Source organism: Ceratotherium simum, chromosome 17 (assembly GCF_057802395.1).
Source record: "Ceratotherium simum simum isolate JZ-2026a chromosome 17, ASM5780239v1, whole genome shotgun sequence".
Lineage (NCBI taxonomy): Eukaryota > Metazoa > Chordata > Mammalia > Perissodactyla > Rhinocerotidae > Ceratotherium > Ceratotherium simum.
Genome location: NC_141916.1, coordinates 1,730,085 through 1,874,263, shown reverse-complemented (window position 1 = coordinate 1,874,263; position 144,179 = coordinate 1,730,085). Strand labels below are relative to the sequence as shown.

At 40.2% G+C, this 144,179-nt stretch overlaps 3 protein-coding genes across 3 annotated transcripts; 2 read left to right on the top strand and 1 right to left on the bottom strand.

The window, feature by feature from the left end:
• The first annotated feature begins 24,544 nt into the window (after window positions 1-24,544).
• On the top strand, window positions 24,545-107,812 carry FRS2 (fibroblast growth factor receptor substrate 2). The gene is made up of 11 exons (XM_004429401.3): window positions 24,545-25,143; window positions 49,956-49,991; window positions 50,255-50,350; window positions 51,248-51,290; window positions 80,910-81,013; window positions 91,402-91,496; window positions 96,989-97,080; window positions 98,369-98,555; window positions 99,373-99,531; window positions 99,908-100,071; window positions 102,097-107,812. The coding sequence occupies exons 7-11, from the start codon at window positions 97,015-97,017 to the stop codon at window positions 103,045-103,047; spliced, it is 1,527 nt and encodes a 508-aa protein (XP_004429458.1). The 5' UTR covers window positions 24,545-25,143; window positions 49,956-49,991; window positions 50,255-50,350; window positions 51,248-51,290; window positions 80,910-81,013; window positions 91,402-91,496; window positions 96,989-97,014; the 3' UTR covers window positions 103,048-107,812.
• A 3,293-nt stretch (window positions 107,813-111,105) lies between these two features.
• CCT2 (chaperonin containing TCP1 subunit 2) lies at window positions 111,106-128,164 on the top strand. Its single transcript, XM_087442032.1, has 16 exons — window positions 111,106-111,198; window positions 112,375-112,449; window positions 112,531-112,596; window positions 113,304-113,415; window positions 113,732-113,808; window positions 113,935-114,047; window positions 115,321-115,523; window positions 117,234-117,334; window positions 117,546-117,673; window positions 119,298-119,401; window positions 122,311-122,430; window positions 122,813-122,941; window positions 123,142-123,245; window positions 123,805-123,904; window positions 124,787-124,928; window positions 127,895-128,164. Exons 1-16 carry the CDS (start codon window positions 111,196-111,198, stop codon window positions 127,923-127,925), a joined length of 1,608 nt encoding a protein of 535 aa, XP_087298158.1. The 5' UTR covers window positions 111,106-111,195; the 3' UTR covers window positions 127,926-128,164.
• Window positions 128,165-134,529: 6,365 nt separating this feature from the next.
• LRRC10 (leucine rich repeat containing 10) lies at window positions 134,530-135,369 on the bottom strand. Its single transcript, XM_004429404.3, has one exon. The coding sequence runs from the start codon at window positions 135,367-135,369 to the stop codon at window positions 134,530-134,532; it is 840 nt and encodes a 279-aa protein (XP_004429461.1).
• Window positions 135,370-144,179: the final 8,810 nt, after the last annotated feature.

The following is a 144,179-nucleotide window of genomic DNA, read 5'->3' as shown; positions in this document are numbered from 1 at the left end:
TTATTTCCTTAGGGCAGGTTCCCAGATGTGTGATATTGAACCAGAGGATGTGAGAATTTATTAGTCTTGAAACATTTCGTCAAATTACTTCTCAAAAGGATGGTATTATTAGTACTATTTCACTGTGTCCTTGTTAGATTGGATATTAGTGTTACTTTTCCCCCTAACTTAATAGATGAAAAGGTATTTCATCGTTCTAATTTAGAGTGCATTTCTTCATGTAACAGTTTTTCCATGAAGAGGAAAATTGATTGTAGTGTCAAAATGACATGAAATTTTTAAAATGTGATTTTGCTTTTTTAAGTAGTTTGGAAAAGCACTGTAATATCTGTGCCAGTGTTGAGAGTTCTGAGCAAGAAGTTGAATCACCAGATCCTTCTCTTTACCTGTCACCTCTTTAGTTTGCAGGTTTGTTACCTACAAGATGATTGCCAGTTTCTGCATTGCATCTCTCTTGGTCTCTGCTATTACCTCCCACTCACGCTCCTCAGTCTTTTCCCTTGTCTCTTCCCTCTTCAGAGAGCGGCTGCTCCCTCCTCCCGTGCCACACCAGCACTGCCTTCAGTTTTCCTGTGTTCCTATCAGCTGTTAGTGCCAGGGCATGCTGACGTGTTTATGCATTATCGTAATGCTATCCTTGTCATTAAGTATAACCCTGGGAGACTCCAGTCTCCTGGGGCTCTCAGGAGCGTTGGACATCTTCGCTTTTTTGATGGCCGCCTCACAAGTTATATGGCTAATAATGTACATGAATACAAAAAATAACAGAATAAGAAGGAAATTGTGTACCTTTTACTTTTCTATATGTTTTAGAAGACAGCAGTAGTATATTCTTAGAGCAGTACACCTTCAGGGTAATAACAAAACCTTTATAGTAAAACAGAAGTTTTTAATTGAGTATTACTAAGTGCCAGGCACTGTGCTGAAGTAGTTTATTTTATTTGGTCTTTGCAACATTCCTATAAATTTTTGAGGTAGCTACATATGAAGATCTCTTATGTGATGTTTAGTAGATAGTTCAAAAAGGTGGTTAACAGGGAATCACAAAAAAAGGATACATATTTTTAAATTTTAACTCAAATATACATTTCTTCACCATTTTTTCCCCCATAGGGTCAAGGTTTTTCTTTGTGGATGGGTCCTTTGATTAGAGTTCTGGATTGTCTTTTTAGCATAATCCACACCCATGAGGCATTATCTATTAAATATTCTAACGGTATCCCTTTCTTATAGAAGAGAGGATTTAAAGTCACTTTCAATGTATTATATAAAATCCTTCTACAGTTTTATGCTTTTCTCCCCATTCTTTTAAAGCTGTTTTACATATACCTAATTCCACAGTAACTTCTTAAAAAATAGTTAGCTTTTGAATCTTTTTAAACTTTTCAGCGTAATTTTCAGAGAAACAACCCCTTTCATACTCATAATTCATCAGTTTACATAATCTTAAATTACATAGTTACAATAACAAGTACAGTTGGCATGAACTGGTTTGGGAACAACAGCTGGCTCTTGTTAAGTGTCCAGCTCATTTGGTGAGAGCAGAGGGTGGGGATGTATTAAGAAAGTGGTCTCCTTAGCAGACTCTCCCGGGTGCAAGTGGTCAACCTGTGGTGGGCCTCAGGGGGTGACTGATGGAGGGATTGAGAGCTTTATTTCTGTGAACTGATAAAGTAGGGGTCTGTTAAAAGAGGTTCTACTACATTATTATTCTTTTTTCCATTTTCTAGGTGAGGAAACAGGCTTTAGAGAGTTAAGGAGCATTCCCCAAGTCAGGCAGGTAGTACGTGAGGGAGCCTCAGGGTTTGTCCCTGGAGCTGTGACGGTTCACATAGAGCTTCCTCTCTCCTGCTGTGCAGGTGCTTTACCTGGTCCTGAAGTGCTCTTGAGTGGTCTTCAGGTCATGTTTGGGGGTGGTGTTCTTGAGTTATCTCACGTCGTGGGTCCTAGTTTCATTTGGCTCCTTATTGTTTCTTTTGTACTAACTCTGAGAAATGAGGGGGCATTCCAAGGTGAAGACTAGGCTTGTCGTTATTTGCTGTATTTCATCTTGGGTATGTATGTGTGAGAACGGTGGCTAAGACGTTGCAGTGTCGTAACTGCTGAGGCAGTTGGGAAATGAGAGACTGTAAACGGGAGTGATGGGGTGGAGAGCACAGACATAGACTTTGCTCTCCCTCCTGTTCAGTTGCCCTCACAGTTGGGGTTCTGATCAGTCATCTGTTTCCATGTCATTACTTGTTATTTCATGAAGCGTCAACTGAGCCATTAGGATTTAAAGAAAAGGATTTTTTTTTTTGTAATTCATAGGTGTCTTTCTGTCCTTACCCAGAATACATGAATCTTTTCCTGATAAACGTTTTGTCGATATTTAGAGTCTGGTATGTATTTTTAGTTTGTATTTTGCTTTTCTAGAACCTTAAAAAAAACCTGCGAACCTCGGGCCGCCAAAGCGGAGCGCTGGAACTTAAGCACTACGCCACTGGGCCGGCCCCTAGGCTATTTTGAATCTTGAAAATAGCTTAAGAAACTCTCAGTTCTACCTTAGGTGGTCCTCAACTCGGGATTGGAAACCATTGATATGAATTTAAATGTTCATTTGTGTAGTTGTTAATCCCTGACTTTGATATGATTGTAATTAATATTATGACTAGTAGTACTCTTTAATTGAGTGTATCAAGTACCTCAGACGCTCTTGAGCCATAGTAGTTTACTAATAAATATGAAATCATCATATTTAAAAATGAAAATTATCAGTTGATATCATTCTTGTCTTTTTACTCTGTAAATGTCGAGATATGTAAACTCCACATATTAATTCTGAGGCGCTTTTGACCTCCTGCTGTCTTAAGTACACCTTTATTTCATACGTTTTTTCTTTTGGCATTAGTCTGAGTGTTTGTATCTGGCAAAGGATTTTTTGATATGCCAGCTAGCATCTTTCATTTACTGAGATATATTCTAGATGTCATAAGACAATTGGTTACAAACCTTTGGGCTGTATAGTTTGATTTTTTTTTTTAACCAGGTCATTAAATCTGTAAAATTTAAAATTGTATATAGTGATATAGCTGTGTGCTTAGATGGCCGAGTCATAATGTTGTTAACAAGAGGCCCAATAAAAGGATTTTTTTTTTTTTAACAACAAATACAGTCCTCTTTCTAAAGGTTACCATGTTACGTGCTTTCCCCCCCTTTCAAGATTTTTTTCCTAGTTTTCTGATTTTATAATTGGTCAGATTGTAATAAACTTTTGAATCAGAGGAAGAAGAGGAGACCAGATTAGTATTAGCTGCTGTTGTATTCATTGTTCTCCTTATCTACTAGCAAAACAAAAAATCATATTAAATAGTAACATTTAAAAATTAGCTTGAAAAAGAGATTGAATTCTTTCAATTTTTTGAGTTTTAATTAGTAAGGAACGACTTTGTTCAATCTCACTTGTAATGTAAGAGATAAAGAGAAAAATTCTGTTAGAAACATGGTATCTTGAAAGTTTGTTCTTTTAGCATTTGGAATTTATTGCCCATGACTTTGTCCTTCCCTTTCCCCTTGTTTTTAACTACCTTTTGGATTCGCGTGACTTGGGCACCTCTTCGGTTCTTTACAGAATATTTCTGGTGCATGTAGCCATTTGACATCTAGACCCTAACCAGAAACTGCAGCCAGATAGTTTTTTCCCTTTTGTTGAAGTATGGTTTTTAGAGTGCTGACAAAATTACATTGCATCCAATTTTATTTCTGTAATAAAGATTGCTTTGGGTGAGATAAATCCTTCACCTGTTATACTTTGTTTTGGTTGATACAGAGTTGCTGCAGCTGTTCTCACGAAAGAGGAAGTGAGCCCTCTACTCCGCTGTGTGTTGGTTATTGGTAACCTGTGGTGGCCTAGATTCTCAGTCCTAGTTAGTATTGCTGGCAGATGAGGACGTAGAACTATTTGTTCCTCAGAGGGTTGGAGAGAATGGTCTAAAAACTTTGACAAATTTTTAACTTATTCATTTTTAACAGAAGGTAATATGTCTACATGATCCAAAATGTAAAGGTACAAAAGAGTTTATTGTGAAAAACAAGTCTCTTTTCCCACCTCCTTGTCTGCTATGTCCCTCCCCTCAGGGAACTGCTGTTTGTAGCAATTTTTTTGTAGTTTTCTTCTTACATTTACAACCATATCCACTCTTTTTATTGGCTGCATAGTATCCATTGTATTGAATATACTATAAATTCCCTTTGGAGTGGACATTAAGCTTGTTTCCTATCTTTTGCTTTTATAAATAATGCGGCAATGAGTATTGTATGCGTATTTCACACTTGTGCAAATATATCCGTACTGTAAATTTTAGAAGTGGAATTTCTTTGCCAATAGATAACATGCATTAAAAATTTTGATAGATATTGCCAAATTGTTCTAGGTGTATTCATTTCTAAAGTTAGAGTGTTAGTTTTATAAGGTACTTTTTGTGAAAGTGTGTTCACTGGTTGGTTATATGCTATTTATAACTAGGTTTATTGCTTTGTTTTTACTAATTGTGGTGTTGCAATCGTGGATTATTTATGTCGCACAAGCTATGGCGTTCACTTATTTACTTTGTCAAAATGTATTGTTTTAATTACTAGCGGTCACTATAATTTTAATCTTTTATATAGGTAGCCTCTATCTCGGAAATGAATTATTTAAAAAGGATTTTGGCTAGGGGCTGGGAATAGGGGAAGTGAGGAGTTAAAAAAAATGAATTTGGAATTAGGAGCCTATTTTTCCAGTAAGTCATATAAAAATGGTGTAACCCATTATATTGCAATATATTCAAACTGCCGTTTATAACACTGGTGGAAATTTGTTCATCCTGCTGCATTCCTATCTTAGGGAACTGGGTCTACCCAAAATCTAGGCCCTTGATTGTGACTTCTATTCCCCTGGCAGGGAAGTAGGTGTTAGACAGAGTGATACCCGAATAGCTGAATGCGTAGAGGGAGCAGGGAACAGTGAATGAGTTTGGGGTAAAAGAGTGAAAAGTAGCAATAGAATGCACTTAACGGTGGTTTATTCCTTCCCTTGGTTGCTACTTGGCAGTGCGCAGTGGCAGTGCGTGGACAGGGTAGGGGGGGAGCAGCCTAGTGGGGAGATGCGCTTTCCTTCCTAGCGAATTGCCTCTTTTCCTGGTCCCATTCAGAGGTCCTGATAGCTGGGGTTCAGGTGAGCTGAGATGTAGTAGGGCTTGAGGGAGGTGATGGAGGGGGTGAAGAGTGAAAACGTCTGTAATTGTCAGGAAGGATTATAGTCTAGGAACAGGGAGTGGAATGGAAGAGAAGATGTCTCGAGACAAAGACAAAGAACCAAGTGTATGGTAAGCATTTATAGTGCTTTTTAAAAAAATTTTTATGTTTTTTTGGAGGCAAGTGGGTGGGCATTGTTGAGGGCATTTTAAGCATTGTTTTAGAGGGAGAGGATAGAAATGTGGCTCCACATGGATTTTTTAAGGGTATTCTAACCATTCTTCCCTGAGGTGAAAACATATACAAAAGCTGACTTAAAGAGAATGTTCTGTCTGTTATAGCCCAGTTGGTTTAATGGGGTCTGTGCTGGTCTCACTTGAAGTGGTAGCAATAATTCTCTTTCTGTTCGGTTCTGCGTGGAGCAAAACAGAGTTGACTATACAGCTGTTGTCCTTCAGACGTGTCAAAATTTCTCAGTCTATTTATGAGCATCAACAAACACTTTGTGCATACTTCTGCCATGGGTTGAATGCGTCTATTTTCCTTTAATTTAGCTTAAAACTAGTAATGGAATTCCTGAGGTTTTGAGAGGAATAGTGTTGGCAAGCTTAGTTTTGAAACTAAAGGCAAATTAAGATACCAAGCAAAACAGAAGGAGACTATTACTTTAGAAAGGGATCTTAAAAGTCTGCTGACATTTGCAAACCCAGTGTCTTATATTTATATAAGCTTTAGATAGGAACTGCTATTTTTCTAAAATTGTTGGTTTAAAAATAATGGTTACATTTGTGCATTTTCAAAGTTGCTTCTAACACACTTTGGCTATGCTTGAGCTCCTCCTTTTCAGCAAAGTATTCAGACATTTGGGCATCAGCCCTTTTGGTCTTATTCTGTCTCAGACCATTTAAGATAATTAAGATGGATTCTGGATGTCAGGAATTTGATAAGCTTCCATTAAAATCTAATGTGGTTTAAAAAATTCCTTAAAATGGCCTTTGAACCTGTTAAAGTATGTGACCATCATTTGAATTATCAAATTTAGCTGAGTACTACTAAAATGACAAAAGATAGCACTTGTCATTTTGATGTTTGTTCTTTAAGTGTGCTGTTTTATTGCCTTTGGAAGATACTAGCTGCATGTACTCTGAAGGATTATACTAATTAAAAATAGGCATTTCCTTGATTAAATCTTTTTTACTTCTAACCTTTGTGTGCATCCCATTAGTATTCATTTGTGGCCTCAGCTATTTGTGTGAATTTTACCCATCAATCCATGAGCTTTTTCTGAGTGCCTGCCGTGTGTTAAACCTATCTGTATGTTTTGTTTTGTTGTTAGGTATCTCTTACTATTTTTTTTTATTGAGGTAACACTGGTTTATTGCATTATATAAATTTCAGGTGTACATCATTATATTTCGATTTCTGTGTAGACTGCATCATGTTCACCACCAAAGACTAATTACCATCCATCACCATACACGTGTGAATCACCCCTTTTGCCCTCCTCTCTCCCCCTTCCCCTCTGGTAACCAGCAAACTAATCTCTATATCTATGTGTTTGTTTATTGTTGTTGGGTGTTTTTTTTTTGCTGAGGAAGATTCTCCCGGAGCTAACATCCATGCCAATCTTCCTCTTTTGTATGTGGGTCACCCCCACACCATGTCTCCCACCGAGTGGTGTAGGTGTGCCCCTGGTAAGTGAACCTGGGCTGCTGAAGCAGAGCGGGCCGAAATTAACCACCAGGCCATGGGGCCAGCACTGTTGTTGTTGTTGTTATCTTCTATTTACGAGTGAGATCATATCGTATTTGACTTTCTCCTTCTGAATTATTTCACTTAGCATAATACTGTCAAGGTCCATCCATGTTGTCGCAAATGTTAAGATTTCATCTTTTTCTTTTTATATAGCTGAGTAATATTCCATTGTGTATGTATACCACATCTTCTTTATCCATTTGTCTCTTGATGGGTACTTTGGTTGTTTGCAAGTCTTGGCTTTTCTGAATAATCCCACAGTTACTATAGGGATGCATATATCTTCACTCATTCGTGTTTTCATGTTCTTTGGATAAATGCCCAGAAGTGGAAGCTAGATCATATGGTAGATCTACTCTTAATTTTTTGAGCAGTCTCCATACTGTTTTCCATAGTGGCTGTACCAGTTTGCATTTCCACCAGCGGTGTATGAGAGTTCCCTCTTCTCCACATCCTCTCCAACACTTATTATTTCCTGTCTTGTTAATTATAGCCATTCTGATGGGCATGAGGTGATATCTCATTGTGGTTTTGACTTCCATTTCCCTAATAATTAGTGATGTTGAACATCTTTTCATGTGCCTGTTGGCCATCTGTATATCTTTGGAAAAATGTCTGTTCAGATCTTTTGCCCATTTTTTAATTGGGTTGTTTGTTTTTATGTTGTTGAGATGTATGAGTTCTTTGTATGTTTTGGATATTAACCTCTTATCAGATATATGGTTTGCAAATATCTTCTCCCAGTTGTAAGGTTGTCTTTTCATTTTGTTGATGGTTTCCTTTGCTCTGCAGAAGCTTTTTAGTTTGATACAGTCTCATTTGTTTATTTTTTCTGTTGTTTCCCTTGCCTGGTCAGACATGGTATTTGAAAATAGGCTGCTAAGACTGATGTTGAAGAGCATACTGCCTATGTTTTCTTCTAGAGGTTTCATGGTTTCAGGTCTTACATCAAGTCCTTAATCCATTTTGAGTTAATTTTTGTGTATGGTGTTAAGATAATGGTCTACTTTCATTCTTTTGCATGTGGCTCTCCAGTTTTCCCAACACCATTTGTTGAAGAGACTTTCTTTTTTCTCTTTTGTATGTTCTTGGCTCTATTGTTGCAGATTAGCTGTCCATAGATGTGTGGGTTTATTTCTGGGCTCTCGATTCCCTTCCGTCGATCTGTGTGTCTGTTTTTGTGCCAGTACCATGCTGTTTTGATGACTATAGCTTTGTAGTATATTTTGAAATCAGAGATTGTGATACCTCCAGCTTTGTTCTTTTTTCACAGCATTGCTTTGGCTATTTGGAGTCTTTTGTTGCTCCATATACATTTTAGGATTCTTTGTTCTATTTCTGTGAAAAATGTTGTTGAAACTTTGATAGGGATTGCATTGAATCTGTAGATTGCTTTAGGAAGTATGGATATTTTAACTACGTTAATTCTTCCAATCCAAGAGCATTTCCATTTCTTTGTGTCTTCTTCAGTTTCTTTCAGCGGTGTTTTATAGTTTTCAGCGTACAGGTCTTTCACCTCTTTGGTTAAATTTGTTTCTAGGTATTTTATTCTTTTTGTTGCAATTATAAATGGAATTGTGTTCTTAATTTCTCTTTTTGCTACTTCGTTGTTAGTGTAAAGGAACGTAACTGATTTTTGTATGTTGATTTTGTATCCTGCAGCTTTACTCTATTCATTTATTATTTCTAAAAGTTTTATCGTGGATTCTTTAGGCTTTTCTGTATATAAAATCATGTCATCTGCAAACAGTGACAGTTTCACTTCTTCCTTTTCAATTTGGATCCTTTTTATTTCTTTTTCTTGCCTGATTGCTCTGGCTGGACTTCCAATACTGTGTTAAATAAGAGTGGTAAAAGTGGGCATCCTTGTCTGGTTCCTGTTCTTAAAGGGATAGCTTTCAGTTTTTCTCCATTGATAATGATATTAGCTGTGGGTTTGTCATAGATGGCCTTTATTATGTTGAGGTACTTTCCTTCTATACGCATTTTATTCAGAGTTTTTGTCATAAATGGATGCTGTATCTTGTCAGATGCTTTCTTTGCATCTATTGAGATGATCATGTGATTTTTATTCTTCATTTTGTTAATGTGGTGTATCACATTGATTGATTTGCAGATGTGGAACTATCCCTGCATCCCTGGAATAAATCCCACTTGATCATGGGGTATAATCTTTTTAATGTATTGTTGTATTCGATTTGCTAGTATTTTGTTGAGGATTTTTGCATCAGTGTTCATCAGTGATATTGGCCTGTAATTTTCTCTTTTGTTTTTTGTTTTTTTTTTAAAGATTTTATTTATTTATTTATTTTCCCCCCAAAGCCCCAGTAGATAGTTGTATGTCATAGCTGCACATCCTTCTAGTTGCTGTATGTGGGACGCGGCCTCAGCATGGCCGGAGAAGCGGTGCGTCGGTGCGCGCCCGGGATCTGAACCCTGGGCCGCCAGCAGCGGAGCGCGCGCACTTAACCGCCAAGCCCATGGTGCCAGCCCTCTCTTTTGTTTTTTGCTGAGGAAGATTCGCTCTGAGCTAACATCCGCTGCCAGTCTTCCTCTTTTTTTGTGTGTGTGAGCTGCCACTACAGCACGGCCACTGACAGATGAGTGGTGTAGGTCCATGCCTGGGAACCTAACCTGGGCCGCCTAAGTGGAGCATGCCAAACTTAACCCCTAGGCCACTGGAGCTGGCGCTAATTTTCATTTTTTGTGTTTTCCTTCCCTGGTTTTGGTATTAGGGTAATGTTGGCCTTGTAGAATGAGTTAGGAAGGTTCCTCTCCTTTTCAATTTTTTGGAACAGTTTGAGAAGGATAGACAGTAAGTCTTTTTTGAATGTTTGTAGAATTCACCAGGGAAGCTGTCTGGTCCTGGACTTTTGTTTTTTGGGAGGTTTTTGATTACTGTTTCAATCTCCTTACTGGTGATTGGTCTATTCAAATTCTCTATTTTCTTCTTGATTCCGTTTTAGAAGGTTGTATGATTCTAAGAATTTATCCATTTCTTCTAAATTATCCAATTTGATGGTATATAACTTTTCATAATATTCTCTTATAATCATTTGTATTTCTGAGGTGTCTGTTGTAGTTTCGAAACTCTTTTGTTTCTGATTTTATTTGAGCCTTCTCTCTTTTCTTGGTGAGTCTAGCTAAAGGGTTTGTCAATTTGTTTATATTTTCAGAGAACCAGCTCTTTGTTTTACTGTTTTAGTATGTTTTTTTTAGTTTCTATTTCATTTATTTCTTTTTTTTTAAATAATTTTATTTATTTATTTGTTTTTTCCCCCAAAGCCCCAGTAGATAGTTGTGTGTCATAGTTGCACATCCTTCTAGTTGCTGTATGTGGGATGTGGCCTCAGCATGGCCGGAGAAGTGGTGCGTCGGTGCACGGCCGGGATCTGAACCCGGGCCGCCAGCAGCGGAGTGTGGGCACTTAACCGCCAAGCCACGGGGCCGGCCCTATTTCATTTATTTCTGCTCTGATTTTTATTATTTTCTTTCTTCTACTGATTTTGGGCTTTGTTCTTCTGTTTCCAGTTCCCTTAGGTGCATTGTTAGATTGTTTGTCTGAGATTTTTCTTGTTTGTTGAGGTAGGCCTGTATTGCTATAAAGTTCCCTCTTAGAACTGCTTTTGCTGTATCCTATAAATTTGGCATGTCATATTTTCATTTGTCTCCAGGTATTTTTTGATTTCTCGTTTGATTTCTTCATTGATCCAATCGTTGTTCAGTAGCATTTTGTTTAATGTCCACATATTTGTGGCTTTTCTGGTTTTCTTCCTGTAGTTGATTTCTAGTTTCATACCGTTGTGGTCAGAAAAGATGCTTGGTATTATTTCAGTCTTCTTAAATTTATTGAGACTTGTTTTGTGGCCTAATATGTGATCTATCCTGTAGAATGTCCCATGTGCATTAGAAAAGAATGTATATTCTGTGGTTTTTGGAATGGAATGTTCTGTATATATCTACTAAGTCCATCTAGTCGAGTGTGTCGTTTAAGGCCAATGTTTCTTTATTGATCTTCTGTTTGGATGATCTATCCATTGATGTAAGTGGAGTGTTAAAGTCCCCTACTTTTATTGTGTCACTGTCTATTTCTCTGTTTATGTCTGTTAATAATTGCTTTATATATTTAGGTGCTCCTATGTTGGGTGCATAGATATTTACAAGTATTATATCCTTTTGTTGGGTTATTCCCTTTATCATTATTTAGTGCCCTTCTTTGTCTCTTGTTATAGTTTTTGTTTTCAAGTCTGTTTTGTCTTATACAGTAATACTTCCCCAGCTTTCTTTTCATTGCCTTTTGCATGGAGTATCTTTTTCCATCCCTTCACTTTCAGTTTGTGAGTGTCTTTAGGTCTGAAGTCTGTCTCTTGTATGTAGCATACATATGGGTATTGTTTTTTTATCCGATTGGCCACCCTCTGTCTTTTGATTAGAGCATTTAGTCCATTGACATTTAAAGTAGCTATTGATAAGTATGTACTTATTGCCATTTTGTTACTTTTTTTCTGGGTGTTTTAGTAGTTCTTCTCTTGCTCTCTTCCCTTGTGGTTTGATGGCTTTCTTTGGTATTATGTTTGGGTTCCTTTCTCTTAATTTTTTGTGTATTTATTATAGGTTTCTGGTTTGTGGTTACCATGAGGCTCATATATAATAATCTATGTAAATAGCAATCTATATTAAGTTCATGGTCTCTTAAGTTTGATCTCTTGCTAAATGCTCTACTCTTTTACTCCCCTTCTCCCACATTTTGTGGGTTTTTTTGTGTGCATGTGTGAGGAAGATTAGCCCTGAGCTAACGTCTGTCTCCATTCCTCTTTCTTTGCTGAAGAAGACTGGCCCTGGGCTCACATCCATGCCCATCTTCCTCTGCTTTATATGGGACGCCACCACAGCATGGCTTGACAATTGCTGCATGCCCCGGATCCAAACCCCAGGCCACTGCAGTGGAGCTCACGCCCCTAACCGCTCCGCCACCAGCCGGCCCCACATTTTGTGTTTTTGACATCATATTTAACTTCTCTTTTTGTGCATGTATATCTGTTAACCTCTTATCTTGGAAATAGATAATTTTAGTACTTTTGTCTTTTGACCATCATATTAGCTTCATAGGTGGTTCATCTGCTACCTTTACTGTATAGTTGCCTTTACCAGTGATTTTTTTATTATTATTTTTGATAGTTTTCTTGTTCATATTTGTGGTCTTTTCTTTTCCACTTGAATAAGTCCCTTTAGCATTTCTTGGAAGGCTGGTTTATTGGTGATAAACTCCTTTAGTTTTTGCTTGTCTGGAAAATTCTTTATCTCCCCTTGCATTCTGAATGATAACCGTGCCAGGTAGAGTATTCTTGGCTGTAGGTTTTTTCCTTTCAGTGCTTTAAATATTTTGTGCCACCCCCTTCTAGCCTGTAAGGTTTCTGCTGAGAAGTCAGCTGATAGCCTTATGGGGTTTCCTTTGTGTGTAACTTGTTGCCTTTCTCTTGCAGCTTTTAGGATTCTCTCTGTCTTTAGTTCTTGACATTTTAATTATAATGTGTCTTCATGTGGCCCTCTTTGGGTTTATCTTGTTTGGTGCTCTCTGTGCTTCCTGTACCTGGATATTTGTTTCCTTCCTCAGGTTAGGGAAGTTTTCAGCTATTATTTCTTCGAATAGATTCTCTATCCCTTTGTCTCTTTTCTCCTTCTGGGACACCTGTAATACGGATGTTAGTAGCCTTGGTGTTGTCCCAGAGGTCCCTTAGACAGTCCTCGTTCTTTTTAATTCTTTTTTATTTCATCTGTTCAACTTGGGTGATTTCCTCTAGTCTTTCTTCCAGCCTGCTGATCTGTTCTTCTGTATCATCTACTTTACTATTGATTCCCTGTAGTGAATTTTTCATTTCCAGTATTGTGTTCTTCAGTTCTGATTGGGCCTTTTTAGTATTTTCTAGTTCTTTGTTGAAGTTCTGATTGAGTTCATCTATTCTTCTCCCAAGATCAGTGAGCATCCTTATGACTTTTAGTTTGTACTCTTTATCAGGTAGACTATTTATCTCTGTTTCATTTAGTTCTTCTTCTGAAGATTTGTCCTGTTCCTTTATTTGGAACATATTCCTTTATCTCCTCATTTTGCCTATTTTTCTGTGCTTATATCTCTGTTTTACGTAGATCAGCTACGCCTCCTGATCTTGGAGAAGTGGCCTTATGTAAGAGATGCTTTATGAGGCCCAGCAATGTACTTTCTTCTCATCACCAGTTCCAAATGTTCCAGAAGTGTTCCCTGTGTGGGCTACACGTGTCCTTCTGTTGTGGCGGGGTTACTCTTACTGTAGGTGTGCAGGAGAGCTAGGCTGTCCGCCTGGCCAGCTGCTTGTAAGGCTCAGCTGCATGTGGCTGCTGTGGTCCTACAGTCACTTTGTTGGGTGTGGGGGGCCCCAGCACAGTTGGCTGCAAGGTCTAATAGCACATTCCTGCTGCAGTTTTTCTGTTAAGTGAGTAGGCCCCCAACATGGCTGATTGCTAGACTCGGGCTCACAGTGGCTGTAGGCCTCTGGCCTGCAAGGATGTTGTCAGCTCTCTCAGTAGAGCACCTGGGTGGGGCTGGCCCCAGGTGTGGCAGACAAGTTGTTTGAGGCGTTGGAAGGTGAGGCAGATCCCCTATGTGGCTGTTTGAGAAGCACACAGCTGCTGCAGCTGACAAGCCGCACTGCCTGCAGGCCCACACACCCTGTCCACGCAGTCCTGTCCGGTGCCCATGCCCCACCCAGCTGAAGCAGAGCTGCTTGGCCTGCTGCAGAGACCTCACACACTCTGTCAATGCAGGCCTGCCCATCCTGCACGCCCTGCCCCTCGAGCATGCCCTGCCCTGCAAAGGCAGGCCAAATCGCCCTGCTGCAGAGGGTCCCACACATCTCGCTTATGCAGACCCACAAGTTGCTGAGGGCTTGGTGGTGTAGGGCCTGTCCCTAGGTCGGGCTGTCTGCCGTGGCCACACTGGATTAAATTGGTGCTCTAGTGGGCAGGACAAACCTCTGCACTAACAGGCCAGAGGAAGAACTCCAATGGCATCTGTCAGTGTCTGGGTCAGCACGCCTGTACTAGGTCACAATAATGACTGCTGCCAATATCTCAGTCGCTGGGGAGGTGGTCCCAGCCACCTTCTGCCTCCCTGAGATGCGCCCAGAGCCTACCAGGTGAGTCTCTTTTCACCAAAGGACTGTGTACCTTTCTTTCTGTGATTTTGTGTTGCTTTCCGAAACAGGTAAATTTATGCCTGGGCCCTTTAAAAGCAGGCTTTTTTTTGTGTTATGTTCAACAGCTTTTCTGAGGGTATTCCCCGTTGTTGTTAATAGCCAGCAAAGCCAGATATTATGACGCTTGTCTCAGTTGTGCTGAGTTCAAAAGCTGCTTGTTGTGGCAAAGCTCTCCCGCTCAGATCCCCTGTTCCTCCAAGGAAAGCTTTGTGCCTTGAGATTGCTCCCAGCCATGGAGCGCCTTTTTTCTGGGTCGGCACGCCTGTACTAGGTCACAATAATGTCTTTTTTCCTCTCCAGAAAGGAATTGCTGCCTCTTCCGCCTCAGCGCTGTCCCTTGTTGTGGGGGTTCTTTTTACCCGGTTCCAGTTCTCTCTCAGGGGTAATTGTTCCAAGGGTAGTTGTAAATTTGTAGTGTCCATGGGAGGAGGTGAGTTCCAAGTCCTCTTATACCGCCTCTTCCCAGCAATCTCTCTTACTATTTTTAAATTTTTCCAGGAGAAGCATTATGTGTTCTTAGGTTCTTTGGTAATTCTCCACAATGCAGTGCAGTGAATGCTTTGTTGTAGTGGGTAGGCACTTAGAACTTATTTGTCCATTTGGCCGTTTAACAGATGTTTACCCAATGCTTACTTTGTTCTAGAGGCTGAGGATGCAAAGTTTGATAAAGTAGGGACTCTGCCTTAAGGCTGCTTAGACTTTGATAGGAGATTCAGAAAATAAACCAATTATAGAACCACGTGTCAATCATATTTTGAAATTATCTTTGAGAGCACCAGACTTCTATCTCTGATAGAGAAGACTTTTGTATTCACTCTGAGAATGGAAACTAACATTTGTAGAGTGTCTAAAGGCTTCTCTATCAATTTATCCTCCTTCAGCGTAATCCTTCAACATAAGCATGATAGTCATTTTATACATGAGGAAACTGTCTTAGGTTATATAATTTGCTGAAGATCACTTAGCTAATAAGTTGTAGAGCTGGGATTCTAACTGAGGTTCTTTCTTTTATACCAGGGTTTCTTATGTCTAGCACTATTGACATTTTGGGCCAGGTAATTCTTTGTTGTGGGGGACTGTCCTGTGCATTGTAGGATGTTTAGCAGTATTCCTGGCTCTACCCTGGGCCAGGAGTAGGATGAAGCAAGGAGGTACCTAGGGCACAAAATTTAAGGAGTCACTCACTTTCAGGGTCTTTCAAGTGCTGACCTGGCGTTTAATCCTCCCAACATCTGGGAAAGTTCTCTTGCACCAGCCTGTTGCTTCCAGGTTTTGCTTCAGTATTCTCTGGTAATGATAGGAGGACTAAGTCCCCTCGGCATTTAGATGTTCCTTGGGAGCTGAAGAGAGTGATGAGCAGGAGCTTTTTGCATCTTTTATCTCTCTCATCCTAGAACTCATACTCTTGGGCAAAAGTGACTAATAAGAAATGGTATTTATAAGTGCTAGGCAAATACTTTCTAAATATTACAGAGCTTAGGACCTTTAGGTGATAAGTTACAGAACAAAGAAACCAGTTGCTTCAGACTAATGAAAACTTAGATCAAAAACTATACATTGAATATACTCAGCTTAATTTATTCTGTGCCTGGTGGCCTAGCTCTTACCTGCTAGTATTGATTTTATACCATTAGAAATTCCCTTAATTATTTTCTCATGTCTCTGCTTCAGTATAGGTATATCCTTGTTGGATGGATACTTCCATTAATACCTTTGATTAATGGACTGTAACTTGCATGCTAAACACAATCTAGGTTGTTTGGGTAGTGCTCTAGAAGCGAGTTTGTCAAAAATGGAGTATATAATAAAAACCTGAATTTTAGGAATATTGAGAAATAGTGCTTAACAGAATTATTAATAGTATGCCAGATTTGGAGTCTTAAGTAGTTTTAACTTACATCTAACTTTATGATAAAGCATTAATATTTGACTCATGATAATACTGTTTTTTACCTTTTCTTTTTTTGTGAGGAAGATCAGCCCTGAGCTAACATCCATGCTAATCCTCCTCTTTTTTTTTTTTTTTTTACTGAGGAAGACCAGCTCTGAGCTAACATCTATTGCCAATCCTCTTCCTTTTTTTCCCCCAACGCCCCAGTAGATAGTTGTATGTCATAGTTGTACATCCTTTTAGTTGCTATACGTGGGACGCGGCCTCAGCATGGCCGGAGAAGCAGTGCGTCGGTGCGCGCCCGGGATCCGAACCTGGGCCACCAGTAGTGGAGCGCGTGCACTTAACTGCTAAGCCACGGGGCCGGCCCTTTCCCTTATTTTTTTATTGGTAGGATTGAGGCTAGATGATAGAAGTCCCTGAAAAGCTGGTAGAGTAGACAACTCTTATTATTATAGGCAGTAGAGAGCCATTAAAGGTGGTTGAATAGAAGAGTAATTGAATAAAGTAACTTTTCAGAAATATTATTCTGGCAACTGGATATATAATGTATTGGGCAGCGACCTTCAAAAAGGTCAGTTTAGAGGCTGGCCTGGTGGCATAGTGGTTAAGTTTGCATGCTCCACTTTGCTGGCCTGGGGTTCCCAGGTTCGGATCCTGGGTGTGGACCTACACACTGCTTATCAAGCCATGCTGTGGCAGCGTCCCATATAAACTAGAGGAAGATGGGCACGGATGTTACTCCAGGGCCAATCTTCCTCAGCAAAAAAGAGGAGGATTGGCATTGGATGTTAGCTTAGGGCTAATCTTCCTCCAAAAAAAAAAAAAAAAAAAGGAACGGTCAGTTTAGAGGCCAGGCAGGAGGACATAATGAAAGTCTGAACTAGGATGCTTGAATAGGAATGGAGAAACGAGTCTGGATGGGAACGTTTTTTGGAATGTATTTTTCTTGGTTATGAAAGTACAGAAAAATGTGAAGAATATGGTACCTATTCTTATTTCTACCATTTAGGAATATAACCACTGTTAATATTCTTGAGCATTCCTTTTCAGGTCTGTCCCATCTTATGTTCCCTTACCCGCCCCCCCCGCCCCCCCCCAATTTTGGAGAAAGAGTCCATAAGGCTACATGTCTCTTCTCATAGATTATGAAGTTTTTAAAGAAAGGGCTTTCTAAAATGACATGCTTTTATTCATATGCAGCAGGAGCCCAACAAGTGTTTTTTAGAATGAATGAATTGTGGAATGAATGAATTGCTAACTGCTAGAATGCAGTGACTAGAGAGGGATGAGTCAAAGATAATGCCTAGGTTTTGAGGTTGTGTGAATGGTAGTAGAGGAGAATTTGGCTGGCTTTCGATGGTGAGGTTGGAAGTGGTGGAGGTGGTGATGGGGTGATCAGAAGAGAATGGGTTTTATTTGGAGGTGTTGAATTAGACGTGCTGGTACAATATCCTAGGTTGAAATCTGGAGCTTAGCTGAGAATTGGGGGTCATCACACAAGAGAGAAAATGTGGAGAAAGTGTTGGGTTTAGAAAAACCCACAATTCTGGTCAGAGCAGTGTTTATGACACATCATTTTTTTGAGGACCACTCCAAAAAGCAATTATTTCCTTAATATCTTTCTTTAAATGACTCTTTTACTTAAATACATTTATTTTAAAGGGAAACTTTGTATTGATACTATAAATGGCAAACTAGTATCACTTGCTTTAAATAGTTGGCAATGGAAAAATTAAAAGAGTGACAACAAAATGATGGTATTAAATTTTAGCTAGATACTGTTACTTGCTAAATCCTCTGAGCCTGAGTCTACTCAGTTTAAATAAAAAACCAAAATGAAATAAAAAAAACAGTAAGACTTTGTAATTAAAAGACCCGAGGGCTTGACAAGCCAATAGTTGCTCATGACATGACGTGACTCATCATTATATATGTGCCACCTAAAGTGGGTATACATTTCATGCTTTGGGAAATAACTGAGGCATGGTGGAGGAAGAGGAATCTGCTGTGGAAATAGAGGCAGCTAGTGATCAGACCAGTGAGAACCAGGAGAGGGTAATAATGTCCTGAAAGTCTTAGGTGGGAGTTTGAAAAAGGTGTGTGGTGCTGTTGAAAATTCACCGGAAGGTTTGCGATTACTTGCATATCAAGATGTGATACTATTAATATACACCAAGAAGTCTCTGCGTTCTGGTGATTCTCATATATTTGGATTCAGCCCGTTCCCATTGATTGACATATAGGAATTGATAAAATACTTCCTTGGCATGTTAACAAGTTTTATCTGGAATATAAATGAGTGAATGAAAATGTGGAGAAGGCACAAGACGATGAGGAAAATAACATTCCTGGCTTTCAAAATAAGCTAACTATTAGAACATTCTTTTGGTCATGTTCTTATTCTTATGACTGAGACTTAACAGGACTATTTAATTCAATAATAATAATTCAATAAGTGAAATTGGTAGATCCAGGCATAAACATGAATTAGGCTGCCGTATATGGACAGATACACACACACAATTACTGTTTCTCTAAAGGAGTAGAATCCCACCCCACTCCCCCTTTTTTTACATTCTGCTTTGTGGAAGTTCGCTTGTAGGTCTTCACAGGGATAGGGAATAATTTTGAGGAATAGTTATTATGCAGAGTTTTTGTCTCTGAGTCATACACCAAGGTATGAACCAGCACTCTTCACAGATGTGAATTTCTTTTTACTTTTGGTGAGTAAGTAGGGGAGGAAATGAGTGTATTAACAGTTTACTTGTATTTTTGTTATCCTGAAAATGAAAATTTATTTGTCCCTGAACTCCGAACATATTTTAGAAGTTCTTTGAATTTAGGGTGATAAAAATCATTCTACTTTTCTGTGAATCACCCAAAATAGTACTTTGTTGTTCTCTGCGTTATAAAATTCATTTAAAAAAATATCTGAGTAGAACATGTGCTTTTCATACCTTATTTTCAAGCTGAATTTAGGTGGTCTCAATTTAGGATTAATCTTTTTCAATTAAAAAAAAGACTTGGGGCCGGCCCCGTGGCTTAGCGGTTGGGTGTGCACGCTCCGCTGCTGGCGGCCCGGGTTCGGATCCCGGGTACGCACCGGCGCACCGCTTCTCCGGCCATGCTGAGGCTGTGTCCCACATACAGCAACTTGAAGGATGTGCAACTATGACATACAACTATCTACTGGGGCTTTGGGGGAAAAATAAATAAATTAAAAAAAAAAAAAAAAAGACTTGTTTAGGAATTGCAGTACTTAAAAAACATCATTGAATTGCTACATATGATGATTCAGCCTCCATCCTTCCCCCCTTTTTAAAGAATGAGATAAAATATAAATAAATGAAACACATGGTAGTGGTTGCAGGCCACAAAACCCTGTAATGTACCTGAAGTCCCGTGCTGCATGACTTAGCCACCGTTTGTAACTGATTCTATGGGGCAGAAAGGCATTCGTGACTCCCAAGTAACCAGCCAACAAATCATGTTTGGAATGTACCATGTGTAAGTTGGGAACTGCTGTAGAAGTAATTGATTCTAGCAGAAAAGAGATGTGTTAAAAGAGAATTGGATGTCTTTCGCCGTTACCTTCTCTTGAAGGTGCCTGAGACTAGTCTCTATCTAGTAGAGGTATAATTACTAATATCTTTTGTATTATATTAGGGATTTTAAACTTATTTTGAGCAACATTTGAGTTAGCACAACAAAGAAACTAGATGTAAATGTGATCTGCTCTATAGAAATAAGGTCCTGCTCATCTGGAGATTTTTCTGGATCTGAATTTCTTCAAGCATGTTAGGATTCTTTAACTGTGGGTCTGCAGGGTGTGACGTAGTTGTGTGGAAAGAGGTGAGGACTTGAATTGTCTCCATCAACTGAAGGTAAATTCCTCATCTTAATCAGTTTTATGTTGTGATTTGATTATCATATTTACTAAAATTCCGTTCTGTTATTGTTGGTATGCTTACCAGGCTACAAGCATTCTTTAATGGGCGGCAGCATCAGTGTAGGCATCTCTAAAAGCATGTATGAACAACTGTGGATGGAGAAACATAACATACAGGTTTCCCCAGCTATCTGAGTGTATAGCGTTCCTGTGAAACATTTCATAAGCTGAAATGGTGTAAAGTGAAGAAGCAATTACTATTAATTTATATGGGGAAAATTTTTTAGTGTTCCCAGACCCAAAAAAGAACCCGCCAAAATCGAGAGAAAGCACAGATGCTCACAGACACAGTTGAAAGCTCCCGCGGCTGGGTGCTGAGATGCTGCGTTTAGTCCCCGGGAAGGAGAGGGAGGGTGCCACTCTCTGCTCCGGGTGCGCTACCTGTAAATATGGCTCACTCGCTGCAAAAAAACGCTGAATGGTATTTTCACTTTTCACGTAAAAGTGAAAATCCTTCTTGGATTTCTTTCGGTTAGTGAAAACAGGTACATACTAATATAGGTCTTTTCATAACAGCAAAGTGGTGTAAAGCGGACTTTCGGGTAGTGGGGAAACCTGTATTTGTTTTGTCTTAAAGGGAAATTATTTGTTAGGATGGACTGTGTTGAATGCAGCAAGTTCAATTGATAATGTAGTTATTTCAGTTCCTTATTCTAAGAAACCTCATATATAGCATAATTTACTGTTCTTGTTGGTTATTCAGGAAATAGTTATTGCATGCCTTTGTGCCTGGCATTTTTTAAGGTGCTGGGTATTCACTGGGAACTAAGAGACATATCCCTGTTCTGATGGAGCTTTCATTCTAGTGAATGAAACAGACAGCAAACACATACAGTTTGGTAATGATAAAGGTGAAGGAAATGAAAGCAGGGCAGTTTTCAAGCATGTTCCCCATTATGGTGACCCTTCTTTAGTTTTCAGGGCAAATTTATGTTCTGTGTCAGGTCTTCCTGTTGTGGTGTTGCTATTGCTAAACGGAAACCTACTCCTGCGTTGCAGCCTCCATCCTTTACCTCCAAGGAGTCCCTGTAGCTATGTAACAAATTACCATAAAACTTAGTGGCTTGAAACAACACCCACTGATTAGCTCACAGTTCTGTATGTCAGAAGCCTGGGCACATTTTGTCTGGGTTCTCTGCTCAGGATGTCACAAGGCAGAGATCAAGGAGTCACGTGGGCTGAGCTCTTGTCTGGAGGTTCTTCCAGAGCTCCCATTGTTGGCAGAACTCAGTGCTGTGCAACTGTAGGACTGAGATCTCAGTTCCTTGCTAGCTGTCAACTAGGAGCCACTCTCAGCTGATAGATACTGCCTGTGTTCTTTGCCACATGGCTCCCTTCGTCTTCAAAGCTAGCTGTGGAGAATATCCCTCATGTCCAGTCTCTCTCACTCTCCAATCTCCCTTGACTTCTTTGTCTCTTATTCCTAGACCCAGACTTAAAGGGTTTATGTGGTTAGTTCAGACCCCCCTGGATAATCTCCCTTTCTTTAAATTTTATTTTTTTCCCCCAAAGCCCCAGTAGAGAGTTGTATGTCACAGCTGTACATCCTTCTAGTTGCCGTACGTGGGATGCGGCCTCAGCATGACTGGAGAAGCGGTGCGTCAGTGCGCACCCCTGATCCGAACCCAGGCTGCCAGCAGCGGAGCACGCGCACTTAACCGCTAAGCCACGGGGCCGACCCGATAATCTCCCTTTTTTCAAGTCAACTTTCTTAGAGTTAACCTAACATGAGGGAAATCCCGTCATATTCACAGTCCTAGGTGTTATGCAGGGCGTGTACATCAGGAAGCAGAAATCTTGGATTTGACAGTTCTGCCTGCCACAGATGGTCCCCATGGCACGGCTGTCACTGAGTGGTGCAATTGTGTGTGAAGAGGAGCAACAGCAGCCCTCCTGAGTACATTGATGTGTGGCTTCTGCAGTGGTGGGAATGGGAGTCTGGGCAGAAGTAGTCAGTAGGAAGTGGCCACCGTGGTGGTGCAGCGTCTCTCTCTTTTCCTCCTTGGTGCTAGGATGAGGTGGGATGGGCGCTGGGGAGAAAGCAGGACGGAGCCTTAGGTTCTCAAGTCCAGCTTCCCCTCTGGGGCGCAGAGTTTAGGTGTTTTATAGAAACGAGAACGCCAAGGGCTTTTTGTCCCCCAAATGAAAATTAGTATCAGTTAAATGTTTTTACAGGTATTTTAAATACAAAGCTTTTAAGGGAATTTAAAGCATAGATCTAAAGCATATAAAAGCATAGAATTTAAAGCATAGATAAAGCTGGGAGAGTGGAATGAGAGTTTATTGAGGAAGACTAATGAAACAAAGTATAATTTATAGAGGAAGGTAACCTAAGTCTACTATGTTAGCAATTGCATCCCATTATAAAATATATTTTTTTCAGATAGAAAGATTCTTATAACGTAATAATGTCCTTTTTGTTTAATGCATATTATTATAACTGTAAAAACACACATGTAACTTTCCTTCGTCCTTAAAGTAGAATCACAGAGCCTGGTGGGATTAAATGGACAACTAGTTCCAATTCCACACTTCTTAAGTTGCTCACAGGGTGCATCTGGGTGTAGAAATCTGATTCTAAGCACGTTTCCACTTTCCATTCCTAAAAAGTACTGGATATCACGTGGTACCTAATATTACCAAGGACGAAACAGAAGCAAAGGAAGCATCAACCTTCTCTTGTAGTAGACGGTTTTTGGCTTATTTATTGGGAGTATATTTCTGGAGGAACATTTCTCTGCTTTTTCAGTGGTGGGAAAGGAGGATATACTGTGTAGCTAACCTTGGAAAACTAATTCCATAAAATGAAGGATATACATAATATGAATTAATCTTTTTAATGGTAGGGGTTAGTGATAACTAAGTACTAAGACTGTAATCTCATACTAGGGAAAATTCAAATCTATTTTATCAGTGAACAATGTATCCCATAAGTTTTGATTTCTATGCTAAAATACACAGGTGGTCTTAGTTACATATAAACAAGAATACCACTTAAAAGACTTGTAGTGGAGCACAAAAGTTCTGTTAGACATGGGGCTACGTTTCTGCCAATAACTCGACATTTTGAGGACAGATAGCATCCCATTTCCAATTTGAGACTGGCTACAAAAATATCTTAGGGCTGAGAATAGGCGTAGTAAATTGCACCAACAAAAACCTTTTGTGTATTTATGGTAAAGGAAAAGTCTTCATCCAGTGTGCATGCAAAAATGTGATATTTGCTTTAGCACAGTAGATGGGACCTCATATTTTATGATGATTACTCTGTATGATTAATTTTCAAAATTACAAAAACATTTCTGCGTTTCCTTGTCTTTTTTTCTGTTATTTTCATCTGTGGTTAATTAGAATCTGCCTCCTCCTTCTGTTCCCGAAGTGTTTCATTAATTTTTCTTCTCATTTTTATCTTCATATTTTCTTTAATTAATGTTTTATACTACTTTAACATAAAATTTTCTCCTAATGCTTTTAAAAATTATGAGACAGTAAAATTGTCTTCAGATGTCTCTTATTTTCACCCTAACAGTGTTTGAGTTGGCTTTAAAGACATGCTTATTTTGCATAAATTTCTCCTTGTGGAGAAGAGTCACTTCTAGCATTAACACTTTTGGGAATTGTTTCAAAATTTAGTTTATTGTCTTAATGTGTTAATAAGACTTCTAAAAATCTGGTTTTTGGTCCTGTATTCCCAAAGAATATATTTGATGATGATGTTTTAATTGGGTTCTATAATGTTTGGTTTGATCCCAGATCCTTCATAAAATTATAATTAACTTTTATTCTTCTTTCTAGTTTATCCAATGTTTTAGAATGGTACTGCAAATACCGCTATGCTGATAAATTTGGGAAATACTGATATGTACTCTTTAGGGGAAATTATTTTAATAAGATATTAATACTGTTAATAACAAATATATTTAAGGAGACTTTAATAAATGTTAATGCTATATTCAGCTATTAGATAAAACTTTGTGGTGGCAGCAATAAAATGTTTTAATTTTTGGTAAGCTATGGAAATTTGTATAGACTTTTTTACAGTTACCAGTGAAATGTAACTAAAGTTAAATGGTGTCTAACTCGGTCCATTAGGGTATATTTTGTTGGTTGAGTATTTAACTAGTCTGATTTATGATCGTTGAAAGAGAGTAATAATTTAATACATAGTAGTCCGTGTTTTGTGTGTTTGTGTGTTTGTGCACTTGTGCATGAACTGATACATTTTCAGAAAATTAAAAATACTAAATTCCTGAATGGCTAATAAAGTACTTTAGTGAATGTTACCGTTTATTATTGAGTTTCTGAATATGATTGATAAAACACTGATCCTAGTTTCTGATTTGCTCTTGATACCCACTACAATTATTTCCTTGCTGATAGGTTCAGATAATAACATTTTAAATGTTACTCTAAGACGGACATAATTAGGAAGATGTGTGCTAAAATTCACATGACATATCCAAAGGTAAGGAGACATAATGATCCATCCGCAACTCCATGGCTGCTTAGTGGAGTAAGAACATGGATTTGGGAGTCAGATTGCCTGAGTTTGAATCCTGGCTCCACCACTTACTTAGCTGTGTGACTTGGGTAAGTGATTTACTCTCTCTGTGCCTCAGTTTCTCCATCTAAAAAATGGGGATAGTATTGGCACCTATGTCATAAGGTTGTTATGAAGATTAAATAAGTTGTAAAGTGCTTAGAACAGTTACTGGCACACATAGTAAGCACTAGACAAATGTTGGTTAAATAACTAGGATTTTAAATTACAGTTTTTAGAACAATTCGTGTGTGTTTTTGGTCATTGACCAGAATCTCAGGAGCCTCCAACCTCTCCGTGTCGCAGGCTCCTTCAAAGTTTGCCAGTTCTGTGGGCTTACCACCCCCACCATCAGCTCCACCACCTCTGTTTCTGTTTCTGCCGCATCTGCCGCTCTGCTTCATCATCATCGTCGTTATCAAAGATGCCAAGTGAAGGCAGTTTCCTAGAGATGCTTTTGGAACCTGAACATGGCAAGTTGAAGTGCTAGGTGAAGAAGGTCGCCGAACTAGAAACAGAAACGTGGCAGAGCTGGGATTAAGACTCTGGTCCTGCATGCCAGGTACGTTGCTCTTTGTGTGTGCCACAGCTACCTTAGAAGGCTGAAGATTGTCTTTGGCTCTTTTGTGCCTCCGTTCAAAACTCCTTTTCCCTGCTCCTCCTAGTCACACATAAAAACAAGTGAAAATATTGGAAGGAAACTTAGTTACCCTCTTCTGTATACTAAGTAAGTGGGATCAATTAATTCAGTAGTGGATCCCTATGGAAGGGGGGGAGCACCTGACTACTGCTCAGGGGTGTTTCAGGTGGGGTGTAATGGGAGAGCATGAGACTCTTCAGCCTTTGGGTGTGGGGAAACAGAGAAGGAAGGGAGAGAATCTAAGGGACCATGGTGCCCAGGGGCTGGACCAGTGGGTGTTTTTGTTTGTGATGAGTATTAATCTAGTTTGGGATAACTGGTAAACGTGGATACCATTTGTAGATGTGGAAAAGTTAATTATATCTTAATAATTTAGAGAAGGGAAAATTTTAGGTGTAAAGAATAATAATAATTATAATTCTGAGAAAGCTTGTAACAAGTTTGTGACTAATATGGCATAACTGGTACGTTTCATGAATGTGATTATAGTGTTTCACTTAGATATATTAAGCATTTTTCTTTGATTTTAAATCCCTATTTTTATGTAGCTGTCGGCTTACAACCAAAATAATTTAGATAAAACATTGAAAAAATTCTGTATCTGAATACCTTGGAGCTATGACTTTAGCTCTCGGGTTTGCTGCCTCAGCACCAGCCTCTGCCCTTTTCTGACCATTGGCATGGCCTTGTTGGCTAGAGGATGCCCTGGAATAGTAACATGTCTGGATTTACTGGAAAGGCCGTGATTCTGGTCATAAAAGTTTTGTGGTCCTAAGTGAGACTCATTCGGCTATTGTGTATTACAGCATACTTGCTCAAAAATGGGCCTTTTTATTTTTTTTATAGTGGCTATCGATAGCATCCTGATGTTTTTGGTTGTGGTAGGAGAGGGAGGTTGATAACGAAGTAACTCCAGTGTAAAATACTTCGCGCGTGAAGTAGCGTGTAGTATAATGGATAGATTACAGGACTGGGAATCAGGAAATCTCAGCTGTACTTACGTAGTTTTATTGCTAAACAAAACTTTGTGAGTCTCATTGTGGAAATGGGATTATAATGCTCTTATTCTCCCTCAAATAATGGAATGAGGCTAATCAAAATAATGTGAACGTTTATTGATACACGAGATATATGATTGTTGGTTAAGTTTTTTTTTCTTTGTTTGTGGATAGTTCCCTCTCTGTTTACTACTTCATTTATTTTCCCTTTTCTGAGTCAATTTTCTTTCAGATTACTTTCCTTTTTTGATTTTGCATACATTTGCTCCCAGTATTTCATTATGGAAAATTTTAAGTATACAGCAGAAACTAGAGAGAGAGTGACATTGATCTTTCTCCCTTATTTCCTCAAATGCCTTTCTACTTCTTTGAGACCTAGTTCAGTGCCTACTTCCTCTTTCAAGGCAAGTGTTATCTTCTCTTGTCTAAATTTATAATTATCCTTTATATTTTGTAGTTTAGTACTGTGTCATTTCACTGCTTTATATTATTCATGAGTTGTTTTCATGTCTCAGTCTTGGCAGCCTCACCATGCACACTTCTTACCTCTTCTGCTGAATTTCAGACTTGAGTGCAGGAGTGTCATCTCAGATGCATTTCTCCCTCTCCTGTTCCCTGACATGTGGGCACTCCATGATAAATACTTGAGATTTTCTTCGGTTGCTGTATCTCTGGCTCTGTTTCTTATTTGATTACATGGGTGTGCAATGTAAATAATATAACATATGATTTTAAGGCTCTGCAGCCTTTGTAATAGTTGTTTAATTATTTGTAAATTTGTGTGTAGTCGATATGTGAAATTGAGCAACTATGTGTTGTAGATCAGCACAGTCCATTAGTACTGCTGGAAAAGCAAACCAAGTCTCATAGTTTTTATCTTTTATATGAAAAGAACTTCATTAATTAAAAAAAAAAATCAATAGAGGCCAGCCTGGTGGCGTAGTTAAGTTCAGCGCACTCTGCTTTGGCGGCCCGGGTTCGAGGGTTCAGATCCTGGACGTGGACCTACACCACTCATCAAGCCATGCTGTGGCAGTGTCCCACATACAAAATAGAGGAAGATGGGCACAGATGTTAGCTCAGGACCAGTCTTTCTCACACACATACAAAACACACACACACACACACACACACACACACGCCAGTAGATTCTGAGGTAGTTGCTCATGGTTTTAATCTTGTGCTTTGAAGCATTATTCTTTTTCTGGAATGAAGTTGTTGGTTTTGACTGTGTAGAAGAAATATGTTAATTAGATTATATTTAGTTGGTGAATTTGTGCCCACAAGAATGTGACTTTTAAAAAGTTGCAGGTTGCTACAGTTATTGCAGATAAGATTGTTTTCTGTTTTCTTTTGCGTATTTAGTACTTTGTGTATTTTTCCATGAGGTAGCCTTTCACTTTGTCCATTTGTATCATTTGACATTCAGACTTGAATATAGGTTCTACTCTACCGTCACTGGTGCTTACAAATGCTAGCCATTCAAAGACCCAAGATATAATATAAGCTTTTATATAAATATATCTTTTTAGGGGGAAAGGAATAAATAAAATACTGTCTTTATAGAATGGTTTTAAACAGTTAGGCTTTACAGTTGCTGCATGCCCAAAGTATTTCTCCCGTGAATTGCATACTGTATCAGTTCATAGATTGTGCTCTAAGAAAGGTATTTAGTACTATTGACCTCAATACTACTGAAAATTTTAAGAATTAACAGAAATCAGCATAATAGTTTGAAAACAAGGATACATACTCAATTTAGACAATTTTAGATCTTTTTAACATCATTACAAAATCTGCTTTTTTATTTTATTTATTTATTTATTTATTTATTTATTTTTATTTTTTTTAACCCCAAAGCCCCAGTAGATAGTTGTATGTCATAGTTGCACATCCTTCTAGTTTCTGTATGTGGGATGCGGCCTCAGCATGGCCGGAGAAGCGGTGTGTCGGTGCGAGCCCGGGATCCGAACCCGGGCCGCCAGCATCGGAGCGCACGCACTTAACCACTAAGCCACGGGGCCGACCCCTGCTTTTTTAAATTAAATTTTTATTTTAAAATTAAAGTGATATTTGTATATATGTACTTTTAAAAGTTGAATAATATTTCAACGCTTATAAAAACTGCAGTTCCCTATTTCTCCCCTTTTCACCTCCAATTCCCAATCTTTAGAAGCAGTCAGTTTCAATTCTTTCAGCTGTTTGTTCTGATATTTGCCTTTGTTTTTCTAACTTGGTTCTACTCTGTGTTGGGTTTCCATTTTACACAGTAGCTACTGACTTCTAAGAAAAATGAGGATTAGTCATCTCTCCCTACCTCCTGCAAACATTTACATATACTTCCCTTTCTCTCCTTCTCCTTTTATAGGACATCAGATATTTTTGGTAAATTCTTTATTTAGTATTTAAATTATTATGGCCATGCAAATATTTTTCACAGCTGTCACAGAATTCGCTATGATTGTATTTTCTATCTTGTCCAACTTAGTGTTTTCCCACATAATTATCCGAGTTTTAAATTTTATGTACTTTGTGCCTATTGTTAATTCATTCGCAGTGCTGTGATAAATCTGAAACCTTTCACTCTCGTTGGACACATCAGGTTGTCTCTCTGTTCCGTTTTCTGTTGGAGACGCCCGTCTGCATCCTGTTCAGAACGCAGACTCTCACCCAGTTCTCCCTGGTTTCCAGTAAGGCGTTTTGTCTTGCTTTCAGGTGTGACTTGTGTTCCTAAGATCAGGGTCTCTGCTCCACCCTCTCCAGAGATGCATCTCTAGACTTTCATCAGGGATGGGGAGAAGATTGGTTTTGGGGGTGAGGCTACTTAAATGAACTTTCACCTAGTCATCTCGTTTCAAGCCTCACCCTGCGTTTTTGTCTTCATCCTGCTTCCACTACCTGAATCTTTCCAGCATGAGTCAGCTTACTACTACTTTTCTTTATTGTGATAATGTGGTAAAAGAAACATAACATAAAATTTTCCATTGTAACCATTTTAAAGTGTCACAATTCAGTCTTATTAAGTATATTCACATTGTTTTGTAACCGTTCCGTCTGTCCATCAGTCTCCAGAACTTTTACATCATCCTAAACTGAAACTCTGTACCTATTAAACGATAACTCCCAGTGTCTTCCTCCTCCCCGGCCTCTGGAAACCATTATTCTACTCTCTGTCTTGATCAGCTTCCTTCCTGATGGCTTCTTCCTCTCAGGTTTCAGCTTTCTTGGTCTTGTTGGGTTATTTACCACTTTTTTTCCCTTTCTAGCTTCCAAAATATTATTGACTTCTCTCATTTGCTGTTGTGTCTTTCCCCATTCTCTTAATCTTTATGGGTTTTATACTTCTAAAAACTCCTTTAACTTTTTAAGGTAAGTTTCAGGAAGGAGTCAAGGTCAGTCAAGCCTAACCAGAGGTCTCCTTTCCCCCCTACATTCCTTATTATTATTTTTTAAATTTAAGGCTTTTTAAAGTTGGGAATTTATATACAGGTATTCCAAATAAAGGCAGTTTTATTGCTCTGTTGGCTATAAAATTAAGCTTGATTGATGGGCGCCTTCTTTATCACTGGTTCCTGTCGTGTTAGCAGGGTTTGCGTGGTCTTCTCCTCTCTCCCCAGCAAACTCAAGATGGTGTCACTGTGTGAGGACATGTTCTGCGCTACTGTTCTCATAGTAGTGAGAACCTGCCTTGTGTGTGGGTAATTTGGGGAGGCAGACTGTTTCCTAGAAATTTCTGTAAAAGTCTGTTATTCAAGGTGCAGTTGAGGCCTTTCCTCCTCAGTGCAGCTTCTCTGAGGGCCCTAGGCAGGGCTGATTACTCCTTCTGTGCCATGACACCTGTGAGTAATTCTGTTTTATTCTCACTACATTAGATCTATCTGTCTACACTAGATACCTGCATTATACGATCTGTCTCTGTCTTTCTTTCTTAGACCTAGTGTTTTTCAAGGTTTGGAGAGCACTCCCACATTCTGAGACAGTTTTTGGTCTGCAATAGATAATTATTTACTAAATGACTAAATAATCCACCTGGATTGATTAAATTTCCTAATTTCTGTCAGGCATGCTGTCCTTGTGCGCTTCCTCATCAGAGTCAATGGAAGACTACACCAGAAACTTCAGTGCTTTTTGCTTGTTACTGGGAGTCAATTCTGTGTAGTGATTAGAGGCGTGACCAGAATGCCTGGATTCAGAGCAACAAACAAGTTTCTTAACCTCTCTGTGCTTCAGTTTCTTTACCTATAAAATAGAGATTATAATAATAATACCTACCATGTAATATTTTGAGGATTAAATTATACATGTAACGTGCTAGATCAATGACTGGAACATTATTTTGTAGTGAATCTCTTTTTCATCTTTATGGGGACATTGTGTGCTATAATATCATTAGAACCTGATGATAGTAGATGATGATTTTTGATAGAAAAAATAAAATGACAAATCTAGCTACTATTAAAATATTTAGCTCTTTGAATTTGGTATATGAACATGTTCTGAAATGATCTCCATGGACAATAACAGATTATAGCATTTAGATACTAACTTAAAATGGCAGAAATAATGTCTTCAGTGTGTTATATACCTACTTAAATACTATATTCTGGAGAGGGAGTCAAGATGGCGGCGTAGGCAGACTCTGAACTCACCTCCTCCCGTGGACACAGCCAATTTACAACTACTCGTGGAAAAATTACCCCTGAGACAGAGCTGAAAACTGGATAAGAGGAACTCCTGCAACAATGGACAATCCTAACTGGGGTGGAAGAGGCAGAGACTCCCTTCCGGAGAGGAAAAACGCCGCCTTCACAAGCCGCCAGCGTCACGGCCGCCGGGAGCAGCTCACAGGTACGCACCCTCCCTGGAGGCGCGGGGCCCTGAGCGAGGCGCCCCGCTGTGGGCATTGTGTGGACCCAGCACAATCGAGACCAGCGGCATAATATCTGAGCTTTGCTGCTACTAAAGCATTGGGGAGCACCCCAGAAAACCCGGCTCACAAAGAAACTAAAACTGGCTCTTAAAGGGCCCGCGCACAAACTCACCCGTTCCAGAAAGCATCCTAAAATCACCAGAAAGAAAGGTGCACACTGCTTTGGTGACAAGAGACTCACCTAATAGGCCCTGAGTGCATCTGGTGAGGTGAGACCTCTCCAGGGACTGGGACATTGGCGGCGGCCATTGTTGTGGCCTGGTGTGGCGATGCTGACACAGAGCATCGTGGAGTTTTCCTGAGACCTGCTAGCCCAGGGTCTGCTCCACCGCTAGAGCACCGATTTAATCCCAGCTCAGCCAGGGCAGGCAGCCCACCCTAGAGACTGGCCCCACCTAACAGCAAACCCTCAGGCAACGTGTGGGCCTGCATAGATTGGTGACTGGATTTTCTGCAGCCTGGCAGCTGAGCTGACTTGAGCGGGGCAGGGTGTGCACAAGGGCGGGTGGAGAGTGTGGGGTGGTGGCGAGGTGTGTGGGAGCTCCCGCCGTGGAGAGACTGGGTCCGCTTGGGGAGGTGGGCGCTCACGGGGCAGGACTGTGTTGACTGTGTGTGTGGACCTGTGGGCGGCAGGGCTTGTCAGCTGCAGAAGACTTGTGCTTCTCAAAGACCCACATAGGAGGTTTGCCCCACCTTCCAAAGCCTGAAACAATTGGGTGCTCCTGTGCCTAAGGCCAGCCCCACCCAGCTGCAATCCTCAGAGAGCTGACAAGAGACCTAATAGGCTAGAGGTTTACAGCAATTCTAAGGCCCTGAGCCTAACAACCTGCCACGCTGAGGGCCTACTCACTTAAAGAAATACTGCAACACAGATGTGGTATTAGAACTTGCAGCCAACTGTGCTGGGGCTCCTCACACCTGATAAAGAGACTGAAGGGCCCACAACAACTACAAGCAGCTGAGCATTACAACAGCTGGCCAGGAGCATAACTCAGCCTCCTGGTAGCCTATGGGAGAGCTAACAGGCCACAATAGAAGCACACACGTAGCCCACATAGGGGCCACCCTGGAACATTGAGAACTGAGGGAAGCACACTGGAAGCCTCCTAAGCCATCACTTACATAAGGTCACCTATCCAAGAGCAGGAGGCGTGCCTGACCTACCTAATACATAGACACAAGCACAGGAAAGAGGCAAAATGAGGAGGCAAAAGAATACATTCCAAGTAAGGGAACAGGACAAAACCCCAGAAAGGAACTAAGTGAAACAGAAATGAGCAACCTACCCGACAGAGAGTTCAAAACTAAGAGTGTTAAGGATGCTCACTGATCTGGGGAGAAGAATAGATGAACTCAGTGAGAATGTCAACAAAGAAATGGAAGATATAAAAAGAACCAATCAGAAATGAAGAATACAATACTGGAAATGAAAAATTCATTAGAGGGACTCAAAAGCGGAGTAGAGGATACAGAAGAGCGGATCTGTGAGCTGGAAGAAAGACTAGAAGAAATTACCCAAGGTGAACAGGTAAAGAGAAAAAGAATTAAAAAGAGTGAGGACAGTCTAAGGGACCTCTGGGACAACATCAAAGCGCACTAACATCCGTGTTATAGGTGTCCCGGAAGGAGAAGAGCGAGACAAGGGGCAGAGAATCTATTTCAAGAAATAATAGATGAAAACTTCCCTAACCTAAGGAAGGAAACAGACATCCAGGTACAGGAGGCACAGAGAGCCCCAAACAAGATAAACCCAAAGAGGCCCACACCAAGACACATCATAATCAAAATGTCCAGAATTAAAGATAAAGAGAATCCTAAAAGCATGAAGAGAATGTCAAGTTACATACAAAGGAAACCCCATAAGGCTATCAGCTGACTTCTCAGCAGAAACCTTACAGGCTAGAAGAGAATGGCGATATATTTAAAGTGCTAAAAGGAAAAAACTTACAGCCAAGAATACTCTACCCAGCAAGGTTATCGTTCAAAATGGAAGGAGAGATCAAAATTTCCCAGACAAGCAAAAATTAAAGGAGTTTGTCACCAAGAAACCAGTGTTACAAGAAATGTTAAGGGGACTGATTTAAGGGGAAAAGAGAAGACCACAAATAGGAAAAATTATCTATTTCCCACGATTAGACGTAATGGATACAAATGCACAAAAAAGAAGTTGGATATGATATCAAAAACAAGGAGGGGAGGAGGGTAGTTAAAGAGTACAGCTTTCAGACAGAGGTCAAACTAAAGTGACCATCAATTCTGTATAGAAGAAGTAAGGAACAGAGAAGGACTACTAAAACACTGAGGGAAAAAAAAAAAGGTAAAAAATGGCAGTAAGGACATACGTATCAAAAGCTACTTTAAGCGTCAATGGACTAAATGCCCAAATAAAAAGGCATAGGGTGGCTGACTGGATAAAAAAACAAGACCCATATATATGCTGCATACAAGAGACACACTTCAGACCTAAAGACACTCACAAACTGAAAGTGAAGGGATGGAAAAAGATACTCCACGCAAATGGCAATGAAAAGAAAGCAGGGGTAGCAGTACTCATATCAGACAAAATAGACTTTAAAACAAAAACTGTAAAACGAGACAAAGAAGGGCATTACATAATGATCAAGGGAACAATCCAACAAGAGGATATAACACTTGTAAATATCTACGCACCCAATGTAGGTGCACCTAAATATATAAAGCAATTATTAACAGACATAAAAACAGAAATAGACAGTAACACAATAATAGTAGGGGACTTTAACACTCCACTTACACCAACGGATAGATCATCCAAACAGAAGATCAATAAGGAAACATTGGCCTTAACCGACACACTAGAACAGATGGACCTAGTAGATATATACAGAGCATTCCATCCAAAAACCGAAGAATACACGTTCTTTTCAAATGCACATGGAACATTCTCCAGGATTGATCACATATTAGGCCACAAAACAAGTCTCCATAAATTTAAGAAGATTGAAATAATACCAACCATCTTTTCTGACCACAACGGTATGAAACTAGAAATCAACTATAGGAAGAAAATCAGAAAAGCCACAAATACATGGAGATTAAACAAAATGCTACTGAACAACGATTGGGTTAATGAAGAAATCAAAGAAGAAATCAAAAAATACCTGGAGACAAATGAAAATGAAAATACGACATGCCAGAATTTATGGGATACAGCAAAAGCGGTTCTAAGAGGGAAGTTTATAGCAATACAGGCCTATCTCAACAAACAAGAAAAATCTCAAATAAACAATCTAACAATGCACCTAAAGGAACTGGAAAAAGAAGAACAAACAAAGCCCAAAATCAGTAGAAGAAGGAAATAATAAAAATCAGAGCAGAAATAAATGAAATAGAGACCAAAAAAACAATAGAAAAAATTAATAAAACCAAGAGCTGGTTCTTTGAAAAGATAAACAAAATTGACAAACCTTTAGCTAGACTCACCAAGAAAAAAGAGAGAAGGCACAAATAAGTAAAATCAGAAATGAAAGAGGAGAGGTTACAACAGACACCTCAGAAATACAAAAGATTATAAGAGAATACTATGAAAAACTATATGCCAACCAATTCGACAATCTGGAAGAAATGGATAAATTCTTAGAATCATACAACCTTCCAAAACTGGATCAAGAAGAAGTAGAGAATTTGAATAGACCAATCACCAGTAAGGAGATCGAAACAGTAATCAAAAACCTCCCCAAAAATAAAAGTCCAGGACCAGATGGCTTCCCTGGTGAATTCTACCAAACATTCAAAGAAGAGTTAATACCTATCCTTCTCAAACTCTTCCAAACAATTGAGGAGAGAAGCTCCTAACTCATTCTACGAAGCTGACATTACCCTGATACCAAAACCAGACAAGGACAACACAAAAAAGAAAATTACAGGCCAATATCACTGATGAACATCGATCTGAAAATCCTCAACAAAATACTAGCAAATCGCATACAACAATACGTTAAAAGATTATACACCATGATCAAGTGGGATTTATTCCAGGGATGCAGGGATGGTTTAACATTCGCAAATCAATCAACGTAATACACCACATTAATAAAATGAAGAATAAAAATCACATGATCATCTCAATAGATGCAGAGAAAGCATTTGACAAGATACAGCATCCATTTATGATAAAAACTCTGAATAAAATGGGTATAGAAGGAAAGTACCTCAACATAATAAAGACCATATATGAGAAACCCACAGCTAATATCATCCTCAATGGTGAAAAACTGAAAGCTATCCCTCTAAGAACAGGAACCAGACAAGGATGCCCACTGTCACCACTCCTATTTAACATAGTATTGGAAGTCCTAGCCAGAGCAATCAGGCAAGAGAAAGAAATAAAAGGGATCCAAATTGGAAAGGAAGAAGTGAAACTGTCACTATTTGCAGATGACATGATTTTATATATAGAAACACTTAAAGAATAAACCAGAAACTTTTTAGAAGTAATAAACGACTATGGTAAAGTTGCAGGATACAAAATCAACATACAAAAATCAGTTGCATTTCTGTACACTAACAACGAAGTAGCAGAAAGAGAAATTAAGAATACCATCCCATTTACAATTGCAACAAAAGAATAAAATACCTAGGAATAAACTTAACCAAAGAGGTGAAAGATCTGTACACGAAAACTATAAAACATTGCTGAAAGAAATTGAAGAGGACACAAAGAAATGGAAAGATATTCCGTGCTCTTGGATTGGAAGAATTAACATAGTTAAGATGTCCATACTTCCTAAAGCCATCTATAGATTCAATGCAATCCCTATCAAAGTTCCAACAACATTTTTCACAGAAATAGAACAAAGAATCCTAAAATTTATATGGAACAACAAAAGACCCCGAATAGCTAAAGGAATCCTGAGAAAAAAGAACAAAGCTGGAGGTATCACACTCCCTGATTTCAAAATATACTACAAAGCTATAGTAACCAAAACAGCATGGTACTGGCACAAAAACAGACACACAGATCAATGGAATAGAATCGAAAGCCCAGAAATAAACCCACACATCTATGGACAGCTAATCTTTGACAAAGGAGCCAAGAACATACAATGGGGAAAAGAAAGTCTCTTCAACAAATGGTGTTGGGAAAACTGGATAGCCACATGCAAAAAAATGAAAGTAGACCCTTACCTTACACCATACACAAAAATTAACTCCAAATGGATTAAAGACTTGAATGTAAGACCTGAAACTGTGAAACTTCTAGAAGAAAACATAGGCAGTACGCTCTTCCACATCAGTCTTAGCAACATCTTTTCAAACACCACATCTGACCAGGCAAGAGAAACAATAGAAAAAATAAACAAATGGGACTACATCAAACTCAAAAGCTTCTGCACAGCAAAGGAAACCATCAACAAAAGCGAAAAAGACAACCTAACAATTGGGAGAAGATATTTGCAAACCATACATCTGATAAGGGCTTAATCTCCAAAATATATAAAGAACTCATGCATCTCAACAACAAAAAAACTACCAACCCAATTAAAAATGGGCAAAAAGACCTGAACAGACATTTCTCCAAAGAAGATATACAGATGGCCAACAGACACATGAAAAGATGTTCAAAATCACTAACTATCAGGGAAATGCAAATCAAAACTACAATGAGATATCACCTCACGCCTGTCAGAATGGCTATAATTAACAAGACAGGAAACAACATGTGTTGGAGAGGTTGTGGAGAGAAGGGAACTCTCATACACTGCTGGTGGGAGTGCAAACTGGTGCAGCCACTATGGAAAACAGTATGGAGATTCCTCAAAAAATCAACGATAGAACTACCATATGATCCAGCTATTCCACTGTTGGGTATTTATCCAAAGAACTTGAAAACACCAATTTGCAAAGGTACATGCACCCCTGTGTTCATTGCAGCCTTATTCACGATAGCCAAGACTTGGAAGCAACCTAAGTGCCCATCAAGGGATGAATGGATAAAGAAGCTGTGGTATATATACACAATGGAATACTACTCAGCCATAAGAACCGATGAAATCCAGCCATTTGTGACAACATGGATGGACATTGAGGGTATAATGCAAAGTGAAATAAGTCAGAGGGAGAAGGTCAAATACCGTATGATTTCCTTCATTAAGTAGTAGATAATAACAACAATAAACAAACACATAGGGACAGAGATTGGATTGGTGGTTACCAGAGGGGAAGGGGGGAGGGAGGAGGGTGAAAGGGATAATTCGGTACATGTGTGTGGTGATGGGTTGTAATTAGTATTTTGGTGGTGAACATGATGTAGTCCATGCAGAAATAGAAGTACAATGATGTACACCTGAAATTTTTACAATGTTATAAACCAATGTTACTGCAATAAACAGTTAGAGTAACCTTAAAAAAAAAAAATACTATATTCTTTAAATATACAATGAGATGTCCAAACTCTTTTAAACATATGGAAATATATTTGAAGGATTGTCAATATTCATGCTCTTCTCTGCCTAAGAAGAGTTTTATGTAGCCTATGAATGAATTTGATATTTGGCCTGATTGTTGTCTTCTAATTTGGGAGCCTGCTCTATTTGATTCTCCCTTCAGAGACTGTATGCTAAGGGAAGAGAACCCTCTTCATTCATTCAGCAGTCGTTGAACACTTGCACATGTGCCTAGGCATTGTGGATACAAGAGAGAACAAGCCATTGTTGTTTTTCTCAGGAAACCACCGTCTCTTCATCATTTCAGTAATATTAAAATCAGATGTTCTGTCAGAATGTATTCACACTCTTTGACCCAGAATTCCATTTATAATATTTTATAAATAGAATAAAAATGTGCACAGAGATTCATGTACAAGGTGTTCATTAAAATATTAATTATAAATGCAGTAATAAAGATGAATTTTGGTACATCCATTATATTTTCCAGACTTTCTGTTAGAAACATGCTATTACTTAAATAATTAAAATTTTATTTAAAAAAGTCTGTTTTGGTGGATTTGCATGAGAAGTGGATAGAGGGTTAGGTCAGTTGTTAAATTCCATGATTCATTGAAAGGAGTGGTAAAGTGCTCAGGTCTGTGTTAGAGCCTCAGTTCCACCATTTATTGTATGTATGACTCCGGCAAGTTGGTTGTTTAAAATTCCATAAACCTCATTTTTTTCTTATCTATAAAATGGGCATAATGTTAGTAGTTACGAAGTTTGTTGTGAGGATTAAATGAAACAGTATATGTAACCTAAAAATTAAAATATGAAATAGCTCAGTAAATATTTGTGGCTCGTACTGGTACTGTTTTTTCTTATACTCATTCCCTCCTTGATGGTTTTTCTCCATAACTTTCCTCCAGTCAGTCTAACCCAGGAATGGCAGTGTTTGGTGTGGTCTGACAAATTCCATTGCTTTGTAATAGCCATCTAGAGGTTTCTGAGGCCTTTGCCAAGCTCCACAGGGCTGTCACCCGTTCCCTGTGTGGGCCAGCCTTGAAGGGGGGAAACAGCAGTACCTGTGCTGAGTTTGCTATTCTTGCTGTAAACCTTGTTTGTCTCTGTATGCTCATCTTCTCTCCCTGTTCTCTTTTGGGTTTCATGTAGTTTTTTGTTTTTTTTTTTTGTGATGAGGATCAGCCCTGAGCTAAAATCCATGCCAATCCTCCTCTTTTTGCTAAGGAAGACCAGCCCTGAGCTAACATATATTGCTAATCCTCCTCTTTTTTTTCCCCTTTTTCTCCCCAAAGCCACCCAGTAGATGGTTGTATGTCATAGTTGCACATCCTACTAGTTGCTGTATGTGGGACGCCGCCTCAGCATGGCCGGAGAAGCGGTGCATGTGTATGTGCCTGGGATCCAAACCTGGGCCGCTTGTAGCAGAGCGCGTGCACTTAACCGCTAAGCCACGGGGCCGGCCCCTCATGTAGTTTTTGTTCTTGCACCTGATTTTGGTAGGAGTCCGTTAGTTCCTTTTTTTCCTGATTGTTTGTTGTTTCATAGCATAAATGACTCTTCATAGTAGGGTGGTAATCCCGAGCTGGCCTGAGGCCCTTCTCAGCCCTGCTGCTTCTGGACCTCTCAGGAGGCGCAAGCATAGCTAGTTTGTAAGGCTGACTTGTACAAGCCTCGTTTAAAGAAGAGTTAGGTTGGGGCCGGCCCCGTGGCTTAGCGGTTAAGCGTGCACACTCTGCTGCTGGCGGCCCGGGTTCGGATCCCGGTCGCGCACCGACGCACTGCTTCTCCGGCCACGCTGAGGCCGCGTCCCACATACAGCAACTAGAAGGATGTGCAGCTATGACATACAACTATCTACTGGGGCTTTGGGGGGAAAAAATAAATAAATAAAATCTTTAAAAAAAAAAAAAAAAAAGAAGAGTTAGGTTTTGTGAGAACTTTTCTTCTTACTCCCCTGAGTAGAAAGTTCCTGCTATGTTTAGTATAAGGTAACCAAATGCAAAGGAACTTTTCCATAAGAGATTATGGTGTCCTTTTAGGGCAGGTGGATTATGACCAGAAAAAAAAAAATTTTTTTTTTGGTTAAATGGCATAAATTTAAATTCATGATGTTTAGGTATAAGTTGCTTTCTGAGGGCATGCAGTAAATAACAACCAATAGCTTATAATTGGTGATTAATGAAACAGCCCTTAGCACATAGGCAAAAATGATTTTACTTTATAACACATCTTGGGAGTTACATGGACATGAACTTATGGACACTATAAAAAGTTTTTACTTTTCCTGATGACTTTTTCTACATTGATAAGTCCAGGGTATTTATAAATGATCATAAATCAGAACTTTATATTGAAAAGAATATTAATAGTTGGGTTTTGAAATCACTTGCCTTGGATTTAGTATTTTTTTGTTACTTTAATTCCAGGAATTAATACCATCTGGTGTTCAATTAACTTTATTTTGACTCATTTTGAAGGAAAAGCAGAAGATGTTTTAATGACATCACTCAGCTAGAAATCAGATCGGTTCCTTGGGTGAGTTGCTTAACTCTCAAGGCCTCAGCAACTTCCGTCCTGTCACATAGCTCTAGCGCATGATTGTCATGAACCCTGAAATTCTCTGACCTTTTTTTTCTGCCAAAATTCAGTTTTTTTCTACTGAATTTTTAGTATGTTAGGTATATATTAGATGTCAATATACATTTCCAAGTATTTGATTCCTCTTTCTAAATTTTAATCTGAAAAGACTGTCACTTTTTTAAAAAAAGCTATGTTTAACTTTGTTTAGATTATTCTTTTATTCATTAAAACAGTTTCAACTCTATATAGTAACTGGCTCCTGGTATTAAAAAAAAAACCACGCACACATTTAGTCCCCCAGTTTCACCCTCCTCACAAACCTTGTATCACATTTATATTAACAAGTAATAAAATTAACAGATTTGAGCTTTAACATTCTAGACAGTGGAAAATGCATTGCTCAGCTATAAGATAGTCCTGCAGAGAAATCTGGCAGAGGAAGAGGAGTGTGCTTTACACACTGAAAACTCCGCCTGTGGCAATTGGGCACTGACTTGCTCTGTACTGTTTTAATAGAGAATTGAATAGTTTTGTTATATAGGTATTTCATGGAGTTATTTGTTAAAACGAAAGAAGAATATTTAAGTCCTTTTGATAATAACTTTTAAATTTTTGACCTTAAAATGACCCTTAAGAGGCAGAGGGAACTCTTTGGTTATAGAACCTCAGGTAAAAAGCCCCTGCTGGGAAGAGGGCTGTTGGGAATACATCGAGGGTGGTTTCAGGCACGTTAGAATAATTTCTCTGGGCCAGCCAGGTGGCGCAAGGTGGTTGGGTGCGCGTGCTCTGCTGCGGTGGCCCAGGGTCCGCCAGTTTGGATCCCGGGTGCGCACCGACACACCGCTTCTTAAGCCATGCTGTGGCGGCGTCCCATGTAAAGTAGAGGAAGATGGGCATGGATGTTAGCCCAGGGCCAGTCTTCCTCAGCAAAAAAGAGGAGGATTGGCATCGGATGTTAGCTCAGGGCTAGTCTTCCTCACACACACACACAAAAAAGAACAATTTCTATCTCACTAATAGTTACTCCTTGCATATAGGTATTTTACTGTGTCATCAGTTCTCCTTTACTGTGTTCCTTTGAAGTAAATCTAAAATTGATTAGATGTTTCTCATATTCTAAATTAGGAGAATGATTATCTAAAATTTTTAAAAGTAAGATTTTTAAGACCTCACAGGATAAATCCATTGGTTGAAAGTGAACAATACTTTTCTATTTCTTTGGAGAGATTAAAAATGGAATCTTTTTTCTCTGTGGGGGTGGGGCAGGTGGGAAAGGATGTTACCCCTAACTGATGTGTCAGTCAGAATTCTTGGTGGCAGTAAACACCAATTCAAACATATTGTGTATTTTAAAAGGATATTGGGTAGAGCTCAGTGGCTCATCGACTTGTTGGGAGGGTTAGAGAACCAGATTCAGGGCTAAGCAGCCAAAATCGATGCCCAAAATCACATTGCACAACGATTCCCATGAGGGTGCCAGTCCCATCTGCAGACAGACTGACAGCCGCCACGGCCTGCCCCAGTGACACTGCTAGCTGTAGATGCCTCTGAGGGCTGCCGCCTCTGCCCCAGACTCGACCTTGCTGCAACTGCTCCGCTGTTAGTGTGCGAGTTCCTTCTGGTCCCTACCTCTCCTGCTCACGAATTGCCCATTTCCAGTCTGGCTGGACATGTGTGTTTGGCAGAGCTCATGTCCTAGAAGTACAGGACATATGGGAAAGTGTTTAACCTTTTGAAATCGTAAGATGGGGGGGAAGTTCTCAAATATAAGACATGGAAAACTCTTTGACCTTCTGAAATCATGAAGTGGGGACATTCCCAGATATAAGGGAAAGTTCAGCTGTTAGGCAGACAGAAAGAGCGATAGACGTGCCACCTGCATCTGCTGTTCTAGGTGTGATATGTGCTGAGCCCTCCCTCTGTGCTGGGCACCGTGCTGAGTGTCATACAGACGTTACCACAGCTCATCCTCACATTAAATTGAGGTGATAGGCCAAGAGAGAGTAAGTAACCTACCCAAGATCACAGTCACTGCAGAGCTGGGACGCAAACTCAGAGCTGTGATTCCAAACCTGTGCTCATGACCACTGCGTTAAACCGACTCTTTTAATCCTCCTCCCTCCCCCAAGTATTTGCTCAAAATCCTCTAAATAAATCTGTTAGATTGATTCTACTAAGTTTATTAAAATCTTATGTATGGCATGTATATGTATTTAGGCATTTTAAAGGAAATTGAAAATTTGCGGCTTTAATTTTATCTATTTTCAACAAATTGGATAATTTCTGGCTCTTTTTCTCCTTGTGTGACTGAGACACAGGCTCCAGCCTGATAAAATGCTTTCTTTCTGAGTATCAGCACTTGCAAGCCAGTTGTTGAGTGTGAGAGAGAGAGAGGTTGGCAAGAAGGAGAGGGGACCTAGAGTGACCAAGACTGAGGCAGGGAGGGAGAAGCACCGCACCCAGACAACCCCGGGAGAGGGAGAGACAGAGACAATACACATGGACGGAATGGGCGGCACGCTCATGTTATCCTACAAGCAGCGTTCTCTATATCCTTTGTTATTTGTAATCGTAGGTTGAAAAACAAGGCAACCCACTTTGCCTTAGGAAAGTCATTGAGGCCTTTTTTTTTAAGTTAGGATCACTGCTTTCTCTAGAGTAAATAGTTAAGTTTTAAGCCTCTGTACCAGTTTGCATTTTAAATTGACTCATGTACTTCTATTTTAAAGCTAAAAAAAATATGTGATATCTAGGAGTAATAAACAGGAGCTGTTATTTAAGTTGGGACCTATCCAACTTGGTTTGCGGGGAGAAAACATAAAGACAAGCTCCCATAGTTCCTATGATGTCAGCTATGCTAGAGTATTTCTTCATAAACCACAGCTCTTGTTAATTATTCCTTTAGTACAAGTCTGTCTGTCCTGCAGATTTTTTTATGCTACCAAAACAGCACTTTATAATAATGTTATTTTATCCACTTGTGCCTTTGGGACTGAATGGGCAGCTATAATTTTGTGAATGTTGGTTGATCAAGTGCCCTTCCACACACGTACTCTTGTAGACGTTCTAAACGTGAGTTGGGTACTAGAGAAATACTTGATGTGCGGTAAATGTCCATGAAATTAAAAGTGATTTTTGTCCTCTTTGTGTTAGATTTTTAATATTGAATATACTGTGCTTTTTGTCCTGACCCCCATCTGATCTTTCCTAGGATATAAATTTTAATTTGAGAACTCATATTTCTCTATGAATTTTTTGTTTTTGGTCCGATGCAGGCTGTATACAATGGATTTTTGTATAAATGCAATTGATGTTATATACTCTGGTATTCCCCTACTTTCCTTTGAGATTTATGCCTCTTTTATGAACTGTTTTAGTGGCCCAGCAATCCTCAAATGGGCACTAGTCCTTTTTATTAAGCTACCAGGTTGAAAACAGGATGTTGGCGTATGCACAGTTTTTTATCTTTATGGACCTTAGCTAATGGTGAATTTAATTAGTCATCTATATAAGAAAGGCCATGCTGGGCCGGAGCAGTGCTCCCTCCAACTCAGGCTGTTCTAAAGAGCTGCAGCAAGGAAACAGATTACTTATTGGAACTTTGTCATTCCTAAAAGACACATGGGCCATTTCTAATTTTCCTTAACTTATATACTGTACTCAGAATTCATGCATTTATTTAAACTCTTCAACGTGGCAATCTGTTCTGATTACATATGTTATATATGTATTAGCTAAAATACCAATTATAGATTTGTTGGAATGGGTAATTCTGGGAGAAAATACCATTTATAACGTGAACTTCAGTTCTTTTCTTGCTCATAAGCTGCTGCAGTTTCTTCACCTGTAAAATAAAAAATGATCTCACAGGGGTTTTTTTGCCCCACTCTCAAAGTCTGTTATTTTTACTATGGCCAATTTATGAGTTTTGTCTTTCTCAGCCTCCTTCCTAGCATTTTTTCCTACATTTGATTTAAATATAGACTCTTAAGCAAGTTATTTATGTATAATGAAGGAGACACAGGTTATGGAGGACCACTGAATTCCTCTGAGTTATCTTATGGCTGTAACCGAAAGTTTTGTGTATTTTAGGAGAAACAGTATTTCATAGCTGTAGTTCAGAGAAAACAGGTATAGCTCGAATTGAGTGCTTTGGGATATGGATTCATTGAAGGTCCTTCGTGAGATGTGAATACTACTTTTCAGTTTGCTGGAAGCTGGCTGAAGACGTTGGCCATTCCTTCTTTCCTTGTCCCTTGTACAGTGCCCACCGTGAGAAATTGTCTTAGAGCTTGGTTGTGGGGAAAAATTGTTTCTATTACATGGCTGAAAATATTTAGAGCCTACCAGGACTACTAAAGAATGAAGATAGTATTTTCCTCCTAGCAGATAAAGGAGGAATTTAGGAAAAAATTGTAACTCTTGGTTGACTTTTATTTTTGAAGTTATAGACTGTCCTTTAGAAAAGAAATGGGCTGAAGTGAGCTTTACAAAAATGGTTTCCACTTTTGAGGAAGTTAATGGAGTTAGGTGACAGTCTGTGGGACACATACGTATGATGACAGCATCTTCAAGAAGAGGCTATCAAATACTGGTGGTGTTTGGTATTCAAGTAACACAGCTCCCCGGAATAAGATCAGAGGTAAACCTGCTTTAATACCAAGCTACTCTCTATAGTGAATATTTTATTGTGTTGTATTAAAATTCGTGAAGAATAGTAAAGCCACAGGCTCTGCGATGTCTAGATTTGTATATCTCTTCATTATGTTAAATGTTGAAGACATGGAAGAAAATTAACTCTGGAAATATTTACCTTCGTGTTCTACATAGAATCACATGTGAAGATGTCATGTTATTTCTTACTAAGTACATTTTATATCTTGGCCAGAATGTGAGTAGCATGTTTGTCTACAAAACAAAAGTTTTTAAACGTAATTATTCATACTGTGTGTGGGTGTGTGCAAGAGGAAGGGAGGGAGGGAGGGAGGGAGAGGGAGAGACAAACACTCACTGTAAGGAGAGATCGTATATGTGGTGAAGTTTCAAGAAACAATACGTGCTCCGTATGCTGTGCACTTCCGTATTGTTGAACTACAAAGCAAAACAGCAAGTGCCATAGGTGATACCCCCCGAAATTGATTTCAAAACCATACAGACCATTTCATTATCTTTGTTTGGTCTTAGTGATAGGTCTGCTCACAAAGTGTTTTGTTGTTGAGGGAAAAAAACAAAAAAACAAAAATCCTAAGGTTTTTTAAAAATAAGTTTGTATTATTTATCATTAGTGTCCTGGGTGAGTGTGTCCTCTCCTTACCTCCCCTTCATCTTTCTTAACCGTCAGTGCAATGGATGAGATTGTGAGGGAGATTTTTTATTACGTGTTAATTTATGCTGAAAATTCCCAGGACACAATCAAGTATTTAGAAGACTAGCATATGAATTCAGGTCTTTGGGAAGTTTAAATCATCAATCTGTTGAGTCTCTGCTCTGTGTAAAGCAGTAAGTTGTTTCAGTAGCATGTTTTTTAGTCAATGGGGATAATTTGTTCCAAGGAATTTTCACTTTCTCGGAATAGTTGAGGACATTCATGTAGCAAGGCCACATTTCCTGGGTAATGTGTCCTAACAGTTAAGTAATTGCCTTGATTTTTATTTTAGAATAGGTATGTTACTTTTACTGTGTGAAAGCAGTGGGTGCATCAAATAACAAATTAAGTTTACAATTTAGAAAGAAAATATTTCTACAAAATATTTTCCAATTAATGACACATTAAAAATCAGATTCTGTTGAGTATAAAGAACTGAGACCAGTGTGTGTTATCCCATAGTGTTGGGAATTAAAGTGTTCCACATGAGAGAATTTTCCAGAAAAGGAAAATTAGGAGTCATAACTCTAATAATTTTGTTGTAAATTTTAAGAAATTAATGAAATACTTTAGTGTGTATGTGTTTGTATATGTCTATGTCTATATCGAGAGAGAAAGAGAGAAGTATTTCAAACATCCAGGAAAGTACAGAAACTATTTTGATAAACACCTATGTACCCACTCTATTAAATCTTAACATTTCTTCCCTGACTTCGCAGAACATATGGAATAGCCTCAGTCACTTAGAAGTGGTTCAGATTAATCATTAGGAATGAATACTAATCAGTGAGCTAGGCTGTGCCTAGCTTACTCCTCCTCAGACCCTCAGGCCTAAATGCAGTGTATACTTCTGATTCATTCCTTAAAGCCCCAGGTGTCTTATTAGTGTATAGCAGTGAGCCTTTTCCTTTCTCCTCTTGTCTAAAACAACCTTGGAAGAATGGGACAGATTTCTCAAATGAGCAGCCTGGGTTTACGTGTTACTCCTTATGGGGTAAATGGGGTATTTGCGACTAATAATTTTATTCCAGTTTACTGAAGATTATAATAGTGAAAAGAGAAAGACTGGGATTTTGCATCCCGGACCTGTCTCTTTCTGGTTTGGACAAGCTATTGAACCACGCTGTGTGTTTTGTTAGGATCTTTCCTGTAGGGAGGGTCTGAGCATTGAGTGAGCTAATGTAAGTATCTGGCGCAGAGAAGATGCTCGTAAAGGTTACTTTACTATCACTAGCCTTCTTTCAAGTGGTTGAACTTACTAAAGTCTGATTTCCAAGTGGGTGGAGACATTTCTGCACAAAAATATTCAAGAATTCTCCTCGCCCCCCACCCCAAAGCGGATTTTAACATTAAGTTTGATCATTGAACTCTTAGAATCCCTACTGATTGTTTTCGTTGTACTCTGGGTTTATTTTTGTACCTAAAGTCTGATAGGCACATAACAAATGCTTTGTGAACCTTAAACTAAGTGAAAATAGATTGTTCAGATGAAAGGTATGTGGATAAGTCAGTTTTTGGGCAATTCTAGAGAACTCTTGCCAGAACTGGTATCTTTGTTTTGGTCTTCAGAGACTATTAAATGTGATCACTGAGTCATACTTGCTGTTTTTTCTGTCCCCTGGCTATCTCTCTCTTAAGACCCTGAAGCTTGCCAGCCACAGGATGTTTCAAAGCAGAGTAGGCCTTAGCCCAGGGGGAGTTTGTTTGTTTAAAGAAAAATAATTAGGTTCAGACATCCCTACCATGCCGTAGCTAGTCTAGTCATGTTAGAGTTAGTGAGTTCTTTTGATTCTCTCTGGTGGTCATGGTGCCTAAAGGTAACAGATAAATTTGAAAGTAGTTAAAACTTTTCCTGAGATTACTTGGAACTTTATAATGTAATCCTAAGCAGAGAGTCCTAAAGGAGTGGGAGGAAAGGGAATGCCATTTATTTTGCTAGTTGTTGTTTTTTAATGGGATTCATTTAATTCAAATTTTTCCACCATTCCTTTCTAGAGTTGTGGTATAGATGATTTAAAAACAAAACAACAACCAAAAATGTAAAACCACACTATGGTAGCTATATCTTCATTAATTTTTTGAAGTTGGGACCATAAGAATCTTTTAAAAGGGGCAGTATTGCTCTATAGATGTTTAGACACAAAGGTATGAAAATTGATGTTTGTGTTTCAAATGATTATCATCTCCAAAATTTATGACTTATTTCTCCTTACATATTCTCTGCCAAATAAGGAAATCCGAGGCAGATATTTTGGGCTTGCCTAGGGTACTGGGCCATATCTCTTTGATGAGATAACTTGTAAAAACCAAGTCCTAAAGGAAGGGGAGGAAGAATAAGCCAGAGTGGTATCTGGTGTTCCCGGCAGAGCGAACCCATGTCCTGAGGCCTGAAGTGAGAATATGCTTGATGTGTTTGAGGAAAGGAAAGAGAGCTGTGTGGCTAGAATGGGGCGAACAAGGGGGAGACTGGTAGGTTAGGGAGATGGGGAAGGGAAATGTCAGATTATAGTGCTTCTGGCCTTTGTAAGGACTTTGGCTTTTAGCCTAGTGAGATGGACTCAATTAGAGGGTTTGAACGGAAGAAGGACGTGATCTGACTGTCTTGAAAAGGAGTAACTGACTTGTTGAGGTGGGCAAGGGGAGAGGCTGGAGATCAAATAGATGAGAAATGAGTGGCTGGGGCCGTGGTGGTCGGAGTGAAAGTGGTAAAAGTGGTAATATTATGGATATCTTTTGAAACTGGAGCTCTCAGGATGAACACTTAGTGGATAGTGATGAAGACTTCTGCACATAATGTCTCATTGACCCATTTCTAATGATGTTAAGATTAATTACTGGGTTCAAGTTTGTTTTTTTTGTGTGTGTGTGAGGAAGATCAGCCCTGAGCTAACATTCATGCCAATCCTCCTCTTTTTTTGCCGAGGAAGACTGGCCCTGGGCTAACATCTGTGCCCATCTTCCTCCACTTTATATGGGACGCCGCCACAGCATGGCCTGACAAGTGGTGCATTGGTGCGTGCCAGGGATCCGAACCTGGGCCGCCAGCAGCAGAGCGCGCGCACTTAACTGCTGCGCCACGGGGTCGGCCCTGGGTTCAAGTTGTATGACCCTAATTTATCCATTAGAAAGTTTCCCATCAACCTTTTACGTAATGGTTTTAGCAACCATTGATTACTTTTTGGATCTGTTATTTCATTAGGGGTACAAAATGGTGATTTTCTAATCATATCATTCCTTCTGCATTTATTATTTGGAATCCTATAAAAAAGAGTTTTCACTAATTGACTTCTTGGGTACTCTGAGGGTACCTTCCATATAAGAAAGGCAGGATAAATGTTTGATTCCTTTTATCAACTTTCAGAATAATAAATTAGTGCCCTAGCAACTTCCAAAGATGACCATAAATTTTTTTAATATATTTAATGTTTCAATCAATGGTAGTCGTTATCATTTTGCTGTTCAAAATGTCGTTATCATTTGATGTTCATTAGATCCGAAAACATGTCTCCAAAGGAAAAACTATAAAACAAGGTATATTCTGAGAAGTCTAACTTCCATCCCTCTCCCTTCTACTGTGCTTTCTCTTTTCTGTATAGATAACCGTTTAGAAATGGTTTTGGTTTATCCTTCCATTGCTTCTTTTTGAAAGAAAAAAAAGCAAGTCTCTATTAATATTTGTATTCCTCCAGTTTTTTACAAAAAGAGTAGCATTTTGTGGAACACTAATTCAGCTGCAGGATAGAAGTAGGGAAATACTGGGCTCCTTCAGGGTTATTCTTGAGACCTGTCAGCTTTTCACTCCTTATGAAACGTTTTCTGTCATATTCCTAGCTGTCTCCACAACAGGCACCTCAAAGAACATACGTGTTTTGAAAAAGAAAAAGACCCCCACCCACACCGTTTGGCAATATTTAGCAAAATTGCAGATCCAGCAATTCCCCTTCTAGGAGTCTTTCCCAAAGGTTGCACTAACAAAGTTACAAACTGGTATATGCCTTTGTTCTGTTTCTTCAAGGTTGGGACCATGTCTTGATTGTCTTTTAGTTATGGGCTTTGTTTACTGAGGAACAAAACAACAACGATGATGTAGTTGGCATCAACATCAATGGTGTATGGTGTATGTGTGGAAGAAATGGCATTTTGAGACTTTGCCATTTTGAAATAGGTTAAATATTTCATCAGTTAAAGTTAAATCGTTCCTCAGTTTATTCATTCTTTCAATAAATATTTACTGAGCACTTGCTGCATGACAGTCATTGTCTTAGGTGCTCGAAAGATCAGTAAATGAAACCAACAAACATCTCCTCTGGAGCTTACTTTCTGTAAGTGTGAGGGGGGTAAGTAGACTAGCGTCATAAGCAATGAATTTATTGTTTTCAAATGTGCAGTTCTAGGGCTCCTCTTTTACGTCTTTTATTTTCTTTTTCCAGTCTATAAATGGCATTCATAGGAATTGCAAGACCCCGGTAAGTGAAAAGGATTGAGGACCCAAGAGGTTGTAGGTTTTTACACTCAGTCCGAGTCACATCACTGTGTAGTTCCGAGCCTGTGGGATGCAGCCTGTGTTCTGTCCTCCTCACCTCACCCTCAGCCTGTGAATGACTTTATTAGAAGATTGCTCAAGAACTGTTTTGATAGTTCCCTCACGTCACTAAAATTTAGATAATTGTCCTTAAAGGTTTTATGTTTTTGTTATAATATATTCTTAATTACTGCGTCTTTATTTCAGAAATGACCATTAAGAAGTAGATCCCCAGATGCAAAAGTGATGAAACAGTCAATTTGTCCTAAAGTAAGATGCAGCTGTGGCTTTTCCACCAGATTAGTAAGTGTGGCCAAATTCTCTTTAACTTTATACTTATTTTATCTACTTTGAAAAACATTTAATAAAAAATATAGTGGACATTTTATAAAGTGTCAACTTGTATTTCTGTTTTTACTTTGGATTGTAGTACAAATTCTAGCGTATAGCTCTAGAAAATGTATGTCTGTGCTGCACCTTTTTAAGAACCATAAAGGCAATATTATAAAATCCTAGCTTTAGAGGAAATCTATGAAAAAGAGTCACTATAATACCACTGTCCAAATAGAGCTACTCTTATAATTTTTGGATATTTGTTTTCCTTGCTAGTCTTTGTTCTACACATTTAAAAAAAACACATAATTTTGATCATGGTGTTGTAAAGAGTATGCTGCTGGTATATCTTTTAAAATTAAATTTAAGATGTTTCTTCCTGGGAATAAAAATGTACCCTTCAGTACGGGGTTTCAGTTGGGATGATGAATATATTCTGGAATTAGATGGTTACTGAACTTTGTGAATATAGTAAAAACCACCGAATTTTACACGTTAAAGGGGTGAATTTTATGACATGTGGATCATACCTAAAAAAAAAAATATCCTTCAGAATGTCAAATCTCAGCCAGAGTAAAACCCGATTGAATACTGATGGTTTTGAATGTGAAAATGTGCCACTCATCGTTATGTACGTATCAAAAATGATTTGATATTCAGTAGAACAAATATTTTTGTAATAATAAGGATAATTTTTGTAGTAAATATTTTTATAAAAATTAAGTACTTTTATTATTAGAGACTTACTATCTCTTAAGCTTTGGTAATACCAAATGTCATAATATTCTGAATATACTATGTTAGCATTTTGTAATTTTCATTTTCAAGAGACTAACATTTCAACTTTTCTACCTGAAATTTTTTTAGGAACAAAATTGTATCTATTTTTCTCAGAAGAGAATTCCACAAGGTAAGAAATTGTTCATACAGTAATAAAACAAATAGAGTTGAATACAGGCTTAATTGCTCTTGATTTTTTTTATCCTTTCCCCCATATTTATTTCATATCTTTTCTTGATTATTAGAAGATTCTCACCAATTTGAGCAGGACACTGCTCAGAGGCAGTACTTTACATGTTGCTGTACCACCTCAGAATGTGCTAGCGAGACCTGGCTCATCTTATCTGAAGTTAGGAGTGAAGGCTGTGGTAAGAGTAGTCACTGCTGACACTCAGATACTGCCTTCACGGGCAGAGCCAGTTCCTAGCATCCTTAGGATGCTTTTTTAAAAAAAAAGTCCTGAACGATCACCTTTACAATGGATTTTAAATCATCATTGATTTACATTGTTGTGCCCTTGAGACTTCTGGAGGGTGAAGCGTTCCCATAGGCAGACAGTCAAGTCTCTTCATCAGTGAGCTCACTGTTTGCCACCAGCTTCAAGTCAGGTGCTTGGCAGCCTGAGGAAGTTACCTTGGTTGAATTTTCTCAGGGACTTTGTGGTGTAGGTAGTGGTGATCACTGCAGATTAATTCAATCTGTCAGCTGGAGATGCTCGTAAAGTGAATTATTCACATCAATAACTCTTTCTCATTTATTCTTCTTTTCCAATTTCCTGTGTCCTGAGAGGAATGTGCCCTCTCAAACACATCTTTTCCACTTGGTTTTGAAACTGCCACAGATTTAGTTAATCAGTCAGTTTTTGTCCTGATAACTGAAAACAAAGGGTTAAATAAAGGGCCCACCAGCGATGAGGAGAGGAGAGCAAGTCACCAGAGGTTTTCATTTCCAAGTTTCTTGTGAAACTCTTTTTCCCTGTTGTTTTCTTCTGCCTCTAGGGGGTCAAGGGAGGGGTCTTGGGACATCTTCCAGGGCACTGCTCAAAGGCAGTACTTGAGGAGAAATCCAGATCCTTCTTTTCCTGGACCACAGTGTTTAAAGCAAAAACAGAAACTTCAAAAGATTTCATCCTTGCAAACTTGATCTGTTACATCTTTGTCGCTGTTCTTTTGGCAAATGAAGTTTAGATCTTCGACCTTAGTACAATGTATGATACAATGATGATGGATCATAGTGTCTGGTACCCTTAGGGCTCCCCTGTAAGTGTTCAGTAAATATTTATTTTTATAAATACCAGATACTTTCATAATTTTTTTAGAGTGGAAAATAATCAAAAGAAGATTATTGACATTTATATAGTATCACCCTGCTACACAGTCAAAGATGTTAAAGGACAATGACAACTTAAAAAAATTATTGTTAACTGTACACTTAAAAATGGTTGAAATGGGCCGGCCCTGTGGCTTAGCGGTTAAGCGTGCGCGCTCCGCTGCCAGCGGCCCGGGTTCGGATCCCGGGCGACGCACCGCTTCTCCGGCCATGCTGAGGCCGCGTCCCACATACAGCAACTAGAAGGATGTGCAGCTATGACATACAACTATCTACTGGGGCTTTGAGGGGGGGGAAATGGTTGAAATGGTAAATTTTGTTATGTATATTTTACCACAATTAAAAAAATTATTGTTTAACTTTTGGGCAACTCTGTTTATTAAGAAAGAAGATGGCTTTGTCTGAAGTATCAGTTTCTAACCTCAAGTGCAGGAGTATTAGTAATGCTGTTCCTCAGTTTGTATCATTCCCATTATCACTGGTTCATTAAAGGACTGCTCTTCTGTTTTCTTTTAAAACTTGTCCCCATGTCAGTGACCTTGTAATGTGTTTGATATGTATCCTTTTGTTTGTGTCGTTTAAAAGGTTTTATTATTTTATGTGCCTGTATTTTAGTTGTACATTAGGTCTTAATCTAACTCTTGTAGTCCCCTCCTCGCTCCTTTGTCGTCTTTCTTTCCTAAGATTTGGACATGTTGCTGGGTGTTCATCTAATTTGTTTTGTCCAACTGGTACATTGTATTCCGGGTTGTTTTTTATTAAAGTGAAGCTGTTATATGTAAAATTCCTTAAATGTATAAGGCACATTAAAATTAAGAAAAGGCCAATTTGTGTTCATTTCTTTATGTGAGAACTGAAGTTAAAGAATGTGAGTTAGATGCTGTGGAAGGTTAGAGGAAATGAAAACATCTGTGTAGAAGGCTGTCTGTTAGAACAGTCAAAGGAAAGAATTGCAGGGCCTAACAAAAACATGTATTTTTTCTTCTAGAAACAGTGTATTAAAATGCTTAAGTCTCAGTGTTAGCCCATAAAAGCTTAATAGTTGAAAGATAATACCAGTAATATTATAGAACCTCCCCATTATCTATTACTTATTAATCTCTACATTGTATTATATTTGAACATTCATCTTGTTTTTTCCGTTACTTCCTTGAAGCAGAACCATGTTCTGTGAATTGCCATCACTGAATCTAACACAGAGTAAGACCAGTACAAATACAGGATTCCAACTTTGGGATGCAGAAACACAGTTTCATCTATAGTGGCACAGTATCAGCAGAAGCAACTTCGCTTGGATCCCCTAACTAGAAACTGTCAGAGTGGGAACTTCAGAAGCTCCAAGTCCATGGTGGTGGTATGCTTCATAGTAGTGAGGAGGAGAGAGAGAGAGAGACTCCTATGAGAGGGTGGGGTGGGCCCTGATGTTAGGAGGAGGATCATGACAGCAGTGATCAGATCAGGGAGGGCTTCCATCTGGTGGAAAAAGCTGAAGGTACCTTGTTGGGAGCAGTTTCTTTGTGTGGGAGGAGGATCTTAGGGGTGCTGAGTTCTAGAGGCTAGGAACTGAGTCAGTAGTGGAATGGAAAAGGGTAAAGGAATTCATGTCTGCTAAAAGTGAAGCCAAGGTTGAGGCTTTTTGAAAGTAGTAGTTCTTGATATGTCAGTGCTTAAGTATTTGTAAGATCTTTGGTGGGAAGACCAGGAACTTGTGAGGTTGATACTGATTTGGTATCCCATGCATTGTTGAATACTCCCCCCACTATTTTTAAAATAATTCAGAGAATTAGACATTAGTCCCTTTCTCTAGTTTCTTTAATTTTTGAGTATTTTGTATGGCATAGTAATTTCCTTTTTCTCACTTTGTCATGTTAATGCATGGCATAAGTAGAACAGATAGTATTCTCATTTTACAGATGAGGAAACCATTAGTGGATGTAGCTTTAGGTTCTTTTTACTAATCTATGCTGCCACTCTGTCAACTGATATTTTGCTCTTTATAGAAGGTGTAATTACTAGGATAGTTTTAACTTGAAAGAAATGCTTCTAACCAGAAAGAACCTCATAGCCTGACAAGTTTAAAAAACACACATAAACAAACAAAAATATAACCAATGAAGAATGTAGAATGGTAGTCACTTTAAGGTTTACTAAAACAGCATTTAATAAATTAGTATGGATTTTGTTCACCACAGTTATACAAAATTATTTCATAAATATTTCCAATTTAGGATTAATACCATAAATTTTTACTTTTTTAGTTTTGAACATGCCTGTTTACTTTCCTTAAAGATTAGCTGTCTAATTTTGAGCGGTGGAAGATTGGAAACTCTGTGCGTATGGAGCAAGCAATTTGATCTCACAGATTTCAGAATATGGTAATCCTCTCTCCCCAAATTATTTGTTTATAGTATGAAAATCAGGCAAACTATGTTCTAAACCTGTATCTTTTATCCTGAGAGACTTAATTTGGTTCAGGCCCAGCGTTAGTGGTACAGGCATAGACGAAGATTGGTTTTGAGCAATCTAGTGCTATCTAGGTCATTCTAGATCTGGAGGTCCCTTGGATTAGTTTACATTTGAGCCTGTGGAAAGATTTCACATGTAGGTAGTGAGATAAAGGAATACAGGTTGACTTAGAGTCTAAGGAATACATTGGAGTTACAGAACTTTGAAGTTTAGCAATGTTTTTTTTGTTCAGAAATAGGCTATGATATTAAAAAGACAGGTCTTCTGACTCTTATTGTATATTAAGATTTCAGATGTTACAGTTCAATTTAAGTAAATTTGAACTTTAAAAAATTTGGGTAGCTTTGTTTTTATAAAAGAATACAATTATATCAGATAACCTTTTTTGTTTCATGTTCTACTCTTCCTTAGAATTCCATGAGCTGCCTTGATTTTATTTTAGCCACTTGCTTTTAGGTTGGAAAAAAAAAAAACCCCAAAAAACAAAACTCAGAATCGGTTGAAACTTGACACAAATTACTGCCGCAGAACAAAAGTGCTGATCAAGTTAAATCAACCCCTGTAATGTGTATTGAAAGGAAAACCTCTCCTCTCTCCCCCAATTTGAAGAACAAGCGTTTTCCCTGCCAAGAAGGGCTGACTTTAAATGGACCAGCTGTCCATATTGGGAGCATAGGGTTGCTAGGGTGACCATGGCTGTTTGGAGAAGAATGCAGCTGAGAGGGCAAGTTCTGGATGTGTGAGCTGAGGGAAGGAATGTGGTGTGATTGTGCATCGTTCCTCCTAATCATGTGCTCACAAAGTGCTGTGTGGGCAGCACGTCGAAACGCCCAGTCTGAGTGCTGGAGCTTGTGTGTGTTAGAATCGTGCTGTTTTCATGTGAGCCGGAGGCTTACAGTTTAGATTGAAAACGTTGACCTTGTATGTGTGTGTGTGTTTTGGGTGAAGAGGAGAGTATTTTGATGAAATGGGAATGGATTTATTTTGCTTTATGGACACATACTTTCATATTGTGAAAAAAATGATCTTGGGGTAAATGTTCTTTCCAAATCATCCCTTTCAATCATATATACAGTGTTAATAGCTCCCCGAGTGAATGATGTGTTCCTTGTAATTATGCTTATTTCTTTGGCACTTTTAATTTCAGAATTATTTGAAAGTCCTAAGAATATGTTGTCTCTTTGCTCCATTTCTTCTTTTTTTAAAAGAAAGTTCTTACTCTTTCCAAGGGAAATCTTATCTTAATACATTAAGTGTTTCTTCCCTGAAACGTCCAAATATAGGTTCTGGCATTTGGTAAAAAGTATGATTCAAGGAGCAGTGGGAAAGGTCAGAGTAACACCCCACGTACCTGAAACACTATTTAGATCTTACCCTGGGCATCATTGCTAATATTTGAAATGAAATGTAGACACAGACATTGATATAGACACTTACTGAACCATGAGTTTTTTTTGTTGTTTTTTTTAATCCTTGTTTCTCTCTACAATAATGTGTTGATCTTAAATGAGGGCAAAGTTGTGTAATATATTTGAGATGTAAAGTGGTTGGAACATTGGCAGCGCTGTATTACATTAGATCATATTTTTTTCTTAATCAGATAGTTTACTTGCTTTGACATGATTGTTCTTTAATTGATTAATTTATAAAATATGGAGGGAAATTACAAGATTAAAATAATTTGATCTTTGAATTTAGTTGGTTATTTGGCATTGCTCATGTATGCCCTGATAACTTTTAATGGCATTCTGTATAACCTGTCCCTACACCCCCAACACAACAGTGTATAATCAGTTTACATATGTCCCTCACAACAGTCCTTCATTTTAATATAGTTAAATATATGGGGTTTTTTCCTTTATAGTTTATTTTAAGCTTTTCCTACCCAGAGGTCATAAAGATATTCTTTCCTACTTTATCAACTAAAAGCTGTATGGTTTTGCCTTTCATATATAATTCTTAAATCTCCTAGTCATTGATTATTGTGTGAGGTACGGATATGAATTTATTCTTTCCATATGGATAATTGGTTATCCTAGCACTAAATAGTCCTTCATTTCGTCCCCGATATGCAAAATTTCCTGTGCCATAAATCAAGTTTTCATATATGGGTAGTTCTGTTTCTGTATCATTGGTCTGTCTGTCTACTCTGAACCATTACTGTCCTCTCTTAGAGAGGTGCAGATACTCACAGTTTTGTTTCTTGTCTTGTTCCTGATCTCCAAGGAAATGCGTTCAAATATCACCATTTAAAATGATATTTGTAGTTCTTTTTTTCTTTCTTTCTTTTCTTTTTTTTTTTTTTGTGAGGAAGATTCGCCCTAAGCTAACATCCATTGCCAATCTTCCTCTTTTTGCTGAGGAAGATTAATCTGGAGCTAACATCTGTGCCCATCCTCCTCTATTTGGTATGTGGGATGCTGCCACAGAATGGCTTGATGCGTGGTGCATAGGTCCACACCCGGGATCAGAACCTGCCAACCCCGGGACGCCAAAGTGGAGCGCATGAACTTAACCACTATGCCACTGGGCCGGTCCCTGTAGTTTTTTTTTTTAAATGGCCTTTATCAAGTTAAGGAAGTTTCTTTCTATTCCTAGCTTGCTACGAGTTGTGTTTTATTTGTTTTAAGTCATGAATAGATGTTGAGCTGTATTGAAAGGCTTTTCTGTAACTCTAGAGAAGATCAGAATTTTTTCTCTTTCATTTGTTAATGTGGTCAGTTACACTGATTTTCCAGTTAGGCTAACTAAGCATTCCTGGCATAAACCCAATTTAATCATGATGGATTACCGCCCCCCCAATAAATTATTGGATTTAGTTTGCTTACTTTTTGTTTGGATTTTTATATCAGAGTCCAAGAGTCAAATTGGCCTATAATTTTCTTTTCTCATTTTGTCATAGTTGGATTTTTTTTTAATCTCTTTTTTAATGATTAAAAGAATTTTTAAATTTGTGGTAAAATATACCTAACATAAAATTTACCTTTTTAACCATTTTTGAGTGTACAAGTTCAGCAGTGTTAAATATATTCACATTGTTGTGTAACCAATCTCTAGAACTTTTTCTTGCAAAACTGAAACTCTATAGTCATTACACAACTCTCCCTCATTTGCCCCCTCCCCATAGCACCTGGCAGGCACTGCCCATTCTACTTTCTGTTTTTATGAGTTTGACGACTCGGGGTACCTCATATAAGTGAAATCATACAGTATTTATCTTTTTGTGCCTGGCTTATTTCACTTAGCATAATGTTTTCAGAGTTCATCCATGTTGTAGCATGTGTCAAAATTTCCTATTTAAGGCTGAATAATATACCATTATATGTATAAACATTTTGTTATTCATTCTTCTGTCAGTAGATAGTTATGTTGCTTCCACCTTTTGGCTATTGTGCCTAATGCTGCTGCGAATGTGGATGTACAAATATCTCTTTGCTACTTTCTTTTGATACTCTTTGCTGCTTTCAATTTTTTTGGATATATACCCAGAAGTGGTATTGCTGGTTATATGGTAATTCCGTTTTTCATTTTTTGAGGAACCACCATCCTGTTTTCCACAGCAGCTGCACAGTGTATGTTGCCACCAGCAATGCACAGGGGTTCCAATTTCTCCACATCGTTGCCAACACTTATTTTGTGTTTTTTTGATAGTAGTCATCCTAATGGGTGTGAGATAACATCTCATTGTAGTTTTGATTTACATTTTTCTAATGACTAATGCTGTGCCTGTTGGCCATTTGTATATTTTCTTTGGAGAAATATCTGTTCAAGTCCTTTGCCCGTTTTTTAATCAGGTTATTTAGTTTTTTTTGTTGCTGAGTTGTAGGAGTGCTTTATATATTCTGGATATAACCCCTTATCAAATACATAATTTGCAAATGTTTTCTCCCACTCCATAGGTTGACTTGTCACTCTAATTGTTTCCTTTGATGCACAGACGTTTTTAATTTTATGTAGTCCAGTTTATCTGTTTTTACTTTTGTTGCCTGTGGTTTTGGTGTTATATCCAAGAAATCATTGCCAAATCCAATGTCATGAAGCTTTTCCCCTATGTTTTCTTCGAAGAGCTTTATGGTTTTAGATCTTTAATCCATTTTGAGTTAATTCTTGTATATGGTGTAAGATGAGGGTCCAAGTTCATGCTTTTGCATGTGAGTGTCCAGTTTTCCCAGCATCATTTGTTGGAAAGACTCTTTTCCCCCATTGAATGGTCTTGGCACCCTCTGTCCTGGTTGGATTTTGATATGAATTAGAAAGTGTTTCCCTTCTTTACTATTTTCTAGAAGAATTTGTTTAAGGTTGTAATTATTTGTTGTTGCTTGACTGGTAGGACTTACCGGTAAGAAAATATGGGCTTGATGCTTTTTTAGTGGAAAGATTTTAAACTGATGCTGTTCACTTTCTTCTTTAGATTATTCATCTATTCAGATTATTTATTTCTTTTAAGTGATCAATTGATTTGTCTTTTAAAAATTGGTATATAATTCACATACCATAAAATTCACCCCTTTAAAGTGTAAAATTTGGTGTTTTTTGTTTTTGTTTTTCCTAGAATGTTCACAAAGTTGTATAACTATCTAATTCTGGAACATTTTCATCATCCCAAAAGGAAACCCCATACCCATTAACAGTCACTTCCCATTCTTCCTTCCCCCATCCCCTGGCAACCAGTAATCAGTCTACTCTCTGTCTCTATAGATTTGGCAAATCTGGGCATTTCCTGTAAATAGAATCATATAATATGTGGCCTTTTTTTATCTGGCATCTTTCACTTAGTGTAATGTTTTCAGAGTTCATTCGTGTTGTAGCTAGTGTCAGTGCTTCATTCCTTTTTATGGTGGAATGTTGTTCCTTTGTGTGGCTATACCACGTTTTGTCTCTGTGTTAGTTGATGCACATTTGGATTGTTTTCATTTTTTGGCTAGCATGAAGAATGCTGCTGTGAACCTCCGTGTACAAGTTTCTGTGTGCAATTACGTCTTCAGTTCTCTTGGGTATATACCTCAGAGTGGAATTGCTGGGTCATATGGTAACGCTATGTTTAACATTTTTAGGATCTGCCAAACTGTTTTCCAAAGCAGCTACACCATTTTACAGTCCCACGAGCAGTGTGTGAGGGTTCCAGTTTCTCCACGTCCTTTCTAACACTTGGCTGTTGTCTTTTTGATGATAGCCATCCTAGTGGGTGTGAGGTGGAATCTCATTGTGGTTTTTTTTTTTTTTTTTAAAGATTTTATTTATTTTATTTTTCCCCCCAAAGCCCCAGTGGATAGTTGTGTGTCGTAGCTGCACATCCTTCTAGTTGCTGTATGTGGGACTCGGCCTCAGGATGAACGGAGAAGTGGTGCCTCAATGCGCACCCGGGATCCGAACCCGGGCCACCAGCATCGCAGCGCGCGCACTTAACCACCAAGCCACAGGGCCGGCCCTCATTGTGGTTTTGATTTGCATTTCCCTAATGACTAGTGATGTTAAGCATCTTTTCAGTTGTTTGTTGGGCATTTGTATGTCTTCTTTGGAGAAATATCTATCCAAATCTTCTGTCCATTTTAAAATTGGGTTGTCTTTTTCTTATTGAGTTGTAAGATTTCTTTATATATTCTGGATACTAGACTTTTCAGATATATGGTTCCAAATATTTTCTCCCATTCTTTGGATTGTCTTTTCACTTTTTTGATAGTGTTCTTTGAAGCACAAAAGCTTTTTATTTTGGTGAAGTCCAGTTTATCTATTTTCTTTTGTTGCTTGTGATTTTGGTATTATATCAAAGAAACTTTTGCACAATTCAAAGTCATGAAGATTTATGTTTTCTTCTAAGAGTTTTATGGTTTTAGCTCTTACATTTAGGTCTTTGATCCATTTTGAATTAATTTTTGTATATATTGTGAGGTAGAGGTCCCACTTCATTATTTTGCAGTTGGAAATCCAGTTGTGGCAGCACCATTTGTTGAGGAGACTGTTCTTTCCACATTGAGTTGTTCAGGCACCCTTGTTGAGAATCAGTTGATTATAAGTATATGCATTTTTTCATGGATTTTCAGTTCTATTCCATTTGATCTCTTTGTCTCTCGTAATGCCAGTACCATACTTGTTATCTCACGCTTCATGACGGCAGCTCTGTAGTAAGTTTTGAAATCAGAAAGTGTGAGTCTTATTTCCTTTTGAATCGTTTTTGATAGGTTGCATTTTCTAAAAATTGTTTCAAAATCTGTCTAAATTTTCAAATTTATTGTCATGAAATTTTCCATAATATCGTCTTATCAGTTGAATCTCTACAGTGTCTGTAATGATGTTCCCTTTTCATTTCTATTAGTTTGTCTGTTTTTTCTTTTTCTCAATTAGTTTTTCCAGAGGTGTATCATTTTAGTTCTTTTTCAAAGGATGAACTTTCTTTTTTTTGTGTGTGTGTGAGGATGAACTTTTGACTCTGTTGCTCATCTCTGTCGTAAATGTTTTCTGTCCTTTTAAGTCCTGCTATGTATTATTTCTTTCTACTTTCTCAGAATTTTTAGGGGTTTGGGTTTTTTTTGCTGTCCTTCTAAAAAAAAGCTTTTAAATTCGATTCTCAGTCTTTAAATTTGACTCTCAGTGCCATCTTCCTGCCTCCGCACGAGTGTTGATATATAATATTCTTGGTTTTGTTCATTTAAAAAAAAAATTCTTATTTGCCCCCGGAATTGTTTAGAAGTGTATACTTAATTTCAAAATGTTTAACTTTTTAATATAATTTTTTATTATACAGTTCCAAGTTGATTTTATTATGATCAGAGACCATAATATTGTAATTTGAGAGACTAACTTTAAGACCTAGCATATAACTAGTCTTCATAAATGTTCCATGTGCATTTGTAAGTAATGTGAATTCTCCAGTTTTTTAGTACAGTGCTACATATATGCCCATTCAAATGTGTTCTATTCAGATCTTCCATGTTGGTCTAGGTTTTGTTTTGGATTTGGGTTTGGTTTTATTTTGGAACTTCCCTATCAGTTTCTCTGCTGAGAAAGACATGTTAATGTCTCCCACCTGACAGTAGTTTGCCAGTTTCTCCTTGTAGCTGTGTTAATTTTTATTTATTTTGAGTCTAAGTTATTAAGTACTTATAAATTTAGAATTGTTTTATCTTTCTGTTGAATTGAACTTTTTATCATTATGAAAAGGCTGTCTAACTAAAAACATTTTTATTAGCTTTATAGTTTTGTTGTTGTTGGCTGTTTTCTTGGATTAATATAGCTATTCTAGCCTTCTTTCAGTTAATAGTATTTTCCATCCTTTAGCTTTTCATTGGTCCTGTATTTTGGTTTGTGTCTTGTAAACAGGGTATGGTTGAGTTGTGCTTTTTTCTGAATGGCTATCTTTATTTTTTAACTGGAAAATTTTAGTCAATTGTGATTACTGGTAGATTTAGATTTATTTCTGTCTTCATCTGTGGTCTGTTTGTCCCCCCCACCCCCAGTCTTTTGTGTTGAGTTATATGTGTGAAGCCTTCATGTAAGCCTGTTTTTTTCTCATTCCATGCCCCCAACATCTTCCACACATGCACACTTGTTTATAAGTTAATATATTCTTTATTCTTTTAGTGGTTACTCTAGCTATTTTAACATATGTCCTTTTTTTAAGAAAAAGTCTTAATCAATCAGTATCTTTAACCTGTTCTTGAGTAATGTAATAACTTAAAATGCTCTGATTGTCTTTCTCCCAACCTATAACACCATTATCTGTTATTTTAGTTTTGGCATATTTCTTTTCTGCATACATAAAGATTTTTAGACAAATTATTGCTTTAGGTAGTCAGTTTTTGTTTAAATTTATTTACTGTTTTCTTGGCTCATTATCCCTTTTTACATTTGAAACCTTCCATATGATATAATTTTTTTCTACCTGAAGTACATCCTTTAGAATTTTCTTTAGTGAAAGTCTTTTGGTGAAAAAGACATTTTTTTTGTTTGTTTATCTGAAGATATCTTTATTTCATCCCCATTCTTGAAAGATAATTTCTATGTATATAGAATTCTAAGTTTTCTCATCACATTGAAGCCATTATTCCAGTTTTGGCTGCTGGTGTTGCTGTTGAGAAGTATAATTACCCTTCCTTTACAAATAAACTATCTTTTATTTCACTCTTTTCAAGCCATTTCCCCCCCCTCCCTTTGGTGTTCTACAGTTTTATATAATGTGTTGAGGTGTTCTTTTTTTTTTCACTTCATTTTATTTTATTATTTGTAATCCTACTTGGGATTCTTTGGGCTTCCTGGATCTGAGGATTTCTTTGAATAATTGTGTTAAATTCTTGACCATTATTTCTCTGAATAATGCCTATTTTTTATTTTCTCCTTCTATAACTTTTTTTTAAGTATATCCGTTTTATTTTTTTCCAGAGGACGGTTTGTGTTCGATCCTTAAGGACTCAGCTCCTCCCGTGGGTTTTGGGGGAGGTCATGGGAGCACCTGCAGATCTAAGTCAGGGTGGGGGTTTGGTCCTTGTAGACTTGAGGAGAATGGTCTGGATTTCCTTGGAAATGGTACAGCTCACACTGCAGTGCAGTTTCGCATGCAGTTTTTGGACCACATAGGCATTGAAGACACTTGTTTAGAAATGTCTCGGATACCTCGACTGCGGTCCCAGTGACGCACTTCCCAGTGGCCTTGTCCGTGGGCGTCCATCAGGTGCAGTTAGTGCGGCGGACAGGCTGTGCGTGGCTGCGGCCCGTCTTGGAAGCGAAGACTTTGTAACTCTAATTAGACATATATTAGGCCTTCTTAATCTATTTTCCATGTTTCTCACCCCTTTTCATCTTTTTCGTTCTCCACAAACTCATTTAAGAGCTGGCTTGTAGTTACAAATTCTCACAGGAGATTTTTTTCTTCCTTCTGCCAGCACCAGGGTCAAGCAGGCAAGTTTGCTTGCTGTCATCTTCTGCTGGGTGTGTTTACTGCCCACTCAGCTATACTTTGCAGGTGTAGCTTTTTAGATTTTAGCCAAATACAAGAATGTTTGATTCCATCCCCCATATTGGGGAGTCTCAGAATACATAGCCTGTTGTCAGCACTCTGTAGTTGTCAGAGCAGTGTTGTGAGATAGCCTTAAAGTCAAGAGCCACCTTCCATAGCTTCTGTTCATTTGTGCCAAATTATGAAGTTTAAAAATATTTTTTAAAAATTTATACAGCATTTTAGATTCAGGCAGTAGAGCCAGTCTGGGCATCTAACCTACCATATTGCCAGAAATGGAAATCCTTGATCCATTTCAAATAGACATACATTTTAGGTAAGGTTTATGTAAGAAATATGGCACAAAATTCCAACCAGCAGGTCCCCGTTAAAAAAAAAGTCCTTGGCTCTAAGTTTGGATAATTCATTCCTTTTTATATGTTTAAGCTAAAATAAAATGTCTAAGGTATATATATATATATATATATATATTTATATAATATAAAATAATATGTATATTTAATTTCCTGATTTAACCAGCTAACTTCAGGTCTGTTTTGAATTGGATAAGATAGTTTCTACTGAACTTGCTTAATACCTGTGCCAGTGGAAACGTAGTGCTTGCTTTAGGCAGGGAGCCCTGGCGGGAACAGGAGGGCGGGGAGAGGTCACTACACCCAGCACTCTGAAGAGTGTGGAAGAGCGGCTGTACCACTCATCTCCCCTTTAAGGCAGGTGGTTAGTAGTGAGCTGGGGGCAACACTGGAGGCCATCGTGTCTTACAGTTGATTTGTCTTACCACTGGTTGTTGTAAGAAGCTTGTTAGTAGACTGCCAGAACAGATGGGTAGGTAGGCACCAGGCACGACTGCGTTTAACATGAAACAGAAAGGGAAGACCTGGTTAGGAGTCTTGACCCTAATTTTTCCTCTTGGAAAAAGTGATCCTGGTATCACCTTTGTTGTAGCTACGTCTTGGCTTGGAACTGCAGCTTGCTCTTTCTTTGAATCCAGGGAGCTAAGTCTTTTAGGCTACTTGAATCTCCAAAAACAGACTTATGGCTTCACTTTTCTGTTGAGAGAAATCTCTGAAAAGATTTCTCTTCTCTGAATCTATTAATAATGATATGGTATTTTTCTTCTTTCGTTTATTAATATGGAGAATTATTTTGGTTTTTATAATGTTAGACTAACTTTTGAAACATCTTCTATGTTACTGGACTCAGTAAGAATTTTACACAGTATTCATGAAGGACATCAGCCTATAATTTACTTTTTTTTTCATGAGGAAGATCAGCCCTGAGCTAACATCCATGCCAATCCTCCTCTTTTTTGCGGAGGAAGACTGGCCCTGGGCTAACATCTGTGCTCATCTTCCTCTACTTTATATGGAATGCCGTCACAGCATGGCTTGACAAGCGGTGCGTCGATGCGCACTTGGGATCCGAACCTGCGAACCCTGGGCTGCGGAAGTGGAGCGCACACACTTAACCACCACGCCACCGGGCAGCCCCCTATGATTTTCTTTTGTTGTGCTGTGCTATCCTTTTTGGGTTTTGTTATCAAGGTTATACTCTTCTCAAAATGAGTCAGAGAGAGTATCTTGAACTGTTCTCTGGAATACGTTGTGTAAAACTATTTCTTTCTTGTGTGTTTGACAGAATTAATCTGTGAAGCCATCTGGGCTCAGAATTTCTTTATGGGAGGAGTTTTTGATTCCTGATTGAATTTTTTAAGATTATAAGACTATTTATATTTTTATTTCTTCTTGAATCACATTTGGTAAGTTAGTTTTTTGTAGGAATTTATCTTGTTTCATCTAAAGTCTCTAATCTTTTGCTATGGTATTGTTGTAATATTATCTTATCTTTGGAATATCTAATTTTGAGCAGTTTTCAAAGTATGTTCTGTGGACCTGTGTGGATCCCTGAGACCAGGTGGTCTGGGAGGTCAAATCTATTTTCATAATACAGATTTTTTTTTGTCTTTTTTCACTTTGTTGACATTTGCAGTGATGCTGCAAAAGCAATGGTAGGTAAAACTCCTGACACCTTAGCACAAATTAGGGCAGTGGTACCAAACTGAACTATTATATTCTTCATTGCCATGCCTTCCTAGGTTTTAAAAAAAAAAATCCTGTTTCATTTAAGAATGTCCTTGATAAAGTGGTAAAAATATTAATTTCATTAGATCTTGACTTTGATTACAGGTCTTTTTACTATCTGTGTGAGGAATGGGAAGGATTCATAAAGCACTTTTGCCGCATACTGAAGTGTGGAAGTCATCGTCAGAAAAAGTACCTATTCAGTTGAGTTGTGAGCTGAACCAGCTGCTTTTTTCTGTAACACTCCTTTTTTTCTTGAAAGAACAGGATAGGCAAATTTTGGCTGTTTGAACTTATATATTTGACATTTGTTTTTCTCAAAAATGAACTAAATGAGGGCCTGGCCCTGAGGCCGAGTGGTTAAAGTTCCACATGGTCCACTTTGGCGGCCCGGGTTTGCGGGTTCAGATCCCAGGCACGTACCTGCTCCACTCACCAGCCATACTGTGGTGGTGTCCCACCTACAAAATAGGGGAAGCCTGGCACAGATGTTAGCTGAGGGCTAATCTTCCTCAAGCAAAAAAAAAAAAAAACAGGAGGATTGGCAATAGATGTTAGCTTGAGGCGAATCTTACTCAGCGAAACAAAAAGAAAATGAACTAAATGAGCCTAAAACTTCAAGAAAAACAACTTTATTAGTAGCCAATGATGAAAAAAATTAAACTTTCAAGTGAAATTTAGAATTTTAGAAAACTTGTATCTAATACCATGAGGTTGACAGATTCCCAGATCTTCTGGTGAGATGGGTAATGATACTAAAGAATGATTTTTTGGAGGGCCAGCCCAGTGGTGTAGTGGTTAAGTTCGCATGCTCTGCTTCAGTGGCCTGGGTTCACGGGTTTGGATCCCAGGTGCAGACCTACACACGGCTCATCAAGCTATGCTGTGGAGGCGTCCTACATACAAAATAGAGGAAGATTAGCACAGATGTTAGCTCAGGGCCAGTCTTCCTCAAGCAAAAAGAGAAAGATTGGCAACAGATGTTAGCTTAGGGCCACTCTTCCTCCCCCCCAAAAAATGTGATTTTTTTTTCCTTAATATTCTGAATTGTGTCAATTTGGAACATCTGCATAACTCAGTGAACCAGTATTTTCCAGGTGACCAGTGTATGATGATACAAAATCATATGTGGGTGAAAGATCCATTCAAAGTACAAGATAAACCAATGGATTTTAATGTAATAGAGTGTGAAAAGTTAAACTGATAGGGTTTTTAGAATCCACATTGTAACTAACCTTCAAGAAACTGCCTTTTGTTGAGTTTAGGTACAGTTTCAAGAATATCAACAGTTATTTGAAATGATTATTAAAATATTCTCTTTTCCAACTATGTGTCTGTGTGAGGCTGGATTTTCTTCATATGCTTATATAATTTAACCAAAACAACATAGCACAGAATCAGTGATAAGAATTCAGCCGTCTTCTATAAAGCCAGACATTCAAGATATTTGCAAAAATATAAAATAATGTCACTTTTCTCACTAAGTTTTTTGGAAAATAGGTTTTTTAACAGTTAATTTTTCTTAAAAATATTACTTATGTTAATGTGTAATAGGCTTATTATTCTTTTAAATAAATTAATAAATATGTTAAATATTTTCTCAGATTTAACTTCTAATTTGCTAAATATTAATAGATATAATCCAGTTAAATAAAAGCTCTTTGAAAAATACTAAAATAATTTTTTAAGATTTTATTTATTTTCCCCCAAAGCCCCAGTAGATAGTTGTCTGTCATAGCTGCACATCCTTCCAGTTGCTGTATGTGGGACACGGCCTCAGCATGGCCGGAGAAGCAGTGCGTCGGTGCACGCCTAGGATCCAAACCCGGGCCGCCAGCAGCGGAGCACGCGCACTTAACCGATAAGCCACGGGGCTGGCCCTAAAATAATTTTTAAAGTGTAAAATTATTTTTAAAATAATTTTAAAAAGGAGAGGGAGCGTGTCCCAATTTCATATTTTAAAAAATTCAGTCTCCCTCGTAGTTTTTAGATTAACTATTTTCAAAACACACTTGTAAAAAGCAATGATAAATACATCTACAATTGCATTAATTAGTTGTAAAACTTCAAGGCCTAGTCTAGTTTCTACATGAGTTTATTTCTATATTTTGTTATGCAAATTCCCTGCAAGATATCACAAAATTCGGTTAAAAACTGAGGCCCTCCCAGAAGCAATGACACCCCAGGAGCAAGAGCACACCTGATGCCCAGATCTTGGTTTCTGATACAATCCTCCAATAAAAAGAACCAGGGCTCCTTGGAGAAATTGATGATTCTAGGATTGGGGCAAGAAATATATAAGATCAGTCTGGAGCATCTTGTAGTGCCAAAAGTTAGGAAAGTACTTAAACAGACAAACCCACAATGATGGGAATATGTTGAAGGGACATAGGAGCCAACTGAAGGAGCTCCCAATGGCTGAAGTTGGAACAATTTGAGCAAGAAAGTAAGTGTAAAGTAGTAATGGATTATAACCCAAAGTATAAAATAAATATCCATGGTTCCATACTGGTATAAATAAATGATTGAATAAATAAATAAATGGAGAAGAGACAAATCTCTTGTGCAGAAGAACTCCAAGTAATTTATGTCAGTACTCTGTCTTCAATAAGGTAGAGCGTAACTCCCCACTCCTTAAGTGTGGGCTGTGCGTGATGACTTCCTTTCAGAGAGTACACTGGTGAGAGGAGGTTGGGAGGTGAGGAAACTGACAAACACTGCCTCAGCCCGGTGATCAGCATGAGCTTCAACTGTGATTAAGTCGTGTTGATAGTATCTTCAAGGGATATGATGGCATGAAAATGGCACTTTATCTCTGTGATCTTCCTCCCAAAAACCTGTAACCCCAGTCCTATCACGAGAAAAATATCAGACGAATGCAGACACCGGGGCGTTCTACAAAATACTTGTGCAGTAGTCCCCAAAACTGTCAGGGTTGTCAAAAATAAGGAAAATCTGAGAAACTGGATAGCCAAGAGGAGCCTAAGGAGATGTGCTGATTAAATGTAATATAGTATCCTGGATAGGATCCTGGAACAGTGAAAGGACGTTATGTAAAAACTAAGGAAATTTGAATAAAGTATGGACTTTAGTTAATAATGTATCTCTATTAGTTTATTAATTGTAGCAAATGTACCATACTAATGTAAGATGTTACTAATAGATAACACTGGATGTGGAGTATTTGGGAACTCTGTACTATCTTCTCAGTTTTTCACTAAATCTAGAATCATTCTAAACAACAAGATTTATTTTAAAAAAATAGTTGAGGGACTCAACTTATGTACTTCGCAACTTTACCAGATTTTTGCTTATATTCCACTCTTAAATACACATTAATCCTGGAGCAACCCAGGTTTTTAAAAATCTAGTAAAAGAGGAATTTGCTTGAGGGTATTGCATAACTGGTTCTCGCAAACAGGCCCACCATTTATTATGCTGCATTTGCTGCCAGCTGAAGGCCCACTCACAAATGGTAGGAAGTTTTGTTTATTATAATCTTAAGTCTTCTCCTATCATTTTAAATTTTTTATTTTCAGATCAACCAAAATTCTTGTAAAAAATATTGACTGTACTTTTGAATGTATTATTTGTTACCTAAAAGTCCTTACATGTTCTTTGATATAATCCTCACACATTTTTAATAATTTAAAGAGAGATATTGGTTTCAAATAAGTAATTTACTTCTCTATTTGTCAGAATTATTTTGACTTAGGCACTTGAATGATGATTTAGTTATCTTTTTATTTCTAAAGCAAGTATCACCAGGGCCATGTATTAGGAAAGCAGCATTTATTGCTTCCAGCCCAGATATTGTCTTCGTGGCGGGTGGGGCAGAGTATATTCTGGATATTTTCTCTTACTAGCAGACATACTTAGTTTTGACAAAATAAACATACTAATTTGTAGCATTTTAATTAAAAAGTGAAAATGTGTGTGGGCCAGCATGGTAGCGCAAGTGGTTAGGTGCGCGTGGTCTGCTGCAGCGGCCCGGGGTTCGCCGGTTCAGATCCCAGGCGCGCACCGATGCACTGCTTGGCAAGCCATGCTGTGGCGACGTCCTGTATAAAGTGGAGGAAGACGAGCACAGATGTTAGCCCAGGGCCTGTCTTCCTCCGCAAAAAAAGAGGAGGATTGGCAGATGTTAGCACAGGGCTGATCTCCTCACAGGAAAAAAAAAAAAAAGTGAAAATGTGCATGCTAGCAATCTTAAACAATTCCAGCCTTATTAACAAGAGGAATTTAAAGCCTTACTTTGGTTTATTTTTAGATAAAAGAAGAAAAGATGAACTCTTTTACTCTGTGAATTTTTAAACAGATTTTTGAGGGAGTTAGTGTAAAGAGAGAAAATATTTGAAGAAACTAATATTGTTAATAGGTAAACCGTTATTTCAATAGCCTGTGATGTTCTAAACTTGTGCTTTCCACTTACATAGCCATGTTCCTCTTTTAGCTGAAATAATTACCAAATAATTAGACCAAAGAAATATCAAATAATTAGACCAAAGATGTTGGTGTTGGAATTACTTATGGCAGGTAGTTCGAGTGATACTCAAAGAAAATACAGGTTAATATTAGGCATCTTTTAAGGTTAAAAGTTAAAAGAGCTTGGGGAGAGAGTTAGGATCAGAAATCTAACGTAAACAGTAATTTCAATCCTAGAGTCTATTCATCTCCATCTAGGCCCATCCCAAGACTGCAGGATTTCAAGGAGTGACTTAGCTTGGAGGAAGTGATGCGGCTTGGATAATGGCTTAGGCAGTTGCCTTGCCCAGGTAGACTCTTCAAGCATCACGTCTGCTATGATAACTGTAATCCAGTGACAGCCGTTGACTCTGTAGTGTGGAAAGGAGGACATCTGGTGCCGCCGGAGTCTTGTGAGTGTACTTGCTCACGTTGACAGCCACCTGAAAGCATTGCTTCTAAGAGAAATTTTGTGGTCCTGTGTGCTAAATCTCAAAGCATTTTTCATGAAACAGCTGTCAGTGTTAAGGCAAATCTAAGTTATAATTTTGAGCTCCATTTTAACAAGTGATCTTAATGAATAACTATTAACATGTTAGTTAGTAAAAGTGTGAGATTATTTCGTTGTAGTTTTATTGATATGTTCTCATGTTGCAAAAATTCAGGGGCAAAATTTATCAATAAGTATGTTGCTATCTTGAAACATTATCCAGTACTAGAGTATTTCTTCCTTCACTAAACTTACTGAGCATTTAATATGTGTCTGCCCTCTCTGGGCACTGGAGATATAGCAGTGAAGAAAACAGCATCTTTGCCCCTGTGGAGTTTACTTTTTGTGGTGGCTGTGGCGTAGAAAGACAGGGGATCAGAAAAGAAAGACGTCAATATATAGTATGCCAGTTGGCAGTAAGTCATTTGGAGAACAAGAGAGTAGTGTGAGAGGAAAAGGGAGTACCATTGTGGACTGAGGGGTTACCTGTTTTTTATAGGGTGCTCAGGGAAGTCCTCTCACAAATTGATTTGTGAGCAAAGATCTGAAGCAAGTGAGGGAGCAAGCTAGGTGGGTATCTGGCGGAAGAGGTAGAGAGAACAACAGTTGCCAAAGCCCTGAGGTAGGAAGATGCTAAGTGTATTCAGAACGCGCCAGGAGGCCAGCATGGCAGAAGCAGAGGGTGGAGGGGAGAGTTGTAAAGTATATGAGATCAGTAGTGTAGCTGGAGGGCAGGAAATGATACCAAAATATCAAAATATTTAGGACCTTGTAGTCCAGGCCATTAAAGAGTCTTTAATTCTTAGTTTCAGGGGAATAGAGAGAGCCATGCAAGATTTATGCCAGGAAAAATTGTGAACAACTTGGAAATGGGCAAAACATGATGAGTAGGTGTCCTGTCTTGGTCATCCATTGGGTTTATCCCTGTCTCATTTTCTTTGAGTTATTTTACAGTTCTGTAATCTGCAGAAAACTGTTAAAAATGTAGTAGTCTTATCCATAAAAGTGCAAGTTAATTGTGTCCCTTGGAATGCAATTGATTATTGCCCTGGTAATAGACCTGTTTTACATCTATTTGTAAATTCATTTCAGAATTCCTATTCTCTATATGTGTGTGGTTCTTGGAGTTTTCCTTTGAACCAGTTGTAACATTTTCATGGTTCACTCATTAATTAATGAGTTAAATAATAACTTTGACATATGTTCATTATACTTTGTTTATGACAGTCATGATTTTTACTATTTAAAAAAATGGATCCATAACACTTTTTAACAGAATTACTGTGGTTGCTCTGTTGAGAAAAGGCTGGAGCAGGACAAGAGCAGGGGCAGAGATCAATTAGAAGGCTGTTGAAAAATTCAGGCAAGAAATGGTGGCTTGCACCAGAGGAGTGGTGGAGAAGGTAAGCGTGTGAGAGAGTGAGGTGTCAAGGATGACTGGAAGATGTGGGGTGTTAATCTTAGTAAGATTTACAAATAATTCCTTCTTTTTAACCATTTTTAAGTAGGTAATTTTTGTTTTCCATTCTTAGAAATTTGTTTGGCTTGACTGAGAAATGTGAAAGCTGGTGATCGTGGCTCTTTCCTCGTCAGGTGTTTTCTCCAGCGGTTGGAGTGACTGTGTGATGACTGTTGAGAACATCAGTGGCAGCCGCGTCAGTCAGGCTTCTGGCAGGAAAGAGGACGCTGGCAAGTGTAGCAGAAAAGGATTTAATGAAGGCTTATTTGCGGAGTGCAGGCAGGTTGAAGCCAGGCCTGGCGGTCTCATGGTTAAGATTTGGCGCTGCCACCGCTGTGGCCCGGGTTCGTTTCCCGGTGAGGGAACCACACCACCAGTCTGTCATTTGTCGTACTGTAGCGACTTCGTGGGCAGGGTTCAGCTCTGCTGCCACAGGGTCACTGGGAGTCGGGATCCACCCCATGGCACTAACAACAAAGGCAGGTTAAAAGGAAGCCAGCAAGCAGTGATGCGGAGGTTTGGCTGAGAACAGCAGGAAGCTGTGTCCCTCTAGGTCTAAGAGGGACAGGGCGGGGAGTGATTACCTGAACTGGCACCAGCTGTAGGTATAGGAGAGGGTTGGCTGATAGGATTCATCAGTAAAGAAACTTCAGTAAGAAACGGGCCACAGCCAACCTAGTCTGCTAGTGCTCCATGCAGGTCAGTCGCCTAGGGCACAGAGTAGGGTGGCTCTGGAGGATCAATGGAAAATAATGGTTTAAACTCTGCCTTAAAAATAAGCAGACAAACTGATGTGCCTGAGCTTTAAAAAGAAGAAAAGAAAAAGGATAATTTTTAGTAGTAGAAAGTTACACAAATTCAGTTGGATAGGTTTTAATGACATTAAACAGAGTTATAACAGCTAAAAATCAACCATAAAATTTGGTGAAGACTTAAAAGTTTTATATCATGTTAAATGTTTTTGCCATACTTAACCAGTAGGCCACCGGGGCTGGCCCTCTTCTTTTGTGTCTTTACCTTCGTTCATTTTAAATGCAAAGTGTTTTTAGATTTAGTTTAGTCCTTAAAATTTACTTCAATTGAAAGAAAGCTCAGGTCGTCTCATCTAGCTTCCTAAACCAGTAGTGGAATCTTCTGAAACATTGCTAGTGATTGGGGACTCAACATTTAAAGGGAACTCAACTCTTTGTTAGATGGATGGAAGTCTGTTTTATTCTCATAGACTTCTATGGTTTGGTCCAACTTCTGTTTCAGGAGCAAGTCAAGTCTATTATTCCATTAAACAGAAATTTGACGACAGCTGTCTCTGCTGTACTCTTCCTTACTGCTAAATATTCTTTATTCCAAACTAACTTTCCATGGTTTCTGCAATCTTACCTTACTGGTTAGACGCTGGTCTTCTTATCCCGTCTCTCCTTGAATCCTTCTATTCCCTAGGCTTCTGTGAAACCGCACTGTTGGGGATTTTTTTCCTGCGTCTTGGACAGTGCCCGTCTAGTCTCGCTGGTGGGCTTCACTTCTATTGCAGTTTCCTTAAATATTGGTATTTCTGAGTTTCTGTAGCTCTTACTCTTCTTCTCTCTGGGCAATCTCGTCTTGTCCCATGCCTTGCAGGCATAAGCTGATGACTCCTAGATCCCTATCACCACCTCAGATCTTTCACCTCCATACCTGTATTTCTCTTTGCCTGTTGAGCATTTCCACGTGGATATCTCACAGGCATCACAGTACATTCAGAACTGGGCTTATTGGCTTCTCTGAACCTTGTGTCCTTCCTGTGTTCCCTAGCTCAGTGAGTGTACTGTCACCTAAATGGAAAATGTGGGTATGTTCCTTGACTCCTGCTTTCCTGCCCAGTCTAATGAATCATCAGGTGTTACTGATGCTAACTTCTAAGTACCGCTCTCATCTGTCCTCCTTCATCTTCGTGGTTCGCTAGCCTGATTCAGACCCCCCATTGTTGTTACTGCAGCAGCCTCCAAACCTGTAACAGCCATGTGAGGTAGGTAGTGGCGGTGGTGTTTTTAACACATCAGTGAGGAAATTTAGATTCAGAGAGGTTCAGTAAGAACTCATCTCTTCAGCCCTAAAGCCCATGATATTTTCACTGTATCATGCTGCCTTGCTGGCGTTATCAGAGACTGATACTGCCTTCTACTGGAGGAATTTAGAATGCTAAAAAGAAAGCCTTTTGTTTTAGATTCTCATGTGGTGTTTTAAAATACGTTTAGGTAGCAGAGCTGTTGTAGGCCATTTATCAATTATATGAGAATTAAAATCTTAGCCACATTCCACCTTCTGTTTAGCAGGGTTAATAGTTTCGGGGAATTCAGATTTGGAATTTACATGTGGAAAATTAAAAATTTTAAGGCTTTGACAAGAATATTTTATGTACATAATTATATGAGACTAATATTCTTTGTAGCTAACTGTTGAATTAAGTTCACAGGATTTTTTTAAAAAGAGGATTTAAAGTAGGTAGCTCTTCAGCCAGTACTGGTGAAAAACCATTTTGGAAGTGGGATAGAGTAAAACATCTTAGAAGTTCTGGCAGTTTTCTGTAGAGATTGTTTTCTCCACATTTGTCTTAAAAAAAAAAAAAAAAAAGGAAAGGAAATATTCTCACTGTTGCTTTCAAATTATGTTTTATCATAAGTTGTGATCCGAGGGGATAGCCCCAGTGACCTTAGCTGTGCTTTTGAATATAGCTCTTCAGAATTACCTTCACCATGCATGATTGATACCCTGAGTTTAAGATCAAGAAAAATACGAAGGAGTACAAGCCATGAAACCTTTAGGGGAAGCATGCATTTTGTCTTTGTTAAAGTGGTAGACAAGGAAACTAAAAATTCTAAATGTAGTTTCTAGTAAAATTGTAGTTAATTTTTTTTGCCGAGGAATATCATCCCTGAGCTTACATCTGTTGCCCATCTTCCTCTTTTTTTTTTTGCTGAGGAAGATTATCCCTGAGCTAACATCTGTGCTAATCTTCCTCTGTTTTGTATGTGGGTCACTGCCACAGCACGGCTGATGCGGGGTGTGGGTCTGCACCTGGGATCCGAACCTGTGAACCCAGGCTGCCAAAGTGGAACTCGCAGAACTTCAACCACTCGGCCACAGGGCCAGTCCCTGTAATTAATTTTTTCACTTCATTTCCCCAATTGAACAATGGAGAAAATAGTTCCCAGCAGTCTGCACTGCAAGATTGTTCTCTAGACAGATATTTATCACGACTCAAAAGAACATTGGGTTGGGATGCTCTGAAGTCCTTTTGCTTGATTGTAACTGTCTTCTAGCATTGGGGAGGAGTAAAGAAAAAATATTTTAAATATCCTTTCATTAGTGTTATTTGTAATGAGTTGATAATTTTTATTGACTGTGTACTTTATGTCATTGATTCTGAGACATTTTCCAGTTTTATTCACTGTATCTTACAGTCAGTGGCATGTCACAGTTTAACTGACAACTTTTTTTCTTAGTGGTAAATATCAGTCTTAAAATCAATTGTGTCTGAGTTTTGATGATAAACAGCGTATATTTCCATTAGTATTCAAAATAGTAACAGCAATGATAACAATATAGTGGCCTCCATACCTGAGGATCACTTTTTGGTAGCCTCTATTTTCTTAAACATGACCAAGAACTGGAAAATAAGCAAAAAAAAAGGCGTCTGATGCCTAAAATTGCTGTTATGAAGCTCATGAAGTAAAGACCATGCACTTGAACATAAAATATTCCTTAGTCTCTGAGCATAGGGCCTTATTTTGTATCTCTTCTTAATAGGCTTGGGTATCTGATTACAGAGTCCATGAGGATTCAAAAGAGTAAACTAAAAAAAAAAATGCACATACATGTTTATTAAGTGACAGTTCAAGAACCTGCCCTACTATCAGTTGAGAATGAGGGTGATCATAAACAAAGTAAGAATTAAAAACTATTTAAAAAAAAATACAAAACCCAGAACTGGCCACAATAGTGCTATTTCAGGAGGGGCAGCCAGCCTGACACACATAAATTACCCTGATTGCAGCCTGGAAGAGATTCTTCATCAAAATGCAGTCTGTCTGATTCTACTGGCACTTTCTGTAAGGGACAAAATGTATTTTATTTTTTCATTTTGATTGGGGAACATTTGATTAAGTTTTCCCCTTTATGGCTTAATTGAGTATGTAATGGAACATATTTTGCCCTGATGAAAGTATCAGAAAAAAAACTTCTGTCATACCTGTCGCACATCTGAAATAGGAGTTGCTTCTGTAATCCCAGTGGTCCCCAGACCTTGATAATTCTAGCCATGCTGCTGAATGGCACCAGAATGCCATTTTTAGGCCCTAGGGCTGAGGACTGGGCATAAATATTAGGAAGGTGTTAGAGACGAAAGAAGTAGAGGAGAAAAACTTAGAGAACACACCATGGTGCTGAAGAGTGTTTCTAGAAGCTCTCAGTGGGCAGTTGTGCACCAGAGGTCCAACTGCATTATTTTGTTTGGAATCAACCCAGGCTATGTATCTTTATAAATTCTTAGTATTAGGGGGCCTTTAGGGACATTCCTCTAAGGCATGAATTCTGAGCATAACTTGACTGGCTGCACGCACCTTTAGCCTAAGAGTGGATGTTAAGTTCTGTGTGTTGGCAGGTTTCCAGCATTTACTAATTAGGTTTTGCCTACTTAAATTCTCCTGGCAATTTCCCTTGGCCACTGTGTTCCTCACACTCTGCCCTAACCTGTTTTGTATGGAGTCTGCCTTTTGGCTCTGCTTAGACATTACAGCTTTTCTTTCTAAAGATGCTTTTTAATAAAGTATTGATTTGTATATTCCTTAGTTAATAGGGGCCGGCCCCGTGGCTTAGCGGTTAAGTGCGAGCGCTCCGCTACTGGCGGCCTGGGTTCAGATCCCGGGCACATGCGAAGCCACCGCTTGTCTGGCCATGCTGAGGCGGCGTCCCACATACAGCAACTAGAAGGATGTGCAGCTGTGACATCCAACTATCTACTGGGGCTTTGGGGAGAAACAGGAGGAGGATTGGCAATAGATGTTAGCTCAGAGCCGGTCTTCCTCAGCAAAAAGAGGAGGATTGGCATGGATGTTAGCTCAGGGCTGATCTTCCTCACACACAAAAAAAATAATGATAATTTATTGTTGATTATAAAGGGGAAAATATAAAGAGAAAAATGCTTTTCATCCTACCGGCTAGTGAAGCAATGTTAACAGTTTAGTGTGTTTTAGTCCAGTCTTTTTTTCTGGGTTTATCTATGTTATGTAGGGATGGGAGAGAGAAAAGTAAGTGTGCATGTTATTTTTTTTAATGAGAATTCTCTCAAATTTGCTACTGGGTGTAGAGAGCAATTTTTAAAATAAACTTTTTATTGAAAACAATTTTAGAATCACAGAAAAGTTGGAAAGATTGTTACAGAGATTCTGATATACTGTTTACCCAGCTTGCTTTAATGTTAATCTTATATAACTCTGGTACATTTGTCAAAACTAAGAAATTAACACTGGTACAATACTATAAACTGTAGACTTTATTTGGATTTCCCCAGTTTTTCCACTAACGTCCTTTTTCTGTTCCAGGATCCAATCCAGGATACCATATGACATTAAAAAAAAACAGTTTTGTCCTTTTTTTCTGCTTAACTTTTTACCACGAGCGTTTTTCTTTGTCATTAAATATTCTTTAAATAATGCTTATTAATGGCTCCATAAAAGTTCATCAAATGGGTAGATGTACTCTGATGTAAATATTTCTGGTTAACTTTTTTTTTTTTTTTTAAGCATTTTGTGAGGGTGGGGAGTGTTAGAAAATATACACACATCAAACATTTACATTAGTGGTGTATTTGAGTCAGGTGAATTTAGTGCTAGATTGTAACAGTAATTTTGAATGCATTGCTGTAAAAGCAGGAAATAAATAATCGCATTTATTTTCCTTTGAGAATATGTTTAAGAGCATTTTAGATTGAATTAAATGCAGAAACTGATCAACTATTCATGAAACAATTTGTTTTGAGGGTTATTTAGAGTTGCTTGGCATTTGACTTAACTTATTTTGAGCAGATTGTGTGTGTGTGTGTACATTTTATATACATACAGTCAATATTTAGGCTTTTAATATGAGTCTAGCAACTAGCATGATAACCACTTGAGTCTGGAAATAAAGATTTATGTACAGTATATTCTACTCATACAGTTGTATATTCAATTTTGAAAATGACACTTTGATTTACTTGCCTGTTATCCTTCATTAATGTTTATTTAGTTCTAGGTTAAGCATATTATATAAAAAGTGAAGATGCCTAGAGATTTTCTTGCATGTCTTGTATTGTTTTGTTGATGTTTATAGCTTGACTGATATTGAATCAGTCATATATTTATTTAACGTGAAGTGTGAAGTTTGAGTGGTTTGTATTTAGTGTTTTGTTGTTTTAAAGAATAAAGCCATAAAGTCAGATGCTCTTTAAGAACTGTTAGGTGTGCCATACTAAGGAAAATGTTGTGAAATTCACTTTTGGCTTTTATCTTTTACTGTTGCTCAGTTTAGTAAAACTTAATAAATTAAATATTTATTATGCTAGCGTTCAGTCTTTGCTAGCAGACTACTATCTGTTAGTAAATTGATAAACTAGAGGTTTATTATGAGGGGTAAGCAATCATTTGCTAATTTGACAGTGTTATATATAGAAATGATAATAAATTGAAGAATACCAACATAGAATTCTGATGTACAGTACTTAGAGAAAGTTGAATGCGCTATTTCCATAAGATCAAATATATTCATTCCAGTTTTCAGAGTTAATGATAAATGCTTTTTGGAGAATGTCTGTGCTTTCTTATTATTTTACAGTCACATGTCTTCTTTCTGTGGTGCAATCTGAAGTTTTAGTGGAGAGGGCTGTGTGATCTGTCATACAGAATGTTCATCACTGTGGTGTTGCTGCAGGACAGGATCTGATTTCTTTGTACATATTTTTATATTACAACATAAAGCACTCAACTACGAGTGTCTTTGAGAGTTCCCAAGGCCAATGGTATTTTTCCTGTGATTGAATGTGCTGGGATTGTTGCCCTTGGTGCTGATGACATTGTTGAGTTAGCTAGGGCAGAGTGACTCATCTGCTGGGTCTGCACATCTGTAGCTGGTTTTTATATCTTAGGGCAGAGATTATGGGCACCCAGACTTAATTGTGTAAATTCCATCACCAGTGTGTCTGAGTATAAGTATGTTCCAAAGTTATAGATGATTCCAGGATTGAATTATGAACAGTATCATTAAAGGGAGAGTTGTGTTTTGGAATGGAATCATCTTCCATTTTAGCTTTCTCGTTTTATTTTTAGCAAGCCATTTTAGTACCATTTTCTCAAGTACCCACACATAATTCTTGATTGATTGATAGATAGTTGGTGAAGATATATAGATTCTTGTATTTCTGTTCCTAAAAGCCAAAGTACATGATTGAAAGTGACTTTCTCAAATTCAGTGTACAATATGAGGTTAAAGTGGGTGACTTTTTCTAGGTTTGGAAGGGATATCGAAGGTTCAGTCATCATCCTGTAATGACAGTCACTGCAGGTCCAGATGCTGTTGGGAGAAAGGTTATACTTATACTGGATGCTGTGATTTATAGGTTAGACTTCGGGCATTATAGACAGGAAAATATCATTAATTTTGTTCCTAGGAGTTAGAAGTTCTCCTGGTATGTTGTACTCTAGATTGTCTGCCTCTATAGGAAAGTATTTTGGTAGGACATTAGTAGTGTCTTTAAGATTGTAAGGGAAAATGTGAACTGCCCTCAGTATTGCATACTGGCCCTTCATGAAATGCCACAAGCCAGGCTTCCCTCCTCTCTCCTAATATTTTCTCATGCACACCCTACATGCCAGCTGTAAGGAACGACTTGCTGCTTCCGGAGCGGGCCATGTTCCTCAGGCTCTGCTTTTGCATGCACTCTTCTTGATGTGGATTGCCCTGGCCCTAGCAAATTCCCATCTGTCTTTCAGGACTTGACCTAGTAGTCCCTTTCCCAGGAAGCCTGCCTTGTTACTTCTCTCATTCCTTCTGCTCTGAGTTCAATGCTCTGATGGCGTTGGCGCATACATAGGGCTGCAACTCTGCCGTGTATTCATTTTCTTGTCTGTCTGTCACTAAACATTAAGCTCCTTGAAATCAGAGAATGTGTCTGTTATCTTTATTTCTAGCACTTAACTCAGTGCCTGGCAAAGAGAGTTGGTGCTCAGAAAATACTTGTTGAATGCTTCAATGTGTAGATGGATGAATGAATGAACTCATTTTTTATTGTTTTCTTAATATTGATAGCTGTTTACAAATCATTTTTATCTACTAAGTAACCTTTTGTTAGTTTAATTCAAACAACTATGTCTGAAATAAAGAAATGTTACTTTATTAATATTTAGATTTATCCATAGGAAAATGAATTGATGTAAGTTCAAATATACATGAGCATGTGCTTAATCTTTCTTCATCATCCTGGTTTTACTTGTCTCTTACAGAGAAAACAGAAATGAGAGGAATCTGGTTTAAATTGCAGTACAAGGAATTTAGATTAGACATAAAGAGTTTCCAGAAAATAAAGTACCAGATATTGAAGTGATTTGTAAGTAATGTAATTGATTTTTTGGAGAGTCAAAAAAGGGAGGGGGGGGGTCAATGGAGGGTTATGAATTACAAAGTGGTTCACCTACGATGCCCTTAGTAGAATAAAAAACCTAAAGGAAGAAAAATCTATTTAGGAATATGCAGGTACAACCATATTCATGGATAGATGTTTAAAAATACTTGGGTACTTTTTGGTTTATGTGTACATATGTACTTTTAAGTTTTCAGCTAACAAGGAAACTATGTTGCAAGTGTCCACTTTTCAAAGAATGGCTTTGGTTTAGGTACCAACAGAATGTCCTGAGAAGTCTCCCTCCTTAGCTTTTTTTTTTTTCAACTTCTATTCCTGAGAGTAATATAAATAGTAAAAAATGCTTACCAGTGTTAAGAATAAACAGAAAACTAATGCATATCAATAAAAAAGAAAAAGACCTACAATAGTTGAAAAACAAGCAGCCAGACCCTTGACACAAAGAACAAGGTTTTGAATCCCACTTTCTTTATTGTTTTAATGTAATTAAAATAGCAGTTAGCTGTGCCCAAAATATAGAGTTATATTGCTATGCTTCTAACTATACATACTCTGTCCTGGCTGTATTTGAACAGCACTACTATAGTATTAGCCAAGTTCACCCTCAGTGCTAGTGAACTGAAAGGGCAAATATACCTTCCTCAGCACCAAATTTATAATCACGCTCGTGAATAGAGTTCAGTGTTCTCTTTGCTTGTCATTCTGCAAGAATCATATTGGAATAATTTAGGACAGTTTTACTAAATTTATTAATGTGACTTGTTATGAGGATGGTGCTTAAGTTCTAGGCTTCTGTGCTAACAGTGCAAAAGGCTCCTTTGTGATACAAGAGACAGGATTTTACCTGTAGTGGGGACATAATAATGCCTTGTCTTTTTAAACACTCTGTATTTTCTATATGCCTTTATAGCCAGAATTTATTTGGTTTTTCACAATGACTGTGAAATAGGTGTGCTAACCTTATAAATGAGGAAATTTAGGCACAGAAAGATTGACCAACTGCCAAAGGCATACAACATGGTTTTAAAATAAATTTTTGTTATTATTTCAATAGCTAACATTTACTAAGTGCTTACTATATGCTAGGCTAGACGCTATTTTAAGCTTTTTACGTGTATTATAATTACTAAGAGCTTGGACTTTGCAGTCAGATCTGGATTTGATTCTAGCTTTTCCTCTTGTTGGCTGTTGACCTTGGGAAAGCTACTAACGTCTGCAACCTTTGTTTTCTCATTTGGAACACAGAAATAACGATAGTACCTATCTCATAGAATGGTTGTATGGATCGAGATAATCCAAATAAATTTATATGTAGCATACAGTAAAGGCTTTAAAATCAATTTGCTGTAGAAAAATAGGGTGTTAGTTAACAGTATTTAGTGTAATTTTTAGCTTCTTGATAATTTTCCTGGTCAAATCATTGTAGTCTTCTTGAATATAGAATCATAGTTGATGCTGACATAGATATCTATTTTATAGAAAACATCCCTGTTACAACAAGGTTACAGCTCTGCAGAGAGGCTATAACTATCTCTTCTCTCTCACTACGTCACCTTTCGGTTCTAAGCCTTTCACCAGTGGGAAGAAACGGAAGAGAGTTAAGTCATGGAGAGTATCTAAGGCATGCGGGTTCCAAAGTCAAAGACAGGACACCTGCAGTCCTTTGGGTTATGTTCATTTCAGGAGTGCTGTGGCATATCAATTATGTGGAACTCAGAATGTGTTTTCTTGTAGAAAGGATCCTTTTTAAATGAGGCATATAATGTTGTTTAATCCCTGATACAACTGACATGCTGGATATTTGCACTGAAAAACAGTAAAAGCAAGCAAACACTCCACAGTCCTTTGGCAGTGCTAAGAATCAACGTAATTAAAACAATAAAACTGAATATATATTGAATCCTCAAAAAGAGGTCTGGAGAGGATTCTGGGGAGATGGCAGAGTAGGAAGCCTCAGGAACCTGTCTCCCCGACTAGACAACACTTACACTGGCAGAATCTGATGTAACTATTTTGGAACTTTGGAGTTATGGAAGATTTGCAGCTGCCAGGAGAAGGCCTGGATGTAAATTGCAGTTAATTTTGGTCAACTTCAGCTCTTAGCACGGTAGCAGCTACCCATCCCCGCCTCCCAGCCTGGTGCAGCTTACACACAGCTTGGGAGCCAGGGTAGGCAATAAGGACCCTGTCCTCTAAATGTCAGGGATCTGTGCTTGGGTCACTGACTGCCCCTTCTGATCACAGAGGTCAGCCACTGTGGTTGCCCCTCCCCCACTGTTGCAGGCTTCACCTCCAGCTGAAGTGACTTCCTGGAGATTTAAAGGGCTAGCACCCTTTTTGGCTCCATTCATTTTTCTCTTTTTCCCCTTTTGGGAGCCTGACATTAAAGACTAGGACAGAGGCCGGCCCCGTGGCTTAGTGGTTGGGTGTGTGCACTCTGCTACTGGTGGCCCAGGTTCAGATCCTGGTCGCGCACCGGTGCACTGCTTCTCCGGCCATGCTGAGGCAGTGTCCCACATACAGCAACTAGAAGGATGTGCAACTATGACATACAACTATCTACTGGGGCTTTGGGGAGAAAAAGGGAAAAAAAAGGAGGAGGATTGGCAATAGATGTTAGCTCAGGGCTGATCTTCCTTACAGAAAAACAAAATAAAGACTAGGACATTCAAAAACAACTGTATATACAGGGGAAGTTGGAAAGTGACTGTGCATGCCCAGGGAAGGCTCAGAAAAGACCTGAGAAGACCTGAAGTTTATATCTGAGGCTGGCCATTGGCACAGCCTATAGCAATCAAGACACTAAAAACAATAACAAAAACAGCAAACCCTGGGGATGGGAGAGAATCTGATTTCCAGAGGTACCACATTATGTGATTCAAATGTCCAGTGTGCAACAAGAAATCACAAGGCAAAGAAATAGGAAAGTATGGACCATTCAAAGGAAAAAAATAGGGCCGGCCCTGTGGCTTGGTGGTTAAGTGCGCGCGCTGCGATGCTGGTGGCCCGGGTTCGGATCCCGGGTGCGCATCAAGGCACCGCTTCTCCGTTCATCCTGAGGCCGAGTCCCACATACAGCAACTAGAAGGATGTGCAGCTACGACATACAACTATCCACTGGGGCTTTGGGGGGAAAAAATAAAATAAATAAACAAAGGAAAAAAATAAATCAACAGAAACTGCCCCTGAGAAAGACCTAAAGGCGGATGTATTAGGCAAAGACTTTAAAACAACTGTCTTAAAGGTGCTCAAAGACCTAAAGGAAGATGTGGAAAGAGTCAAGAAAACAATGTATGAACAAAAGAAATATCCATAAAGAGATAGAAAAGATAAAAAGATACCAAATAGAAATTCTGGAGCTGAAAAATAAAATAACTAAAATGAAAAATTCAGTAGAAGGATTCATAGGCAGATGTGAGCAGGCAGAACAAAGAATCAGCAAACTTGCAGATAGGACAATGGAAATTATCAAGTCTGAGGAACAGAAAGAAAACAGATTGAAGAAAAATGAACAGAGCCTGAAGGACCAGAAGGACACCGTCAAGTGGACCAACATAGATATGGAGAGAGTGCTAGAAGAAGAGAGAGAAAAAGGCAGAGAGAATATTTGAAGAAATAATGGCTACAACTTTCCAAATTTGATGAAAGATGTGAATATAAATATCCAAGGAGCTCATTGCACTCCAAGTAAGGTTAACTCAAAGAGATACACACCAAGACACCTTATAATCAAACTTCCAAAAACCAAAGACAAGGAATCTTGAAAGCAGCAGGAGAGAAGCGAATCATCACATATGAAGGATCCTCGATAAGATTACTAACAGATTGCTCATCAGAAACTTTGTAGGCCAGATGGCAATGGGCTGATGTATTCAAAATGCTAAAAGAAAACAACTGTCAACCAAGAATTCTATATCTGGCAAAACTGTCCTTCAAAAGTGAGGGAGGAATTAAGACATTCCCAGATAAACAAAAGCTGAGAGAGTTCCTGACCACTAGACCTACCCTGTGAGAAATGCTCATAGGAGTCCTGCAGGGTGAGACGGAAGGACAATAGACAGTATCTTGAAGCCAAATGGAGAAATAAAGATCTCTATAAAGGTAAATACAAGGGGCATTATAACAGCTAGTACTGTTGTCACAAAGATTTCTAACTGTACTTTTTGTTTTCTAATTGATTTAAGAGACTAATACATTTAAAGGAAAAAAAATAACTATTAGTCTAAAAGCTAATATTATTGTAACTTTGGTTTGTAACTCGTTTTCTATATAATTTAGGAGACTAATGCATTTAAAAGAATTATTAGTTTATATTTCTGGGTATACAGTGTATAAAGATGTAATTTTGTGACATCAGTAACTGAAAGAGGTGGGGATGGAGCTGTAAAGGAGCAGAGTTTTTGTATGTTACTGAAGTTAAGCTGATATAAATTCAACTTAGAGTGTTATAACTTTAGGATGTTAAATGTCGTCCCCATGATCACCACAAAGAAAATAGCTATAGAATATACACAAAAGGGAATAGAAAGGAATTTAAACATTTCACTACAAAAAATCAACTAAACAAAAAAGAAAACGGTAATGCAAGAAATGAGGGACAAAAAACTTAAGGCGTGTAGAAAACAACTAGCGCAATGACAGAAGTAAGTCACTCCTTGTTAGTAATTACTTTCAATGTAAATAGATTAAATTCTCCAATCAAAAGACAGAATTTGGCAGAATGGATAAAAATACGTGATCCAACTATATGGTATCTACAAGAGATTCACTTGAGATCCAAAGATACAAATAAATTGAAAGTCAAAAGATGGAAATAGATTTTCCATGCAAATAGTAGCCAAAAGAGGGCAGGGATGGTTATACTAATACCAGACAAAATAGACTTTAAATTAAAAAAGGTTACAAGAGACAAGGAAGAACATTATATATTAATAAAATGTTCAATAGAGCAAGAAGATATGACAATTAAACATTTATGTATCTAATGACAGACTGTCAAAATATACAAAGCAAAAACCAACAGAATTGAAGGGAGAAACAGACAGTTCTACAATGATAGTCAGAACTTCAATACCCTAATCACAATAATGGCTAGAACAACCAGACAGAAGATAAGTGAGGGAATAGAGGACTTAACACAATAGACCAACTAGGTCTAACAGACGTATACAAAACACTTTACCCAACAATAATGGCATAAGCATTTTTCTCAAGTGCACATGGGACATTTTCATATTAGACCACATGTTAGCCACAAATTAAGTCTTAACAGATTTAAAAAGATAGATATCATACAAAGTATCTTCTCCAACCAGAAGGGAATGAAGTTAGAAATCAACAACAGAAGGAAAACTGGAAAATTCACAAAGTTGTGGAAATTAAACAATGCACTTTAAACAACCAATGGATCAAAGAAGAAATCACAAGAGAAATTAGGTGAAACCTAGTGATAAATTAAAATGGAAATATAATATGTCAAAACTTATAGGAAACAGAGAAAGCAGTGCTAAGGGAGAAATTTATAGCTATAAATACTTATATTAAAAAACATAAAAGGAGGGCTGGCCTTGTGGTGTAGTGGATAAGTTCATGCGCTCCGCTTTGGCAGCCTGGGGTTCACAGGTTCGGATCCTGGGCACGGACCTATGCACCACTCATCGAGCCATGCTGTGGTGGCGTCCCACATACAAGATAGATAGAGGAAGATGGGCACAGGTGTTAGCTCAGAGCTAATCTTCCTCAGCAAAAAGAGGAGGATTGGCAATATATGTTAGCTCAGAGCTAGATTTCCTCACAAAAAAACAAAAAACAAGAAAGATCTCAAATCAACAACCTAACTTTATAACTTAAGGAACTAGACAAAGAAGAACAAACCAAAACCAGAGTTAGCAGAAGGAAGGAAATAATAAAGTTCGGAGCACAAGTGAATGAAAAGAGAATAGAAAAACAAGAGAAAAATCAATGAAACCAAAGTTGATTATTCAGAAAGATCAACACAGTTGACAAATGTTTAGCTAGGTGGACTAAGGAAGAAAAGAGGGTAGATTCAAATTACTGAAGCCAGAAGTGAAAGTGGGGACATCACTATTGATTCTACCAAAATAAAAAGGATTACAAGAGAGTACTGTGAAAAGTTGGATGCAAACAAATTGGATAACCTCGATGAAGTGGACAAATTCCTAGAAACACAAAACCTACCAAGACTCAATCACAAAGAAATAGAAAATCTGAATATACCTATAACTACCAAGGAGACTGAATTGCTAATCAGAAATATCCCAATAAAGAAAAGCCCTGGACCCGATGGCTTCACTGGTAAATTCTACCAAACATTTAAAGAAGAACTAATATCAGTCCTTCTCAAACTCTTCCAAAAAACTGAAGAAGAAGGAGCACTTCCTAGTTTATTCTGTGAGGCCAGCATAACCCTGATGCCAAAGCCAGACAGGGACACTACAAGAAAAGAAAACTACAGACCAATTTCCTATATGAACATTGATTCAAAAATCCTCAACAAAATACCAGCAAACCAAATTCAGCCACATATTAAAAGGATTATACACCCTGACAAAGTGGGATTTATTCTTGGAATGCAAGGATGGTACAATATATTGATCACTATAATATACCACATTAACAGAATAATGGAAAAAAACTACATTATCATTTAATTGATGCAGAAAAAGCATTTGACAAAATTCAACACATTTTCATCATAAAAATACTCAAAAAACTAGGAATAGAAGGAAACTACCTCAATATAATAAGCCATAAATGAAGAGCCCACAGGGAAATATCATACTCAATAGCGAAAGACTGACCCTCTAAGGTCAGGAACGAGACAAGGATGCCTGCTTTCACCACTTTTATTCAACATGGTCCTGGAAGTTCTAGCCAGAGCAGTTAGGCAAGAAAAAGAAATAAAAGGCATCCAGATTGGAAAGAAAAAAGTAAAATTATCTCTGTTTGCAGATGATATGATCGTATACGTAGAAAACCGTAAAGATTCCACAAAAAAATTTTAAGAACTAATAAATAAATTCAGCAGATTAGGAGGATACGAAGTCAACATGCAAAAATCAGTTGCATTTCTATACACAAACAATGAACAATCTGAAAGGAAATGGCAAAAACAATTCCACTTACAGTAGCATCAGAAAGAATAAAATACTTAGGAGTTAAGTTAACCAAGGACATGAAAGACTTGCATAATGAAAACTATAAAACATTACTGAAAGAAATTAAAGAACATGTAAATACATCCCATGTTCATGGATTAGAAGACATAATATTGTTAAAATATCAGTGCAATCCAGAGAGATCTACAGATGCAATGCAATCCCGATCAAAATCCCAGTGATTTTTTTCAAAAGTAAAAAAACCCATCCTAAAATTCATGTGGAATCTCAAGGGACGCTGAATAGCCAAAACAATCTTGAAAAAGAAGAGCAAAACTGGAGGACTCACACTTCCTGATTTCAAACCTTACTACAAGCCACAGTAATCAAAACAGTGTGCTTCTGGCATACAGACAGATTTACAGACCAGTGGAATAGAATACAGAGCCCAGAAATAAACCCTCACATATATGGTCAAATAAGTTTTGACAAGGGTGCCAAGACCATTCAATGGGAAAAAGACAGTCTTTCCAACAAATGGTGCTGGGAAAACTGGACACTCACATGCAAAAGAATGCACTTGGACCCTTACCTAACACCATATACAAAAATTAACTCAAAATGGATCAAAGACCTAAATATAAAATATAAAACAATAATAATTCTTAGAAGAAAACGTAGGACAAAGGCTTCATGACATTGGATTTGGCAATACTTTCTTGGATGTGACAGCAAAAGCACAGGCAACAAAAGCATAGATAGACAAATTGGACTTCATGAAAAATAAAAAATTTCATTCATCAAAAGACACTATCAAGAGAGTGAAAAATGCAGCCCACAAAATAGGAGAAAATGTTAGCAAATCATATCTTTGATAAGGGATTAATATCCAGAATATATAGAGGACTTCTAAAACTCAACAACATAAAAACAAACAACCTGATTCAAAAATGGGCAGAGAACTTGAATAGACATTTCTCCAAAGAAGATATACAAACGGCCAATGAGTACATGAAAAGGTGCTCAACATTGCTAATCATTAGGGAAACGCAAATCAAAACTATGAGATGCCACCTCACACCCATTAGGATGGCTAATACCAAAGAAACAGAAAACAACAAGTGTTGGAGGATGTAAAGAAATGGGAACCTTTGTGCGTTGCTAGTGGGAACATAAATGGTGTAGCTGCTGTGGAAAACAGATGGAAAACAAAAAATTACAAATAGAATTACTATATGATCCAGCAATCCCACTTCTGATTCTGTATCCAAAAGAATTGAAAGCAAGGTCTTGAAGAGATTTGTACATCCACGTTTGTAGCAGTAGCATTCACAGCAGCCAAAAGGTAGATAAATGTCCATCAACAGGTGAATGGATAAGCAAAATTTGGTATATACATACAATGTAATAGTATTCAGCCTTAAAAAGGAAAGAAATTCTGACATGTGTTACAACATGGTGAACTTTGAGGACTTTATGCTAAGTAAAATAAGCCAGGCACAAAAAGATAAATACTGTATGATTTCACTTATATGAACTTTGACCCTTACCTAACACCATATACAAAAATTGGCATCTAGAATAGTCAAACTTGTAAAAACAGAAAGTAGAATGGTGCTTGCCAGGGTTTGAGGAGAGGGGAAATGAGTTGTTTAATAGGTATAGAGGTTCAGAGATGAAAAAGTTCTGGAGATTGGCTGCACAACAGTATTGAATATATTTAACACTGCTAAACTGTATACTAAAAATGAGTTAGATGGTAAGTTTTATGTGTTTTACTACAAAAAAAGAAACCCAAAAAGGAAAAAAAAAAAGATCCCTAGGTGGGACAGAATAAAAACTTTCTAGAGATTCTAACGGAGGCTTTTTAATATTTTTAAGAGCTTTATATGTTGGTACACTGATTCTTTAATAAGTTTAATTTTATTTCAAACTTACATTTCCTTTATGTGTGGTTACAGATAGACCAGTCTCACTTCTCTTAATCGTATTTACTGTGATTACACTCATTTCAGGAGGGGGTTGTGGGATGCTTATAAGTGGAATGAACAAAGAGAGAAAGAGAGATTTTCCTGAGTTGTAATTGGCTAAAATCTCATAGAAGAGAGAGATGGACCAACAGAATATGATTCATGTAAGAGAAATGGTTTATGGTAGAATTAGCTGGGCAGTCTTACAAGCCAGAGACAAAGCATGGTGAAAGCTTCTGGAGAAAAGAAGAGTGTGCTAAGGAAGAGGCACTGGGTGCTGCCCAGCATAATGTGGGGTGTAGCAACGGCTTGTGAGGTGCACAAGCAAACACCTGGCTGAACCACTGATTTTATATGTAGGTTTGAAGTCCAGAATTGAAAATTTTGATTGTAATTGGGTTTATGGTTTTAGAAATGTTCATTTTGGATATCAGTCATCTTTGTGAACTCTAGTTAATATGTAGATTAAAATGAGACTATTTGCAAAACCCCTAACAATTCCTGATATAGTGTAGCGGTTCAGTAAATGTTACTGCCCGTGTTTGAGTGAGTTTGCTTTTTTTCTGTGCTGTAAAAAGTGAATAAGTTGTCCAGAAAGTTTCTAAAAGTATATTGAAATCTTTTGAAACTCTACGTTGTAATTTATTACCCTAATTTATATCATTTTCCTGTGACTCTACGGCATGCTTGTTCATACCGACTGTTTTCTGATGGCTGACTCCTCTGATTTGGTTCTGGGGGGTCTGTGGAATAGGAAGATACAGAGGGTGGGTTCTAAAGAGAGTCAGCTCTTTGGGAGGGATGATGGTGAAGTTTAAGAAAAGTGATTGGAGGTGGAGAATTAGCCTGCCACTCGCTAAAATGAGGTTTTAGAGCTGGAAAGGAGCCTTTCAGGTAGTTTAGTCTACCCTCTCATTTATGTCTGAGGAGATAAGCATAGAGAAGTTGAGTTGTCCAGTGTCATAGCTGTGGTGGAGAAGCCAGAATCAGTGACTTCTTAAAGGTCCTGATATCCAAACATCATAGAACTTTAGACTGTTGCATTTTTACTTTTTCTTTTGAAAAGGCTGTGCTAATGATAACATGTACATATCATATTAATTTAAAAAATAGATCTTATATATTAAATAATTGTAAATCAAATTTTTAGACTTTTGAGTTTGCTTAAATAAATTAACTGAACTAACAGTGCTGCCAGAATTCTCGTAAGGAAAATTATTATTTTAAAGGAAATAAGAAATTCTCAACTTTTTTCTTCTATCTCTAGGTTAAGTCAGCAAACAAATAAAACATGGTATTTTGAAGTATGATTAAACTCCTGATGCTGCAGCAGAGGCTAAGAATATTAATGGCCAGATCTAGGTAAGTTGAAGTTTACTTTAAAAAAAAAAATCATTAAGTCCACAAATTATATTTTTTAAACAAGAAATTTTGATAATGTTTTCTTGAATGCAATCATTTTGCCTCCTGATTTGCTGTCATCTCCCACCCCTGGATAAATAAGGACAAATGGCTTTAATTAAATGAAGATAGTGTTTACTAATTTAAAATAGGCACGCGTCAACTAACAACAGCGATAGTTCTGAGGCATGTGTCGTCAGGTGATTTCGTCGTCGTGTGAACATCATAGAGTGCACTGAAGGGGAACAAAATTTGCCACCACAAAATGTGTCTCTTTAACATGAGGATTGCTTTAGGCTGATTATTTTTAACAAACAAAAGACTCAGAATGTTTTTCTTGTTACTTCCCCCTTAACTGCCTAAAAGAATTCAGCCTGTCTCAGGAAGCGGGCTCTCACCTTAGCATAACGTGAACTAGGTGGTGGACAGGGAGGGACTAGAAAAGCCTGTTTGTTGGGCTCCCCTCTGTGTTCCTCTGTTTCTGTGTGGCCAAGCACTTGTTTTCCAAACATTTGCTCCTTTTCACCTATCTGTGAATTACCTTCCTTCCCTTTGAAGTCCCTGACTCTCCCCACCCCCAACATCCTTGTCTTTAGCTGAGGATGGTATTTAAGGTGAGGGCTTTGGCCATTTTGTCTAGTTACTCGGTTTTCCTGGGTGTCTCTGATGTATACATGTTATTAAACTTTTGTTTTTCTCCTGTTAATCTGTCTCATGTCAGTTTAATTCTTAGATCAGCCAGAAGAACCTAGAAGGGTAGAAGAAAGTTTCTTCCTCCCCTGCAGTACTTAACACAAACCTTGATGGTGTAGCCTATAGCCTACTACACACCTAGGCTATATGGTACTAGTCTTATGGGTCCACCGTCATATATATGGTCTCTTGTTGACTGAAACATCGTTATGCAGTGCATGACTGTATTCAGCAAACTTGCTGCAGTATTGGTCTTCCCAAACAGTAGCTGCCTTTTGTTCTTAGGATGCACCCTAGTTCCTTTCCTGTGTTGCTTTCGTGAGGGAACGTAGTGAGTCTCTATTTTTGCTGAGTTATGAACTTGGCGGGGTGAGACAATGAGATCGCATGGTCTCTCATCAAGTGTTTACGGTATTAGTGCATATTATTGAGTCTAACTAACCCAGACGTGGTCCCCAGTTAGTAATATCTAGTGTCTGCCTTTCCCCTGGTCTAGGAGTTTGTGGCTCAGGAGGACGTGTCAGAGATGTGGGTGGGAATTTCACATTAAACAACTCTCCTGGGTTGGAAGACAGGCCACAACTGCCTGTTGTTCCAGCTGTCTCAGTCTCTCACTCCTGCTGACCTTACTGAGGCCTCCTGTTCCTTTTTGCCTCCATTTTCGCCCATTTTGTCAGCCCTCTTCTTTCTTTGCTTCTTTCCTGACCAGCCCTGATGATCCATCACTTCAAACCCCTGTATTGCCAATACCCTATAGTTTCCGTGTCCGCTTACCCTCTGACCCTGGGTCAGTTGAACTGTGTCCCCCCTGGACTGCTGAGCACAGCTCGAAACGCAGTGTAGCCTGGCTCTCGGCCTCTGCTGAGGTCTCAGGGCAGAATCCTCAGTAATCTAGTAACTCACTTGGGTAGCTCCCCAGTGAGCCATGCTGCTGTCACTCAAGTCCTTCATTCTGCAGACTTGCCTTCTGTTTTATGAAGGAAATGTTGGGTGACCCCCGTTGTCTGCTTCAGCTCCTCTGCTGTGCTCCACCTGTTCTGGTTTGTTCCCTCTCTCCTCGTTGGGCAGACTTCCGAGTCTGGCCCTGGAGCTCATCTTCCCCAACTCCCCCTGTCTTGACCCATCATTAGCCCTTCTCTTTCCTCTGTTGTTTCCTCTATTTTTTCACCTTTCCTGACCTACTGATTACAAACCTGCACAAATTGATGTCATCTTAACACCGTAAATAACTCAAGCAACATATTTTCTTTTGAAATTGTGTCTGTCCACACCCTCCACTCTACTCTTTCTCAGCCTGTTCTTGGAGAGCAGTTCCGTTCTCTGGGGGCTGCTTCCTTGTCTCCCATGTGCTCACTGCAGTTGGGCTTCTGCCTCTACCCCACACCATGGATGGAACCCTCCCTCTTGACATTTTCTCTTCTTAGTTTGGGCTACTTTGATCTTTTTCTTCTCCTTCACTTGATTCTCTCTACTCCAGTACTTACACATGTGTTTCCCCCAGAATACACTCTCCATACTGTTCCTGAGCAGTGTCTTCGATTTTATAACGTCACATCCCATGTGTCTTCCAATGTTGTACCTCCTCCCTCACACCCGCACTCGTGGACTTAACTCCCTGTTTCATGCCTCCATTTGGTTTTCTCTGGAGTCTCAATGTGACATGTCTAAAACTGAACCGATTGCGAACACTTCCACTTGAAGATACCAGCTTTTTCTGTCTCGGGTGACAGAACCAGCACCCTTCATCAGCCCCACTGGAGACTGCCTCTTCCCTCCTGGATACCAGCCAGCCACTCAGTGCTGCGGACTTGTCCTCCTCAATAGTTCTCAGATTCATCTTTTTCTTCTTTATTCCTACTTTGCTGCTCTGGTTTTAGGTCTTTAGCATATTTCATTTTTCAGTACTCTCTAACTGGTTTCCCCTCGTCTGAGCTAAACCCCTATTTAAATTTATCCTGCAGATGGATGAGTTTAAAATGAGGTCCTGACCCCCGCACTTTCTTGCTTAACGTTCTTCAGTGCCTTTCTGTCATGTGTAGGATAAAATTCATTCTCCTTGGTGTGGCATACAAGGCTTTTGTGTCACATGTTAGGCTTTTCATTAATTATTATTGTACTGAACTGAAACATTCAATGAGGTAGGAGTCCCTACCTGGGTGGCACCACCACTCGTGTGTCCCTGCCAGCAGGGAAGTGGTGCCTTCACAGGTGACCTCTGAAGGAGGCAAGGGGAGGGATGATTGTTCTATCCCTTTTGAGAAACAAATTAAAAACATTCCTTTGAGGTACCATCCTTGGAGGCAAAAGCTACACTGTAGGAATCTTTTAGCTCTTCATATTTGTGAGGAGGTCAGCAGTGAGGGTGGATATTTAATTTCAAGAAGGTTTTTTTTAATGTTTCTATCAATTATCCCTTTGCTTTAAAATTTTTTTTAAATATTCTTTTGCCTCCTTCTCATCCTGTAATTTATTAAACATTTATGGAGCATGTGCTATGTCAAGCAGTATGCTTAGTGCCCTGGAAAATTAAGGAGACAAGGTTCCTGTCTTCAGGGAGATCACAGTGAAGTGGGTGGGGAGACAGAAACATCGCAATAGAAAGGGATCAGCGCCGTGACAGAGTCTTGTCCACTGGACTGTGGGGACTCTGGGGACATGCCGGCCCCAGGTTGGTCGGAGCCCCAGATCCTACCTCGACACGTCATGGTTTGGTCCCTGCTTGTGTTGCAGCCTGCCCTGTGCTCTAGCCACAGCGATGCCCCACTCTCCCCTGAATGTAGCACCGCCTTCCACGCCCTCTGTTCTTGCACATCCTCTTTTGTCTGTCTCAAGGCCTATTTCTGGTTTTTGCCCAGCACATTGTTTCTACTCACCTTTCTAAGTGAGGTGGTCCTCCCTGCCCTGCCTAACCCAGAAAGTTGGTTGCTCCCTTCTCTTGCCTATGAACTCTCCTCATGTTCTGATGTGAGGGTTAGCATAGTGCCTCATCTGTTTGTATCTCTCTCTCTCCCTCTAGACTCATGACTCTTCAGAGGCACATGCTATGACTTTGTCGTCTTTACACCACAATACTTAGCTGGCATGTTCATTAGAGCAGAATACCAAATATGAGTCTTAATTAACTTGACTATTTTATTTATCACTTCTTTTGGTTTATACACTAATATGCTTTTTCATCTTCTTAATACTTATATCTGCCAGGCTTTCTTTACCTTTGTTTAGTGCAGTTCATTCAGCTCACAGGAGACTTAGAGCACCTACTGTGTGCTAGGTATTGTGTTAGTCATGGGGAATGCAAAAGTGAATAAGGTCCATCCCTGTGGGCAAGGAGCTCACAGTGGAGGGAAGAAGATAGATAAGTAGACAGACAGTCTGTCACAATTTCTACTAAGTAAACGGTGTGAAAGATGCTGTGATCCTGGGAGGCCCAGGATGCTTTGGTGGGTACATAAGGAGAATAACTTGCCCAGTTGGTTGGAGTCGGAGAAGGCACTAAAGGCACGGCTCTCTGAGTTGAATCTTGAGAAGGAAGCAGAAGGGGAGCAGCATGAAAGGGTATGAGAGAACCAGATGCTCTGGGAAACTGTTTAGTGTGACTGGGTAGGGCTTGGGCAGAGAGAAGGGAGTCTAGACTTCATCTGTACACAGGGACCAGGTTTTGGAGGACCTCATATCATAGTGACGAGCTTTGAATTTTTTCCTGAAGGTCATGAAGAACCACTGAAGAATTTTAAGCAAGTTCTAATCAGATTCATTTTTATTTTTATTTGCTGAGAAAGATTTGCCCTGAGCTAACATCTGTTGCCAATCTTCCTCTATTTTGTATGTGAGCCGCCACCACAGCGTGGCCACTGACAGACGAGTGGTGTAGGTCTGTGCCCAGAAACCGAACTTAACCACTAAGCTACTGGAGCTGGCCCTCAGATTTATTTTTTTATTGTTTAATAGCTTCTTGTGCTTCCTTGCCTGCTCCTTTTTCAAATATTGTCACATTCATTCTTATTCTTTCCCTGGTTTGTAAGTGATATTTTGAATTCTTCCTTTGTTTGTTCATTTGGAGTGTTCTTGAACACTTCAAGTTACCTATAACCTCTTCCCTCTACCCCTCTTTGGGGAAGAGGGATTAGATGGACATGCTCTGTCAGTGTTGCCAGTATTCTGTGTGTAAGTTCCTGCTTGAATTTTGAGTTGTCTTTCGCCCCTAATGAACTATTTCAAATTTGTTTTTGTGTCTTACTTACCAATGAACTCTTGTCTGGTGGGGTACCTAAAGGATACTACAATGAATGATAAGAATCAACATACCTACCAACCCAGAAGTCTAGCATCCCTTTGGAAATTTTTAAAAGAGGGACATGAAATTCCTGTTAAATCATAATTAATTCCATGAATGCCTTTATTTAAATAGTATTAAAGACCTTATATGGGACCTTATGAGATCTATGAGACCTTAATGTTACATATGAGACCTTAAATTGGTTTTTTTTCCAAATAATTTAAAAACAGGCAGACCTTTGCAAATTAAACTGGAAATTTGAGATTTCTGTGAAGTCTGCCTCACAAAATTATTCTCATTCTTACTGAGCAAAACTTACTAGCTAGTTGTGTGAAATCTAGCTCCAGCTGTATACCTTCTTGGGCTTAATATTCCTCATCAAAATAATGCAGGGCTTGTGTTAGATGATTTCTAAAGTCTTTTTCTGTTTTATGATTTTTGTGTCCTCCATCTAATAATTTTTTCCACATTATCTTTCATGTAGCGCTCACATGGTCTTCTGAAGAAGCCATGGGTAGCTGTTGTAGCTGTCCAGATAAAGACACTGTCCCAGATAACCATCGGAACAAGTTTAAGGTCAGTAAGACTGGTTGAGTCCTTCTCTCGCTGCCTGCGTGGCTGTTGTCCTTTCACTTCACTTGATATGTCTTACTCCTCACTTCTGTCTCCAGACTCTTTCGTGTCCCTTTTTGTCCACTCTGCTTTTCGAGTTTTGACAAATGAGGATGATGTTTTCTTGCTGACAGTGTGGCATCCTCTTTTACTTTCCCTTTGGCCCTCTCTGTCCAATCAGCCACGTAGTTCTGGTGACACTTTCTTTACAGCACCGCTCTGTGGGTGCTCTTCAGTCCCCTCGCCACCTCGCCGTCCTTGCTTTGTGCCTGGACCCTTTCTTAGTGGGCTCCGCCTCCCATCACCTCTGGTCCACCTGCAGTTGACATCAAGTTAGTCTTCCTCTTTTATCATTCTAAAACTTCTGTTTTGGAACCAAACGCTCCCTTCCTTCCTCATCCATAGCCATGTGGTGTCTCTGGTAGTCTGACCTCAGTCTGCTGTAAGTCATGGCCTCTGGATCACACACACCTCGGTGTGAGTCACAGCCCTGTCGCTTCATGGCCTTGTGACCTTGGGCAGGTTACGTTATCACGAAGTCTTTGTTCTGTTTTTGTACAGTGGAGAAAATAGTATTACCTGCAGTTTAGGATTGTTAAGAGGATTAAATGGGAAAAATACATGTGAAGTGCTTTTGCCCAGTCCCGGGGGATAGATCATAAGTTTTCCCCATGTGTAATCTAGTCTTCCTAGTCCCTGGCCATTTTCCAAAACTCAGCAGTGGAAGGCCTTCCCTTACGTGAGCTCTGCCAGTCTTGTCTTGGTCTCTGAAATACCTTCTTTGCCTCTGCTGTAGCGCTGCATCTTCAGGATGTAGCCCACAGCTCCTGACCCACCAGCTCTCTCTCTCAACTTCCTTTCCTCTCTAAATTTCATTCTGCCTGAGGCCCCTCGACCTCCCTCCTCTTTTTAGATGAAGGCTTCTCCAGTAGCCCTCGGCCACAGTTCCTGCCTTTTGCAGCCTCTGCTGCTCATGCTTGTTACTTAATCACATCCAGTTCTGTGGTGTTGGCTTGGTGTGGGGCTCTGTCTTGTCTCCCCAGTGGGAACGTGAGTTCCTTGCTGACATGAAGCGGCATCACACTGCTGCATTGTCCATGCCCTGCACACATTAGTTGACGAATGAACTAACAAAGGAGTGAATAACTGACCCAATCAGCAGCAGTGCATTTTCCTGACAAACTGGTTAGATATGTGTATGACTGTCAAGTGGGAGCATTAGGTTTGTGCTAATTTAAACTTTCTTTTTTAGGTCATTAATGTGGATGATGATGGGAATGAGCTAGGTTCTGGCATAATGGAGCTTACAGACACAGAACTGATTTTATACACTCGCAAGCGAGACTCGGTAAAATGGCACTACCTCTGCCTGCGACGCTATGGCTATGATTCGAATCTCTTTTCTTTTGAAAGTGGTCGAAGGTGTCAAACTGGACAAGGTATGTGGAACCTTTGGTCTTTTTTTCTCCAAACAATATCACATTTGAAATATTGTTCTTTCAGTTATTCTATGTTATAATGTTTAAGTTAATATTTTACTTTTCTCCTGAGAGAAAAAAATTCCCCAAATAAGTGGATTGTTAAGAAAAGAGATATAAGAAACTATGTATTCATTTGTCAAGCATTTAAGCACATTCTCTACGTCCAGAATTTTGACTCATATTAACTTTAAGATTTTCAGTAAATGATTTGTCCCAGTAAATTGACTATGTGTCTTTACTGTTATAACTTGTTGGGGAAAGAACCTAAACTTTGGAGTCAAACAAACAGTTTGATTTTTTTTGCTACCTACAACTCGAATGGCCTTGGGCAAGTTATATGACCCCTGTTGAGCATCAAATGTCTTCTCTATCAGAGGAGAATAGTAATCCCTCCCTTACAGAATTATCGTCCTAATGAAACAAGGTAATGATTGTAAACCTGCAGCCAGGGCCTGTGGAGTGGTAAGGGACCACGTTGGTGATGGTGAGTTGGCCCCTGCTGATAATAGCAGACTAGAGTACCTGTGCAAATCTTGTTTTTGTCTGCCTTGTTTGGGGCCAGGTTGTTTAGACAAATGAAAATTACTCTCTCAACTTTCTTTTGGGGTTACGTTTTGAAACAGAGAATATCATTAGTTTATCAGACATTTATTTAAAAGGCCTTTCTTGCTATTGATGCACAGATGCTGACTTTCCAGTTCTGTTCTTTGACAGGTGTTCCTGTATCTTTGTTCAAGATGTGGTAACCGTTTTCCCTTCTGGTTTTTGTTTGCAGGAATCTTTGCCTTTAAGTGTGCCCGTGCAGAAGAATTATTTAACATGTTGCAAGAGATTATGCAAAATAATAGTATAAATGTGGTGGAAGAGCCGGTCGTAGAGAGGAGTAATCATCAGACAGAACTGGAGGCCCCCAGGACACCTCGAACACCTACAAGTAAGGACCCGTTTCCTGCTTGTATTTTGAATAATGGACATTTATAAACCATAGGATACTTAATCTATAGCATAGTAGACGTCACCTTTGGCTAATATAAGTATGACGATTGTCAGTTTTTTAAAACTGTTAGCTATAAGTATAAACATTTTTAGTATTTAAATATGAAGACATTACATGTTACATATTATCTAAAATGTGAATGGAAAGTTGGAGTGGAGGTGCACTGTTTGTGCTCTGACTTCTGCTGTGTCTTGCCAGAAAACACCTTCCTTTATCTTCTCAGTGCAGATTGGATTCTAATCTATTTTTATTCTCTCTGCCCTACCCCTGTTTCCTGCTTTTCTTCTTAACCAACCAACAAATGAAAACTCAGCTCCAGGGTTTGCTGCTCAGAACCTACCTAATGGATATCCCCGATATCCTTCCTTTGGAGATGCTTCGTCCCATCCTTCCAGCAGACATCCTTCCGTGGGAAGTGCACGCCTGCCTTCAGTAGGTGAAGAATCTACACATCCTTTGCTTGTGGCTGAGGAACAAGTAAGCATGTGCTCCTGTCTAACAGGGTCATGGGTTGTGTGGAGTTCAAGTGTTACTGTGCTAAAAACTTGCCGATTTTATTTATTTATTTTTTTTGAGGAAGATCTGCCCTGAGCTAAGATCTGCCAGTCCTCCTCTTTTTGCTGAGGAAGACTGGCCCTAGGCTAACATCCATGCCCATCTTCCTCCACTTTATGTGGACGCCGCCACAGCATGGCTTGACAAGTGGTGCATCGGTGCGTGCCCGGGATCCGAACCAGTGAACCCTGGGCCACCACAGCGGAGCGCGCACACTTAACCGCTTGCGCCACCAGGCCGGCCCCAAAACTTGCTGATTTTAGTCGGTTTGAATTTTAGTTTTCGCTGTTTGTATATGACTTTTGTAGTGAAGAATCAGGGGAAATAGCATATATTTGCTGACATATGCCCAAAGAAGTACAGGTATTGCAGGAAGCTTAGCATTACAGTAGTTTGTGGATTCACAGGAGAGGTGCATCTATAGATAAAGAAAGACAGGCCCGGCCCCATGGCTTAGCAGTTAAGTGCGTGCGCTCCACTACTGGTGGCCTGGGTTCGGATCCCAGGCGCGCACCGATGCACCGCTTCTCCGGCCATGCTGAGGCCGCGTCCCACATACAGCAACTAGAAGGATGTGCAGCTATGACATACAACTGTCTACTGGGGCTTTGGGGGAGAAAAAGGAGGAGGATTGGCAATAGATGTTAGCTCAGAGCCAGTCTTCCTCAGCAAAAAGAGGAGGATTAGCATGGATGTTAGCTCAGGGCTGATCTTCCTCACACACACAAAAAAATAAAATACAATAAATAACATTGATAAAGAAAGACATAGGGCCGGCCCCGTGGCTTGGTGGTTAAGTGCGCGAGCTCCGCTGCTGGCGGCCTGGGTTCGGATCCCAGGCTCGCACCGACGCACCGCTTCTCCGGCCATGCTGAGGCCGCATCCCACATACAGCAACTAGAAGGATGTGCAGCTATGACATACAACTATCTACTGGGGCTTTGGGGGGAAAAATAAATAAATAAAATCTTTAAAAAAAAAAAAAAAAAAAAAAAGAAAGACATAACTAATGCCAGTTCCTATTGTAAGAACTCCAATGGATTTGGAATTTATGCTGCTTTTTATATTACACTTTTTATAATTAGTAGACTACTAGCAGGAAGGCAGATTTTGTTGTCACTGTTTTTATAGAGCTATTTAATGTTCCTGACTATTCTGTTTTTCATTTAAGGAATGAAGTATCTGGTTGAGCTTTGTTTATGTATTAATTAGTTATACTTATCTTTTGTAAGCCATATGGTTGTTTATCATTAAGAAATTTTTACTGTTTTAAAATTCATTTCTTTGTGTTCTTTACGTAGTAAATGAGTTCTTAATATTATTTACTGTAATTACATTTCCTCCAGTCTTGCTTTTTATTTTTGAGTTTTTCAAATTTTATGTATAGACTTCTAAACGTTTTTATATTGTGCCCCCCCAGAATACCATTGAGCTTTTCTAAGTAGTGATAATTTCTTAGTAGGCTGTATGTATTTTATATCTATGCATTTTACAGAATTCTTTCTGAATCTAGTAGATTTTACATCTTTATATAGTCAGATCATGTGTAAATAATGATAAATTTGTCTCTTCCTTTTTAATACTTGTTATTTCTTATTTCTGAATTATGTTTTAATGCATTGACAAGAATTTCTAGAACAAAATCAAAATGATAGTCCCTATTTGTTCCTGATTTTATTTTTACAAAAGGCTTCTCATGTTTCACTTTCAAGTACAATGTTGCATGTTATTTTGGAGTAGTTTTTTTTATCAAATTAGGAAGACCTTTCTACATTCCTCCCCATCTTCCTACCTTTTTATTAGTAAAAAACAGGTACAAAAGCTTTGAAGTAAGAGTATGTTTAGAGAGAAAGTTAATCAATAAAATTAACTAATGTGGTCAGACTTTTTTTTTTTTATTTTGTTTTCTAAGCAAGTTTACTGATTCACCTTCCTGTTTTGTTTTAGGTGCATACCTATGTCAACACCACAGGTGTGCAGGAAGAGCGGAAAAACCGCACAAGCGTGCATGTCCCATTGGAGGCAAGGATTTCTAATGCTGAAAGCAATACACCAAAAGAAGAACCAAGTAGTATTGAGGACAGGGACCCTCAGATTCTCCTCGAACCCGAAGGAGTCAAATTTGTCTTAGGACCAACCCCTGTTCAAAAGCAGTTAATGGAGAAAGAGAAACTGGGGCACCTCGGCAGAGACGTAGTCAGTGGAGGAGGCGCCAGTAGCACGGACTGGGACACTGGATACGACAGTGACGAGCGAAGAGACGCACCTGCGGTCAGCAAGCTGGTGTACGAAAATATAAACGGGCTATCCATCCCTAGTGCCTCAGGGGTCAGGAGGGGTCGTCTGACATCCGCCAGTACCTCAGATACCCAGAATATCAACAACTCGGCTCAGAGAAGAACTGCGTTGTTAAACTACGAAAATCTGCCATCTTTGCCTCCTGTTTGGGAAGCCCGCAAGCTAAGTAGGGATGAAGACGATAATTTAGGACCAAAGACCCCATCTCTAAATGGCTACCATAGTAACCTAGATCCGATGCATAATTATGTAAATACAGAGAATGTAACAGTGCCGGCAAGTGCTCACAAGATAGAGTATTCACGGCGTCGGGACTGTACACCAACAGTCTTTAACTTTGATATCAGACGCCCAAGTTTAGAACATAGGCAGCTGAACTACATACAGGTTGATTTGGAAGGCGGCAGTGACTCTGACAACCCTCAGACTCCAAAGACACCCACCACTCCCCTTCCGCAAACCCCTACCAGGCGCACAGAGCTGTACGCGGTGATCGACATTGAGAGAACTGCTGCCATGTCGAATTTGCAGAAAGCACTGCCCCGAGATGATGGTACATCTAGGAAAACTAGACACAATAGTACTGATCTGCCCATGTGAGCCTGGAAAGCATTACATTGTTTGCACCTTTGTGAAGTTTTTAAAAATGAAGATGCAAGTGCTTCATTTTCATTTCTAAACACTAACTCCTTTTATAAACCTGATAAAATTTTTTTCTGAATCTTTCATGTGCTTCTTTAAAGGGAATTAATGTAGAGCAGGTACTCATTAAAGAACACTAATTGCATTATCTACTACTCATTGTACAGCAGCATTCCCATTTTCACAGTGCCTATTTAAAATGAGAGTTGAAGTGAGTGACATGCTGGTTGATTTTTATCAATATTATGGACTTACGCATATCATTCATGTCGAAGTCATGGTTGGCATTTAAAACATTTTGTAAAGCCTCTTGATAATGTGCATTGCTAACAGATAACTCTAGGCTTTGAAAGTAATATTTGTAGATTCACTCTTTATGGTATGTGGCCTCCAGCATGTAAAACGAGGAATCCTTTATTTCATTAATTGTAGGCTTTTTGACTTGAGCCAAAACAGGTGGAAAGGAAGTAGAAGTACCACACCTTCTTGGATACCAGTTAGTTCCTTTGCCTTCAGCGTTACTAGAAAGAGTCCTGTGTCTGTGAATGTGGTTTGCTGTTGGTGTGTTGAAAGGCAGGAAGGAGACAAGATTTTCTGTTTACTCATCTCTTGATGTCATTTGAAGGACATGCCCAGATATCTTAATCAGAATTACAACAGGCTCTAGAATCAGTCTCAGGTCACTTTATCCAAAAGCATTTGAAATCTGAACCACAATCTCTTGCAAGTTCCTCTCTTGTAGATTAACAGAAACATTGTTTTCCAGAGGCATTTTTGCCACTAGGTTGCCATTTACCTTCTGTTTTTTCCTTTGGTGTTGGGATGTCTTATTTTGTTGCTTAATGTCTTTTTCAATTTGAAATGTTTGCGTTTGTATTTAGTTTTGAAATTGGATTGTGTGTTCGTGGTTGTTGAGTTTGCATTTTTGTCCAGTTGTGGTTTTGAAGGTTCACTTGGAACTTGCTGTGATCTACAACAGGGTTGCCCTTGTCCAGTATTTATTTATATGCTATTTACTTTTCAAGTTGATAAAACCATTCTCTCAATTCTGAATTTCACTGTGTCCATAGGTGATCTCTTTGGCAGCTGAGGAAAAAAAAGGAAGCTGCTTGTAACAGCAGAGTCCCTGAAGGTACTGTGTTTCCTTGGTGGGCGCCTTACCCACACCTTAAGAGTGCGTCCCTTAGCCCCACACTGCAGCTGTGTCGTGCCCACCACAGTGCTCCTGGCTCTGTGTCCTTGCACTCACAGCTGGAGATTTGATAATCCCTTGATTTCAGGAGGATGTTAAGATAGCTGCCAGCATAGCAGGTACAGTGGACATCTTGTAGCAATGGGATTGTGTCATAATTTAAGATTTAAAAAATGAACTGATGTTTATATAAACTGATGTGAGTCCGTATGTCTAACTCTTAGAAAATCAAAATGTTCCAGTTTCCCAAACACTAGAGAAGACAAGAGAAAGTAGAGTGGAAAGAAGGTTACATAACCTTGCAAAATATTTTACTGTTTTCTCTAAATATGAGGAAGTTTAAGAGTAGGATCTGGATCTACAGGTGTAACTAAGGTTAATTTCGCACGGAAAGGTTTCAGTCATGCAGCATCCAGCCTGTTCAGTAAAGAACCTAATTATAGGACATTGAATGGATTAGCAGAATAATAGAATGGGACCATTATAAAGAAGGTAAATTATTAAAGGTGTCTTCATCCTTTTCAGTGCCGTTCATTTATGTGCGTAGCAGAATCTTTTCTTTCTATGAACTTGGTGCTTACTAAAGTGTTCACTCTTCTGTAAAAAGAGAGCAGTGGTATAGGTGAGCCATTTCCACTTTTAATGTTCCGTTTATGCTTTCTTCGGAGCAGATTGCTAATCGTGCCAAATTTATGTGACGATTTTTGTAATGTGGAATAAGAGTTATGATGGAACCAGTACACATGGTTTTCTCCAAAACAAGCAGTCAAGACAGAAAATTAACCTCCAAATGAAAGGGCTGACCTATGTATTCATTTTGGAGGTTGGATACTTTATTTTCTTTCTTTTCCGCATCCTTTTCATTTTTCCCTCCAGATTCTAATTGGTTTTTATATTTTTTAGGTAACTCCAATATAATCACTACAGTTTATGCTTTAAATACTGTGCGCTTTAAAAATGAAAATGGGACCAATTTGTCTGCTAAGAATTTGATTTTAGGTACTATGAGTATTAGGAAGATGTATACAACTGGTGTTAATTTCTAGAGGTCTCTGGAAATCACCTGTGTTCCTATTTATTAAAAAGCAATGTGGAACACTACTTGTCCTTTGCAGTAGTCTAGTAATGGGCATTAAGCTCTGTCTTGAAAGAATGTACCTATTACTAGGTGCATTTTAGAATGAGATATTTTATTGGGATATAATTGTGGCCATATGTTTCAGATTTTCTGAGACAGACCTAATTTTAGATATTCTGTTCTGTTGATAGACGGTGTGATCCCACTTTTTGGTTTTGGAAACATAGTCATTGTTCATATGTCTTTCCCCAGACAGAACCCTCTTTTATTCAGATAGATCATAACAGCTTTTATTCCAGACCAGGGTTGGAAACTCACATGGGTATTACCTGTGTTTTTTCTTAGTGTATGTTATTTCCCAGTTTCATCTTCCTTTAAAAATGACAATATGGTGCCTTCCCTCTCTCCAGGAAGATTGGCAAATAGTTCCTTTTATTTACTGCTGCTGCGGAGTGATGAGATATGCACTTTACTCGTGAAGACTCAGCAGAAAGCTTTTCACTTCCCAGTATGTCCAGAAGAGATCGTGTTTGGGACTTAGGAAGAACTTGCCAAGCAATCTTTGTTTCTGTAGATGTTAGTGTTAACCCCACAGTTCAGTGTTATAAGTCAGGCTAGTGTTTGTTTATTCCTACCCCCCAAATCTGTGGCACAACATATAAAAATGTACCTCAGTAATGTTCTATTAAAAATGGGACAGGGGCCTTATGTTTTCATAATTTCCCAATAATGTGCCACATATTTTTGCCTCAAGGTAACAACCTAAAAAGTACTTCCCACTCCCCCTCCCCCCGCCGCTGTTCCTAACTTTTAATGCCCAAGTGTTTTGTGCAATGTGTAGTCAATACATATGTGTGTGTGTATACATATACGTATGTATAAACACGTCCTTGAAACAGACATACCGTCAGAGACGACATTCAGAAGTACCTGATGTACTGGCATCTCATTCATATTTCTGATGTTGACCTGTATGGTACCAATTACCTTTTCCCTGATGTTTGCCAAATTTGAATAAAGGCATTGGTACGAAATTACAGTATGTATAGAAGATGTTTTTGGCTTGAAAAACTAACAAATATTTTATGACATACCACAATATACTCTGCCCAGACCAGCACCCTGTCTGTCTTTCCTGTTCTTTACATACCTTTCCCCATCCCTATTCCCTCATATTTTGGGGGTATAACACAATTCTTTTGTAGCATCATTACAATTGCAATTCTATGACAATTGGACAATAATAGCATGGAAATGGACTGGTATTAATAGTACAGTAGTCACCGGTGTGCCACATTTGCATTAGTAAATGCAAAATATGCATTCTATAAAGGACAAATTTTGTGTTATGTTTTTATTTTCATTACATTGTATAATATTGTAAGATTATTGTTATGTCCTAATTTGCATTATAAATGTTTTTTTCCTACATAAAGGCATAAATATAGCAACTTTGTATAAAGGTAGCTTATTAGATTTTTAATTTTTCTTTTATAAAAAATTGTCTTAACAGTGGGACTACCATTGCCAAATTGTATATGAAATATGAATTTTACCCCCGTGGTTAATTTCTTTTATAAACATTCCATATTTCTCTAATAAAAGACATAAGTGATACTGTACTATACACAGATTGTATTTTAATGTTGTTTCATATCAGCATTTTTAATTTGGGTTTGCATTTTTAATATTGGCAAAATTTACCACTGTTGACTAAAACCTTGTTGTGTATGTAACATCTGTTGTCCTCTATCCCTCTGCCCTCCACCCTTTGTTCTCTATTTCTCCCCACTGGTGCCAACTTCATACGTTTTGTAGCATGGCAATAAAAGAACTGTTACACCGAGGCCGAGCGTGGCTTTTTGGAGGACGTGGAGATGGGAGGGTCACCTTCCCATCGTCCTGTGCATTTGACGTTTTGCTATATAAACTCTGTCTCCAGGCATGAGAATTATCTCAGATGATGTCAACATGCTTTTAAGGACAAGTGTGAATGTGCTTTTCAGCTTAATTTTTGTCATAACAAATAACTAATTTTTTATCTTTGGAGAAGTCAGAGTTCTTGAAGTACAATCAAACCTTTATTAACTGGAGTACTTAAAGAATAAGCTAATAATTGAATTTAGTTCAACAAGGGCTAAGCAACACATTTAAAAAATCTTTATTTATTGTAGAGTATTAGTATACAGTCCTAAAAGTTATATGTAAAATATGGTTTAATCTTAGATGATTTAGGATCTTGCAATGCCTTACTGTTGTCATTCTGGCATAAATTTCCATGATGAGGTACTCGAGTTGATATTGGAACCTGAGCTGACTATACACTGACCTTAAGGATTCGTGAAAAACTGCTTTGTTGAATAAAATCTGATCGGAGTTCTTATGGTTACTTTCCCCTTATTCCTGAAAGTAGATTGCAATAAAACCCCAATAAAAGTTTGGTTGGATACCTATTTAAAGTTTTACTGTATTTATATTTCACACATTTCTCGAAACTTGATGATAAAAGGTTTTATTTCTTAGTCTCATATCACTGCCTCCATTTTCAAAGTGAACATATAATTGGTTCAGGATTATGTTTCATCAAAGTGAAATGAAATTGTAAGTATTGAACAGACTCACAGTTTTATCTGCGAGGTCATTCAAACTAGTAGTTCTCAGCTCTGGGACTCCAAACCTGTTTTTAGTCACTGAGTGACACTGCAAAGCCTGTTTGGGTATAGCTCAAGATGGAGATCCTTTAAACCATGAAGGGGACAGACATGGCCACAAATGATTGGGTGCTTACTATGTGCCAGACACCATGGAACATGTAAATCAGAAACCACATCTTGGAAAACTTGCATATTCGTTCTCAGAAATTGAAAACTTCTTTGGATTATTTCTGTATTTTTCCTTTGAGGACAGTAGCTATTCATGTTCTTATTGAATGAAGGAGCACGAACTAGGCTCTATGCTAGTAATAAATATAGCAGTCCTTGTCCTCAAAAGAATTTGTAGTTTGGAATAGTCCTAACAGGGGCAATGCCCTTCCTACCCCCAGAGAACTAAGCCCTAACACATAAATTGTATATAAGAAATTGACTTCTCTCTGCTACCTCTAGAATGGTACTAGCTGTATACCTTAGGAGACTTGAAAAACTTGTCACTCCAATCCTTAATGTAAGTGGTGTGATAAAGGCACACACAAAGGAAGGGCATCTAACTGAACCTGAGAACGGAGGTTTTTGAGACAAGGTTGGAGGAAGTAATCCCTGAGGTGTTTGATGAGACACTTCGTAGATTAGAGGAGGGGAGAGGGTGTCTTAGGGAGAAGGAACAGTTACAAAGGCACAGAAGTGTAGAAAGATCATGAGGTTCAGTGGGGCAAGGGTTCCTTATGACTGGAGCATAGGGTGCAAAGGCAGGTTGGGGGATACAGAAGAAGGGAAGTGATCGACATCACAGAGGTGTGGAATGCTAAGGAGTTTTAATCTAAATGAGGTGAGAGAATGTGAAGGATTTTAAACACTGGAGAAATAATAGTTTAGAAAGATTCCTCTGACATCCACATGGAGATACATTAGAGGGCATGATATTTTAATAAAGCAGGGAGACTGAGGAGGAGGCTCTTACAGAAATGGAAGCAAAACTGGATAAATGCCTATTCAAAGGCATTGTTAAAGGAGTGTTTAGGTTATTTACTGTGGAACCACCCTAAAACAAATCATTTTATTATGTCTCACATTGCTACAGATCAGGGCTGGCAGGCCCATGGAACCCACCCCAAATTACAAAACTAGTAAATGGAAGAGTTAAAATCCAAACCCACACAGCCTGGTTCCAGAAGCCGAGCATTTGACCCCTGGGGTATAAGGGTGACACCAAAGGAGGGAGGAACGGAGGAAGAGTCAGAACCACATGCAATAGAGAAAGGACACATCTCCAGCTGTCTCTGGCCCCAGCTCCACCCATGGCAGGGACTGCCTCCCAGTCCCCAGCCAAAAGCCCCTGGCCATGTCCCCCCACTCCTTCAAAGTCCAGCAGGGAGGGGCGTTGGTTTCTCCATCACCCATAGTCTCAGGCCAGACTGCCAGAAAACATATTTCCAGGCATGTGATTTTGCCCACAATAAAAACAGCTATTTTCAATATTGTGCAGGCATCCTAGCTTCCTGTTATTGTGACTCTTCTCATTCCAGTGTGCCATCTGGGATCTGTCTGTCAAAGCGCCTGTCCTGAGAGAAAAGCAAATGTTCCCACAAAGAACACACAACTCCTGGTAGATTTAAAACAATAATTTGTCCAATCTGAACAACCCTTTTGACGACGGCCCTTGGGAATAGTGTAAACCAGGGTCAGCAAACTTTTTCTGCAAAGGAAGGATCAGATAGTTAATATTTTAGGCTTTATGGGCTATACCGTCTGTCACAACGACTTGACTCTGCCATTGTATGACTGTACTGTATTGCACAGTATAAAAATGAATGGGTATGCTTGTGTTCCAACAAAGCTTTATGGACCCCAAAATGTCATTTTCATATAATTTTAATGTATCACGGAATAGTCTTATTTTTTTTCCAACCATTTAAAAATGTAAAAACCATTCTTAACTCTCCAGCCATAAAAAACAGGTGGCAGGTTGGATAGTGGTCAACCCTGGTGTAAACCAACCATCTTAGAGGATATTTGAAGGGTAGAAACAATTAAAAATTGAAAATATCTATCAATGTTAACAATTGTCTAAAACCCACGAGCTTGCTAAGTGATGAGTTAGTCCAAGGGAGAAAACAGTATCAGTAGATGATAGGAAACTAACAGATTTTTTTTAAGCACAAAAATTTTGCTTTAAACGTCCTAGGAGGTCAATTTAGAGAAAGCAGAGAAGTGTTTGTTTTTAATAAACTGAAATATTTGGCGTTGATCCTGACCTCTACCAAAACATTATGTAAGAGTCTACAGGTCACCTCTCTAGCGGGGAGAACAGTGCGAGTGAAACGCAAACCCTCCAGGACGGAGCAGGCGGGGGAGACCCCGTCCTGGGCGGCCACAGCCAACCGAAGACCGCGCCTCCAAGTGCAGTCTTCCTCCGTAACGCTCAGTAAACAACGTCTAAAATCAAAATGGCAATAAAAGTATTACTGAGAAATGACCAAAAAACAAAAAAAGCTGAAAAATTTGAGAGTGGTTGGCCCTGGGGAGAGGAAGTGAGGAGGGTGGTGAATTACGTTTTCATTACGTATTAGTACATAACACTTTAAACTGTGTGTGTGGTTTAGAAAATGTTACATTTTTTCCCTAAAATTAACAACTGTACTCTAAAATTTTGTATCTGACGTAGAAGAAATAATATAAATGAAAATAATTTCATAGGTTAAAGTGAGAGAATTCATATCTTGATTTAAATTTCAGCTAATTGTTACTAATCTACTATTACTGTTCACTACTACGCTCTGTTAATCTATTTTTGTCATAAAACTGCAGCTCTTTGAATCATCCAATTTCCTATATATTATGTTAATCTGAATAAATGTCAAATAACATTTAAAAGCTAAAAAAATAAAATAAACTGCGTATATGGGCTTCAAGGCAAATCTCATAAATTTAAGAAAAATCACACGCGCGAGCAGGCACTCCGTTGCTGTGGCAACCGCGGGGCGCGGCGTCTCGCTTGTCCCTCGTGGGCACCGCTCCCGGCCCGCAGCGCCGCGGAGGCTGCGGAGGCCCCGCCCCCAGCGTGACGGCTCCGCTTGGCCGCGCCCCTGCGGCGGAGCGTGTGGCGTCACTTCCGGCGTCTCTTCCTCTGGCCCCGGCGCGAGCCGTGAGGAATCGGCGTGTGTGCCGCGCTACTCGGAACTATGGTGAGCCGCCGCGGGCCCCTCCGCCGCCCCGCCCCGCCGCCCCGGGTCTCTCCGCAGCCCTCGGCCCCTCAGCGCCCGGGCCCCTCCACCCCGCCGCCCCCCGCGTTTGTCCGCCGGCTCCACCGCCCTCTGCCCCTGGTTCCTCCGTCCCGGCGGCCCCGCGCGTGCGTGGCGGCCAGGCCTCTTTGGCGCTCCGGGCGGCTATCCTCCCGACCCGGCCTCCTCAGCGGCCGCGCCCGGGCCGGGCCCGCCCGGCGCCCAGAAGCTTCCAGGGCGGCGAGCGGCAGGCCCCGCCCTCGCGCCGGCGGCTCCTCCTCCCGGGCGCGCGCCCGCCGCCGGACCCCTACGGCCCCGTGAGCCCGAGGCGGCGAGGGGGCGTGCGCCGGGGTGTCGGGCCTCGGGCTCCGGCGGTGTCCCCGTGTGTGTGTGAGCAGGCGCCACGCTCACACGGCGCCCCCCATGTGTGTGTGTGAGCAGGCGCCACGCTCACACCGTGTTCCCCCCCGTGTGTGTGTGTGAGCAGGCGCCACGCTCACACCGTGTTCCCCCCGTGTGTGTGTGTGTGTGTGTGAGCAGGCGCCACGCTCACACGGCCCCCCCCCGTGTGTGTGTGTGAGCAGGCGCCACGCTCACACCGTGTTCCCCCCCGTGTGTGTGTGTGTGTGTGTGAGAGATCGGGCACCTCGCTCACACCGTGTTCTCCCCGTGTGTGTGCGTGAGAGAGCGGGCGCCGCGCTCACACCTTGTTCTCCCCGTGTGTGTGTGTGTGTGTGTGAGATCGGGCACCTCCCTCACACCGTGTTCCCCCCGTGTGTGTGTGTGTGTGAGATCGGGCGCCGCGCTCACACCGTGTTCCCCCCCGTGTGTGTGTGTGTGTGTGAGATCGGGCGCCGCGCTCACACCGTGTTCCCCCCGTGTGTGTGTGTGTGAGATCGGGCGCCGCGCTCACACCGTGTTCTCCCCGTGTGTGTGTGTGTGTGTGTGTGAGATCGGGCGCCGCGCTCACACCGTGTTCCCCCCCGTGTGTGTGTGTGTGTGTGAGATCGGGCACCTCGCTCACACGGTGTTCTCCCCGTGTGTGTGTGAGAGAGCGGGCGCCGCACTCACACCGTGTTCCCCCCGTGTGTGTGTGTGTGTGTGAGCGCCGCGCTCACACGCCACACACCTCTCCCGCAGGCGTCCCTGTCCCTCGCTCCGGTGAACATCTTCAAGGCCGGCGCCGACGAGGAGAGAGCGGAGACCGCACGCCTCGTAAGCCCCCGCCCCCGCCCCCGCGTGTACCCGCTGACCGGGGCTGCGAGCGCGCTCTGACGTCTCTCTTTTTCCCCCCAGTCGTCCTTCATCGGCGCCATCGCCATCGGGGACCTGGTCAAGAGCACTCTGGGGCCCAAGGGCATGGTAGGAGAGCCGCGTGGTTGTGCTCCACGTCACCCCGGGGCCCGTAGTGGAGGGAGAGCTAGGAACGCGCGGTTTGGGGATGCTTTTTACGCTTGAAAACTTGCCTTGTAATTATGCCAGTAAGATCCGGATATATTCTCCTTAGTGAAAGTTAAAATATACAGCTCAAGTCCCCCTGGGTCACTGTCCCCAACCACCCCTCCCCCCAGCGACAACCGCTGTTACCGTTGGGATGCAGATCTCCCCAGTACCTCTGTTCTTACGTGGATCTACGTACGTTTTATGTACCGTTTCCTTATGTCTGTTCTCATTGCGGCAAGCAGTGTTGTTACGTTATAGATGTTGTTTGCATGCACTTTTAAAATTACCTTCGGTGTAGGTATCTGCTTCCTTTTTGTCAAATAGTATTCTGCGTTTTGATGATTTTATGGGTTATTTTTGTTGCTATATTGAGGGAGACAGTTTGTTTCCTTTGTTTTTGCTGTTTCATTACTGAAACAACGTTCTGCATATCTCCCTGTTCTTGTGTTTAGTAGTAGACGCCAAGGTTTAGCTTGCAGGGCATCTATGCTGAAAAAACTTGAATGGGTGCTGCCCAGTAGCCATCTGGAGTATTTACACATGAGCAGTACATGGAGTACTGATTGACCCATGCAATCTTCCAGATGTGCTTGTATCCTAGCTTGAACCAAATGTGTTCCTTTTAGGATAAAATCTTGCTAAGCAGTGGACGAGATGCCTCTCTTATGGTAACCAATGATGGTGCAACTATTCTAAAAAACATTGGTGTGGACAATCCAGCAGCTAAAGTTTTAGTTGGTGAGTCTGAAGATAACATTTTGAAACATTTTTAAGTAGGCTGTCTTGACTGACTGTAATTTCTAGTAATGTCCAGTTTTTAATTAATTATTATTGTTATTAAAATACAAGTTTCTGGGGTGCCATGTAATTTTGATGGTAAAACTGTTGCGTCTGAGACTGAAAAGTTCCAAAGAATTTGTCAGATGAGGAAACCTAGATAAGTGAGATTTCACTTGGTAGTGGGTTTGTTTGGAGAATTAGGTAAGCTACAGAGAAGTAACTTAAAAAGAAGAATCAAATATAAATGAGTTAATAACTGGTCTTTTTTTCCTAGATATGTCAAGGGTTCAAGATGATGAAGTTGGTGATGGCACTACTTCTGTTACTGTTTTAGCAGCGGAGTTACTAAGGGTAAGAATATCTGAGTGGCTTTAACCTTGTATTGTTTTTTGCTGCTATGGTTTTGAATATTAGAAGTAATCAAGTCCTTTTTTCCTACGTATTTATTGTTTAGTGTTTTCCGTTTTTTATTAATAGGAAGCAGAATCTTTAATTGCAAAAAAGATTCACCCACAGACCATCATTGCGGGTTGGAGAGAAGCTACAAAGGCGGCAAGACAGGCTCTGTTGAATTCTGCAGTCGATCATGGGTTGGTCTATCAAAACACTACTGTGTTAAACATTTCACTTTTCAAAATGCACTTGATGCAGGAAATCTAGAGAACAGTGGAAAGCATACACAAACGGGACTCTTGCCTAGTCTTGCCCCCACAACATAAAAACCCCACTTACCCTCCAGAGATAGTCACTAAATTTAAAGTTTGGGTTTCCAGTTTTTTGAACATAAAATGATGATGAACAAAAGAAATAGCATCATTGTGTAGAGAGTTCTTTAGCCTCTTTAACCTGATTGAGTAACAAGCACATTTCCAAGTGTTATTCTCTGCAATAGTAGTTTTAAGTACAGGGGTGCGTTTGATTATATGACTGTGGTACAGGTCGCCGACTTGATGATTTGCCTTAGAATTCTTCAACTTTACAATGGTGTGAAAGCAATACACGTTTAGTAGAAACCGTGCTTCAGATTTTGAATTTTGGTCTTTTCTTGGGCTAGCCACATGCTGTACGATCCTCTCTAGTGCTAACGCTGGGCGTCTGCATTGGGGGGCAGCCCCCAGTGAGCCTTGCAGTCACGAGGGCAAACAACTGACACACTTAGAACCCTTCTGCACCTGTGTAATCCTTCTGTTTTTCATCTTCAGTATAGTGTTCAATCAATTACGTGAGATATTCAACGCTTTATTATAAAATAGGCTTTGTGTTGGATGATTTTGCCAAACTGTAGGCTGACGAAAGTATTCTGAGCATGTTGAAGGTAGGCTAGGCTAAGCTAGGATGTTTGGTGCATTAAATGCATTTTTGACTGTAGTTGGAGATTTATGTTTTGACAGTTTTTAGCTTTATGATGTGACAGACTTGCTACCCCAAAAAATGTTTCAAGAAGTATAATTGCTGGGTCCAAAGGTATGTATGTATTTTAAGGCACACATTTTTATAGATTAAATCAATTTTATTTATAAGTAATCTGCCAGAAAAAATTAATCTACACTCCCCCTAGCTGTGTAGTAATGCCCGTTTTCCCATATGTTCTTGAAACATTTGGTATTCTTTTGTTTGTTTGCTTGTGGGATTTTTTTTTTTTTTCAGTAGTTTTCTAGCCTGGTGGGGGAAATAATATTCTTTAGTTTGAATTTTTTGATTACTGGTGAGGTTTAATTCTTTTCATAGAGCCCTTACTGGTTGGGGTGAAATTATCTGTTGACAAACAAGTGTCTGTATGAATTTTGGAAAGTAAAGTAGTATTGAAGTCTTTGGATAAGCATCTTAAGAACAGGCATGAGTTTTTTTGTTTGTTTTTTTTAGTTCTGACGAAGTTCAGTTCCGTCAAGATTTAATGAACATTGCAGGAACAACATTATCCTCAAAACTTCTTACTCATCACAAAGACCACTTTACTCAGCTGGCTGTAGAAGCTGTCCTCAGACTGAAAGGCTCTGGTAACCTGGAGGCAATTCACATCATCAAGAAGCTGGGAGGAAGCCTGGCAGATTCCTACTTAGACGAAGGTACACATGCTGATTGTGGGAAAACAAGCTCTGAACAGATGTTGAAAGTTAGACTTCATGTTGACAGTGTGCTTCATCTTCTCCCACCATCCCAGCAGGTCTTTGATAATCTATAGATTTTACTTTATACCATGAAGTTACTTGCAGTCTCTAATAAAGAAAATAGTAGTTTTCTATTGTAAGTCAGCTATTCTCAGATGGCGCTTTTTCCAGGATTACATGTGTTCTCCACGAAGGGTCTGGGTAAGTCCTATCATTTAGTTGGCAGGTGTTGAGAATATAGTTCTTCGTATTCTTAAAGAGTGGTGCATGAGGCTTAGCAACTGCTATTTCTTTGTTCTTAGAGTATGAATTTTTCAAAGCTTCACATTGTATTTACTTCACAAAATGGCCTCTAGAAAGTGTAGGCATTCTTTTCTATAGAGAAGGAATAAGTTGTGCTTTACAATTTCTTCGTTACCGGTAATTTGGAGTCCAGGTTTTGCTGCATGTTTTTTGTCTCTATTTCAAGGGAGTAACGATTCTGAAAATATTCTTGGTTGAATTTATATGCAAGGGCTGCATAGCATTTCTAATAGGGGTGGTGGTAGGGAAAGATAATTAAAACAAGGATAGCTACTGTTCCTGAATGCCGGTTCTGTCCCAGGTATTCTAATAGGAATTTTACTTAAAATATCATTTATTCTTCCTGATGTTGACCCAGTGAATGAAAATTATTAGGTTTAGCTGAATAGAGCAGAAAACCCAAGATAGTAATGGCTCTATAAGGTAAAAGTTATGTATACGTTTAAAGGAGCCTGAAGAGGTGGGTGGTACAGGGTTCGTATGATAGTTCCAATCCAGCAGAGCCCTAGGCTGGTAACTACTGGCTCTGCCTCTGGGGATGTTTCCGTTTTACAGATGAGGAGCTGTCCAAGGTTGCATACATAGCTTGCAGGCATCATGGGTGTGGTTGGGGCCGGGTTTGTCTGACTCTACTGTCCATGGTGCATTCATTTTATCACCAGCCTCGATTCTTTCAAAAGTTGAGTAGTCTCTGGCAATACCCTATGTATCTGGGTCTTCACTGCTTGTTTTTGCATGTGTTGGTTTTAAGCTAATGAAAGTGGACTTAGTATCTTTACATTGCAACCCACACACCTGTGTAATACATATATCTGAGAGAAAAGTTTCAAAATACTGTGTTTATTCTTAATATTTTAATATTTGTTATGCTCTTATATTTTCTATTTTGATATTTTTTAAATGACCTGCTAAGTTGATATTTCTGATCACTGTTATAGTGGAATGCATTATAGGTCCTAGGAGCTTGGTAGATTGGACTTAAATGAATTCTTTCTTTTTTTTTTTTTTTTTCTTTTTTCTTTTTTTTTTTTTTTAGTGAGGAAGAACAGCCCTGAGCTAATATCTGTTGCCAATCCTCCTCTTTTTGCTGAGGAAGACTGGCCCTGGGCTAACATCCGTGCCCATCTTCCTCCACTTTATATGGGACGCCGCCACAGCATGGCCTGACAAGCGGTGCATCAGTGCGCACCCGGGATCCGAAGCCGGGCTGCCAGCAGCAAAGCGCACGCACTTAACCGCTATGCCCCGGCGCTGGCCCGTTAAATGAATTCTTTGAAAGAGTAATTTGATATAAAGTAGACAACTTTAAAAGATTTATTAATGCAGCTGTGAAGTATTTAATACAATACTATCCTTTTACTGTAGGCTTTCTTTTGGATAAAAAAATCGGAGTAAATCAACCAAAGCGAATTGAAAATGCTAAAATCCTTATTGCCAATACTGGTATGGATACAGACAAAATAAAGGTATGTTAACTACATCTCTTGAAATTCTAGTTGCTAGCTGCTATAAACTCAGGCTAGGAATTGGGTGCATTAAACAAACTTAGAATATATATGACTGTATATACGCATACGTACTTTTTGGTGTGTTGACATAAAACTGTTTAAATATGTTATGGTACTCTTAAGAGTGATGGAAAGTGATAACTATGTTTTTTGCTTTCCTTTATCTTAGATATTTGGTTCCCGGGTAAGAGTTGATTCTACAGCAAAGGTTGCTGAAATAGAACATGCAGAAAAGGAAAAAATGAAGGAGAAAGTTGAACGTATTCTTAAGCATGGGATAAATTGCTTTATTAACAGGTGTGTGTGTGCTTGTGCTAACGATATTTGCAATAATCTAGGAAAGGATTTTTTCCTACAAAGGTTAGGGAAATACTTTATAGTGAATTAGTGGTTTGTTATTTAGAAACTACTATTTTCTCCAAGTATAAATGTAATTGTACGGCCATGGATTTGCATTACAGTGATTTTATGTTAACGTATCTTACTAAACCTTTTTATGTTGACAGTAACAGTGTTCTGATTTGGCAGTTATATTATTTTGTTTTGGCTATAGTATACATATATTTGGAGGAGCAGTTTAAATTCATATTAAATGATGAGAGTTTGAAGTAGCAAAAAGCTGGTAGCGTAGGGGTAAAACAAGAATGAAGAGGTGAAAAGTATTAAGAGTTTTAGGACTTTAATTTATACGAAAAAATATGGGTAAACTTGTACAAAAAAATATGGGTAAACCTCCCACATGTGTGCTTAATTGTCAGTATCTGAGGGTTTTATGGATTGTTTTGAATGGTGAAAATACCAAGAGGAACAGCATGTTACAGTCTGTGAAATGGCAGTAGTTAACTTAGAGAGTTAATATTTGTTGAAAAGTGATTGTTTTAGGCCAAATGTTTGTGGGCTTTTTGACGTAAGTTTCTAAACTTCTGTGTGATCTGTGAATGCAGTAAGACACATTCTGCTTAGCAGTGCTTTATAGTAATTATAAAAGTTTTTTCTTCAGCTTTTTTTTTAGTTATAAACTTTTTTTTTTTTTGGTGAGGAAGATTAGCCCTGAGCTAACATCTATTGCCAGTCCTCTTTTTGCTGAGGAAGATTGGCCCTGGGCTAACATCCGTGCCCATGGTCCTCTACTTTGTATGTGGGATGCCTGTCGCAGCATGGCTTGATGAGTGGTGCATAGGTCCGTGCCTGGGATCTGAACCTGTGAACCCCCGGCTGCCAAAGCAGAGTGCGTGAACTTAACCACTGTGCCACCTGGCCAGCCCCTAAGTTACAAACTTTTAAACTGATGTCCTTTTCACTCCTTTTGTAAAAGTAATGCCTGCTCATTTTGGGAAATAGAAAAGTATAAAAAAGGAGCAAAATGTGAGGTCTTACCTCCCAGAAGTTATTTTCTTTATTTTTATTGTTGACTTTTGTGTGATGTTCTAGTTTGTTTTTCACTTAGTTGTGATCATATACTGTAAACCTTAGTAATTTGCTTTTTTTTTTACCTAACAGCACATATTTTTACTTAAAATTACAAATTTTTCATAATTGGTTAGTTATTTACACTCTTCTGGTGGATGTTCAAGTCATTGGCAAGTTTTGTTCTATATAAAAATTCTTACACATATCTTCATTAAATTTTTTAATGTCTATGTTAATTTTCTTGTAGATTCTCAGGAGTGGAATTAAAGCACATGAACATTGATAAGGTTTTGATGCATTACTGCCAAGTTCCTTGTAGAATTACAGGTCCAGTTTGTACTGTCAGTAGCAGTGTTTTCAGTACTGGTAGTATAATTTAAGATTGTGTATGTAAGAATTGCATTTCTTTGATTACTGGTGAGGTAAAAGTGTTTTCATGTTTTTGAGTCTAACGTAATTTATCTTGTGAAGTAACAATTTTGAACAGTATTTTTCTGTATTTTATTTACAGGCAGTTAATTTATAACTATCCTGAACAGCTCTTTGGTGCTGCTGGTGTTATGGCTATTGAGCACGCGGACTTTGCAGGTGTGGAGCGCCTCGCTCTTGTCACAGGTATGGAGGAAAGACGAACAGTAATCACTCTTGGATGGAGTGTTGTTATATGTAACTCATTGCTGAGATTACAGAGAAATCCCGTTAAGGACTTACGCTCTAAATAGTTATTCTGAAATCTGAGTTACACTTTTTTGATATCTTCAGTTACATTATTTTTCATATACCAGATTATATGCCAGGTTTGCCATAGGTATAGATTTCTTTATGTTGTGTTGTTTTAAAGATAAGTCGATCTTTTCTCACAAACCCATGGGACCACTGTGCTAAACAGTCTAAATGAGCTAAAGCTTGAAAAAGGTGTCTTAAGTGTTACCTAGTTTATTCATTTGTTTATTTCTAGTGCGAAGTGAGTAGTGCCCTGTGTAGTAGTACAGTTACCATAGTAACCTTTATTGAACAGTTAACTATATGCCAGAGAGCGTGTCAAGTAAAACATTACTTTCAGAAATTTTAAAAAATTAACAAAAGCAATAAATGTTGAAATATGTGAAACAGTCAAGCAGTGTGTGATGAAAAGTTACTGTATGCCAGTACCCTTCAGGTGAAATACGGGTTTCTCATCCCGGTAGTGTGGAATAGAAATTGTATTCACAAATAAGATACGCCTACATCAGAATGACATAGAGTGCAGCTTGTGTACTCTTTGTCGTGGTGATGGTTTTTAAAGTAACCTCCAAGTAGCCCTTGAACAACTAAGTATAAGAACCTTTATCCTCTAATTTTCAGGCCCTTGAAAATGAATGAATAGGTTGGAAAGGGTTTGGGATCTGGCAGTGAGAATTAAGGAGAAGAGTTTTGAAATGTAAAGCCACTGGGAATGTCGAATTCCGTTTGGAACTGCCATGAGTGTTAGAGGAAGTTAAAGTATACTAATTATTGTAGAGAGTAGAATTGGTCTTATCTCAGAATAAATTTGAAGCTGTTTTTAATGATTTGAGAAGCATAGTCGTCTTGATTCAAAAGAGACATTATCCTTTCGTTAATTACTTTGAAGTGGATTTACCTGCTTTAATTAAAGTTCTTTAAAAGCCATTGTGGGGCCGGCCCTGTGGCTTGGTGGTTAAGTGCGCGCGCTGCAATGCTGGCGGCCCGGGTTCGGATCCCGGGTGCGCATCGAGGCGCCACTTCTCCGTCCATCCTGAGGCCGAGTCCCACATGCCGCAACTAGAAGGATGTGCAGCTATGACATACAACTATCTGCTGGGGCTTTGGGGGGAAAAAATAAAATAAATAAAATCTTTAAAAAAAAAAAAAAAAAAAAAAAAAAAAAAAACAAAAATTTAAAAGCCATTGTGTATTTGATGATGATGAAGGTGATAAAACGATGCTTGTTTCTGTAATTCCTCCTTGAATGCAATGAAATTAAAGGCATAACATGAGAAACAAATGTGAATGGTTGGTAGCACATTCATGGGATGAGTTGATAGCAAAGGACTTGATAAATGCAGTTGCCACATACACCCAGAAGAAAATTGACTGCCCCAGGCACACCAACTGTATGTGGCTGTGAAGTTGACTCCTTCGTGGTTCCTATCCTTAGTAGGTCATTTGGTGTCAAATGTGTGAAGTTGGTTCTTGCAGATGTCAAGAAATATCTCGTAAGCAGAGGGAGATGAGTGGGTGAGTGTAGAATAAGTGAAAATTCCCTTAAGCCAGATGAGTCTCATTTGGGGGATGTGTCCTAAATACCTATTGTGTGTCACATCCAAAACACAAAGCAGTCTCAAGGATTTGCCAACGAAAAGAAAAAGAACTTCAGCTATACAGATTGAGTGTAAATTAGCATAGTTGAGAAGACCGAGTTGTTTTAATAAATTGATTGTAAAATAGATATAAAGCAGCATGTATTCAGCAGATTTATCAGTAAGGAGTGGGAAAAGAAGGATTGGTTGACGACAGAGGGAATCTACTTTATTAAGGGAGAGAAATGAGCTCGAGAAAAGGATTTTAAAGTGATAATCTCACTTTTGCTTAAGAACCAGGAAAGGAAACAGCTGAACCTTTCAGTTTATAGTTTGGAAGATGGAGGGAAAAGAGGAATAGAAATAAGACAAAAGGAATAAAATGGATTTAGCTTTCTGGCATCTTGTTAAGTTTGCTGTGGGAAATTCTCAGTATAAATTTCCCTTTTTTCTAGGCCTTACAAGGTGCTTTCTGACATTTCAGTTATTGTGAGGATAGCAGATATCAAGTGCTCGCTATTCGAGCGAGCAAAGCAGGTCCTAATGTCTACATCTGTTGACATAATAGGACTAGTCAGATGTTTTCATGTTTTGGGAAATTGGGTCATAAGTGTACTGGTCTCTAGCCTGGATTCAGAAGAAAATCTGCATTTAAAGTCAGACTTAAAGGTAAATGTTAAGTCTCACTTGGCCTCTGAAGGGTGTGCATGTGAGTCTGAAGCCAGGAGGCTTGGATTTGAATCCCACCTTCCCCCCACCCACCCCAAAGCCCCAGTAGATAGTTGTATGTTATAGCTGCACATCCTTCTAGTTGCTGTATGTGGGACGCGGCCTCAGCATGGCCGGAGAAGCCGTGCGTCGGTGTGCGCCCAGGATCCGAATCTGGGCTGCCAGTAGCAGAGCGTGTGCACTTAACCGCTAAGCCACAGGGCCGGCCCTGAATCCCAGCTTCATATTTGTTCGAGCTATGTAACCTTGGTTAAGAAACTATGTACACATCTCTGTCTCAATTTTATCGTTTCTAAACAGGGTGATAATAGAGCCTCTCTCATTAGGGTTGTTGTGAAGATTAAATAAGTAGTTCGTATAAAGTGCTTCAGAGAGCGCTCTACATGTCGTAAGCAATCAACGTAAAGAGTTGTGTTGTCTGTCCATTACTGCTTGTTAGAAAACAGAAATTTGAGACCTGTTGTGCATTTAATTAATGTCTCTTTATGTTCATAGGTGGTGAAATTGCCTCTACCTTTGACCATCCAGAACTAGTGAAGCTTGGGAGTTGCAAGCTTATTGAGGAAGTCATGATTGGAGAGGACAAACTCATTCATTTTTCTGGGGTAGCCCTTGGTGAGTGCTTATGTAGATTGTGGTTTAGATTCCTAAATCTTTGGTAGGCTCTGTTGAAGTGGAAAAAACAGTTAACTAGAATATGATAGGTCTTAATTTTTGAGAAGCATGGTGTGTGTGAATTTCAGTCTCTTGAGGTCAGCCTCACGTTAACCTTGCCTTTGTGAACAGTGCATATCCAACATAATTGTTTTCTAGATAACTTAGCACTATTATGAACACGGATTGTTAGCAAAGAGGATGTGTAGCCGTGGAAGACACGTCAGCTTTCAAAACCAGACAATATAACCAACGCCTACATAAGTAATAGGAGGCCAACTTTCGTGTTATATAGCTAAGTGTGACATAACTATGACGTAAGAAAATTACTTTTTAACTTTAGGTGAGGCTTGCACCATTGTTCTGCGTGGTGCCACTCAGCAAATTTTAGATGAAGCAGAAAGATCTTTGCATGATGCTCTTTGTGTTCTCGCCCAAACTGTGAAGGATTCTAGAACAGTTTATGGAGGAGGTAAGCATTTGAAAAATACAAACATATTTTATTTTTTTCTTAAAGTGTAGTAATGGTGTTTGACTTTAATGGTTCTTATAGAAACTTTATATTGCTTTTGCACTCAATTTTAAGATGCTTGAGATATCTTAAGGAAAGTCAGTAATTCAGTGTCTTGGGGACAACTAAACATAATATGTTACTGGAATTTTAATCTGTAGGATGTTCGGAGATGCTGATGGCTCATGCTGTGACACAGCTTGCCAGTAGAACACCAGGCAAAGAAGCTGTTGCAATGGAGTCTTATGCTAAAGCACTGAGAATGGTAAGTTAATTAAAAAAGATCTGAACTTAAATTTTGTGGTATTGATGATTTTTAAATAAATACATTTTTCTATCTTGGACAGAAAATGTTTATTTTCTTGGCTTTAAGAAAAAGAATGAGAGGCTGGCCAATGGCGTGGCATAGTGGTTGGATTTGTGTGCTCCACTTCGGTGGCCTGGGGTTCACGGGTTCAGATCCTGGGGAAGGACCTACACACCTCTCATCAAGCCGTGCTGTTATGGCATCCCACATATAAAATAGAGGAGGATGGGCACAGGTGTTAGCTCAGGGACAATCTTCCTCAAGCAAAAGAGGAAGGTTGGCAACAGATGTTAGATCAGGGCCAATCTCCATCACAAAAGAAAAAGGAAAAAAGAATGGCTCACACCACTTAAATTTGATTCTGGAGTTTTATCTTTTTTATGGGTAGTAATTAAAAGGAAGCAGATTTTATATTGTTTTAAATGTATAATTTTAAAAAGCTATCCTTCTACCTAGGAGTAAATCAACTTTCTTATAGTAGAATAGACAGTTACAGTTTGTCTTCTTCACTTCGTAGTTGCCGACCATCATAGCTGACAACGCAGGCTATGACAGTGCGGATCTGGTGGCACAGCTCCGAGCTGCCCATAGTGAAGGCAACACGACTGCTGGACTGGGTAAGCGATCAGTGGGAGCCTTGAATAGTTAAGAGGAACTCTTGACCAATTCTTTTGTTTTTGCAGATGAATTTTCAAAGTAACCATATAAAAGTTTCTTGTGCTTCTTGCCTTTGTAACCATTATATATTCTAGAAAAATGTTTAACTTCGTATTCCTAACACTGCTGAAACGTAGTTAGTCTATAATGGGTATAAAACTAGTTAGAAGATTTGTGAGTAGTTTGTTATGTAATGACTAAAGATGTAAACAGTACTTACATTCTGAAATAAGTGTCAACTTTACTGTCTCTTCTGATCAGCGTTAACTCCGAATGTCACAAACTTCCTCTGAGATATTCTTGAGTGCGGATCTGATGCATAGATAAAAGTGGCCCAAAAGGCAGATTTAATTGAGGTTTTCCCAACAAACTGTCTAGGACGTTGTAGAAGCAGTCTTAGAGGTTAGAAAATCCTGTCACTGGATGAGAGAGGACTAGTGAATAATCTGTCAGAAGATGAAATGGGATTCCCACAAGAGGGAAAGTAGATGACTTGTCAGTTCTCTTCCAGTTCTTAAGAATCCGTGGTAATTAGTGATGAGCACATTTTCTGCAGTAACTTTATAGATGTGTGTAGATACAGCTAGGTGATTTCGTGTTCTGTATAAATTTTTCATCGTTTGACGTGATTGCCCTCCATTAATCTGATCAGTAGTTGACTTAATTTTCTAAAAGGCTTTCCTTGAGTGACAGGCTGATGAGAATGCTGTAACTAAATTGAGTAATTGGGTGTTGTCATTTTATAACAGGATTAATTTTATTTGTTATGTCATTAGAGGTCTTTTGTTACTTTGGTTGTTAAAACCGTAGTTGTTTATGTAGTAAATGCTTTCTCTGTGCAGATATGAAGGAGGGCACCATTGGAGATATGGCAGCACTGGGCATCACAGAAAGTTTCCAAGTGAAGCGGCAGGTTCTTCTGAGTGCCGCGGAAGCAGCAGAGGTGATTCTCCGTGTGGACAACATCATCAAAGCAGCACCCAGGTATTGTAGCCCTTTAAAAAGGTTTCTTAGAAAAAATTAACGTGGAAACAAGAAATAGGTAACTGCGTATATGTGGTAATTGTAGTTGATAGAAAATGGAGCCATTTTTGCCTAGATAAAAGTATTGTGCAAGTTATTTAAAATATGTCATCACAACTCTTAGATTTAAGCCAGAACAGTGTAGTGGGGAAGATGTGTGGTGACACAGGGTAGCTGTCAGGATTGGAAGGACTCCTGGAGACCCCGGCTCAGAGAGGTGGAGAACCAGAGAGCCTGGGGCGGGTGTAGTAGGGAGGACTCAGGCCTTTGACTGGCGCCAGTCAGTTCTACTCGTTCCTGTCCTGGGGATGTTTTTCTGCATAGATGTTCTTAGGTATTTAGGTGCAGAGTTCCTCACATGTTCCTGTTCCAGCAGCTTTCCTAAGATGTCAGTCTTTTAAAAACTTGTTCACACAAAAAATGGTTAAGTGGTCATAAAATCTTAGCATTTGAAGCCTGAGTTAATAATTGTAGTTGTTCTTAATTAGTGGTTACTGAAACCATTATTTTTACCTGGTAGTGGTGGTTCAGGGAGATGGGAGGGGGTGGCAGCTTGGACCAGGAGATAGAGTTGAAGGTGGCGGGAAGGGGTTGATCGTACGTGTATTTTGAAGGTAGAGCCAGCAGGATTCGATTATGGGTGATATAAAGTGTGAGAGGAAAGGGAATTAAGGATAATTCAAGGTTTTTGTCAGGAGAAATGAGTTTCTCTTATCAGGGGTGGGGAAGACTGGGAGGGGAGATGGGGTTTCAGCCTTTGATATTTGAGATGTCTGCTGAGAAGGCAGGCAGATAGTTGAGTCTGTACTTGAGGGGAGAAGTTGGAGCTGTGGTTATAGATTTGGGAGTTGTCAGTCTATACGTGGTAGTTCAAGCCATGAGACAGAGTCCTCGAGAGAATGAATGTGAAGAAGGGAAAAGGTTTCAAGGACTGAGAATTTTAAGGCTTGAGAATTCCAGTAAGTTTGGAAAGATTCAGAGCAGCCAGCAAGGGACACTAAGGAGTGTAAAATATGGATAATTACTAAAACTGGGTGACGGATAGAGGAGGATTAATTAAACAATCTCTGCTTTTGTATACATTTGAAATTTTCCATAATACAAAATTGTAAAGGTTGGGGGCCAGTGCTGCTGAGGTAGGAGGAAAATGCAGGGAGAATGTGTCCACAGGCCAGAGGAAGGAAGTATTCAGGCAGGAGGGGTGGTCAGCTGCCGAAATGGTGCAAAATAGTCAAGTAAGATCAGGACTGAAAATTGACCTTAAAAATCAGGTTTGGCAGCAGAGGCTGTTGATAATCTTGACAAGGCACCGTTAGGGGAGTGGAGGGGCCAACAGGGGCCGGGAAAGAGGAGTTGGAGAAAGTGTGTATAGACTGCTTCTGGGGAGTTGGTTGTGAGTGGGAGCAGTTGGTGGGTTGGTAGCTAGAGGAGCTGTGGGCTCTACTGTGTAAATGGAGTGTGTGTAAGTGAGAGCCATTTCAGAGAGGGAGGGAACGATGCAGAAGAGGGGAGCAGGTCACGAGGGAATAGGAGCTGGAGAGAACAGGGGAGCTGATTTTAGATAGGAGCACAGGGGCTTCGTCCAGAGGAACAGGAGGGCTGTGGAACCTGATTAGGGAGTTACACCTTAAAGAGACTAAGTTATAAGGAATTTTTCTGCAGAACCCTGCAGCACCCACTTCATTGGCTTTCTTCTACAAATGGCAGCGATCCTATTCCTATTAGAGGAAGGAAAGAGTAGAAAAGAGTGATTTGAATGTGGAGAGAGGAGATGAAATGGTGTTCAGATTTGCTGTGGTGTAGGGGGAAGAGCCCTAGGCTGAAAAACCTTGAGTCTCTGCTCCTGGTGTGGGGAGGGTAGAGTAATGAGGAGCATTCATATTGTGAAGTGGAAATTGGTGAGGGAGGGAGACATTGACAGGAAGTGTTCTGGCTGCAGGGTCGGGTCACAGAGCCACACCCACCCTTGGAAATCTGTGCAACAGCCCAACACCCTCATCCATGTTTGAAGCAGACACTGGGATACCTCATTTCATCTTATGCCACTGTTTTAGATGTTTACGTGTCTATTAAATACCTTAGAAACTGAGTCATTTGCAGTAAAAGAAACAGGAATAGTTTTGTCTAGCTCTGCCTTCCCAAACATGCTAGACTATGGGCTGCTTTTCATACTTGTTATTAAAACCTGCAGATCATGCCCTTTGATAGCTGCTTATCACTTTTTCTACGTGGACATCCTTTAGTCATACTCCCATAAGCTACAGGTTGGAAGGTTTCTCTATGATCCCAGTATGCTGTACTCTTTGGGTCTGCTTCTCTTAACTGTTGTGCTTGCCTCTGGAAGAAGTGTTTCCACAGGCATTAAGTAAAAAGTGTCACTGGGACTCCTGCCATGTCCCCTTCCTGAGAGATTCACTGTGTGGTCACCGGAGAATGAAGGTGTCACATCTAAGACGTGAGAGGTGCTGTTGGCACCTCAGTGCATTACCTGACCCCATCCAGAAGAGTCATCCAGAGATTTTCATCTAGAGCCCCAAAGCCTTGTTAGTTCATAACTTCTGGTTAAGAGTAACTGTCTTCAACTAATTTAGTAAAACTCACTAACACATATTAGTTGAAAACATGAATTAACCTGCTTCTGGAGAATACATAGTTGTTAATTGGTTGTATGGATGAGAAGTTGAGAACTGCCAAGTACCTACAGGCCTTCACACTCCGCAGGTTTGTGCTATTCCCCTGCTAATAAAGTTATAATTGATGGGTGTTAGTTGCGAGATAGAAGCATCCTTATTAGAACTGGGTTATAACGGTTCTGATAAAATTGGGATATGGCCGAGTTTGTATTTAATATAAACCTTTGGTTACAGACATGCTTTTCATTTTCACCATTGCCTTTTTCTTAAGTGTATGTTTTGTCATCCTTGCAGGAAACGTGTCCCTGATCACCACCCCTGTTAAGCATTCCCATATGCTGTTGAGCCTGGACCAGTTCATATCACAGTTGTGTTTGAGACTTGGACCTCTTGAAGAAGACTGTGGAGTCGAAGTTCATCTGTGGCTGTTAGATCCTTAAGTTTGGACATTTAACTGACCTTCTGTTTTAACATGGGTCTAATTTATTTGCTGTTTCATTTTCGATAAAATTTGGTTGATTTTACTTCTCATGCTGTGCATCAAAATAAAAATTCGAACCATTACTTAGTTCTTCCCTGTCTTTGTGATTTGTACTGTGTTAACTCTGCTTAATGAGAGTGATTGTACGTTCAGGATTGAGTTGTCCAGCCTAAGTGACGATTGACCTTAGACGTTTACAGAATAATTATCTGGATTAATATAAGTCCAAGTCATGTGATAAACATACAATAATCTTTTGGTTCTCAGTTGTACGTAACCTTTATTAACCATTTAATTTTGTTTGGCGAAAGTACCATAAACTAGTACTCTCTAATTTTGTGTGGTCTAGGTACTGTCTGTTACATAAGAAAAAATTATGGTGGTTTCTGTTACTTCAGGTTTGAAAGAGTTGTATTTTTTTTTTTCCTGTTGAGGAAGATTGTCCCTGAGCTAACATCTCTGCCAGTCTTCCTCTATTTTGTATGTGGGTTGCCGCCACAGTGTGGCTGATGAGTGGTGTAGGTGCGTGCCCAGGAACTAAATCTGCAAACTCAGGCTGCCAAGCGGAGTGTGTGAGCTCAACCACTAGGCCATGGGGCCAGCCTCAGAAGAGATGTGTTTTTGATGTTGGTTATAAGCTCTTTCAGGCACCTCTGCTGCTCTGTAGGTGCAGAGGGGGATGTGGTCAGACTTAGGCATTGTTGTGGACGATTGTCTTGTCAGGGTTTTTGTTTTTGGCAGATGGATTCTGGAGAGATACTGAAAACGTAGGTAGGTTGTACTGAGTTTGAGGGCTTAAACGTGAATGAGATTTGGAGGTTATTAGTCCGTCGGTCTGTTGCAGATGCACAAGAACTGAAATGAGCAAGGCCAGCAGTGAGGGAGGAGTTTCTCTGGGTGTCTCTGTTGGCGTCAGGGAGAGACGTCGTGTTCCCATAGAGGAGCAGAGGGTTTTCAGAGAAATACTGATAAACCAACCTGGTTTTTGTCTTAATAGTGTCTCACTACATTTTTACTTTGTAGAAGCTATTAAAACTGGAAAAATTTGGTTTTCTTTGTTAGAGTATTTTTAGAGACATTAATAGCAATACCGATGTTCATTGTGTAATTTTCTTTAAGTACTTTATCACACATGATAACATCAGTCTTCATCCCACAGCTCAAGTAGGTGGAGCCGTTGAGCGTATCATGACCAAGAGGTTTCAGTGGGAGAGGTGGGTTTAAACATCTCCCGAGGGACCATAGCCTGAGTGGGGTCTTGAGCTGAAAGTGTACTTGGGCTCATTTTCTTCAAAGGGCTTAAAAAGGATAGGCTGGTCAGTGTTCAAGTTGTTCCAAAAAGAGGTGGAAAGGTGGGAAATGAATCATTATATTCAAGAATACACCCCTGCCTCTTTCCCTCTTTGAATTCCTATTATTTGAAACCCTCACAGGTTTTGTTGTCTTAAGCCTAGGATATCCTGAGTGGACAAATTTTAAGGTCTTTTCAGTTTCAGAGATGAAGTACCAACCTAGGCCCCTCTAATTCCTATATAGTGTTAGGATGGAGTTTTTTTTAACTCAGAAACAGCCAATATGGAAGCAGTGAGTTTTTCCTCATTTTCACAAGACTTGTGACGTGGAAATAGTGATTTGGAATTTACATGAGTAGTTACCGCATAGGAAATTGTCTGTCGTTAGCAGCCTTCAGTTCTTTCAAGAAGGCTAGTATGGGTGCTGGCCGTTCTCCCCTTCCCTCCTCAAGCCAAGAACCGTTCCCTGCCTGCTTGGGGTCACGGGGTTACCCCTGCTCACTGCCTGCGGCTCCTGGGGATGGCTTCCTGTGGTTTAAGTAGCAGGAGCTGTTTTCTTCCCGCTTTTGCTCTTCGTCTCTGGAAGTGGCTGCCTCCCTGCAGAACCCAGCAACCCAGCACTGCAGTTTCGCTGGGCGGCCCCTGTTCATGGTGCCACTCTCGCTGGGTTTGGGTAATGTTGCTGTTCTCTGTTCAGCCTCACGGTGTTGACAGCTGCCGCTCTGGCTCGTGTCTGGGTGCCTCAGTGTTGCCTCCACAGTGTTGCCCTTTAATCCTTTCTGGCAGTGGTTCCTTTGTGCAGGTCGCTCCGTGTAACCGAATGGAATGCAGGTTCTTACCAGGACCCAGGATAAAAGCCTCTAGAATACTCTTTGGTGCAGAATCCTTTTCTGAAGTCTGCCTTGTCTTGTACCTACTCCAGTGCATTACAACATCAATTGAACGGAAGTGTAGAAAGAACTTAACCGTTCTTTAAATCTAGAATTACCATAAAACATTTCAGATACTCAATATGAAGAAAGACAAACCTGATTTCAGATTCCTCATTTTTGAATTGTGAGCAGTACAGGACACCTCTTTCAAAGGGGTGTTGAAGAGATTATGTGAGTTAACTTACACAAGACCCTGAGGCTAGTACCTGGCCCACAGTGGGGCTGCATGTGTCCGTCTGTCCCTGTGCTGTGCCCTGGGTGCATGATAGTCTCCAAGATTCAGGTGACGTGGCGGAATGGTGCTAGGCACTGGAGATTCAAAGATGTATATCATTTGTTTCCTGTTCTCCAGAAGTGGACAGTCCAGATAGAAAAAAGCCTGTAAACTTCGTTGTTTTTTTAGTAGCATTAATATCCTTTGTACAGTAGTGAAATTACAAGGTGTATGCATTTTTTTTTTTACAGTGACAAAAGGCAATAAAGTGTCTACAGACACACACCCATGTCTTCAGTCCCGTGCCTCCTGCCCCATGACACACATGGGTTTAGTGCCAAGAAATAGTCTCACATTTTCAATTACTTTGGTGATTTTTCAAATTCTAGAATAACATGGGAAAAGGGCAAAGTATATTCCTTTAGAAATTTAAAAAGTGAATCCCTGGTAATCGTGTCTGTGTTTTTCTATTTAGGTAAGCCAGAAGCATTGGACCACATTGCAGTTTTATTTCTTATGTTCAAGACTACAGATACTGTTGTTGAAAATTTTACTGAGACAGAAAAAGCTTTTCTGTTCTATTGCCGTTTATGTTTTTTCTTTTAAGCAAGGAGTTACACTGATTGTAGGGTAACTATAGGTACTGTGCTGCACGGTTTAGCACTTTGTAAAAGAACATGTTAGGTCAACGTTACCTGTCACTTGCCAGGCACTGTTGTATGCACTTTTGTCTTGACATGAGTACAGCCATGTTTGGCCGCTCCATTGACCTACAGCCACCAGCACACAAAGAAATACAAAGCTGCTCTCTGTGTGGTGGGAACTGGCCTTTTCCCGGGAACTGGCCTTTCTCCCACAGAGGGAGTTGCAAGTTGTAACAGTTCAAGGCTCTTGGAGCGTCGTAGCACGGGATGGACTGGCCATCTGTGCCGGGCTAAGATGATAACCAAAGAGAACAATGCACGTACACAACTACTGGGCTGAGACGTTAGCCAAGGGGCTCAGTGCACGTACGCCACTGATAACCATTTGTGCGTGGGAACACTAGATGCTTGCTCTGTAAACTCTGTAACTGCTTATATAAACTGCTAGAGACTGAGACCCGGTGAGAGTTCCACCTGTGGAAGGGACACCTTGCCCAGGACGTGTGATCCTTGCCCAGCCGTGTCGATTGACAGGACTCTCCCGGCAGTGGGGCATGGATGTTGTGAGTAATTGATTTACTGTGAAGTAACTGATTTGATGTGTTCTCTTTTCGGTCAACCTGGTGTTTCTCTTTCCGGTTGATTTGTGTCATTTCCCTTCAGTCGATCTGGTGTTTCCCTTTCCGATCGATCTGATGTTTTTCCCTCTCATTATATGACCTATTCGGATCTGCTGCTATCTCAGCCGATGTGGATGTTTTCCCTTTCCAGTCGAGCTGGTGTTTTTTCCCTCTTATTATTTGACCTATTCGGATCTGTTTGTGGACTATCGCCTTTACTATCCTCTATATAATAAAATATACCTTCAGTCCATTTGTTTGGAGTGGAAAGTGTCTTTTACATCTCCAATCGAATCCCCGAACCTCTCATAACAACTTTATACACAATAATTTGTTTATTCCTTACAGTTCCCTGAGAGGTAGAAACTTACATTTTACTGATGAGGAAACTGAGGCCATGGATGCTAACTGACCAGTAAATGGTGAAGCTCGGATTTGAACTCAGGTGGTTTGAAGGGCTGTGTTCTCAGCCATCCTGCTGCACTGCCCCTGGGTTACTGTGTGCGGTAGCTGCTTTCAGTTAAAATTTGAGTCTGGTTGATTCTTAGAGCACAAGCCCACTTTTTAGGTGAAATTACAATTTTACCAATGTTGCATTTTAGGACAAAAGAAAACTGGTTGGTTCCTTTCCGTAGAATCAATGTTAAAGATTTTAGTTGGCATCCTTCATGTTTATGGAAGCTAAAATTCTATGTAAACTTCTGCAAGAGATTTTCCTCTGATGAAACACTTGGTTTCAGGACTTTTAAAATCAGTGAAAAAGTTACATGTGGTGCTTCAAAATTTTCCCCTTTTTAACTTTCTAATTATGTCAGAATTTCAAGAAAACATCAGGGTTATGGAAATGTAAATATGCATTTACATAGTTACTTTGTAAAATAGATTGAAACGCTATAGTGAAAACAATTCTGGAGAGCAAAATCAGTGGTGAACACGTAACCATTATTATTGGAGAAATGTTTATTGGTTGTGTATTGATTATTTTAGAAGAAAACAGCTGGACTGTGTGCCCCGAATATTTATAATTTGACATTTGATTCAGGCCAGTTAGCTCATTAGGTGAGAACTCTGTATAGGTCAGTCAGCTTCACTCAGTGTTAGGGCTGTAGCCTGCGCTGCCTTGGAGAAGGTGGGCCGGTTAGTTTTGGGAGGGGAAGACTGGGTCAGAAGAAACTCACAGCCCTGGTAAGGCTGGCTGCACACAATGCAGAAGGCGGGGCTGTTGGCAGAAAGTTTCTTGCATCAACTGAGTATAGTTTGGTTTCAATCATTAGGAATGAGAAAATAGACTATAAATCCTAGCTGTCTAATAGGAATCTGGACATGTTACTAAAGGAGTTAAATGTTTGACAACTTGCTACATGTAATAATTGAAGAGACCCTTTGGCAGCCTAATCACTGGGCTGCAGGTCCTCTACAGACTGGGAGGGGCAATAGGGAGAGAGCACGTGATACCATGGAACTCTCCTGGTTTAGCAGGAAGTATTTGTGGTAGGAAAATAGTCTGCCGTATAATGTTATTTTAGAACCAAACTGCTGGGTTAAGATGCTTTTATGGCAAAAGTACTTTTTAAATGCTAAATACAGTATTAGCTAAGATGACACCTTTTGTGTATTTACTGAAAAGGTTCAAGAACATAAAGGATTGTGTTATTAAATTACCCACTGACAGCAGTCTCTTTGAAGTTGATGTATTCGTGGGAAGAAGAAAAGGTCACAATTTACATACTTCAGAAAATACCTGGGTTTATACACTGAACGTCAAAAGACCCTCCACAAAAGTCAGCGAATCACAATGAAGGCAGAGGTATGGAGGCTGACACGGCAGAGGCTCCCTGTGCTCCTGCGGCCTGCAGTTCATCTTTCCAAACTCGTGTGTCAGGTGAACAGGCTTCTCGCCCAACACCTTCAACCCACTGTGATCCTAGAACGTGGGTCCCTCCGTGGAAAGGGATTCAGTCCAGCTCTGGTCCTTTAGTGTGAGCAAGTGCTCCTTGCCACGGAGGCCACCAGGATTACACTTGGGCTTGAACTTAATGAGACCACATTGCTTGAGGTTCTGCTTTCTAGATGGCTTGTGGAGTTGTCAGTGACAGTAGATGGTTGGGAGCAGCCCTCAGGTCAAACCTTTTAGGGACAACGAGCTAAATCAGCATGCACTACGTCACTTTACAGAGGCAGCTGGAGGCCACCAGGAGGCATTCCCCGAAGGGGTCTGCTCAGCAGTCGCCAAACTGCAGGGGAAAAAACTGCTGGGCCTTTGCAACAGCAGAGTCTGTGCCTCTAACTGACCAGGTAGAAATGTCCTTTTTAAGTGGCCTGAATTGGTAATATTTTCATACCATTTATGGTCATTCATAGTAAGAAGATAGACCCTGCAAAGGGCTGGGGACAGGCCCCCTGAACTTCGGTGAGTTCTGTACAAATACCTTATTTGAGGAGCTCGGAGCCTTGTGACAAACCACATCTGGAGTGTGTTTCAGTGCCCTTCCTGCCCCTCAGGGTTTCAAGTACCTGCTTGAAGAGGCTGGTTTTCTTGCAAAGAAGGCGTCCTGCTTCCTACAGCACACAGCTGCCCTTGGGGAGAGATGTTGTTGCCAGAAATGTTTCCTTCTTGGTGTGATTTAGGCATTTCATGTGACTCCATCAGCCCCCACTGCAGAGACACCCCAGTGTCACAGAGCAATGGAGAGGTCTCTAGAAGGTGTTGCAGTTGGGTCGTTGGCATTGACCACAACTGAGCTCCTCAGGATGTGGTGGGAAGAAGAGGAGGAGGCAGGGCGGGTAGCTGTGCCTCCTGACTGTCCTCCTCGGCCAACGCGTAGCGCCTGGCTTTTCTGGGGTCGGGCTCTGGCGTCTCCTCTGACCATCTTCCCACGCGGCGCACGCCTTTGGCCACCTTGGGTGCATTCCTGCAAGGGTTGTGGTCATAGATGACCAGCTTCAGACCTGACAGGTGGGCCAGGCTGGGGAAGCAGCGGATGCTGTTCCAGTCCACGTCGATCACCTCCAGGAAGGGCATGTGGAGCAGCACGGGCGGGAAGTCGGTCAGCAGGTTGCCCGAGAGCCAGATGGTCCTCAGCTCCCGGAGGCGCCAGAGCTGGCCCGGCAGCAGCCGCAGGGCATTGGAGCCGGCGTGCAGCGTCCTGAGCAGGTTCAGCTCACAGACCACGTCTGGCAGCCGGGTGAGGTAGTTGGCCTCCACCCAGAGGGTCCGGAGGTTCTGGAGCAGACTCAGCTCCCGGGGGAGGTCGCAGAGTTTGTTGTTGCCCAGGTAGAGGATGCAGAGCTGTTTCAGGGTGCACACCACCTGGGGCAGAGCTCTGAAGTTGTTGAAGTCCAGGGCCAGGATCTGCAGACTCTGCAGCTGCCCCAGCTCCGGAGGCAGGCTGCTGAGGTGGTTGTCGCTCAGGTAGAGCTTGACCAGCCCCCGGAAGGAGCACACGACCACGGGCAAGCGGCGGAGCTGGCTCCCGCTCAGGTCCACCATCCTGTCCAGCGGCATCTCCCGGAGGTCTCCGACCACGTAGTTCTGGCAGCGGTCAGCAGGGATGAAGGCCACCAGGGTCCTGATGGTGTTCCCCATGCCGAGGCCGCAGGCATGGCGCGCCCCAGCCCCCCGGCCACGGCTGCTGCTGACTGCTCTGAGGCCCACTCTGCCCTCCTGTTATAACCTGGGGATCGCGTGACAAAAGCCAGCCACTTCAACAGAGAAAAGTGCTCCTGATAGCAACGTGAGTGTTGGGTGACAGGCCCACAGACCAGTGGGTCCGGGAGGCCAGGTCTGACTCACACACTTGTTCCAATCGCCTAAGCCCCAAATCCCTTATCGACATTTTTATGTTTGTTTCTTTCAAGCTGAAAATAGCTTCACTGTTTTTTTCTGATGATAAAACATTGAGACATTACATAAAGGTGTAAGAGAAGAATGTGACAAACACCCAGAGTCACGCCGCCAGGGATGTACACTGTAGACGCTTGGATGTGTGGCCTCCAGCCTTTTTGCTACAAGTAATCAATTTGTTTAAAAAAGATAGTTTACACTGTTTAGGAGTCTTATTTTTTGTCCTAACATATGGACATATTTTTATGTTTGCGGGTATCCATGCCCTTATTTTAAACAGCTACCTAATATTGCATTCTATAGATGTGCCGTAATTTAAACAGCTGTCCGTTGCTGGGCATCCAGGTCGCTCACAATGTGTCACTATTATCAATATCCTCGTATGTCCAGCGTGAGCAGTTATCCACTGATTTCTTCAGGAAATGTCCTTAGAGGGTCACTGGGTCTAAGATCTGCATCCCTTAAAGGCTTTACCTTGATAGTGTCTCCTGCCCACCCCCCCAAATCAGGCAGTGGATGTGAGACAGGGGTCCATTTTCTTATTTCTTCATTCTTACCAGATAATACTTTTCTACACTTTAAAAATTTCCCTTTGGCAAAAAACAAGGAGAAAAGCAAAGAAAGAGAAGAGGAAATCCAGCCTCCTAAAGCTTGGATAAATGAGGGTGTCCCTCCAGTGCATCTGTGTCAGATGTGGCTCCTGCCCACTAATGTTTGTGCACCTCTCCCGGGTGTCGAGTTGTGGAAGCAGCTGTCCGGCCAGGACGGTTACTGGTACTGGTCTCGGTCAGGGAGTCTAATTCTAGCCAACGGAATATGGCAGAAGCGATGTATGTCACACCAGGCCTGGCTCATTTGAAACAAACCTCGCCTTCCTCCACACTCTTTCCCCTTCCGCTGGCTGGATATGGACACCTGGGGTGACCCTAGAGGCCACCTTGGAAGTCACATGTTGAAGTTGACAGGGCCTTGTTCATCCTGGATCCCTGAATAGGTGCCAGGATCAGAACACCGCCCCCACACACTCCCTGCCACCAGTTGGATTTTGGTAAGTGAGCAACTTCAATTACGTTAAGATCTGGGGCTTATCAGTTTTTTATGATCCTATGTGGAAAAACATACCCACATTCCTAAACCTGCACAAAAGGATCTGCAGGACGGAACAGTTGTCTCTGGGGTCTGCCCCAAGGCACGAGGATGATCAGGATGCCGACTTTTCCGTGTACACCCTCCTGTACTGTTGATTTCTTTTTTAACTGTAGACACATATTACTTTTAGAAACTCTATTCCAAAAGAAACAACCCATCAGCCTGCCTGCTCTCTGCATAGAGTGTCCAGGTTTGGGGGAGGCTGGGCACACCCTCTAACCTCCTCCAAGACCTTTCTGCTAAATTGCTTCTAACTAAACGGAGGAAGAGCGGAGATGCCACAGGAACAGCGGTCCACAGGGCTGGCTGCTAATGCAGCGTCCCGACTGAGCCAGGGTCCTTGTACGCAGTGAAGGGCGAGGGCTGGTGTCCTGAGCCCCCTCGCGCTTTGCTGATTGGTCCTGTAGTAACCAGCCTCTTGACAGGGACTGTGCTTTGCCCCTATATTTAGCATGGCCGGTGGTGACCACAAATGGTCATGCAGCAGTGCCCTGATGTCCCTCGAAATGGTAACGATGTAATGATTGCCACCCGTTATCGTTATTATCTACTAAATACTGAGCACTGTGCCAGGCCCTTCACATACAGTCTCTTCTCACCACTCCTGCCACATACGTATTTTTACCTCCAATTTTCAGATCAGAAAACTGAGGCTCGGAGAGTGTTAGTAGTGATATCAAATGTGTGCTGAGCTCCCACTGTGTTCTAGGTGCAAGGAACCTGGGCTAACAGGTAGACAGACCCTGATCTCACAGAACACACGGTTCCACCAGCGCGTGAGGGGTTCTCGTCCTGGAGTCAGGTCTCACCATTCGACAAACTCCATACTCACACACAGAACTTCCACTCAGCTCTCTAATGCCGGCCCCTAAATATGAGCGGGTAGCTGAGGATAACCAAACACTTGAGAAAGGCCTCTCAGATGAAAGATGGAGGTAGAAATAAGCAAAAAAAAAAAAGAAATCAAGAAGCAAGAACAATGGAGAGAGCAGAAGAGAATCATAACGAATTATACTGCAGTACACTCGGAGGTAACTAGTGCACGTGTGTGCTGGTGATGGCACCGTCAGCTCCTTTAATCCTTATGGCAACCCTAAAATGTAGGGACTCGTATTCCCATTGATATATGAGGAAACTGGGGGACAAGGAGGTGATGTAACATGAACGAGCTGCTGAGTAGCAGAGCCAAGATTTGAGCCCTAGTCATCTGCTCATCTGTTCTGAATACTACGCCTGCTCTTGGATGGCGTAACACCCATGAAAAAAGCAGGATGCTATTAAAAAAAAAAATTCTAAGAACAAGAGAAAGTTCTTAGAAATAAAAAATGAAAAACGCACAATTTAAAAACACAATAGAAGGAAAACAATATGGTGGTTCCTCAAAAAATTGAAAATAGAATTGCCACATGATCCAACAATTCCACTTCATGGTATATATCCAAAGTCATTGAGAGTCTCAAAGAGAGATTGGTACACTCGTGTTCATAGCAGCATTATTCACGATAATCAGAAGGTGGAAGCAACCCAACTGTCCATTGAGGGATGAATGGATAAACAAAATGTGTATGTGCATTCAATGGAATATTAGCATTAAAAAGGAAGGAAATTCTGACACATGCTACAGTATGGACAAACCTTGGATACATTATGCTAAGTGAAATAAGCCAGACACAAAAAGACAAATACTGTATGATCTCACTTACATGAGGTACCTAGAGGAGTCAAACATAAAAACAGAAAGTAGAATGGTGTTGCCAGGGCCTGGGGGAGGGGAAATGGGGAGTTGTTGCTGGGGACAGAGTCTCAGCTCTCCAAATGAAACAGTTCTGGAGATTGGTTGCACAACCATGTGAGTACACTCAACTCTACTGAAATGAACACTTACAAATGGTGAAGATGGTAAATTTTATGTTATGTGTATTTTACCACAATTAAAAAAATTTAAAAAATACATTAGAAGGCTTGAGAAAGTCTCATTAAAAGATGACAAAATCTCCTAGAAAATAGAACAAAAAGACAAAGATATGACAAAGAAAACCCCAAGAAACAAGGATAGGAAGAATCAGAAAATGAGGAGGCAGACTCAGATGCCCAACATCCAAATAGTGAGTCCCAGGAAGAACGAGGAGAAGAGGAGAGAGACAATCATGAAGGAAGCAAACAAGTACTGTTATAGGTGGAGGAACACGAGTTCTCTGGCAAAAAGCTCCATCAACTTCCCAGCACAAACAAAGACCAACACCGAGACACGCTGTTGTAAAATTTCAGGACATTGGGAATAAAGAGAAGACTCTAGGCGTGTCTAGACAGAGGATAACAGACTGCACGCAAAGAGTCAGAAATTAGAACCCCATTAGACTTTGAAACAGCACTGTTGAAACTAGAAGGTAATGGAGCAGTGCCTTCAAAATTCTGAGGAAGATAATCTCCCACAAAGAATCCCATGTCCAGGAGCCAACGGCCCCGACAAAGGAAAGGGGCACAGGGAGACAGGAGGACGGCTGGCTCTCCGAGCCAGACAGGGCAGCAGGAGAGTGCACGGCCGCGCCAGGCAAGTGCCGTGAGGAGGCCCGGGTGAGGGTGTCCCCAGAGCACGTCCAGGAAAGAGCCAGCGTTTGAATATCTGCCACCACAGAAGGCACGTTTCTGCCAAAGAGAACTAAAAACACGCGCTATCTGGAGCGACCTAACATCCTCTCCTCCTGCTGGGCCCACCCTCAGCGGGTGAGGTGGGGGCGGGCAGGAGAGCTGAAGGACGGAGCATGTATCTCCCACCTCGAGCCAACCCCTTCTGTTGTTGGTCCCCAAGCCACAGGCCAAGCCTCAGCTGGGCAGAAAGAAGGTTTTAAATTGGAGGAGACGGTAGACGGTGATGTATACGGGACCAGATGTTTCAATACTCGAAAGTGTCAGGACAGCTGTAGGATCTGCCCCGGCCGCCATCTGGGGGCTGGGGCAGGGACACTCAGGGTGTGTGTGAGGGCGAGGGAGGAAGAAGGACGCTGATCTTCATTGTCCACTCCTGGGCTCAGCCTCCATGATAAACTGGTGTAAAATTACCAAGGTGACCCCTAGAAAAACGAAAACAGCCTAGGCCAAAAGGAAAACACTCAAATGCACAAATACACACACCCCAAAGAAAAGACAGTCCACGTCGCAAAAGACGCACAAGGAGGTCTCAGAAACAGAAAACATAAAGTGAATTGTTTTGTGTTCAGTAATTAGCTTTGAAACGCAGCTGGTTTCCCTCTGTTAGAGATCGTGGAGACCACAGGCTGGACGCAGAGAAGAGAAGAGTCCTGGGCCTTTGAGAAGAGCGGTCCAGAAGCCACACTGTCCCCTCAAGCCTGAAACCCAGCCCGGACCGTGTCTGACCGTTGGTACCTGCTGGTTTTGCGTCTAGACTCCTCCACCGAGATGTCTGCACAAACCCTGGTCCCGAGCTGACTGACGCTGGGTTTTCAGATGCTTCAGGGAGCAGGTCTAGTATCGAGGTTCTTAATTTCAATGCAACAGAAACTGTGTTTGGATGATTCGGTGAAAAGGAATTTCTTACAAGGTATTAGGAAGCTCACACGCTCCTTGGGTGCCCTGGGGAGCGGGGCTTGGGTGCGGCAGCCAGCACCAACGTCCCAACTCACGGTGCAGCACTGGCCCCGGGAGACATCGTGGTCACACCCCTGGGCCCAGCCTGCTGCCTGTACCCCTGACCCCACTGGTGCTGGACGCTGCCCCCGAGCCTGGTGTAGCCTCCGCCTCCCAGCACGGGCTTTGTGCGGCCCCGCTTCTCTGCAGTTGAATCTGGATCTGAAGGGGAGGGCTCGTTGGCCTCATGCCCTGCCCTAACCTCGGGGAGGCTGTGGTGGAGTTTTGGGATTCTCTGATGGGGAGTGGCCTTTTCCCACCACCAAGATTCATAGGTGAGAAATTCCCCAAACACAGGAGGTGAGTTGTATACTGACAGCCAAAAAGAATCACAAGTACCCATGACAACGAGCTGCGCCTCTGCTCCCACCCTCCCATGGCTGTCTGATTCTGCAGTTAATTTTTCTTCCTATATCTAGAGGGCTGTTGTGAGCAGTTTATTAAAGCAGACAATTAATATGGAATCTATGATGACATCCTAGAGCTGGGACATGACTAGTTTCCTAAACAACTGTGTATTGTTAGAAGATTTCTAATGGAAGCTTTATAATCTTAAGACCTTCAGAAGAATCCAGGAACATTGCACGTGACAGCCTATCAGAGATGACAGCGCTACTTAGGCGGGAAACTGGTAGGTCGACTAAACGTCAATGGATAAGAATGATTTCTGTCAGCTACTAATAAACGTTCATTGACATGAAATGAAAGCAGTCCACCAGAATAGGACACCTGCTGGGTAGCGTTTGCCTAGCCTGGCTCTGTATGTACTGAAAACTGAAAAAAAAAAAAAAAAAGATTTCTTTTTGCCCTAACCTGTAATTTAGATTTTGATTAACTCATACTCTCACTACGCTATTGTGGTTAGTGAGATGGCAGTCGAGTTTAGTGTTAAGAGCGAGGGCTGTGCTAATAAAGAGACCTCGCAGGGTTTGAATCCAGACTCTGCTGCCTTATTAGTCTGGGGGCTTTGGACAAGCTTCCTGCACCTTGGGCTCCTCATCTGTGAAGTGGGCATCATCCTGGGCCGCCTCACCGGGCCACTGTGAGGACCAGGTGAGACACTGTACTAGAGGAGTCGGCGCAGCATCTACTCACGAGCTGGCATTGCTGCCGTGCTTCCCGAGGAGGCTGTGCCGGGTGGAGAGGCAGTGATCTGTGCTCTGCACTCTGTCTCGAGCAGGCTGAGCCCTGAGCACGACCCCACTGGGCGGCCCCCTTCAGCTGGCGAGGAGCTGGGTTTGCGGGATTCCATGGGAAGGGCTTCTGGGCATGTTCACCTGGCACCGAGGGGAGTGTGACACGGAGCTGGCACGGGCTGGGTGTGTGTGAGCTCCCAAGCGCTCCAACAGAGGTGAGTGCATGCTCCTGCAGTCCTCGTGAGGCCGGGGACTTGGGGCCCCGTGTGACTTGCTGCTGCATTGAATTAAAAACATCATACAGCACCCCCAATAAATGGAACCCAATTTAAATCTTTATCATAGTCGCTTGGGAAAATGACAAAGGACAGATCGCTTTCATGATGCCTGGTGATTCTTCTTAAGACCCCCCTGCCTCCTCCATCTCCCACCCAGAGCGGCCGGAGCCCCTCTGAGCACCCGTTCTGAGCACTGCCTGGGGATCCCGGGAACGGAGAGCTGCAGGCGGCAGGTCTGGAGGTGGTGCAGCCCCGCTCCACCTCCTCCACCCCAAGCACCCCGCCCAGAAGACTGTCCCGCCTCACGCTCGCCTGGCCCCCTTGGTGGCCGTTCTTTTTCTCCCCTGACAGCCCTCAGCTCTTTGGGAATTAAACACCCGTAGCCCTTCCGGGTCTTTCTCAGGATTGCTTTATCTCAATTTGCATAATAAGGACCCAAAGCCACGGGAACCTCTTGCGGGCACTTCCCGGATGGTAGTGACCCAGGAGTCCGGGCAGCTCTGACATCTGTGGCCATGCGGTCTGGTCCCTCAGCACGTGGTTTCCTCTTTTCTGAGCCCCTTCCACCCTCCGCTCTCCTTCCCTGGGTTACTATACAAGGATCTCCCGGAAAGCCACTCTCTGGGGCAAAAAAGATCCATCCTTTTCACTGACGGCCGCGTGTCACTGACTGAGGATGGCACCCGAGTCCCTCCCCGCCGGGCGGCCGTGGGAGTGGACCATTTTCCCCAGGTTTGTCCTGCCCTTGCAGCTCTGCATTTGGACCAGGCTTAAAGTGCACGAAACGTCCCTTGGAAGGTATCGTGGGTTAAGGACTGACCATGGCTGGGCCTGGTCTAGTGCCCACCTGGGTTGTTGACTTGCTCACGGCAGAAGGACAGTCTGTTGACCCGATGGCATCTCATAGACCCACGGGACCTTCTTCGTAGTCCCTGGGATGGCCTGTCTGGCCACAAGTGTCTGTGAACAGCTAAATCACGTCAGGTGACCCCTGGAGCATCTCCTCAGACCCAGAGTGTTCCACCTGGGTCACCTGAGGGACCCAGAGAGGGTGTGCAGGGCGCCGTCCAGCCAGGAACCGAAGCTGGTGATCAAGTCTCTGAGAAAGAATGTTCGATGGTGGCCTGACGGTATGGAGGCCTCGGTGTGAGACCACGGGACGGGGAGGGAGGACTTTCCTGGCACTGACAGCGCCTGCAGGTTCCAGAGGGCTCTGGGCACACGGCCCCAGTGTTCCTGGCTCCAGGGCTGAGGTCCGAGGCTTCAGGAAGAGAGACTGTGCTTCATCTTCCTGTGCCTTCACGGGCCCATGTCCCACTGTTAGCCGCAGCCCCTCCTCCTGCCCCACCAGAGCAGGTCACTCCCTGCCTCAAGCCTGGCAGGGGCTTCCCCTGGGGGCTGCAGCCCTCCTCCTGGAATGTGCCAGCCTTCCGCCCGGCGAGCCTCCCCTGCAGCCCTCAGCCTGCACTGCCCGCTCCACCACCACCCGCCCTTCTCTCTTATCGTCTGTGCTGCCCACCTCCGGGCCCCTTCCTCACCTCACGGGTCAGTCATCTCACAACGTGCGGTCAGAACCTCCCCCTACAGTGTCTGCTGACGGCCCATCTCACCCCCTGACCATCAACTCCCCCGATCTGTGGGTCTCTCCTTCGGCTCCCGGCGCCGGCCTGGCCTCAGCGGGCGGAAGGAGTGAGCCGTGCTGACTGGACGGAGGAGCAGGCGTTGATTCGCACATGCACACTCATCCTTCAAATCCTGACGACAGCAGCAAACACAGGAAAGACGCAGACTTAACCTACCCCGGCTGGTACTGCAATCGACAGTGCCTCATGTGAAAACTGGGGCTTTAGATGCACGATGGTACTGTGATGTATTTATAATGTGATTTATGGTATGCATGTGGCTTCACAGGGTAAAAGTAAGTGTTTCACTGGAAAAAGGTGAGGGAAGGAGAGTTGTTTCAGATGCAGAATAATCAACAATAGTAAAGTTACTTTTCTGGGTGGTATTTTAATCTTAAAGTGTTTTTTTCCCTAAATACATTTGGGAGTAAGTCCAGGGTTAAGCCCAGGAATAAAGGCTCTCTTTTCCTTTCACCCTGAAAATCATCAATAGTTCAAGGTCTTCTTTCATATCTATTCCCCGTGTTACGGGGAATACAACCGTGCAAACTTCTTTTCCCTCAGCCCTGAGATGCTCCCTTGAAGAAAAGGATGTGTGTGTATGCGCGTGTATGTGTGTGTGTGCATGCGTGTATGTGTGTGTGCGCGTGCATGGATGTGTGTATAGGTGTATGTGTTCATATCTGCATGTGCACAGGTGTCTTTATGTGTGTGCTCTGCAC

Bases quoted from the DNA above. Each gene is read 5' to 3' on its own strand.
- LRRC10 (XM_004429404.3), bottom strand. From the start codon at position 135,369: ATGGGGAACACCATCAGGACCCTGGTGGCCTTCATCCCTGCTGACCGC.
- CCT2 (XM_087442032.1), top strand. The intron at 117,674-119,297 runs GTGTGTGTGTGC...TTTTATTTACAG, and splicing joins ATAAATTGCTTTATTAACAG to GCAGTTAATTTATAACTATC. The intron at 122,431-122,812 runs GTGAGTGCTTAT...TTTTAACTTTAG, and splicing joins TTTTTCTGGGGTAGCCCTTG to GTGAGGCTTGCACCATTGTT.
- FRS2 (XM_004429401.3), top strand. From the start codon at position 97,015: ATGGGTAGCTGTTGTAGCTGTCCAGATAAAGACACTGTCCCAGATAAC. The intron at 97,081-98,368 runs GTCAGTAAGACT...TTTCTTTTTTAG, and splicing joins ACCATCGGAACAAGTTTAAG to GTCATTAATGTGGATGATGA. The intron at 98,556-99,372 runs GTATGTGGAACC...TTTTGTTTGCAG, and splicing joins AAGGTGTCAAACTGGACAAG to GAATCTTTGCCTTTAAGTGT.